At 41.1% G+C, this 129486-nt stretch overlaps 1 protein-coding gene across 6 annotated transcripts; it reads right to left on the bottom strand.

Annotated features, from left to right (window-relative positions):
* Positions 1–19044: 19044 nt before the first annotated feature.
* ATG7 (autophagy related 7) lies at positions 19045–118657 on the bottom strand. Of its 6 annotated transcripts, none has more exons than XR_010606820.1 (20): positions 118512–118657; positions 116635–116845; positions 116351–116405; positions 114486–114603; positions 113089–113166; positions 112411–112527; positions 111257–111406; positions 108979–109067; positions 107779–107900; positions 106626–106716; positions 105024–105168; positions 104238–104396; positions 97322–97516; positions 92338–92541; positions 91971–92086; positions 91163–91238; positions 89151–89231; positions 75104–75226; positions 73771–73886; positions 19045–19369 (listed from the first exon to the last, which is right to left on the bottom strand). XR_010606820.1 is itself a non-coding variant. In XM_065642724.1 (19 exons), exons 2-19 carry the CDS (start codon positions 116810–116812, stop codon positions 19337–19339), a joined length of 2130 nt encoding a protein of 709 aa, XP_065498796.1. In that variant the 5' UTR covers positions 116813–116845; positions 118512–118657; the 3' UTR covers positions 19045–19336. The 6 variants fall into 6 exon arrangements, 4 of the variants coding, with proteins under 4 accessions (XP_065498796.1, XP_065498797.1, XP_065498800.1 ...); XR_010606821.1 differs by lacking the exon at positions 19045–19369 and adding an exon at positions 71748–71829; XM_065642724.1 differs by lacking the exon at positions 73771–73886.
* Positions 118658–129486: the final 10829 nt, after the last annotated feature.

Raw genomic sequence — 129486 nt, 5'->3', positions numbered from 1 at the left:
AACCCCGCCAGCCCCACCGGCCCCAACAGCCCCACCAGCCCCACCAACCCCACCAGCCCCACCAGCCACACCAACCCCACCAGCTCCACCAGCCCCGCCAGCCCCACCAACCCCGCCAGCCCCGCCAGCCCCACCAACCCTACCAACCCCACCAACCCCGCCAGCCCCGCCAGCCCCGCCAGCCCCACCAACCCCATCAGCCCCGCCAGCCCCACCAACCCCGCCAGCCCCGCCAGCCCCACCAACCCCGCCAGCCCCACCAACCCCGCCAGCCCCGCCAGCCCCACCAACCCCGCCAGCCCCGCCAGCCCTGCCAGCCCCACCAACCCCAACAACCCCGACGGCCCCGCCAGCCCCGCCAGCCCCACCAGCCCAGCCAACTCCGCCAGCCCCGCCAACCCCACCAGCCCCGCCAACCCCACCAGCCCCACCAGTCCCACCAACCCCGCCAGACCCACCAGCCCCACCAACCCCACCAGCCCCGTCAGCCTCAACAACCCCACCAGCCCCGCCAGCCCCACCAACCCCATCAACCCCACCAATCCCACCAACCCCAACAGCCCCGCCAGCCCCACCAGCCCCACCAACCCCACCAGCCCCACCAACGCCATCAGCCCCACCAACCCCACCAACCCAGCCAGCCCCGCCAGCCCCACCAGCCCCACCAACCCCACCAGCCCCACCAGCCCCACAAACCCCACCAACCCCACCAGCCCCACCAACCCCACCAACCCCACCAGCCCCACCAACCCCACCAGCCCCACCAGCCCCACCAGCCCCACCAACCCCACCAGCCCCGCCAGCCCCACCAACCCTGCCAGCCCCGCCAGCCCCACCAAACCCGCCAGCCCCGCCAGCCCCGCCGGCCCCGCCAACCCCACCAGCCCCGCCAACCCCACCAGCTCCACCAGCCCCGCCAGCCCCACCAACCCCACCAACCCCGCCAGCCCCGCCAGCCCCGCCAGCCCAGCCAACTCCGCCAGCCCCGCCAACCCCACCAACCCCGCCAGCCCCACCAACCCCACCAGCCACACCAACGCCATCAGCCCCACCAGCCCCACCAACCCCACCAGCCCCACCAACCCCACCAGCCCCACCAGCCCCACCAGCCACACCAACGCCATCAGCCCCACCAGCCCCACCAACCCTGCCAGCCCCGCCAGCCCCACCAACCCCACCAGCCCCGCCAGCCCCACCAGCCCCACCAACCCCGCCAGCCCCACCGGCCCCAACAGCCCCACCAGCCCCACCAACCCCACCAGCCCCACCAGCCACACCAACCCCACCAGCTCCACCAGCCCCGCCAGCCCCACCAACCCCGCCAGCCCCGCCAGCCCCACCAACCCCACCAACCCCGCCAGCCCCGCCAGCCCCACCAACCCCGCCAGCCCCACCAACCCCGCCAGCCCCGCCAGCCCCACCAACCCCGCCAGCCCCGCCAGCCCTGCCAGCCCCACCAACCCCAACAACCCCGACGGCCCCGCCAGCCCCGCCAGCCCCACCAGCCCAGCCAACTCCGCCAGCCCCGCCAACCCCACCAGCCCCACCAGCCCCGCCAACCCCACCAGCCCCACCAGTCCCACCAACCCCGCCAGCCCCACCAACCCCGCCAGCCCCACCAGCCCCGCCAACCCCACCAGCCCCGCCAGCCCCACCAACCCCATCAACCCCACCAATCCCACCAACCCCACCAGCCCCACCAGCCCCACCAGCCCCACCAACCCCACCAGCCCCGCCAGCCCCACCAACCCTGCCAGCCCCGCCAGCCCCACCAAACCCGCCAGCCCCGCCAGCCCCGCCGGCCCCGCCAACCCCACCAGCCCCGCCAACCCCACCAGCTCCACCAGCCCCGCCAGCCCCACCAACCCCACCAACCCCGCCAGCCCCGCCAGCCCCGCCAGCCCAGCCAACTCCGCCAGCCCCGCCAACCCCACCAACCCCGCCAGCCCCACCAACCCCACCAGCCACACCAACGCCATCAGCCCCACCAGCCCCACCAACCCCACCAGCCCCACCAACCCCACCAGCCCCACCAGCCCCACCAGCCACACCAACGCCATCAGCCCCACCAGCCCCACCAACCCTGCCAGCCCCGCCAGCCCCACCAACCCCACCAGCCCCGCCAGCCCCACCAGCCCCACCAACCCCGCCAGCCCCACCGGCCCCAACAGCCCCACCAGCCCCACCAACCCCACCAGCCCCACCAGCCACACCAACCCCACCAGCTCCACCAGCCCCGCCAGCCCCACCAACCCCGCCAGCCCCGCCAGCCCCACCAACCCCACCAACCCCACCAACCCCGCCAGCCCCGCCAGCCCCACCAACCCCGCCAGCCCCACCAACCCCGCCAGCCCCGCCAGCCCCACCAACCCCGCCAGCCCCGCCAGCCCTGCCAGCCGCACCAACCCCAACAACCCCGCCGGCCCCGCCAGCCCCGCCAGCCCCACCAGCCCAGCCAACTCCGCCAGCCCCGCCAACCCCACCAGCCCCACCAGCCCCGCCAACCCCACCAGCCCCACCAGTCCCACCAACCCCGCCAGCCCCACCAACCCCGCCAGCCCCACCAGCCCCGCCAACCCCACCAGCCCCGCCAGCCCCACCAACCCCATCAACCCCACCAATCCCACCAACCCCACCAGCCCCGCCAGCCCCACCAGCCCCACCAACCCCACCAGCCCCACCAACGCCATCAGCCCCACCAACCCCACCAACCCAGCCAGCCCCGCCAGCCCCACCAGCCCCACCAACCCCACCAGCCCCACCAGCCCCACAAACCCCACCAACCCCACCAGCCCCACCAACCCCACCAGCCCCACCAACCCCACCAGCCCCACCAGCCCCACCAGCCCCACCAACCCCACCAGCCCCGCCAGCCCCACCAACCGCACCAACCCCGCCAGCCCCGCCAGCCCCGCCAGCCCCACCAGCCCCACCAACCCCATCAGCCCCGCCAGCCCAACCAACCCCGCCAGCCCCGCCAGCCCCACCAACCCCACCAGCCCCACCAGCCCCGCCAACCCCACCAGCCCCGCCAACCCCACCATCCCCACCAACCCCGCCAGCCCCGCCAGCCCCACCAACCCCACCAACCCCACCAGCCCCACCAGCCCCACCAGCCCCGCCAGCCCCGCCAGCCCCACCAGCCCCACCAACCCCACCAGCCCCACCAACCCCGCCAGCCCCGCAAGCCTCACCAACCCCACCAGCCCCACCAGCCCCACCAACCCCATCAGCCCCGCCAGCCCCACGAACCCCATCAACCCCACCAATCCCACCAGCCCCACCAACCCCACCAGCCCCACCAGCCCCACCAACCCCACCAGCCCCACCAACCCCATCAGCCCCACCAGTCCCACCAGTCCCACCAACCCCGCCAGCCCCGCCAGCCCCACCAACCCCACCAGCCCCACCAGCCGCACTAACCCCACCAACCCCGCCAGCCCCACCAGCCCCGCCAGCCCCCCCAACTCCACCAGCCCTACCAGCCCCACCAACCCCGCCAGCCCCGCCAGCCCCACCAGCCCCACCAGCCCCACCAACCCCACCACCCCCGCCAGCCCCGCCAGCCCCGCCAGCCCCGCCAGCCCCACCAACCCCACCAGCCCCACCAGCCCCGCCAGCCCCACCAGCCCCACCAGCCCCACCAGCCCCACCAACCCCACCAGCCCCACCAGCCCCGCCAGGCCCGCCAGCCCCACCAACCCCACCAACCCCACCAGCCCCACCAGCCCTACCAACCCCACCAACCCCGCCAGTCCCACCAACCCCACCAGCCCCACCAGCCCCACCAGCCCCGCCAGCCCTACCAACCCCACCAACCCTACCAACCCCGCCAGCCCCGCCAGCCCCACCAACCCCACCAAACCAGCCAACCCCGCCAGCCCCACCAACCCCACCAAACCAGCCAACCCCGCCAGCCCCGCCAGCCCCACCAGTCCCACCAGCCCCACCAGCCCCACCAACCCCACCAACCCCGCCAGCCCCGCCAGCCCCACCAACCCCACCAAACCAGCCAACCCCGCCAGCCCCACCAACCCCACCAGTCCCACCAGCCCCACCAGCCCCACCAACCCCACCAACCCCACCAGCCCCGCCAGCCCCACCAACCCCACCAACCCCACCAGCCCCACCAGCCCCGCCAGCCCCACGATCCCTGCCAGCCCCACCAGCCCCACCAACCCCACCATCCCCGCCAGCCCCACCAACCCCACCAGCCCCACCATCCCCACCAGCCCCACCAGCCCCACCAACCCCACCATCCCTGCCAGCCCCACCAGCCCCACCAGCCCCACCATCCCCACCAGCCCCACCAGCCCCACCAACCCCACCAGCCCCACCAGCCCCACCAGCCCCACCAACCCCACCATCCCCGCCAGCCCCACCAACCCCACCAGCCCCACCATCCCCACCAGCCCCACCAGCCCCACCAGCCCCACCAACCCCACCAGCCCCACCATCCCCACCAGCCCCGCCAGCCCCACCAACCCCACCAGCCCCACCAGCCCCGCCAGCCCCGCCAACCCCGCCAGCCCCACCAACCCCACCAGCCCCACCAGCCCCCATCCCGCTCCGACCGCAGCAGCGCAAGAGGAAATTCTTGTATTTTCCTTCGTGACACAATCCGGGGCCCAGTTCAACAGCCAACAATGCGCTAACCTAGGGCTGTTGTAGCTGCTAATTGCTGTATCACTTCGGCATTTATCCTGATCACCATGCCTCCCTCTGAAGAGCGGTTGGCATGGATAGTCACATTGACACGCATTTGTATTCTAACGGAGTTGGAAAAAACATGATTTATTTTTCTATAGGCTGCTTTTAAATAATGACAAAGCAGTTCCTGACTCCCAGTAAGAACACACTTCATTACATTCACAGGAGACTGTTCCAGTCTTTTTCTGCTTGTAGGCTGGCCAGTTACACTGCTCGCTGCTCCACGGTTCATTCTAATTTTACATATTATTTTGCTAAGCAGCAGCTTTCTTAAATGCCAAGGAGAACATCTGTCTTCTCTCCATCACGAAGACAGACACAAAGGCGTCTGTCAACACGAAGCTGTGTCAGCCACATGCCTGCTACGTTTAATAGTCAAAAAGCTGCTTATCTGAAAACTGTTTATTCAGTTTGGGCAAATACTGTGTACACAGAATACTTCTGCTAGCGTCCTGCTATTCATGGCAGAATCGACGTTACTTTTTTAATCCAGGAAAACACAAAGCTCAAATCTCTGGCTTCCTGAAATATTAAAATAATGTGGGTCTAGTTGTATTAATCACACGGGGCTTATGTGTTAAAATATACGTGATATAAGCACCGCAGTGTTCTAGATTAGTTAAAATGAAGTATAAAAAAAAGAGATTTTTTTTTTGCTTTCGGAGGAAAAAAAATGCTTCAAATAGTTTAAAAAGAAAAAAGCAAATGTTCTCACCCTAAAACCAAATCTTTGCTCTTCACTGATCCACCGTACTATTCTTTTTGTTTTGTTTTGTTTTGTTTTGAGAGGGAATCAGGGATGGAAATAATGGAAAAAACTAACAACACTTAGACATTAAAACAAGGGCCTTTCATTTTCCTTCCAAGCGACAAGTTCTCGGGCTCCTGCTGAGGCTACAGAACATCTCAGACTATCCATCTCTTCAGAAGAAAATGGACAAACAGGGGGTTACAGCAGCAGCCAAGTCCCTCTCCCTCGGGTTCACCAACGTACCTTTACTTAACTCGATATTAGTTTTATTGATCGAGCATTTCCCCGCGGCATTAACAGCTCCTGCCATTGCTCTGGCTGCTGGAGCCACCAACCCAACTTCCCCCACCAGTGAAAACGAATTAACTGGAACTGATACCTAAGCGAAGAAGACAACTTCTTCTCATTATTCAGAGTTGCTAAAAATAAAGTCATCCTCTGTTGTGAAAGTCTTTTTTAATCCTACTGGTAACCTTTTGTCACTTGTTTGTACCTCTCTCTTGTCCAGTGGCTCTCATACCTCCCCTTGGAATTTGAAAATCAAGATTAAAATAAGTCATTTCTTAACTTGCAGGGCCAATTTAGAAAAGTAAGAACCGAAACTAGTAAACCTATTTATTCAAAAGTAAGCAGTATTCTCATTTTGTCCCCTGAAATGCAGACCTACGAATGTACATAATTTACCTTTTGCTTTGAGAAAAGCCTTGATGATTTATCAGGAAAGGAGAATTAGCTGGTCCAGGGGAAAATAACACGTAAGAGCAGGCAAGACATCTCGTTGTAATGAAGACGTGGCTGTCTGAATGTAGGACAGGGTTCAGAATGATCAGCCATAGAAATGTAAAATGCACTTCGACTTTTAAACACCACACTGTAGACCTTGTCAAAAATTTACTGTTTCTGAGATCCCCGCTTTGAACCATTCCTCCCTCTGTCACCTTCGGCATCCCCAGCCCATACAACGGGATTTCCTTTGCTCAAACGGTGACTTTTCGGGTGGGAAAATGAGGAAGAACCCAAGGCCAGCAAAGCCACCACCACGCACAACATGGTGTGATTCTAGGGCTCCCGTTTTAAAGGTTTTTCATGGCAAGAACAGATTTCCTCGCCACAAAAAAATAACGCTTTTGCTGTTGCCAGGCTTAGCAGTGCAGTCTGTGAGTCAAGCCTTTCAGGATGATGCGAAACCAGCAGTCACGAACCTAACGGCGACTTTGCTGACACGTCCGTGACTTCAGTGATGAATCCAACAAATAAAGAAATACAGGAAAGAGGAGTGTGGGATTCGCCTCCTGCTCTGCCCTCTTACAGCTGAACTCTGGATGCAGTTTTGATCCTGCCAGTTCTCACGGGAAATGTGAAAAATGCCTGGGCAAAGGCCGAGGATTACGGTCAACAGCAGATCCACCCATAATACATCATTAACGAAAGAGAAGCTAACGAAGGCAAGAATAAATATCCTCCTATTCGTACAATAAGTTTTTCTCCTTTTAACAGTCGCCCCGTGACAGATCCCATCTTCTCTCCGTTCTATCCTTACGTGACATGCTCCCAGAGCAAATTACATGCATTTTCCCCTAAAAGAAGCATTAATTTTACCAGCACAGCTAAATCTAGCTCACCTCAACCTGCTGCCTTCCCCTCCTGGTATCTCCTGCTCCCCCTGCCCTCCAAACTTGCCAGGGAACATGAGAGTCAAGTCTGCCCACAGCTCCGAAATCTGCAACGGTACAGATAATTCTTCGATTTGGCTGTTTCTAAATTATAAAATAAGTTCTTCCCTTGAGCTCTTGAGTATAGGAATCTATACTATAGAATCTATAGAATAGAGAATCTATAGGATATAGAATCTATAGAATATAGAATCTATAGGAATCTATAGAATGCTGATTTCCAGAGCCTGACAAAGGCAAGGGCGAGTGTATCCAATTTGAGAGTAACATCTAGTGCGGGTACAGAGGAAATAAAGCATCAGAGCTGCCAAATATGTCATCTCGCTACTAGAGAATCAATAGGATTCAGACTCCAGGACTTCTTTACACGGCTCCATAGCCATTCAAAAATTGGGTTTCTGCCTATGTAGTACTGAGGAAAGGACACAGACCCTGGCTTTTATATCACTTGCACAAATCTCAGCTGATTTGTCGGCTGTTTGTTCTGCACAGCACCAAGGCACAGCGAACGGAACACCACCAAAGTGTTTCAGTGACAAGAAAGTTTTTCTGCCGTGCAGTTATTTTGGTTATACTTTAAGTGAACGATTGTAAGGTGGTAAGGTAGTAATGCTGATACCTCACCCCAACTACATATTCATAAAATTCACTGCAATCACTGCACGAGAAAATATTTCACTTGAATTTTTCAGAAGCAAAATTAAAATCAGGTTATTATAAATGATTACATTTGGAATTAATTCTGTTCTCGAGCCATTTAGCTTCACATTTTCAAGTCTTTCTACACAGCCGCGAAACAGATGTGTCCATTTTTAAATTAAGAAAAACCAAAACAGAATCTTGGCAGATGAATGAACACAAACCAAAACAACCCAGTGTTGGGAGACGGGCATCAACATTTTGAGTGTTGAGAGAGCTATAATCTACCCAACTAGTCAGACTGATGAAAAGTAAATACCGTCTCCTCAGGAAACCTCCACTGCTTCACTTTGCAGCCCTGATGTGAGAATCAGCTACACTACAACCTCAAACCAAAACACTCGAAGACCTTCCACATAGGACAGTGTTTAGGGAGCACAGGGAATGTTCATTAAGGTACAGGATCACATCATGAAGCTTCCAGATATAATTTTTTTTGTTTTGCTTGTGGGTGAGAAGTCTGCTTAAGCAAATATATTTGCCTAATTGCTCTGTAGGTACAAAAGAAGAATGTTCCTCTCCTCTCTTCATTTCTGCAACAGAGTGAAAGCTGGCTGGCTCACCTGTACTCCAAAACCTCATAGCTGAGCAACCCAAGAGGAAGCCCCCAAATAGACGAAAATTGATGCTAAGCCTCAGGAGAACTTCCCCTAGATAGACCCTAACCAGAAAAAGGGATGTGCTAAGACCTGTAACTAGCCAGGGAAGTGACCTGAAGATCTCAGGAGGAATGGAATGGAATGGAATGGAATGGAATGGAATGGAATGGAATGGCATGGAATAGAATGGCATGGAATGGAATGGAATGGCATGGCATGGCATGGCATGGAATGGCATGGCATGGCATGGAATGGAATGGCATGGCATGGAATGGAATGGCATGGCATGGCATGGCATGGCATGGCATGGCATGGAATGGCATGGAATGGCATGGCATAGAATGGCATGGCATGGCATGGCATGGCATGGAATGGCATGGCATGGAATGGCATGGAATGGCATGGCATGGAATGGCATGGCATGGAATGGCATGGAATGGAATGGCATGTAATGGCATGGCATGGCATGGCATGGCATGGCATGGCATGGCATGGAATGGCATGGCATGGAATGGAATGGCATGGCATGGCATGGAATGGAATGGCAGCTCCTCAAAGCCAACAACAGGACCTCTGATGTCTGATTGGGTACATCCTTGGCCCCGCGCTCCTGAAGCCTCGAGCAGGAGCCGATCTCGTTCCACTGTCTTTCCTGGTGCTCCTCCAGGTTCCTCTGCTTCTGGCACTTCTGCTTTTCTTCTGCTCCTTCATATCCCCCATCTAGAATGGAAACCAAGGACGAAAAGGAAATATTAGCGTGGCAGGAGAAAAGAACGACTGGAGCTTCATTATGCTACAGATCCGGAGCAATGATTTCAAAGGATTTCAGTTTATTTGCTCTTCTCTCTTAACTGGAAGTTTCTTTGCTGTTTTTTAAGGTGATTGTACATATGAGACTAGATTTATTTTGTACTTTATTTGTGAGAAGTTTAACTGGGGAAAACGGCCAATGACTACACCGTGAAAGTTCAGTAAAACACAAAAATGTCACTGACATCACTACATAGTCCAACAAATTACAGGTCACAGCAACTTATTTACATCTTGTACTTGGTTCATGAACAGTTCTCTGTATTTCGCTCAGGAAATGGACAAAAAAAAGTGTTGTTGCTGGTTTTTTTTCTCCTCTGGAGTACATTTATAATATATGGGTCAGAACTAATCGAGAAATGGTTGTTAAGAAAGAAAATGAAAAAAATAAAAACCAAACAAACATGAAAAAGCCCAACAAACGAACAAACACCAAACCCAAACAAGTCCAATTCTTACCCTGGATGTCCCTTTTTAGATCTGTTCTTGCTTCTTAATTCTTCCATTCCATTACCAAAGTCAATGCACACCTTCCTTTCGCAAATGAACCCAAACCTTTAATTCCAGGGGACAGAAACTTTAAATGGCAGTGCAAGCCTCGGAGAACAAAACCGCCGTTGTTTCCAGCCACTCTCAGGCTGGATTGCTAAGCCCGAGCACCCCGATTTCCAGCTGTGCGAACAACCTGAGCTGAACGTGGATGTGAACCCCTGGGGAGCAGCTGCACTCGCTGGGAAACCAACGGTTGAGATTCCAGCACTCGGACGGGTAGCAACAAACACAAGCCTCAAAACCAGAAACTCTGCTTGGAAAAAGTGCACTCAAACTTTTCTGTATTTCTTTTCCACAAGAAAAACAAAGCTCTTTTGTGACTCCTCAATGTTTTAGCTGATCTGTTACACAAAACCTCATGCTAACCCTGGTAAGCATATTTTCCTGTACATACATGCAAGAAAGAGCAAAATTGAAACAGCAAGGGTTTAAAAGTCAACAACGGATGTATTTAATCCTCTGTTACACACATAAAGTTTTTGAAATACATGCTTAATGTAAGATTGTCTTTACATTTGAAATCAGACTCCTTTTAGAATTCTGAAACCCAGTTTAAGACATCACCATGGTCTGGCTTAGAGCATCCAGAGCTGGGCATCCAAAAATTGAGGCAAAGGAATTTCACTATGCACTTCTGAACTCCTTGTCCAAACTGATTAAATTAAAAGGTGTCAACAGACAATGCTAGAGATGAGATGTACCGTACCATCCCTAACGCTCGCGCTTCTCTATTGCCTGACCCAGTTGAGACTGGTCTTGCTGTCCTGGGCGTCCACGCAGCACCGGAGACTCCGCCAAAGCTCAGCCCAGGGCTGGGCAGTGGAGACGATGGGAATTCCTTTGGCTTCACCGCAGGTCCGCGGCACAGCCCACGTGTTCTGCTCAGTTCAGCTTCCCGTGTCTATGACTACTATGGACAGGACGAAGCCGCTTTAAATAAGAAGCATTTTTAAAAGTCACAATAATTAATTACCTTAATCTCCAAGCTATGAAAGCTTGAACATAACATTTTGGCTTAGAAAATTTCTGAAGCCACAATCACCTACCGTTGTAGCAACAAAATGATTTAAAAACAGTAATTTGGTCATACTCTGAAACAATATACCGCTGGCTGAACTTGTGGCATGTCAGCCCCCTCCTGAGACTCAAGTGACATTTAAATTACATTCTCTTCTATTCTTTTCCAGTATCTCAGATCAACAGGTATGTCGTTATTCTCTGTTCCTAGCTGATTTCTAAGCACTGGCTATCTTGGTGTTATCTATCAGAATCTGGTAATGACATTTCCAAACCCTAACAACAGGAAGCTAAATTAAGTAACGGATACTATCATAGTTGGAAATGGGAGCGGATGATCTCCAGCCGCAGGGGAAAGCTGGACACACGCCCGGTGACCTGCTCCCTGTTTGTGCCTTGCAGATCAGAGTGTGGTTGCAAAGAAGCCTGGCTGAAGTTCCTCACGTTGGACCGCTAAATTCCTATTCAATCAAATACAGCGAGCGAGTATTGAAACGTCTTACCCTGGGGTTCCTGTGCGCATCGGGCAGCTGGCGAGAAGGATCCAGCTCGGCCGAGACGCGGGCGGCTGCCCCGAGGGGGAAAATCCCAAACGCCGCCCAACTGCACGCCAGAGACGTACAACAGTAAAGCTCTTAATCGGGGAAAATGGTCTTTGTGTCTGGGTGACATTCCCTACTCAGCGCCAGGAACACCACTACTGCTCTCACAGCCACTGGGGGTACGCAAGGAAGAGGTTTTCATTAAAAGCACGCTTGACTCCTGCACAAGGGTCACTTAGAAAACGAAGGAGGATCCGAAGGAAGTTGAACAGTAAGTTTATGAACGTAGGATGAAATAAAGAAAAAAAGGAAAAAACCTACTAAAAAGAAAACCAAAACAGATACAGAACCTTTTAACCTTTTTTTTTAGGACTTTCTTTTAGTGTGTCATCTGAAAAATAACTTTAGTCACATGATTCTTCACAGTGCCAAGCTTTGACATGGATTGACATCACTGGAAGAAAGACCACTACCTGTAGGAGTCACCGATGCCACCTCCCCGAATACGTGGACTTTGATGCCACCTCCCCGAATACGTGGACTTTGATGCCACCTCCCCGAATACGTGGACTTTCTCGGGGTTTTCTTTGAAGTGCAGCCACGATGGCACAGCGTGCTCAGAGAGAACCCACACGGCCAAAGCACAGCCGAAAGGCACAAACCCCACGTCTCTGCTGCGCTAACCTCTACGGAGTCCCCAGACTGCTGCTATTTAAACCAGAGGACAGGGATCCCTTGCTCATGACAATAATAACTAAATACAGCCTGCCCATGAACAGGCAGACACCCAGCTCGACACATTCCCCTGGTGACAAGAATTCCCAGCGCTCTGACAGCTCCGGCACCGACGTCTCGGGGGTCCTGCCTGTCCCCCCACACCCTGACCCCCGCTGCCACCCCGACGCACGTTTACCCCAGCTCCTCCTCTTTCAACCCTGTACTTATGCACCATTGTCATTGAGAAGTAGTTGAGGAAAAGAAACACTGAATTCTATCAAGAATCTCCTGTGGTGCAAATAGCGAGCACTGGGAGCAGCTGGGGAGAGCCATTCAAACTGCCCGGGAGCAGGAAAACACATTTCTTTTGTTTGCGTTACTTCCAAAACAATAATGGAAAATTATGCTCATGCCTTTTCCTTCCCTGCTTCCCCTCCGCAGAGCAGGAGTGAATTAAGAACGCTTTATAACAACACAACCTCTGCTAAGACCTGATTACAATTATTTCATTCATAAATAGCTTGCGTAGGAATGCGGATCTCCTGTTTTAAGCGGACTTCAATACTGGTGATTTCAACGATTCAAAAGGATAAAACATGTGCCGTGTGGTTACTCATAATGGCGAGGCTGCCTTAGATCGTTAAAACCCCTCATCCCCTCCCCCTCTCAGAAAAAGAACCCAAAACAAAGCTGCAAGTATTAAAAGAAAACCCAGCCGTCCCTGTTTAGGAAACAGGCAATTCAAGCAGGAGCTGCTGGTGATGTAACTTCATTTACGCGCTGCCTGAGTCACAGGTTCCTGAGGAAGTGGTAACACCTACAGACTTACTGTACCCAAGTCAGACTTTGAAGCATGAAATGAAAATAAAGACAATTAAAGACGAAGCAAAACCCCCAAGCAAAAACCATACCTCCATTATAGATTTTTTTCGTCTCTGAATCCAATTCGAAAGTCCATCACTAGAAATTAATTTGCTTGTTCATCCACGTCCCTCCCTCGGCAGCGAGGCACTGAGCACTGGGGGCGAGGACGAGGGAAAAAAGAGACGGTGGGCAGGGGGATGGCCACCAAATTACCGGCTGCCAAAAACCTGAGTTCAAGAGCATTCAGAGCGGGCCAGCCCTGGCAGCCCCACAGCCCTCGCCTTCTTCCAAGCCTGTCGATGCGACGTGGAAACAGTTTCAGCAGCATTTCCTCAGAGCGTTGTCACTCTTGGAAAGTAAACCGATTGCAGAAATGGGATGGCTGCTTGCATTTTGGATGGCCCCGGGTCCCGCGGCGCTGCCTCACAGGGTGCACGTGTTGGACCAGACCTGGAGGAAACCACCACTGGTCTCCGCCAGGAGAACGGAACCTTATGGATGTACTGCCTAACAGTATTTCACTAGCAAATCAAACGAGGAATCATTCTGCCGAGATCTCACAAAAATCAAATGTTCTGGTGCCAAAAAGTAAACCGAAGTTGCACACAAGCCTAAATTTTTGGATGCTCAAAGATGACCGAAGCAGCAATCCATAGTCAAAGATGTAAGAACAGAAAGTAACCGTATGGGAAAGGAGAGAAGCTACAAAGAAGATTTTTTTTTAATTGTGCTTTTGATTTGCAGCAGTGCAGCACTATACGTATGCTTCTGTCTTCTCCTGTTAGCTTACTAAAATCTTTGGTTAAGAAGTAATCTGAAATTTTTAGCATTTAAAATGAAATGCACGTGTGCATGTGACCTTCAGTTCCAGAGGCAAAATCCATTGTACTTTCTATCAATGTCCTATATAAACATCTATTCAAAGAACAAGAGGAAACAGGCATTTAGGCTGCTATAGTGGATGGAAAGTGTGTGCTCTGTGCCAGCCAGGAAACATAACACGTTTGTTTTTAGAACTCCTGACTGCCCCTTTTTATCCCCAAGCCCAAGAAAGCGGCTGTAAGAAGCTCCAATGGCAGGGGAGCACCGGCCCAATTAGGCAGAAGGAAACCATGCCATTTCATCTGCAAATTCAGACAAACGGCTGCGGGTTCTGAAAATCTTTTCAGAGAATGTCCTAAATCATTCCACCGGCTCTGAAAAAATGCCATGGTTCTGTCGCAACAGGCACGTAGTATTGTCAACTATTGAGGGCAGCAACTAGAACTTGAGATTATAGCTGGTCAGAGTGCTCATCTGCATCCTTATCCTAGGGCGAGATCATTTGAACTGGGAAATCAGGTGAAAAAACTGCTGCCCTAAGATACAGAATATCTTAAGGTACTTAACACCATTGCTACTCAAGTTTATTGCTATTAATTCTTTTGGCAGTGGGTTCAGCTCCCCTTCTGCACTGCCAAGGTGCTCCCTGGCCAGGTTAAATAATCCTCAAGTGACTCGCTCCAAAGTCTTCACTAAAGCCTGGACAAAACACCCACCATTGCCCGGTGGAAGAATACGGACCGCTGCATTTCAGCTACTGCTCTTTAGAGAAAAGTGGCTACAAATTAACCCAAGCCACAGCCTATTTTGGTTAACACTACACGACTTCAAACAAAAGTCAACAATACTTCGACAAACAATGGGTCAGAGCAACAGACCAGTTGCTTTGACCTGGGATAACTAGGAAAGAAACACATAGATATTATTTGCCAAGTACATATATCCAATTTCCACACATTTTACAGTTGAGGACTTACATAAAAGCCTAAGGAAAGAAAAAAACCTGGGAGTGTTAACCTCTTTGTGACAACCTCGGAGAAGGGCTCCCACAAAGCAAGGAGTCGGGCGGTCTGTCCTGCCGTCAACCACTGCTCACTACGAAGAGCCACCGCTGTCCGCGGCAGCAAACAAAGGGGACCAACACAAGGAAAATGAGACTGAAAACACTGTCAACGAATCCTTAAGGTTTTTTAGTTCGAAACCTCACCAGTGCTGCACGAATGAGAAACCCAACTTTTAAAAAAACGATTGCACTGGATAGCTGAAATGATGACAGACAGGGGAAATCCGCATGGATGTCACACCTAAAGCATGACCTGTGTGGTGGCCCAGGATGGTCAAACACCGTTGGGGTTCTGGAGAAGGTCCAGGCAGCTGCAAGCGAAAGAGCTGGAGCTGAAACGGGACGGGTAGGTGGGTTTTTCATAGGGTAGGAATTCACGCCCTGCCAGACTGGGACCGTCCAAAGTCCTTCCAGTGCGGTATTTCTGTCTTTTTACTACAGCTAATCCAGGTGCTCTAAAAGAGACAAGGTGCGCAACGCGCTCTTCAAGGAAAGTTTCATTTTGGCAGGATATGCATGAGCACAACAGCTGCACTGAAAATTAAAAAAAAAAAAAAAAGGAAAGCAATTAATGAAGCCATGTCAAAAGATTTAGGGAAAAAAATGCTAACAGGCTCAGGACATCTTCCAGACCGTGTTTCTTAGGAAGTCTGCTGAAGTTTACCATGTTGCCAATATTTCTTTAATGGCTCTCTTTGGGCCATAAATACTTATTTGTTTCTAAGGAAAATATTGAATTATTATTATTTTTAAAAATCTAAAACAAATTAGGTATAAAAATTTTGAAAAGTATTAAGGAAAAATCCCACCATGTTGCTACTCACACTTTCTTTGGCTTTTGTGTACTCTTAATGCCAGAGAGTCAGGACTCTCCTTGAACTCTTAAGACACGGCTATACTCTGAAGAGAAACTATATAAAAATATCCGCGTGGATTCTCTCATGGGTCTTAATGATGTTGTAAGAACCAGGCAGAGCTGCTCCCGATTCACAGCCCAGCAGCTGCTCTCAGCGGCTCAGTGATCTTCTCCCACACCACCCGCATTCACGGGAACCCTGCACACCGTGTCTACTCAGCCACATCTCAGCAATCTCACCGGGTTTACGATTTGACTTAAAAAAAGAGGAAGAAAACTCAAAGGAACACGGGGAGCTGGGTGAACTCTTGGCCTCGGCAGTGCCAGGGCTATGGTTGGACTCAATGACGTTAAGGATCTTTTCTAACCTACATGATTCTATTAGCAGTTCCAGTTAGACCAGTTAACACACGCTTTGAAGGAATTTGCTCACTAAAAAGGGAGAAACAAGTGCTATATGATTCTACTGGGAAAAGTTCAGAAATACACAAAATGCATTTCAGCAATTTTCCATGAAAGCGCAAGTAAGAAATGAAAATAAAATGCTTTTATAAGCAAAAATTACTCATTTTCGCTAATATTTCTGTTGCATATATTTAAGGTGAGTAGCTAAATATAAAAAGAAATAGAATTAGAAGGAACATTATACAGGAGGCAGAATAAGAATACCAAAGATGACAAAAATGAAATTTTAGTTTATGTCACCGGACTTCTCTGAGGACACAAAACCAAACAGAACACAGGGAAGGGAAAAATATTTTTCCAGGCTCACGCTCAATGGTTTTAAGGGGTGGAGCAATCACTATGGTTACCTTTGATGTGCCACAATAACTATTGTGCTGTTGACTTCTACTGAGGCAGAATCTTATTTTAGTTCTTGGGAGTCTGCAGCTTCCTAGGAATTAGAAATCCTACAGTTCCATTCCTTGGTGATTTTCTCTACCAACCTGCCTGGGCCATCACGAATCTTTCTTCATGGATCTAGGTCTCATTTTCAAATTTGTGCCCTTTCTTGCTTATAGAGCCCAATGTTGAAGGCTTAAGACTCAAACTAGCGCCATGCTCCGTGGAATAGATCCTCACGTGGGCTGAAGCACCTACTGGCGGCTCTAACGGTGCTAAGACAATTTAACGTGATACGAAGGGCATGCCCGAAGCAGCAGGACACAGGTGAAGAGGACGTTGAGAGCAGCTTGCGAAGGCTGTTCGTGCCTCTTCCCGACAGATCTGGTCCGTCCCTGAAAACCCAGGGGAGCTGTTGGGTTCTACAACAAATGTACGAGTTTGGGCTCTTCCCTGGCGCCCAGGAGGTCATGGCAGCACAAATAAAATTTAAATCCTACCTCCTTCACGAAGAAAGGCCAAAGTTTAGCTTCTTCCATTAAACAGCAATAACTGGAGCTGAGGACTGTGCCAAAATCCTGCCATTAAGTACACACAAGCCAGTACATAAATGTGCTTATCTGTGAGCAGTATTTGAATGTGCGTTCATTCAGCTGAATGAATTCTCATGATTTCTCACTTAGTGAATGCCTAGAAATTGAGTACAAGTGAAATAAGAACGATTCTCGTCCGCAAGGAGAAAGAAAACATTATAGTTAGACAACGGAAGTTATTCCAAGTCAAAGTGAAGTGTTTCTGAACATCAGAGACATCTGGGAAGCATATGTACAGGAAACAGCTCGGCCTGGGAGAGTTGTACGTTACCGAAATTACAGAGGTAAGGAAACATTATATTAACCCTGAGTTTCGAATCTTTCCCATCTTGTATACTTCTGCAGTTAAAAAGATGCTTTCAGTGTGAAGCTACGATGTAACTTTAACAGGATAAGCAGAGTTCCGGATATTTAAAATAATTGTTAATATTGATCAGATTTCAGAAAGATGCCTAGTTTACAAGTTCTACATAACCAAAAACTGCAAAGATACTTTTACACTCCGTGGTCAGCAACTCCCAAAGACAGAAACGCAGATCCGTCCCTGTAACCTCCCCTGGTACGGCTCCATGGTTCTGGATGGACTACAGCATGGCAGAAAATGGAAGTCATTTGAGCTCGTAACTAATTACGTACATTAACAAACTGCTTTACAATGGACCTGGCATGTTATTAGTCCTATTGTTCACCACCTGACCATCAAAAGATCAGTTCCCTATGATTACCAGTCTACTAAAAGATACATTTGGTTCATATATATTTTATATTACAATGAAGTTAGCTAAGTAAGGCTGCTTAAGAAATCATATAAATATAATGAACATGACAGTTAAAATAAATATAAATAATAGCTATTTTAGATACTTGATGCAAACCTCAGCATGTTCCAATAAATCTTCTTTTATGATCAGAATATGGGAGTTGCAGATATCCTTGTTTTTAGGCAAATTTGACCTGACAGATCATCTTCTTATGTGGCATAAGAGAGAAGCTGCGAAATTATCTATGCCAAATATTCAGAGCTTATGTTAAGGAAGGAACTAAAATAATTGGATTGACCAAATAATTTTCATAATATATTGAGGAAATAAAGACTACTTGTCAGGTAAAGTTATTGGCGTTTTTTCTGAATAAGTTAAGTCCATAATCCCCACAATGTACAGCCATAAGAGATTTCAAATATACTTCTAAAACCTATCCCAAGATAAAAACCAATAGATTCACTCTCAATTTTGTAGCAATGCACTTTGATATTTTACAAACCCTTTTTTCTCAAGTTATCTTTTAAACTCAGCCATAATCTCTGAAGCCATTCCTGAAGCTGCCAAAATTGAAAAACTTAAAATCCAACCAAAATGAACGCCAGAATTGCTCTTTTTTAACACCTGTAAAGTGCTGCATGACAGCATCCAAGAACAGCAAAGCCAGAGAACCAATTTCTTATTTCAGTCCAGTGTTTCTCTACAAGTTTTGACTGAATCAATGATCTGCCCCCACCCTCCCTGAAATTTTTACTATAGAACAGAGACCTCTCTAAACTTCAGAGGAGCCCAGCCATGGTACCAATGCATTTTGGTCTTTCCTGTGTAAAAATAAGTCAAACCACATTTTTTCCATGGCATGAAATGATGAAATCTTTACAGGGAATAACATCTCCATTGACACAGGCAAGAATTATAAATTGTACTACAAATCCGTACTTTGACAGAGCAAGCAATGTGGTATCGGCAGTAGGTGTAGGTTCTCACCTACTCCTGCTCCCCTTTAATAGTGCAGTTTAACTTCTAATAGCAGAATATTCTTAATCTTACCAATAAATTGCAAATAAAGGGGCATAAATCTGAGAGAGATGAAAAAAAAGACAATTACACATGCTGCTTGGACATGTCCATTGACAACTAAAATAACAACTGGGACAAATAAACCACCAGAGTTTACTTAAGCAGCACATTTTATATGCAAGCCGTATTTAGAAGCAAAGAAAAGGAAGATGAGGTTTAAACGTAACCACATTGCTTTAGTTATTTACATAACAAAAATGAAAACGTGGAGAGTTATATCCATAACAGACTGCTTTTAAGGTGACGTTATTAATGTCAAAACGAGGACTATATTTGTTTGTATCTGTAGCAGAGTGAGTAAGCAATCGTTAACTTGTCACAGAAGAGATGAAAGGCAGCGCCGCAGTCCGAAGCAGGTCATCTTCCACCTTCTCCAGCTCATTTTCAGATTGTTTCGTCATCGCTCATGTCCCAGATCTGCAGCAAAAAAGGAAGTATAATTTCAGTTTATGCAGTTCAAATAAGCCTTTATTATACCTTTACTGTTCAAAAGCAAGAATAAATAACATTTATGGACTCTTGACTAGCACCAATGGAACGTTACATAGAATTCAGTATTTTTCTCTTCTGTTAAGAACCGACACACCACTCATTATTTGTAATTTTGGGGGTATTGTCAGCATTTCTTCCTTTGGTTGTTTGCTATTTATTATCATTTACAGTAAGCCATTGACCAAAACCCAGACGTTTTGTTTTGGTCTGCTGACTCATTGGCACATACTTAACGCGGACAACAATTTGTAATAAATAGCACTTTACTAAACACTGCAGATAATTTTCAAGACATTCATAAAGAACTAATTGTTCTCCAAGACTTCAATTCATGCTCGAATATTAGTTCTCATAAAGAACAGCATAAAGCTGGAAAGTTATATGAAAACATGTACTTTCCTATTGTTTAAAGACATTTTAAAACTACACAGATTTGTTCTGCAGTCGGCATAAAGCGCCCCACTAAGTTATTCTCTCATTTTACATCCTGACCACTAAAATATATCTATGCAAGGAAATACAGAGCGCGAACAGTTATTTAGACTGTAAGTTCTTCAGGGCACAATTTGCCGTGGACACGGTGTCTGTCACATCCACGCCTTAGCATTAGACAAATAAAAAATACAAACCACCCCATTTCTGGACAGGCAACAACGAATATTGACCTATAGCTTTAATAATCCCCTTCAAGACAAAACGAAGTATTTCTGGAATTTGAAAATATGCCGAAAAAAGCTCTTCAGAGCCAACCTCAGAAAACATATAAAACCAAACATTTCTACGCAGTGCTACAAGCTGTGCGAAACGAAAAGCTCTGAATAGCAAGACTTTCTCAATTCCTAGAACCGTTGCAAAATGGTGGTGTAAATCCTTATGGAAAATACTGGAGGAACAGTTTGTTTACAGAAGGAAAAAAGAGTTTTCATCCTGCCCTAGATGAGCAGCGTGGAGCTTGCCAAGGCAAACACAAATGTCCAGCTCACCAGTCAGGGTCAAGGATGTGGAAAATAAATACAAAAAACAAAATCTTTAAATAGAGTTTATGGTATGATTCGAGCTGGCAAAAAGCAAGAAATCCAAAGTTCAGACGGATAGTCCATCTTCGTCTGGCCGACTCTCATTTTTGCAAACGAAGCCCATAGGCTGTAACCCTCACAAACGCACCTCTCCGCCAAAGCAGCACAAGAAATACTTTTAAAAACACACCACGAGGTGATTCACAGTCAAAAGTGAACGAAGCCAACCGACGGCCCTAGAAAAGCCGCGTTATCTCCCGGCCAGCCCCGCGGGCGCGCAGTTGGCTGCTCGGCTCTCGGCGTCCCCAGCAGCGCCCGGAGCCCAGCGCCGGGGGCCGGGGGCCGAGGACGCGGGTTTGGGGGTTTGTACAGCGCACCGGCCACACCAGTGATGTTGTGAGACGAGAATCCTGCTGTCCAGGAACCAGCTGGGCCACGATTCCTGCAAAGCTCAGAGCTCTGTGCTCTCCGCGTCCCACGTGCGAGGCTTGCGCTGGGGCTCGGAGGTATTTAACCACCGTGCAAACATCCTGGATTGAGGAGAATTATTTTTAAATATTTGCAAGGTACTCTGTGATTTTACTTCCAGCAGAACAGACAGTTTTATACGACAGTTTACACTTCACCTAACTATCAGGGCAGTCACAACCTTAGTATTGTGTGTGGACTCTTACTAAGGTTTACAAAGAACAAAGTAGTAGTACCTTAATAAATGACATGCAGAGGGGAGAGGAAAACACGAAACAAAGGGGAAAATTCAATACGAAAGTTAACAATTGCATATTAACCTAAGGAAAACAAGCTACGCAATACCGTGGAAAAGAAGTTGTGTTAAATGTCGATATTGATACCTAAATTACAATACATCATAGGCTCTTATTAAAAAGCAATACACCTTTCCAAAAAAAGACATTCAAACTACATAGACTATGACTATGCAACTATGGAAACTCTGGTTATTACTTCAAAAGAGTGAAACTTTTAAGAATAGAAATAATGAAATACAGAAAGCCATGGAAGAAAAAGTCTAAAGCAACTGTCACACCACGAATCTGATAGCCAGACGAAGCTGTGAGTTTGGAATTTGTTTTCACTCCTCACCTGGCTGAGTCAAACCCCAGTGCAGCCACAGGCAACGCAGGAGAGCTCACAACACACGGACAGACCCCGGCCGTCAAAACCAACCCAGGACAGACAGGTCCGGACGGATTATCTGAATGCACCCGTTTCTTCAGACACATGCCTTTATATATTCAAACTTCTTTGTAGAGGTTCTTAAATTTCAGATGCAAAGTATGTCTGTTCAGGATAAGAGAAGAATTCCTGCACTTGTTCTCTTGAAATGACAAGTATTATTTTCTTGCATAAAAGGAAGAACGGGAAAAAGGAGTTAATTCACCCTGTGAATTAACTGAACTGTTCACGAGTTCCCAGTGACTGATTTTACACCGTTCCAGATTGCATGTTCAAGAACTCCTGCTGAATAGAGAGTTTTGCGTTTCCTTCATACTGTGCAATAACACCTGGTACCTGGAATTTAACTTCCATGATAACGGTTCCAAAACTGGTGTTCACTTACTGAAGCAGGTTGGGGCTCTGCATCTCAGAGTTAACGCATGTAATTCAAACAGATAACTACCATTTACGTTATAAATAACTTGCAAGAATATAAATGTACCCTTAGGGGATCCTGAAGTTTCTTGCCAGCATGGATCTAGCAGGATTTGCCACAAAAACGGCCGCGTCATCACGAGAGACAAACCAACCAAACAACCCCTGTAAATACTATTTTCCACACACAACTGAGATAAATTTACATACACATGCACCAAACCCCTCTGCTTAGAAAAACCTGGAATAGTTATACTATGCAAGCCACATTATTTACTGTGTTATAAATGCTCTAAATACAGTGAAAAGAGTAAAATTCTACAGGCAGAGGCGAGGGCTGAAAACGAGAGGTTGCAAACATCAACCAGCACAGCTGAGCATCACCTGGGAACGTACAGCTTCCCACATCAGTGAAGGTTCATCATATCTTTGTCTTTGATTTAGAAACGTACACTTACTCAGGAAATATAACCAAATGAAAAAAAAAAATATTGACGCGTATGTTTAACTTTAAAGCAACTCAATTATTTTACAGCTATAAAACGTGAGCTTCTTGCTAGATATTAGGTTCAACGTGTTTTTGTTCTATGCTTTACCAGAAAGACAATATGTCAGAATGTTTGGCAGCCTAAATTACTTTACAAAATATGTCTGTATGTGGCTGAACATACTGGTCCTAGGAATGAACTAACATAGCGGCTGCATTAACCCACTGGTGTGACTGGGTCAGTATTCTTGGCCCACTGGCTGTATCATTCAGGAACGGCAACAGAAATGAAACTGCAACTTGAAATTCATTCAATGCCCGCAAGTTCTAACACGCAACATTTTCAGGCTTCACAGTGTAGACTGAGGGATAATGATAAAGCTCAGCACCCTCCTTTCATCTCGGACACCTGATGCACGGTGAGCACTGCCCTTCGTCTTACTGAAACCAGAAACACTTCGAGCATTTTGCATTATCAACAATTTCTTCCCCACCTCCCCTTCCCACCTGAAAAAGAGCCGTAAATGAACAACCAACATGAGCAGCACTGTGTACCGACAGGAGCATTTAGCTTTGTGCAGAATTTCTATGGAGGCGCATGTCCGAGCCTGCCCGGGGTGAGAGGATTCAATTCCTCCACTGCTCCTTCACCGCTCGGCGGGGACGTATTTTCTTTGCTGTCTCAGAAACACTCACTTCCATGCACTTAAACAAGGAGCCGCTCCCCCTGCTCGGATACACCAGGTTCTAGTTCTGCAGCAGCCTTGCCTGTCTGAGTGGTTTACTATCTTGCAATAAAATTAAAGTCCATCAACTTCGTACTTTTTTTTCAGTGACGGTGTCCCTGGCTGACGCTATTTTCCCTTTATAGCCTCTCCAAAATTCTGTATTTCCAGCCCATAACCACAGCTTCAAAGGTAAAGGTCACGAGACGTTTCCTTTTCGATCTCAACCAACGGCAACCATTATTCTTCATGTTCCTCTTGCACGCAGTTCTCTTGAATACACATATAATACTTCTCACAAAGGGCCTCAATTTTCACACAAAATGCAAACATTGACCCTCTCAAAATCCCCGATTTCTTTCCACCTTGCCAGCTCATATGCTTGAAACCAGAGCATTTTCTAAATAGTCTTGTAGAAGTGGCATCTGAAGACATCGAATAATTTGGAAGATATATTTAAGAACAAAACAGAAAAAGGCAAGTACACGGTACAGAAGTTGTTCATCTACAGCGTAAACTTTTAGCTAGAAAGCCTTTTTAGGATCCTCTAATAATATGTTCCAAACAGACATACGAATAGTAGCACTGGACAGTAATTAGTCCCTTCTGTTTTTATAGCAGTTTTCCTAGGAATTCATCAGATTATTATCAGAAAACATCCATAACGAAGATTTTTGTTGTTTACATGACTAACAATTTATGAAACAATGCAATAAGAGAAACTAAAAAACTGCATACTAGGGTTTTCTTGGTATAAGAACGCCTCGGACACATTTCCTTCCATTGTTTCTGGTTTTACAAGGAGAACAAACAAAGCAGAGAAGCAAGCAAATACAAACCCAGCTTCTCTCCCCCTCCAAAAGCGCCTTGGAGCCGAAAAGGCCGTTTTTTCAGGGCACAACACTTGAGTTGCTGCAATGACATGTAGTCAAGAGCATAGTTTCTACTATTAGGTCTTTTCCTCAGGCTCTTAAAAACTGAGAACAAGTGTGAAAAAAACCAACCAAGCACCCCTTCGCCCAGCAGGTTTGATGATTGCCTCTATCCTATTTTTGTGGGGGATTTTAAACTCCATTTTACTACCACCAAAAGGCAACTCTCCAAACTGAACGTGTGTTTGAATGGAGCCACAATTAGTGTAAATACTGTCATAGTAACGATTAGATCCGACACTAAACCTTTGACTGAAATAAAAACATTATAGCAGATAAAAGTATACATTCAAATTCTCCTATCATCTTCCTCCTTTGATGTGTCTAGATTTTACATTACAAATAAAAATATGTGTAATTCTATACGAATTACATTTCTAAATCCTGCAAAAAATCCACAGTGTAGATGAAACACACATTTACTTTCAAGCGTTTCGCAGCCTTGCACAGGGAATCTTGATCATACACACAAATGGATTTCTCAGAATAATTATCGCCACTTATACATCTATGCCATTCCAACTACACAGACTTCAGTTGTTTTGCTGTATATCAACAGCTTGCCATGTTTTGCTACATCTTATTAATTCGCAGGTGATACATACCTGCTGCCTAAGACCTGTAAATCAGCGGTCAGGTCATACAGAACCGAACGTTCGATAGTTGCTGATTTAAAAAGAGCAGCAGTTCAACTACGCAAGCTGCTCAACTGAATTTCAGAACTAAATTCAAACCAATAAAGAGATGATAACACTGAGGGTACACTCCGAGTCCCAGCCTGAGGAAGCCCTGGAAATGGGCTTGTCCGTTCCTATCAGAGTCCATGAGCTGAGGCTGCCCAGGGTCTTGTCCAGCTGAGTTTTCGATAGTTCTGAGACTTCGCAGCTCCAGTGTTCGACTTGGCCTCCAAACATAAGATTCAATAATGCCTTGAAACGAGGATCATCTTTGTCAGATTAGCCCATACCCATCGCATTTCCATTGATACGCCCTGGAAAAAATATCTCGCTCTTATTCAAAACCAAGCCAACAAACGCGACTTTTACAAGTGAAAAAAGAGGCCCACGGAAATCCTTGAAATTGTATTGACTGATTAAAAGGCACAGACCATTTTCAGATTTGACAAAGAATCCCATCACAATAGAAAGTATTACTGGAAGGTCACCTAACTCAGACACGTCACGTTTCAATCCTATGCCTACAGTATTTTCTTGTTTAATCAACCACATCCCATCTTTACAAAGTGTAGCCGGCAAAGACAAACAAAATATGCATTATTCTAAATAATTCTGAAATCAATAATACGGATCCTTTTCAGCTCCATTCCAATTATCAGAAAATAATATTTGGCAGAAAAAAGTATCACAGATTTCCCACATGCACTTATGTAATCTTAGATGCACATTTTGTACCCATCATTGGTAGGAACATATATCCTTTATTGTACCTGTAAATAACACATAGATAATAGAAAACTTGAAAAGCAATCAAAATATTAACTTGTTAAAATGTCAATTCATCCAGTGGCCTCACTAATCTCATCATTGCTTCCACAGAGATACACGTGGCGTATTCACAACATTTCTGTCTTGCAGAGAAGGCATCAAGAAGTCATATGAAACTTTCTCCTCTTATGCAGAAAGAATGCTCTTCATACAGTAAGAAACTAAAATAATTTCTGAAGACCGCAGCTGAAACTAAATGAATAAAGGAATACAGCTTCCAGTATTAAATGCATAAGTGATATTGCAATAATCAGATTTATTTCACAGTACTTAGTTCGAAAACTTAGAGAAAAAAAATGTATTAAAATCTTACATGCCAGTTTTCCCCATTAATTAAATTAATATTATTTAATTAATAATTAATTAAAATTCTACACATAACTTTTCCCACTATGTTTATCAAGTAGGATAAAAACAGGTATTACCCAGAAAACTGCAAGCATTGGTATAAAAGCACAACCAGCAAAATATTTAGATACGAAAGGTACACATGTTCTAGAAACACAACAGGCAGACCAGGCTGATGGGTTAGTTCTACTAAACCCCTATTGTTTCAAATGGACAGAAAATTAACAAAAGCGAGCGTGAGGTGCTCATGGCATCTGCTGTGCCCGCACGTCGTATCCATTGCAAACTAACAGAGCAGCCTCGAGTCCACTGAAAAACCTCGGTAGTGACTCAGGAAGCAGTTCGGAAACTACACGCCCAGCCCAGGTTCAGCTGAAGACTTACACGAGTGTCAGATTTCTTTTTCTGACACTTCCATGAATACAGAGACAACTGAACAAACAAGAATTTTGACAGAGGTTTTGTGCTAGGAGGGCCTTGCCTGACTCCTAGGATTCTGTAACCCTTTTCAAAATTGGTTTTGATTTTCTGACCGCGTAATCACAGAATCACAGAATGTTAGGGATTGGAAGGGACCTCGAAAGATCATCTAGTCCAATCCCCCCGCTGGAGCAGGAACACCTAGGTGAGGTTACACAGGAAGGCGTCCAGGCGGGTTGGAATGTCTGCAGAGAAGGAGAATCCACAACCTCCCTGGGCAGCCTGTTCCAGTGTTCCGTCACCCTCACCGAGAAGAAGTTTCTTCTCAAATTTAAGTGGAACCTCTTGTGTTCCAGCTTGAACCCATTACCCCTTGTCTTACTGTTGGTTGTCACCGAGAAGAGCCTGGCTCCATCCTCGTGACACCCACCCTTTATAAATTTATAAACATTGATGAGGTCACCCCTCAGTCTCCTCTTCTCCAAGCTAAAGAGCCCCAGCTCCCTCAGCCTTTCCTCACACGGGAGATGCTCCACTCCCTTCAGCATCTTTGTGGCCCTGCGCTGGACTCTCTCCAGCAGTTCCCTGTCCTTCTGGAACTGAGGGGCCCAGAACTGGACACAATATTCCAGATGAGGTCTCACCAGGGCAGAGTAGAGGGGCAGGAGAACCTCTCTGACCTACTGACCACTCTCCTTCTAATCCCCCCCAGGTCCCATTGGCCTTCTTGGCCACAAGGGCCCAGTGCTGGCTCATGGTCACCCTGCTGTCCCCAGGACCCCCAGGTCCCTTTCCCCTACACTGCTCTCCAATAGGTCATTCCCCAACCTATACTGGAACCTGGGGTTGTTCCTGCCCAGATGCAAGACTCTACATTTTCCCTTGTTATATTTCATTAAATTTTTCCCACCCAACTCTCCAGCCTGTCCAGATCTCGCTGGATGGCAGCACAGCCCTCTGGCGTGTCAGCCACTCCTCCCAGCTTGGTGTCATCAGCAAACTTGCTGATAGTACACTCAATGTACACTCAATGTACACACTCAACTAATTTCGACATTTGTTGGACCACCAGATCACTGGTGAATACTTGCGTCCCAGCTACCAAATCTCCTTATTTAACACTGATTTTCCTTTCTTTACCTGTCCTGCCAGAGCTGCTATAACAAAGCAGAAGCCCACTTGCTCCTGGTTGTTTTTCCATTCCCGGGACACAGTCGGAAAGCCACGTTTTCGGCAGCTCCTGCCGGCAGGAGAGCCCCGTTAAGCCCGTTTCAGCCCGAGCGCACAGGGCATGACCACGCCAAGTCATTTGTTTCTTGGAGCACAGCAAATTCTTCACCAATCCAAAATGAAACCTACCCTGTTGCACTTCATTATTGGCAACCCAGCGCTCCGAGCAAGAAGAGAACCAAACGCAGCCTCTCCAATGGACTCCGTCTGCTCAGAAAGCCCTTTTCCCCCCATGTGGGGTCACTTTGATCTTTTTGCCTATTTTATGATTGCAGTTCAACCAGGTTTATGGAATCGACGGGGATCGCAGAAAGAACACGTCAATCCAACTGTGAACGACAGAGTGAGAAGCTACTTTTGAAAGGCTGATTGCAGGGCAGCAGATATAGTCAGCATGTTTTCAAAATGGGAGCATAAACCAAGGCTGTTAAATTAATTTTCCATAAAATTAATCTGAAAAGAAGCAATGGATCTCCTGCACTTTGAAAGCATAGTTTACTTCTTCGTGACACTAAATCTACATAATCTTAAATATCCCTTTTCTTTCACTTCGTCACCTCCTCCCGCCAAAGAAAGATCTGGGATGTATTTATGAGGTTGTTCGCCATAATTTTGAACAATTAAGTGTTAATTCAGTTAATGCAGTTTGATTTAAAGTTGTGTGTGATTCCCAGCAGCGATGTCGGGCCACAACAGCGTTAACAGCGCTGCCAGCCCAGCAGGGGCTGCGCCGGGTCCCTGGTGCCACCAGGAGCCGGTGACAGCAGCACTCCCACAATACCTTTTCAAACAGCGCTAAAAACCAAGGACATACTCATTTATAAATACCTAAGGCCGTATCGCACTTCAAAAAATGTCTGGTTTTCAGTAGTGAGTGATTCATTTTACGCAGTTCATAAAGCTCTTCGCTTCCCTACAGAACTGACGACAAACCGAAATTAAAAGGCGATTATAAATATGGCGCAGGGGAAAACTGACCACTTGGTATAAATCAAAACACAGAAGGTACTCTGTAAATTATTGAAACATTAAGCTACTCTTTGCAATTCCTCTTTTTAAACTGAAAAAAAACCATCTGAGGAGCACTCTCATAATGTTAATTTCAATGTTCAGGTCTGAATTTGAGAAACAGAAGATCATCTTGAATAACTACAAGGTGGGTATTAGGCAGGTAAATAATTGTATCCAAAATAAACACCCTAAAGAACTATTTTGATCACCTCTTTCCTTCGGCAACACGTGACCCCGCTCCCGAAATATGGATCTTGTTCTGTGTAAACTGGGGGACTTTGGCTTCCCGGCGCTCGCTAACAACCTGCGTTCTGGACCGCAGCTCCAGGTATCATCAGCTCATTCTTATCTGTTCTGACTTAACACCGAACTTTCCGTAACACTTTCGGGTCGACGGAATATTCCTACATAATGCCAGTGCTGCATTCACTATTATGTAATGGAAAAGACTTAAAAAACAAAGCCAAAATACCAACAGAGCAAAAACATGAACGCAAATGGTTTTCCGGGGAGTACTATTCTTCCAAATTGTCCTCACTGGGAGCTCAGAAAAGTGATATTATTTTGTATTTTCTATAAAGCTGACCGCATCTCTTCGATTAACCTTTCCAATGCCTGCTACCTTATCACAAAATTTATTTAAAAGCTCTTATGTAATTCCACTCTCTCTCTTCTAGTGTGACAACAAATGAATTACCATTCTGTTGAAACTGTTCTTTCTCCTCATAACAATATTAAAAAAATTCTTTCGTAACCAAGAACTGAGGTTTTGATTTCCTCCACATCAGAGACGGATGTTTTTCCCCCATTTTGTTTTTTATTATGGGTAACAGGAAATATTTTCTAAGGAGCTAAATCAGAATTAGAGCCATATCATACCCAGGTGGTGGTCTATGACACTACAAAAATAACAACATTAGAGAAAAGGAGTTTCAAAAGACGTGAATGAAGTTTAGTTTCTTCATAACTGTCATCAGGGAAGCATTAGCCAAGGACCAGTCATTTCTGCCTTTGAAATCCTCTCCGTTTTTCTCCTCTCAGCAATCCAAACCATCCTAAGATACTAGATTCTGCCTTTCTTTGAGCTACACATCAAGACAATTTTAAACCACGTCAGAACACTTTTAACATTGTCCTACTTGTCCAGCGGTCCCTGCTAAAGCCCACGTCACCTTCTGCCTTTGAGCTTCCTTGGCCACTCATCAGTTACCCATCAGTTACTCCGATAAGTACTAACTACTTACTAACTTATCAGTTACTCTCGGGCTTTCTCCCACACTGACCTATCCACAGGGGATAAATTCTCAGCCAAAATTGTATGGTAACAAGTGAATTAACTCGTTCTTTGACATTCCTCAAAACTAAATCAATCCCATTCAGGAATCAAAGAAACAAGTGATAGGCTACAATAAAATTTTGCTGTTGATGTAGAATTTGTGAGTACAGCTTCAAACTACTAAAGACAGCAACTTCATTAAAAGCAGGAACTATTTTCTTCACTGCCCTTCTGCACAACATTTAATATAATGATCTACCGTCTAGTTTCACTGTAAAGATGAAGTGAAGTTTTCCTTCATCTTCAAAGTCACGAGCTGTTTCTTCCACCGATAAGAACATGTAGCCAACAAAACTTGGCAGAGCCAACCTTTATACATTATTTCAGATATAAGCAAAATAAACTGGTTTAGAATTGTGATTTTGACACATCAGTGCTCTGTCAGTGAACTCTTCAGATAAGACAAGCTTTGAAGAAATAAGAACAATCTTCCTAGTCCATATATTTCACCTAAATGAACAATCGTCTTTAAAAAAGCAATTCCTTCTTTCTGGAAGACAAAACATCAATTCAGTAACTCCCTTCAGTACTCTCTCCAACAGTGAAGTACAGGAAAATACACTCGTGAAAATATAATCTTAAAATTTATTTTGGTCAACTTTGATTTAAACTAGCTCGTAGCATTGAAAATAAAGGATTACCGAGAAATTCAGAGAGTAAATAGCACGTAAAGCTCACCACATTAGATTCTTCTGTAACTTCTTAGTAAAGTGTGTCCCCTCTCTGTCCATGGCATCAGGTAACAGACTCCTCGGAGGAGCACGTGCAGAAAGACGAAAAGGCAACAGGCACAAGATGCAAGAAGAGAAATTCTGTCTGGACGTAAAGAAGATTCGCGAGGTGACAGTGGTGAAGGGACAAGCTGCCCGCAGGTTCAGCCCTGCGCTGAGAAAGATGCTGGACTTGAGAGCTCCAGAGCTCCCTTCCAGCCTCAATTGCCTTGAATTCTGTAAAATATTGAGTAACTGCTACTTAGGTGTTAGAACTCCAGTTGTATCAACATTATTATGTCACCCCGATGACTTAGTTATATTAATCATGAACGATTAAATCCTCTAATGGGGTTAGTATCTGGACTGAGTCTTACTTAAAGGCTCATTTGTTGGCAGGGGAGAGGGGACTGCTAAAGGAAAGCTGGGACAGCATTTCATGTGCTCCCCTGCGTGCACCACCGTGAAGTTCCACCCCCAGCTGAAAAATCTAGGTCGCCGAGTTTTAGCCAAATACGTGCTTTGTAATTATTCTTCCGAAAGTCAGGGAACTGTTTTCTAGTTCAAAATGTTTCTGAAAGACTAAATGATTAGCTCCCAGAGACTGATGGAGTGATTTCCTGCTAATCCGATATCTAAATATTGTTGCTCTGGGTGACTTTGGTGATGTAAGGAAGCAGCTGCTCATGGAAACTTGTGTATTCCTTTGTCTTTGTAGCAATACAGCTCAATTAAAAATTCAACAATGAAAAAAGTTCCATCACGTTAACCAACGATACTGAGGGATTAAAAAAACCCCAACATCAGCAATGATATCTCAGGTTTGGATCCGTACACTTCATTTTCTGTGGCAGTTTCTTTGAAGAGCGTTCACTACTTTAAACCCGTTAGCTTCAGAAAATTTCTCTAATTACCAAATGAACATGTGACAGACACGAGAGCAGCAATCCTAAAGGAAAAGACTGTACCCCACTGGAAGCCAAACCTTCAGAGCCGGCACAGAGTCCAGTCCCACAGCTCTAATAAATTATGACCAACCTGCTCCCACAGTGATCACACTATTCTGCACGATAAACCTCGTCTTATTTCTCTCTTTTATTAGTGATTTCCCTGCTCCTTGTCTTAGAATGCAATTCATAGCAAAAAGGTGCCCCTGACATCAGTTCCCTTTGCACCCTGTGGACATCACTTGAGTGCCTCCAAGTTAAAGCAAAGTCCTGATGGCAGCAAAACTGGTGTGGTCATGAATAAACGTCACTGGGTTTTCTTGCTTTGTTTTCATATAAAGCAAAGCTTGGGGGTTTTTTGGCTATGTAAGTACTGGGAATCAGAAGCACTAGAAAAATCCAATGACTTCAAGAGTTTTTATTTATGCAAAGACTAAAGCGTTCCTTGAAAATTTAAAGTTCTCGAGTAAACTCTAAACTGAAGAGAACGTGAACAGCTAAAATATTTTTGCACAAACTGAAAAACTCCTTTACCAGTTGGGAACAAGCTGGAACTCGCATCGGGCCCTGCAGGCACTGGCAAACGTCTTAATTGTTGGGAGCAGACAAAGTCTGTTTAGTCATGTCTGCTGAAGTGGGAAGGAGATTACAACACATCTGCGCAGGCTGCTTCCACACGGGTCCATCAGTTCTCCAAGCTCGTTTTTAAACCACTTAACCCCCCCCACGGACACCATCCCACAGGCCGCCCGTACACCTGGCAAGTGGACAAGTGATCTTTTAACAGAAGCTCACAACCGAAGGAACAACCTCCGAGTCCCTCTCGACGTGCAGTGCCAACACACACTCATGTCTGGGAGGGGTTTTGTAAGAGTCTAAATATGCCTCAGTGAAATTTCCAAACAAGCACAATCAAAGCCGCAGTGCCCTTTGAGGATAGCAATAACTTCTTAAAAACACACAGGGAACCACAGCACGGCAAAGAGAACGGGCAGCAGCTCAAACCGGTAGATGAATTCAAATTGGTTTCTTCATTTCCAAAGGATGGGGTGGGTAACACCGCATCCTTTCCAAGATATTCTAGCAAGTTTTTTAATCCCTGTTCCAAAATGGCCAAAAGCTATTCACCTACAGAACATGTTGCATGACACAAAAACCTACTTAGAACCAGCATTGAGGTGGATCTCATGTAAATGAACTATACGAGGAGTAAGTGCAGCTTTGTGCTCTACAAACACCCAAACACGGTTTTCCTGCTTTGGCAGTGGTACCTCAATTTTCAACACACCCCCTTCTCTTTTTCCTATACTGCATTACTTGGAAGGAAAAGAGTTTTAAGGTGCATCTATACACTGCTTATGAAGTTATATGTGAAGTGCCCGCTCTGCAGAGAGCAGCTTCATGGTGACCTTTGCAATGTGGGTCAGTCTTGCCCCACGAGATGCTGTTAAGGTTCAGACGACCAGCAAAATCTGATACAAATCCATACACAAATTAGCATACAAATCTTATTGCATTTGGATCTGTCTGTCTCACCCAGGGTGTGGAGTGGCCCACAGAGCCCGAAGGTACATTGGTCCTGTCGTGTACAGGGAAGAGCCAGCGTGGAACCAGGAGGAAATGTTCCATTTGTATGGGAATATATACTCTTCCCTTCAGTTTGATTTTGCATTCTGGAGAATCTTCAGCCTTGCAGGTGAGAAAGATACAATACCAGGTGGCAGCTTAAGTTATTTTAATGTATTTGAACAAATTCTGAATTAATATATACAAATAAACTTAACACACAGTTTAAACTTATTTTAAATTCCAAACCTTCGGAACAGAAAACTATGTCTAGGCTTCATGTCCCATTAAATAACTGAGTAAGATTTGGTTTTCACAAGGAAAAAACCTCAAAAGATCAGGTTCAGTCAAAGGAATGATATCTCTCCCTTGATGTCTCCAAACTGCAGTCAAGTTCTAATCTGGGGCAGTGATAACATCGGTGATATTAGCTTAGAAACAATTGCTGTTTGCTTTATTTAGGGCAGCCAATCAAAAAGGGATTTATCTCTAGACTAGTACTTTTCCCACACCAAGGAAAAATGAAATTCAGCTGGAGACTAAGTACAAAACTGGGCAGTCATATCACATGATTTGATTTACGGGAAATTTTTTAAAATTATGGAATTACTGTTAACAAGAAGAAAAAGAAGTCAAAAAACAACAAATCATTCGAAAGGCAGAACAAGTTCTAAGCTATTCCGATTTCAAAAGTTCATGCACCATAAAAACTTACGGGAAATGATGCAGTGAGTCAAGGTTTATTAAAAGACAATGGGGAACATGATAATTATTGCATTTCTACACACTTGTGAACTGGACTCGAATATTATATGAGCAGGACAATGCAGCAAAGGTGATGTAGTTACGTTCCTTGACTTACACAGTATGGTATGCTTACATTAATAACAGTAATGTTTTGTTACTTTGGGGAAATGGTGGTGTCATCTTGATTTACAATCCACACCAGAAAGGCAAATTAGATGCATCTCAAGAAAGGGCAGCACCTGAACTGATGAAATCTATCCGCAATGAGACAGAAGAACAAAATCATTTCAGTTGTCTGATTATTGCTGATGGCTCTATGAAAAATGAGTTAAAGGGGATTTATTAGAATTGTTTCATAGAAACTGAGATGAAAAAGGTGTTGACTGGGGTTCTAATATCACTACAGACTAGAAGCATTTTGCACTAAAAGAAATGTGTCAGAAAGGTGACAGCGGTGATGAGAGCCCAAAAGAAGTTACATATAAAGTTAAATGATTTTTTAAGACAAGCTGGAAGTTAGCTCACAAGATGTGTGGACAGGTGGACAGCAAAAAGCTTACGGTGACTGCCAACATAAAGGACAAAGAGGTGCTGGAATGAAAAAAGAAATCCTTAAGCCAAAACATAAGTGAGACAGTGGAGAAAGCAGACATGGTCTGTAGGGACAGTGCCACGTGGGACTTAACAAAAGAGAAAACCCCAGAGATGAAAACACATTGAAAAGACACCAGCGGCACGCGAAGATACACCCGAGAGAAAGCAGGATCAGTATTGATGGTACTTTTGCCTGAAGCGTTAGGTTTTTCTTTGGAAGTGCCCAAACGATGATCCAGCCCAACTTTCTTAATACATGTGAAAGAAAAGAGATATTTTTTTTTGAACTTTAAGAACCAGATGAAACAACATAGGTGTCTCCTGACAGCTCTGTTCATAACCATCCTATTTGTTCGGAAGGGTGGCAAGGGTAGCCCAGCCAGCGCGGACTCGGCTGGCGGAGCCGGGACAGGGATGTCACCGTGAGCACTGACTCGCGTTCCCAAGGGCTGCACAAAGGGAATTCCAGCCTCCTCCTGAACCCGGGTCTTCCCAATCGCTTTGGCTGGTTTGGCCCTAGGCTGCATATTAGAAATGAGAAAAGTAGTTCTTTCATACTCAAAGCAAGACAGTTCGATTGCCAGTGTCAACACGAGCAAGCGCTGATGGCGATAGGAGCCGGGGGGCTGGGAGTAGTTAACGCCGGACAAGTCGGAACAGAACTTTTCTCCCCAGTGGAAGCCTGGTCTTATCCTACCATATTTTTTACCCTCCGTTGAGCAGACTCAGAATTGTTGCTCTGGCAGTAAGTACAAATCAAAATCTTTATAATTGTTCTTACGACATGAAGATGAAGAAACATCCCTGGAAACAATTCTATGTGTTAGGCATACATTCGATGCCTATTTAATCAGTGTTTTTAGAAACAGCGAAAAGAAACAACCAACAAAGAAATAAAGTAAAATAATTTCTTGAGAAAAAACCAAAATTTTACGCTTTATGCTGACCTACACCTATAAAGTGGGGAGATTTTTTTCTCCCACAAAGTCAGAGTGAACAAGTGTTCAGTTTCAGCAGCAGAATGCTGGGTTTTGACAGCATATACATTTGAATTAGGGACAGACAGACGTACAACTGCAGGAGACTATAGTGGCTCATCACGTAACTAAGAATATACAAATTACACCCAAATAAGACTTTTCAAATATAATAATTAAAATCATGACCAAGATGCACCAAAGCATTCACCAACAGCCAGAATGGAAAGTCTAAGCAGTAACTTCTTTAATCTTGAAGAAGTATTCCACTAGATAAGAAGAAATATTTATCATTGGTGACATTACAAGGTCTGTAGAGAGTGTGTTTCAGGAATTTGCAAAATTCAAAGGGAGTTCATAAGACTGCAATGTCACTTTGAATTTTTAAACGTTTTGACTTGTGCCGTCATTTTTTTTTTTACGAACAGAAAATGCTCTAAGGAATATTGTCAAAATATCCTCAAGAAAAATCCTGGTAAAGTTCAATTTAAAATTTTATATTGCACTTTTACATGACGTGCATACACTTACTGAATATGGCAGAAATTTTCTGCCATAGTAAAAACCCTGAACCAAGACTGTGAATGCAAAAACAATGAGGTAGCTTGATGATCCCTTTAAGATGCTACATAGCAAGCAGTAACCTTAGATTTTATTTTAGTTTATGTGCAGTAAGCTTTCACGTACTTTATTTATAAACTCTTTTTTGGCAATTTCAATTATTTTATTCCCTAGTGTTTCTCCGTTTTTGGACATCTGTTTCTTCCCACATTTTGCCCCAAGGCGAATCAGCTGTCTTCACAGCTGAATGAAATTCCCTTCTCCGGCTCAAAGGAAAACATTTTTTTGTTTGTTTGTTTAACTAGAAAGAAGCCAGCCATCAAAAAGCAGAAACCCTTACCTATAATCTGGGATGATAAGAACATTCTTCCCACAAAGATCTGTATACTCTGACTTTGAAATACGAGAAAATAAGCTTGTCTACCACAGGTTATTGAGTCCGTCTTAATTATCTCTACTAACATTAGGCCTTCTCCTAAACATTTTGTAACAAAAAGGTAACTACTGAAGTTCTGTCATGCAAATAGTTTTCAACTAACCATATGGAGGTTTCTGAAACAACAGGAACGTCCTTAAATCCCAACTATGACTTCTTACAGTAAGATGGTACCACCCGAGACGCAGTAACCAGCTTTAAGTTCAGCCTTGGTTAGTGCCGCCTAACACTAAGCTGCAGGTCAGGTTCATGTGCCGTGTTAGTGCAAATACTGGACAGTCTTCAAAAGCCACTGTCCTCCTCCCCTCTTCTGCCCCATATGTCAGCAGAAAGGAAAATTGTTAAAATTGGCGTTACGTGTAACTACTTTTGTTCAGTGCTCATTGGTATTAAGTAACTATGCTATAGAAGCACTGCAGGACTCTGGTCATGTTGTCATCATTTGCTAAGACGTGTTCAAGCTGATCAGAGATCTGTTTGTTGAGCCTCTCCCACAGTGCAAGGCCTGGGTCCTGCCCCCGGATGGGACAGAATATTCTGGCCTATTTATCGATACATCTCTTCATACAAAGTATTTTGAGTAGAGTACCAACCAAAGTGTCAACTATCTGTGATTTCAAGCCATGATTCTTAAATGGATATTTTCTTACGAATAGCATATATTAACTGAGTTGCAAACAGCAACATGAAGAAGCAAAAATAATTACATTCTAAATCGGTGCAACCAAAATCCTGGCGCATGGCTTGGAATAGTGCGGGAAAATTATGTTTAAACTAGAAAACGGTAAATGGCTATAGATGCAATTCATTGATTCAGGAGAGGCAGTGGGACCCAGGAAGGGATGGGAGAGGCAGAGAATTTGGAAAGGGAAAGTTAATAAAGAGCTATATTTTTAGGCAGGGTTTTTTCATCTCAAATTTTTCAGCAAATGTATCACAGCCAATAGTTTTAAGACAAATGAAAAGTACCCAAAGCTGTCTGGAATATGATAAGCATCCCGTTATCAACAACAAAATGGTTTTCATGAAATCATCCGTCTCTTTCCATCAAATCAAACCATCTCTGAGCTCCCATTCCTCACTGAGGCCTGACTGCTGAATTTTCTCCAGTCATCTGATGAACTTCAACTCAGGCGGTGCTCGGGTGAGACGTGGGCTGGGCAGAGCTCAGCCTGACGAGCTCTCGCGTGCTCACTGCTGCCGCAGACTCTCCCGCGGCGCGACGGCCGACACAACTGTTCGTGAGCCCGCGCTCTGAAACGACTTAGGAAAGTGACCCACCTTTGAAGAACAAAAACCCAACACAATCTAAACCCAGTTTCTAACGGAAAAATAAAAAAGGGAAATGGAAAGGACTGGATGACAGTGAAGCTATGGAGAAACTCTACTATTCGGTCTCAGAGCAAATGATTTGGCTTCAGCCAGCCTAAATTTTGTGGCTTTTCCTTTGCATGCAAATGTTGTATGTCAAAAAATTCTCTTGCTTTCCCAGCTACATCAGTGCATCTATACACAAGATATTACCTCCTCTGCAAACCTCGCTGTGCTTATTCCTTTGACTGCCACAGCTACATCACCGCTAGTGAACTGGTCCACATCACAAACTCAAGATTGAGAATCACTGCAATGATTTAAAAAGACAGAAACAACTGGCAATTTGGATGACTGGAACGCCAAAAGAGTTTCCTTGCTAAGTGCCAGCTGTTAGAACTTGATGGGTTAACAAGATGTCTCATGAGAAACAACATGTTCAGCATCAGGCTGCCCTCCCCGAGCAAACTAAGACTCGCTGACCCGACTGCCCCGGCCCTTCAGGTACTTGCTTCTGTCTTTCAGACAAACCATCACGCATGACCCTCCTGTTCAGGAGATTAAATCAGAACGTGTCTTCTGGTGACCAGGGACTGAATGCCGCTGTCTTTGAAGTCAATTGGAATTTTGCCATCTATTTAAACGATGAAGGATCAGATCCCACAGTGTTTGTTCAGCAGTTTTGGAAGAATGCCAGTCTTCATAAGAATCAATTAAAACACATTTTAAAGACATGGCCAATCAAAATATTTATTTTCAGGCTCATGGACTCATCTCAGTATTTGGCATAACTTTCCAGCTGAAGTGCACAATGACGCTCCCTGGCAGAGGTAACACAGCTCTGCAACATGTTCTCAGATCTCATTACACCATCTTCTTGCTAATGCAAGCAGTTGAATCAGAAGCTTGTAAAGACTTAGCAGGACTGAAATACTACTCGCGTTCGCTTTCTCATCTTCACTAATGGAATGATGTCTTTGATAAATCTGGCATATCAAGATCTTAATCCTACTCTTGCAAGAAGCTCATGAACTTACCAAGGTTCTCCCCTTGAGACACCAAATATTCTATGCTATCAACAATATAGGTATGTTCAAATTTCTATATAATTTTGGAATGTATTTTTGTGTCTACTTCTAACAACATTATACATATGCATATTTTAATTGGTTTTAAAAGTTGAATAGATATATTATAAAAAAATCATACTACAGTTTTTGTGGGGAGCAAAGGAGCTTCTGGTTTTAATTCCTGTATCACAATTAAATTATCTAATGTACATAAGATCTGCAAAGTCTTGGAAACAATAGTGGGTGGTGTTTCCTGGAATAGGGCGATATGTCTCATGACTGGGAAGGAACACACACCACCTCATTTTAATGTTAAGTCACACAATTCAATCCACACCATCAGGCAAGAATTAAGAACAGGAAACAGAGAGACTTCTTGTCAGGGTAACTATTCAGAGACTGGAAAAGTTAATTTACTCGCCCGAGGCAAACACTTAAAAAGTATAATAGCTGAAGTCAATTATATTTGTTTCTACTTTGTATCTATTGCTAGGTTAAGCAACACCACGGAAAACACACAGAACTGATTTTGACACTGGTTTTAAGATTTAAAGTTTTCAAGAGTACACAACACAATGCTGAAAATTAGTTTAGAAAATAAAGAGCTTTCACCATTTTTCTTGTATATAACGTTTACAGTACCTACATTAATGTGTGCGTACGTACTGCATTTAGGTACACAAATTGAGTATCAAATGCAAATCTTCCAAGTAAACTGAAAGTCATTTCATACTGAGACACAAAACCTCTACTGTACTAGGACACAATATCCATGCTTTTCTTACTGTCTTGTGTATGATTTTAAATACTACAGCTTAAACAAGTCTTTCATAGTCCACACCCAGTTGTATTTTTTAAAGCTTCATTCTCAGTTAATCTAGAAAAAGCAATCTAATCCATATTCTATTTCCAGCAGGTGTAGCTAGAACCAATTTTCAATTATTCATATTGTAAGACTCCGAAAGGGAAACTCAGAAATGCCCTCAAAGCATTCATGAATTAAATCGATTGTTTAGCGCTGCCTAGCACCACACTAAACTTTAAAACAATGTCATACATCAACAGCTTCAGAGGGTAAATCTAAATGGTCACATCTGCAATCACTGCACCAATTAGCACCATTAATTCAGAGTGCACAGCTCATCCAGCGCATTAGGACCGTCCCCTTTCACAACACTCAGAAGGGCATATGATAAACTGCTGCAGTTTTTACGGCAGCTGTAGACATTAAATTACGAATTTTATCAGTTTCTCGACACAGCTTAATATTTCTTTGGTTTGAAGCATATGACTTCTCTTGCACATGATTTGTATGAAAAACAGGTTATGTGGATCACAATGGAGCTTGTGAAATGATGCGACTACTGAGTTCACCCAAATTGTTACCTTTCAGTCAAGATACTCCTCTTAGTTTATCTTAAAAATCACAAAAGGTGAGTCAGTTTCCAAACTGATCAAGGAAGGCCTGAACCTCATTACTTTACATGCAAGTCAACAGCAAAACTTCCTTTGGCTTCATTGTAAGATTTTCAACGGGTGAAAAACTGGTTTTGCATATTTATTATTAAACGTGGTTTCAACAGAGTTTACACTTGTTCAACAGTTAAAACTGCATTCTTTCTAAGGACAGAGCAGCGACATGTGAACAAGCTGCCTAAATCCAGCAATGTTGTCTAGCACAATTATTTTTAAAGCAAATTTTTGCAAACCCTAGGTTTATGGTAGATAGTTACCAACTTATGTAAGAATTGATGACAAGTGTGAACAGAAGGGTCACGGTCAGCTCTGCTTCCAGAGATTGAGGTGCTGGGCAGACCTACCATGTCCAACAGAAGCCTCAGTTCGACACATCATATATTCTATATTAATGAGTAAATGCAGGAATTATAAAAATTCGCGGTCTTCTCATAGCAGTAGAAACCACTAGAATTGTGAGCATAAATTACCTCTTCAAAAAAGAAGACAGAGATGGGAATAACATTGCCCAGTAGGACATTTTGTTAAAAAAACCCAATTGTAAGAGCGATTAGTTTGCAAAATTAGTTGTCCTGACAAAACGGAAAGAGCAGCTTTGCTACAGGGTAAACCAGTAGGTCTGTCAGAGCAGAGAGAGCTCTAAAATTCATCAAGCTGAATTTCAGCAAAAAGTAGCTTTTTTTTTTTTAAATTTTATTTTGCATGTGGCAACACAGTTCCAAATTTCAGAAGCAGCATCCATTAGTAACTGATGTGGATGATAATACTTCTCTCCTAATATCATGTCCAATATTTAAAAAAACAACCAAGTCAGAACGTTCCTGAATGTTCAGCCTTCGGCAAAAATAGCTTGTTTCTACTGTAGCAAACCATTTACCCTTCCATGCCATCAACTCCATTCGAATCCATGAACTGAAAAGTTTTCAAGTAATTTTTATGAAAATGATACTAACAAATTTAATCACGCTACGCAATCGACGGCAACTCTTATTAGCCATGCTAACTAGGAATCATGGGTGAACACTTAAGCTCAGTAAGAAATTTCAGTGTAGTTCAAATGTGACGACAACTTTCAGAAGTGCAGGCTTAGCAAGATACGAGAGCACAACGACAGATTTATGCATGACAGACAATGCCTTTGTGTTCTTCTCCAAGGATTATTATACTTTTGTTTAGGATTAGAGAAAAACACTGAGTTGGGGACACCTGGAGGTCATTTGCTGTGAAGCCGCTAGCGAGCAGGGCCAACGAAACCTCCTGGGTCTCATTTTCTCTTGAGGTCTCATTTACTCAAATGTCACAAAAATAGTTTGCAAGAACCGTCAAGGCAACTCCTCCCATTTTAAACCTTCAGCAATGCCACTGGCCTCACTCTCTGAAGAATTACTCCAGCTTCTAAGGAACCGGTCGCAAGCTCTGTAACTTCTTTTGACACATCAAGAAACAAATCAAGGCTGAAGGAACATTTACCTCTTGCATACGAGTATCCAGTAGCTCCTCGATGTCAGCTGTAAAATCACAGACACTTAGTAGGTTCATCAGATTGAGTACTTTACTACTGTGCAACTAAATAATGTATGTGTAAACTAGCAGTAAGAAACTACCGACTTCGTGTCCCACTGTTTAAATTCACCCTTTTGCTTTCCCACATTTGACAGCATCGCACACTTAGAAAGACAGAAATTTTGTGTTCCAAGGGCAGCGCCCTTATTAGGTTTGGGGGATTATTTTTTAAAAACTTTTACATTAGATACAGGTGTGAAAGTGTGGAACACAAGAACTTTTAAACCCAAACCTACTCCCCATGATTCTATGAGAAGTTCTCTTAGATTGAAGATGAAGACCTCTCTGTTTCCGCCATTAATTTAAAATAAAAATCTTGACACTTCACCACATTCTTGTTGAACAGACACCAGTCACGACTACTGCTTTGTAAAATTACAAATGGTTATGGCTCCAAGTTTTTTCTTCATACCAACAGAATAGTTTTTGTTCAGCTTCGTACAAATGAAGCCTGTATCGCTTAGAATCAGAGCTGGTTTGCAACGTGCCCCTTTTCTTTAAATTAGAAACCAGATTTCAATGCCTATTCAAAGATGTGACTTCCCTATAAACAATAGCAAAGCAAACACTATAGTAAATCAAACAATGGACAGGTATAACCTACAATGAAAAATTCAGTCAAAACAAACAGTTAAGAGGTTGTTTTATTCAGTTAAGACCAAGTCCAAACAAGTATAGACACTCTCCAAGCAGGAAAAAGAATATTTGTAAAGCCGAAAGACATGTGATTTTTCCTCCAAATATTAAAATAACCAATACGTTTCATTAGGAACATCCCCCAAAAGACACCTTGCACACAGTAAACGACTATCTTCTGGTGGATAAATATTTTTCTATTTAAGACAATTAAAACAAAGACAGCATGAAACCATGAATACTTTCAAAATTCAACACCTAAGGAGCCTTTTCAAAGAAGGCTTTACCTCTTAATTTTCTAAACACCACATGCAATAGAGGCTTGAGTTTCCATGTGCAAATATGTTCTAATACACTAGATTTTGCTCAGCATCTCCTGTACTCAGAGGCTTGCATTAGCAAACAGCCAGAGAAATCTGGATGCAAAAAAACCCAACCCGTCCAACAAAGAATTCCAATTTCGTACGGTGTTCGCCAGGGTCACAGCCACCGTTCTGATCCACAGGCCATCAGCCAATTAACTAACGAGCCACCACAAAGCAGAACAAGCCCCGATCGTGGCCTGACGGTCCAGAGCGGCACCCGGAGGGACCCGCTGCAGAGGAGGAACCGTCGGCATCACCTTTGCTCGGCCGCCGGGTGGACACGGCGGCTTCCCTGGAACACTGGCCACACACAGCTAGCAACAGCTTCTGTGACTTAATTGCAAGTAAGTTTGCCGTCCAGTTGTATGTCCTTACTCGGTTGATATTCTTCAGTTGCTTTCTTGTGGCTCTCACGCACCCACGGAAACAAAGACGAGCAAGGGCTACTGTTTTGTTAAAGAGCTGGAAGACATCTGTGAAGGCAGAAACTCCTGAAATTCAAGCCAAATCCCTCCTCTCTTTTTGTCTTATTCAAATATTTGATGAATAATAACACCAGAACTCAGAAAATGCTAAGTCCCTTGTATCAACTAACTACTCAGAGGGCAAGATAACCTGCTTCTTCCAGGCTTAGTTTATTTGCCTAACATTTCCAAAGACTCACAATACATTGTTTAAATCATGATAGAACACTGTATAAACATGAAACGTATCAGTTTGGCTGACGTATTAACAACAAAACCTCCCTTCAAGTAATAGCAGCAAAAGCTGTCATGCGCATGGGGAGGCTCCATGCAGACAAAAGCCACCGTCCAAATTTGCACTTAGCGTTATTTTTATCCCACAGTTCAAATATCTGAAGATGAGTATTTTAATACGATGGCATGAAATTTGACCGTTACACAGAGGAAAAAAATAAATTTAAGCCACTTCCAATGCAACTTTTGTATTTTCGTCTTCCTTCCTTAGCAACGAAACATAACAAAGTATAAATACAAAGTTAATTTATTACCTACATCTTCCTTGCTTAAGTTTCTTCTTTTCTCTCCTAGCTAGCTAGATGTGACAGAGCCGCACAAGAAACAGCGTCAGTGGCCTAAAGCAGAAGCGGCAACGTGGGGCTCCTGTTTGCTGAAGGCACCATTTTTCTTATTTATTTCTTCCTCTGAGGAGAATGGGAGAACCCGATTACACTTGAGACGCGATAACTGATGAAGTGCTAAGTGTAAGACGACGGAATTAGGAATCAAATTTTGTAATACCTGCACACTTGTTTATTAAGCTTGAATTTCTTTTCTTTTCCCAAGAGAAGTTACTGAAGAGAACTGGGGAAAGTCTGCTACATAAGCAAGAGCTTTCGAGAAGCGAATATGTGAATTTCCGTCGAAATACAATTATGTTAATTACGAACTAATTTATAACCCGAAGATGCTGATTGGTATTGAGTAACTTCAAGGAGTTTAAGATCTCGGTTAAGATCACTGCATGTCAAAATCCTGATAGATATTGAGAAACACCCCAGAGGCTTTACCTCTTGAATTAATCTTTCATCTCCCAAGATACACAATAGTACTATAAGCATCATATAAATACTTCAGATGTAATCTACTCCAATTCCCTTCTCATTTCAACAGAGCAAATCACATGGAGCTGTATTTCGTGAGGATATCTGAAAAAAAAAAAGAGTATATTTTCTAGAATTATTAGAAACACAGCTCTTAAAATGGGACAATGACTGCAGAGTAAAGACACTAACTGTAACCTATGACATAAAGCAGGAACACCACTAAATAATGTTAAATTCTAATCTAAGCGTTTGGATGTTAATACAAATATCCATATTAAAGACAAATAACATGAACAAGGAAACCCTGTCTGCACTGTGGAAAGAACTGCAGGAATAAATTACCATCACGGTCATGGAAAGACCACGACTTTATTATCAATGCATCACAACAGTAAAACTTGAACGAACGTTCTTTAGATAGTCACGGTCCCTCAGGAATTCCTTGTAAGAGAAAAGGTCCTGTGGTAGAAGTCTTTGTGCAAAAGACCCTCCAAAACCACGTCATATTTGCACAGGATTGAACTTAACATAACAACCCCTGCTGTTTCCTAAAATTATACATTGACAAACACATTTGCGAATGAAAATGAACCAAAATATCATTTAATTCACCATGAGTTTTTTCTTATGTTATTGTCAGAACGTAACTGCCCGTGTCAAATCAAGTACATATGCATTTATAATCAGACACAGAAAACACAGAAATACTGAAATAGAGGGTAAATAAGCTCATGGGAAAAACACATCTCTTTTTGCTAGACCGCAGAAATAAATGTTAAAAGAATGCATTCCTAGCTAAGAATATGCAGTGTTAATGTCAGCAGCTTTGTTTTTTAAATAGAACCGTCATAGAGGAAATAAAAATCAGCATTCAGTTTTTAGTAGATTTTGCTTTCTTTCTAGCCTCCCCCTCCCTTCTCCCCATTAGTACATTATCTAATAACACTAGAAATCTAAACCAACGTGAGTGTCTCAGTTATTCTGTGAAGGCGGTCAGGCAAATACCTGATTAAAATATCTTCAACTGTATCCTGTAGTTATAATAATTGGGGGGAAAATAAAAAATAAAAAGGAACAGTTGATTTGAGCTTTGCAGCAGTGCCATGGTATCCCAGGAAACCAAAGTACAGGATCAAAGAACACTGCGCGACAGCAAAAAAATCAGATAAAGGACACAGAAACAGGCTGAAAAGGTACAAACTGTTGCTTACTTTTCCACTTCAAATTGCCCTTCAATTGTGCCATAACACATCTATTAATTAGTACGAAGTTTTGGTACATGCTATATTAAAATTACTTGTAATGCAAAAATCCACCTCCAGACATGGCACAGAGAATATTGACGGGCACAGAAGAGCAGTGAAGTCCCACTGAAACCAGTGGCCAGGATCATGTTGTTGCTCGTCAACAGGACATCACACCCACACCGGCTATAACAGGCACCACCTGAGAATGTGTGTGTGTGTGGCAGATAAATACTCTGGGGACACTTTTGGATTCAGTTTGTATTCAATATAATAGGAAAAATAAAATCAGGTGTGGGGTCCAATTTTTAAAGAGTTCAAAAAGATAAAAACTCAGCAAGTTTACTTATATGTTCATCAATCGCACCAGTTAACTAGCCGAGACAAGGAAAACATTTTATTTTTCAAATCCTAATCTACTAAAGAAAAGGTGAGAAGTATAAAAAGACAGAAAACAAGAGTTTGAATAATATCCAGTGAAAACTGAAGAACAACCAGAACCCATGCATGTCAAAGACTCGAATCCAAATACACTAAGAGCACAACATTCCACCAGCAAGGTGAATGGCAATGACAAAATAAATCACCTTGTAGAAAATAAGTCTTCAAGGAAAGCAAAGGCACTGATTTAAACCATTTCTTTTATGCTTACTTCATTGCCTATAAGTAGTTCCGATGTAATAAACTGTACACACGGAAAACAGGAAAGAAATGAAAAGAACGTGAACTTAATTTAATTTTTGTATATAATTCACAAAAATTATATAAAGTATATAAAATGAGTGCTGAAATTATTAAGTATTATAACTGGTTAAACAAGTACACATTAACATGCAATAGTTGAGTCCCAGTGCCTTCACATTTATGGATAACATTCACTTGCATCTCGTGAGCTATAAATAAAGGTCAGTAATTGATACAGCACTTAATAACAACAGATATTTGGAGATAAACCAGAGTCAATTAAAGTAACACTTGTTCAGTTGGGTGCAAGAACTTGCATTAACAAAGCACTTTGGCAGACTAAAGATTTTGGTTCCAACTCTACTGCTTTTGCGCGGCCTTGTCAATCGGGCAGGAGCGGTTCCCCTGCCCCAGCCTGTGCTGTTGGGCCCAGGTGCTAAACCTGGTTTTTTGGGAGCCCCAGCCTGTGCTGTTGGGCCCAGGTGCTAAACCTGGTTTTTTGGGAGCCCCAGCCGTGCTGCGTCCCGCCAGCAGCGGGGACCACGTGCGGCCACGATAGCTGGAAAACTCCAGCACGGCCCTGTAGGGTGGCTCACCTGCTTCTCGTGTCTTCTTCATCTTACCTTGGAATTGCTGTTTTCCATTTTATTCCCAATTGTGTATTAGTTCAAATCTAAGAACCGTGGAAGCGTTATGAAATGAATTTTCACTGCCTGTGCTGAGTTACTCTGGCACTCCAATTTAATCAAGACCTACCCGTTTTGAATAGTGTGTGCTTGAAACAAAGCCCTCCCACCGAAGGCACTGCCATGATGTGGACTCCGAGCAATCCACATTCACACCAAGGTGTTTTCAGAGCTGTGCTACCTGGGGGTCCCATCAGAACCTGGTTTCTCCCCTTAAAAACTGCCCTTTTCACATATGTCTACCAAGAGACTTGTCATTCTCCGAGAAACTTCTCTCCTTAGAAGGTTTAACTCTAGGGAATATGTATTAAGAAGAGGTTGGTTTGGGGTTTTTTGGTTGGGTGTGGTTTTTTGGTTGGGTGTGGTTTTTTGGTTGGTTGGTTGTTTTAACCGGTCTGGCTTCATCCTAAGTCTTCTTTCAGAAAGACTGGAATTCCATTCCCAGAACAACAACGAACTGGAACAGAACCTGGTCTGGCGGACGGGCCCTGCCCACGGCAGGGGTTGGAACGAGATGATCGCTAAAGGCCCTTCCGACCCAAACCATCCTGTGATTCTCTGATCTGCTCCAAAGAACTTAGCTAAGAAACATACGGACAAAAATTAGGAAGACACAAGAAACAGAGGTAATTTGCCCAGTGTCATAGCACAGACTTAACCAGCGGGCCCTCTGCCCGCGCTCTTTTCTTCTTGGGAAAATTTAATTCACGTGCCTTTGCTGTATATTTTAACTACGGCCTTAGAGAAAAGGAATCCCCCTCTGGCCTCTGCCTCTAATATCTCTTACAAATCGTCCCAAGTGAAGAGCGTTAGGACAGAGAGGGGCAGCCTCGTCACCGCCGCTCTAGATACCAAAGGTGCACTAGTGCTCCATTCGCAGGAGTTACGAAGCCTCGCGTGGGCCACAGCGAACCAAAGCCGTGCCAAATACTGAAGCAGAAATACTTCTGGCTGGTTTTTCTCACAGTTACAATAGGTAATGCTCTCGTTATTGACCGTATAATCGTATAAGCAGTTTTATTTCGTCAAAAGTAACTCTTTGATGGGTCATCCAGGGTGCTCAGTCACTCTGTGTGAAAACCTCCTGTGAGGTTACACTGGGGTTCCAGTCAACAAACGTTCAATAGGAACCTTTCTGCTCTTCCACAAGAGGGAACTGATAAACATCTGGTTTTGGAAATGACTTTGTGATGTTTGGATTTTGTACCAGCAAACTACTCTCACACGCTGTGGTATATCATCACAAGGTACTGTACTTTTCCAAGAAAAACCCAGTAAAATGAAAATACTTCATTACCATGAACGCTTGTTTCTTAAAAGTTACATAATTACTCTGCAATCTCTTATAAGATCTTATTTATTTTAGCTTTAATTATCCACTTCAATGAAAGGATTCTTTCATAAAATAAATCTTTTTATTTTAAAAACTACAGGTCTTTTTTCTTCACTGTATATATTTTGTTTACCGCTTGCCAATCTGTTATTTCACAGATGTGCAAAGAAAACTGGACTGAATACATGTGAAATAAACTATTGGCAATGGAAGTGCAGAGGCTTGCCATTGAGAAGATTAGAGTCACAAGAAACACCTTTTCCATTTTCCAAAATCAACAAACTTATTAAAAAAAAAAGTAATAAAAAGGAATATTAAAGGAGAAGAGATTTTTCAGGTAACTCTGAATTTCGGAGTTATTTAAATTATCCTCAAAAGACTTACACGTTTCAATTGTATGTTCACTAGAACACTGCGGTTCACTACTGAAAATTATTAATTACTGTTTTTATTCAAGTCTGTATTCCTCAGTTGTTTGGCAGGATTAAAACCTCCTGATTACACCATCAACAATTCCAACTAGGTTTTGAGGAAAGAGCACTTAAATTCTGCAGCTTTCATTAACTTGTATTCCATCTTGCTTAGTCCATACCTACATATAATCTATTCCAGTCAATAAGGAACACCGTATTTCCTTAATTCGAGAGATCAAGAGAAGGAATACATTAAAAAGCAAAGTTATGACATCCTGCACGGATGATTCACTGCAGACTAATAGTTAATTTCAAGACAGGAACTGGTGGCACATAGAGTATTTGTATCCCAAACTATTCTATGATCTCTTTAGTTTTCAGCTGCGGTAGAAAATTGTTGTCAGCCAAATACATGCTTGTAAAATTTTAAATGAAATTATTTCATTACGCAGTTTCATCTCACAAAGTTCCCACAGATTCAGTTCCCAGAAAAGTTTGGTAGATGTGGGTTTTCCAAAAGGAATCTCCAAGGTGGAGCATGAGCAGATCTGGCAGACACAAGTTGGGGAAAAGTATTGGAAAGCTGCTACATCGCTGTTCCAAAGAAATATTTTCTAAAGTTTGTTATGATGTAACTACTTTAGATTACCAGTAACATACTATTAAGAATCATATTAAGCTATACCATCAGCTTTTTCATGCTATTCCTCGTCCATAGCAAATACGCAGCTAAGACAAGTTCACATCTTGCAACTCCGCAACAGCCAAAATACAAAAGTAAATGACGCACACACCTATGAAATACTCATTTAAAAAATCATTTTAAAGCTAGCAATTTTCTCACAATTTTACAAAACTTTACAAGTGGAAAAAAAATGAAATTAAATTGAATTCCCCGAGAAAACAATACAGGAGCAGAAACAAAACTTGGACTGGATTCCAGGATCCCCGATTGTTCCTTTTCTGGTAGAAATGCACGTTCCTTTCTAAATCCAAAACAAAAATAAAAGATGCGAGAAGTTTTATGACAAATTAAACTGTCCTTTTATCACTGTCACCACCACAAATTTTGGTTCAAACTTAGTTTTATGCAGAAGGTCCCGCTTCCACAGCACACAATACTGTCCGATTAGAATGCTTGAATGTCTCATTAGCCGAAATTGCTGCCTTTCAACTCTGGTTTTTCCTCACCCTTAGTAGCTCTGGGAAGATCCTGGAGCAGGTACCAACCTGCTCTCTTGTAATTACAGAACTGCATTACTGTTGTAACTGATTCCCAGTCCAGGCAAATTATAATCACGTACCTATTGTGCATAACAATCCCCTAATGGCCGAAAAACCATAATAAAGAAAACTTTAATGAAGAAAGTTGGAAACTAGCCAGAATTTTATGGCAGTGCACTCAAAAAGAAAGAGTTACAATCTGTATTTAAGATGAAGAGAACCTTTTAATCCAGATGGCCAAAATTAAACAAAGCAGTGCAGGGAAATTTTGATCAAAAGCGAGTACAACATGAAAGAACCAAAATTCCCCCAGTAAACCACGGCTAATTATTTCAAATGGAGGTTGCACGTTCATTTTGTACTTTGAAGAACTTTGGGGAAAACACAATATGAACGTGTTGCTTTCTCTGTGATAACTCACTTAGCCACTAACTTTTTTGACAAAAGTGCAGACAGTTTAGCAGCAAGAAATCTGCTTGATGGCATTTATTTGGGGAAATGCTCGGATAGTCACATAACAAAATTTTAAAGGAATTTGCAAAATTAATCATAAAATGTTTCAGACCTTCCCCTGATCCAGCCGCGGGCAGCACAGAGGACGGGAATTTCCCATTGTGCAGAATCTGTTCGTCACGACGGTCTCGTCGCGGGACGTGTGTGAACAGGCAGCACAACGCTCCAGGAGTCGGAACAGCATCACCTCATGTCAAGGGCCTTTATAGCCAGTACATTGTTGAGTGGTTCTAAATCCCTAAAACTAAAATTCTTATTTGGCAACTAAAAAGTAAAAATATCAATTTTTAATTGAGCAAGATAGCAGTAACAGATTTGGGGGTTTAATGGGCCTTTTTCTGCTTTTGTGAGTTTTAGACAAACATCAGAGCGGAGAAGTACACATAAGCTGATTTCTCAGCTCCCCTATAATAAAAATTCTTATATTTTGCAAAGGTTTTTTATGTTAACGAAATAAAACCTAAACAAGAACCCAGTTTGTACACCTATTTATTCTTATTCTGACACTTACATCCATGTCTCTGATCTTTTTTGCTGAGGCCAAACCATGATATTAATCACTCTTTCACAGTTAGGAGTTAGGAATACAGAGTCAGACAAACAAACAAAGGAATGACTGTGATGATCTCTGTACCAGAGGCGGCGGGCAGAGCCCCGTGTCCCGCACGCAGCGGCGCTGCCGCCCGGTCCCTGCTCAGCCCCAGCTCCGGAGAACCAAGAACTGACCTGGCTTTTGACTGAGTGACTTTTTGCTCTTGCTGAAGACCGTTTTTAGCTGGAAGGAGGTCACTGTATCTTTGATTTACATCTCTGTGCTTCTCGGTTCCACCTCACAGATCAAAGGGGCTGAGAAAAACTTGCTGAGAACTCAAGTGATCTACAGGGGTTTGACAGAAGAGGGGAAACTGAGGCTGAAATGTCTGAAACCCCAGGCAACAGGTTCATACTGGCTACAGAACATTTTTTCCATCTCTAAATGTTATAATATTCCCCGTGAGCTCACGCAGGGTTAACAAAATATTATTGACATGAATGAAAATCAGACAAAATATTGCAGCAACTGAACATGATCTGAGTTAAAAGTCGTACCTGTGGTGATAACAGAATCTCCTGGATTATTTGCAGATTGAGCAGTAGAAAGTAAATCCTGTCCAAAAGTAACCACAAGAGCTTTCCACGGGCACGCAAGTGCCGTCCCTGTGTGGCAATGAGCAATCCAGTGATCTTAATTCCCCTTTCCCCTCAATTTTCCAAACAAAACTCTGCTGCAATATGAACAACGTGGGGGTTTGTGCTGTACCAAGAGCTGCTGCCATCGCGTTACCGGTGCAGCGGCTTCTCGTGCCACTAAAATCGGAACCGTCGTGCAATAATTTACACACAAGGCAGGAAAAGGTGACACCAATGTAACTATTATTATGGCCGGCTGTTCATCAAAACCAGCCTTGAAAGAAGCAAGAAGAACAAAACAAAGCAAAATCACTACCAAATTTATTAATGAAAAATACGGAAGGAAAAACTAGCTGAGGAAAAAAGATCAAAAGTGCCAAAATAATCGCAAAATGCAAAAGTAAGTAGAAGGAGAGCAGCTGGCCTGTGTAACTGAACTATCTGGCCCTGCTTCCAGAACCCACGGAAATCAATGAAATTACATCAAACTTGTCCCTGTATCTGCACTTGCTAATTGGAATTGCCTTGACTCATGCTGCAAAGCTCGACTCTCTCTGCTGTTACAAAAGAATTCTTAGCATAATTAAGTTAAAAATTACAAAATACCATGCTGAAATAAACACTGGAGAATAAATTATTATAAAATGCTCATAAAAATGTCCCCTCAAATCGATGTATTGTTTATTTGTGGAATGCTTGCAATTGTTTTTTAAGGGAGTCATAAAAATTCCTCACTCACCAGGAGCCCATTCATGAGGGCAACGAATTTCCAGAGGACCTGATTTTTTATAAGAGAAATTTGGATAAAAATTTTTTAAAAAGTTTTTAAACTAATAGCTTTAATCCTTAAAATGAGCAAAGGCTTGCCTACAATGTAAACAATGAAAATTTAAAAAAAATAAAGAACACAAGGCTTGTAACCTAAATACAATACCCATTGTCTGGACTTCCCTATTTCCATGAAAAACATCTGATTTTCATTTTGGATTAGAACATTCTGCTGAAGTTACTAATATACTGGGGTTTAATTTAATTGCAAAATTTCAAGATGAACAACTTCAGCTCTGATCTGATCCGTGTTCCATAGCTGAGAATTCACATTCTAAGTCTGGAGACAACCAATGAAATCGAATGTTGAATCCTAGTTGGAATAGGTTTTTATGACCTCAGTGCAAACAGTAGTTCTCCTCAGAAAAAACACCACAGAAAACTCAGATCAACTGGCAGCTTTTGTCACTGCTCAGCCAGGGAAAATTTGGCGAGCGACTTGATATGTTTGCAATTCCAAGAACTTCCAGTATTTTTCTGTGAAGAGATACACAATTGCCAGAGATTAAAAAATAGACTTAAAATATGCTTAAGTCAACGATGAGAACAATAACGACAAACTTCTCTCTGGTATTCCACTTACTTGGCTATTCTGCCCCGTGTCTAAAGTCATAGAGAGATGGGAGTTGGACATGCAAACAGCCAGGAACTGTGTCGGGGGGGGTGAAAATGTATATGGGAATTGTTAGTAATGTCAACATGCTCTGGCTTGTAACAAAAGAAGGCCAAGAAGTTTTAATACAGAAGACTCCGTAACTGCAATACAACAGATTTAGTCCAGCTTTTTCATGTCCTCCACTCTTTTCATGGAATTCTGGTGAAATAATAGCATTATTTAGGAGACATACACAAAATAAAGTCTAAAATATAAACCCAAAAACCAACCAAACAAAAAGAACAAAACCAAAAAACTCCAAACCAACGAACCACCAACAAAAACATACACGCACCATCCCCCCGCAACCAACCAACCAACCCACCCAACCCAACAGACAAAGTCCTAATACAAAAGCTTGACAGAAAATGTCTGGGCCAGAAACAGCCAGACTGACTCAGGTCTGAACTCACCACTAGAGAGGGCAGACAGTTATTTCTGACAATACCTAACATGAAAAAAAAAGATGAAGTTTGCTCTGCATCTAAACCAGTGAGTATCCTCACGTATACAGCCTTAATTTTCCTTAGGAACCCATGAAATTACATTCGATTAAATACTAGTCCTGGGCAGGAAGAAGCAAGATAAGGAGGAAAAAAAAAAAAAAAAAAGAAGAAAGCTTTGTCTACGTAAATGTTAGTGTTTAAAATGTAACTTTTGATGTTTAATTGTCAAATCTAGGAAGCAACAGGCCTTGGCAACAGATGTGTTTTAGAATAATACTCTGCTGTGTATTAGAATAACGCGCTGGGCACAAACTGTCCCGGGGGAGGACGGTGCTGACACGGGCAATGCACTCACCGAATATTTCCCCAGCATGACTCTTCAATTACACCTGATACTGAACAGTCAAGAAAAACAGGTACTGACAATCTGTTCTTGCTCCAGGGGAATACAGCCATTGGAAGATGCATGTTGGTGCAGGAAGAATGGAAAATCAACCAGGCTACTAAATTGACTTGACAGGTAAAGAAGGATAAACACAGAGGCAATTGTGCTGTGGACGCAGAGCCCGGCAGACGCGCCATCCCGGAACGCACACCCCGCTGCACCACTTCGGCCCTAGCTTGAGTTCCTGTCTTTGTAAAGAACAAATTTAAATATTGAAATACAACCCCCAAATCAATTTCAATACAAACCAGCTAACAGCTTCGTGGTAACTGCTGATGTAATTCATTTACGTAGTCAAGTAGTTGTTATTCAAATTATTGTGAAACAAAGAAAGATGGAAAAAAAAATTCTGATTTTTTTTTAACACGACGATCTGCTCGGGAAAAGTGCAACAAAGAACCACTTATGAACATCATTTTTGTACTTTATGCTGACAGAAAAATAAGTCTATTATTGAAAAGTAAATTGTTTAGAAACATTCCTGTGTCAACTTACTACTACTATTACAATCAAAGAACACAAATACAACAGGAATCTAGAACTGTTTATTCAGAGAGTTTACCATTAAATAACACAAAGTAAGTTTGATAATCTGGAAGATGAAAAGATTAACATTTTTACTTCAAATCATGCAGACGCACACTTAAAATAAAACACACAGATGATACAAACATTCAAAGCTGATGTAAATAGGTGTGAATCAAACTGAGAAATTATGGATAACAGAGGACACAAGAGAAAAAGTGTTAAGGTGTAGTTAAACAGAAGGTAAACTCCAGAGTGGATTGAAGTACGTGAATGAGACAGCAGAGTTTCATTGCTGAAATGACAGTGATGATACATCTTGGAAAACTAAAGCAATACTGAGAAGATTAAAAAAAAAATAGGAACAGAAGGTTTAAATAAAACTATATTGGACTGGGGCACTTCACAGTAAACTGGAAAAATGCAATAGAAGGACAAGACCTTTTGAATACTTATAAAAGAAAAACATTTGTGGCTTATGAACGTAATAGTTCCATGTCCTAACGACAGCAAAGAAATTGTCACAGCAAAAAGGAAACCAGGAAAATGTTTAAGAAGAAAAATAATAATAGCGGTTCGCATAGTAATGACATCTGTGACTATGTCAATACAAGCACAAGGGAGATAATAAGAGCTGTCTTTGTCCAAAGCGTTTTAAAAATACCTTTGAGAGGGATACAGTGAGAAAAATTAGCTGAAAGCTCGCAAGACAAGATCAATTCCAAGTGTTATTTTTTGTGGACTACAGATTTTTCCTAATTGCCACTAAGAGACAATATTGGTAGGAGATCGTCTCCATTCTTGCCTTCTGTCCTCCATCTCTGCAGACACACAGACAGAATGGACTGGTGGCATTTGAAGATTTTGATTCTGTGATGCCCGCTATAGCATGCGACAAGAAATTCAAAGTGAATACATTGCAATGCAATCTGGAACGCGCCGGTCAGCACGCAGCACTTGGAGCAGAACACGCTTCCCGCGGCGGGCCCTGCACGCGCTTCTGGACCCTCCACACAATCAGACACAGGAATTTCCAACACCAAGCGCTCAGGCCAGGCAGGCGGGTTGGGCTGGTTTCTAAGCAGGGCCCGTGCAGCTCTGAATGATCCTCCTCTGTGCTTCCCTACATACTTACATTTATGGCGAGCATAAATACTCAATGTATCGCACCACGTAGCGTATTCGACTTCTGAAAAAAACAGTCACTTGGGCAGGTTATGACAGAAACCACACTTGACTTTTCATTGCATAAAAAATAACCCAAACAGCATACTGTGAAAAGGAGCTAATATATCATTTTCAAATATTCTGGCATATGTTAAGCATGTCACCCTAAGAAACTCTACACCTGGATTCTTTTTCACTCTCCGCTGTGTCTACCCAGAGATTCACTCCGCAGCCCGAAGAGCTGCACTTCAAAAGGTACAAAAGACAACATACATGAAAAATTACAGGCTTTATTCTGCAGAAGAATGATTTATTAATGCTGAGAGCTTAATTTAGTAATCACATACTATTTGAAGAGGGGAAAAAAAAAAGAAAAAGAAAACCTGATCATGGAACAGTGAGATGAGGAACCTATTCCAGCTTTTGATGTAGTTTTGACCCAAATTCAAAGTTAAAGACTGGGAAAGAACTTTTCCAATTTACTGAAACCCAATCTCATACTGGATTTCGTCCAGGTCTATACCTCAAAGGCAAAAGAGGCTAAGTCATATTTTTACATAACTAAATTCCTGAGTCACATTACAGAGGGAGAGAGTCAAATGAAACTCACTAACAATTTCTGCCATTAACTATTTTCTTTTTATACTATTGCTTTTAAGAAACAAATATTGTAAGACTATTTCAAAACTTAAAAGTCTTTCATCATCAGTTATTGCTCACTTCTCATTCGGATTTACCAACACATTAATACACATAACGCTAATTCTGCATCATGGTAACGAGAGCAAATGATGACTGCTCAGCTAACTGTAACGACTCAATAAATAATCCGTAATTAACTAGCTGTTAAAATAGTAATTGTTTTGAAACATCTTTGTAGTACTACGCACTTCATACTATGGAATGGAATGCAGCTCTCTAGAAAAAGTTACTGGATGTCACACAAGTCTCTGAGCCCGGTTCATAAAGCAATGTTAAAATGCAGCCAATTTTATACAGCTGAGATCAACGGAATGATCAAATTGACGTGATACGCATTCACTGAGCTCTTAAATCACATGAAAAAGAGACCGTGCAGCAGCCCAGCACACTGCAGTGCTGTTATGAATTTATATTTCATCATCCCTTCTAATTACACTAACCGTGACTAAATTTTGGAGACGGTGCAGAAGAAAGCCAAATTTAAGCCCTGTGTTCCCACAGCCACATTTCCCCGCTTCCTCTTTGCCTGAGGCTGCAATCTCTGCTCTTCTCAACCCCTCCACGCCCCTCTGAAACTCAGAACATTTAAAACTAACCCCCTCCGCCTACCCAGCATTTCAGTCCCCCCAGTCCTCGTCTCCCCATCCACACCACAGACACCTCCACAGCCCACCTCCCCTCTCACATGCACACAAACGACAAGTCATTTAAGAAATAGGCTTAATTTGTCTTGATCATGTTCTGATGCACGTCACTCCAGTTATAGAGAATATTAGTTTCATTTCTCAGTGCAAATGCTCCATTTATTACTTTCTGTAAATTATCTAGCAATTTTGAGACGATAAAATTCATCATTCGCTCAGCGTCTGCTAAAAGCTGTCAAAGCTGCTGATTCATCTCATCAGCATTCATTGTACTTCATTAATTCTAGATCGAAACGTTTTCAACAAAATAATGAAGTTACATATAACTCAAAGTGGCAGCACCTATAAATCCTTCAAGCCTTTGGCAACTTCTTTAATCCAAAGCAATCGCGTTTCCATGTAGAACAAGTCTTGTGATGTCCATAATAGCATCTTGCTAGAGTAACAACAGCCTTCATGTTATAGCTCTCTCGCATGCCTGAAGTGTTAATCAGATCCCATATTTAAATAGGAAATTAGAGTACTCTTGATACTCCTCCTGAAACAGAAATGTTCATCAGAGCCCCTCAGAAAAATTTTAAGAAGTACAATAAGGATCAGGACTGTGTAGTTGTTTTGGATACCGGAGTCAAACATTGCAGCTTTCTGGTTATGGCTTTACTCTATGACCTCAGCCCTTCACCTTAAAGCAACGTTTCTGAACAGGCGGTCTGTTCTGTAAGCAATTTGCTTTGCCACAAGTTCTTCCCTTTTGCTTTTAAGCAGAAGAGAGTAAGGACAAATCCCCCTTTACAATAAGAATGAAGGACAGCAGATTTTATGCTAGATATGGGAACGGCATTCTCCTTCAAAAGCAAAAGGCTCCATGATCACAATCCTAATTCAACTTAGAAATTTCTTCATGAAAACAAAATTTCTCTCTTTCATAATTGAGCTTAAATCCTAGCACTTTCCCAAATACACTAATATTTTTCAGTATTGTCCTGAAAACTCATGTACTGTCCTCCACCAGTTATTATTTATGAGATAAGGCTGTTACTATGCTACATTATAAAAAATGTTATTTTTTTTTATGACCTTGCTTGAGTTTAACCTCACTTAGTGGAAAAATCATGTTTGTGACCTTTACACCTCAATTTAACTAAAAATATATTTAACAGCAAGTATTACCTCCTTCTCCCAAATCTCCCGTAACTATCTCCAATTTCTTCTGTCTAAAAGGAAAATTCACAGTCAGCTCCATGAACTTCACCAACAGGTTTCAGCTATGACCAACATTTTACTTTGTTGAGTAACCCAAATGTAATCTGCAAGCATAAATCTACATATTAACCACACATTAATCAATATTAAATACACTAAAAAATGTTATCTACATTCTAAACTCTAGATTAAATCCAGATAGGAGAAATATCAAAAAAGCAGCCCCCGTCAACACAAAGCCTGCAATTCCAAGAAAGGCAGGGTTTAAAGTATTTTGCTACCCATTGAGCAGCGTGAGTTGCGTTTTCCAGTTTGGACGCAAGCCACAGGCTGTCCCAGCCAATCCCCCCTCCGGGGAGCCAGGGGCAGCTGAGGGGACGGTGCCCGTACCGATACCCACACGTGCTGCTGGATGAGCGTGAGCTGGCCAAGCGGAACAAACCCACAGAGGACATGGAGTTCAGTACAGAATTCCCTCACAGGAGCTCGCCTGTTCCATTGTGGCACGAGAGAAGAACTAAGTGTTGTGAAAGCAGCGAGGAAACCTACAGCCGTGGCTATTCTGCAGTATATGGCCGTAACTGTCTACAACGATAAAATTACAATGGAGCGCCCAGCAGTCATCCACATACGAAAGCTACAACAGACGCTCTTTAATTCTTTATCTGAATGAACCTCCATCAATTAGCTTCCACAATTCTTTTTAGTGTTGCTTATAGTGAGCCAAACTCCTGCAAAGAGGCTTCTTTTGGAGGCCAGAAATAACATCTTATTTTGCACTTGCCCCTTCGTTGTCCATTACCTTTTAAAATTCCACTAAGAATTAAAACCAAACCACAATTTCATAACTGTCTGTCCCTGCAAACACGTACAAGACTGTCTTGATTTTGTTAAAAACAAGTTTCTCTTTTAGAGAATTTCCCTGTCAGCTAAAGTCTTCTTACCAACCGCAGTTTTCCTGAAAGTTAGGTACATGTTTTGGAAGACATAGCAATGGAATGCGAGGTCATTGATAATGATGCATCCCGCGAGATGTGCAGGCAGGAGGTGAACTGAAAATTGACCAACGAAGTATTCCATCCCATTCATGTGATACTTCATATAAAAGCGGGGGATCGCAAGGATCTCGTCCCTTTTCCTTATGGCCGACATTGGGAGAGGACCTTGCGAGTTGTCCCTGCGAACTGAGGCCAAGTGACAGACTGAATCCAGCTCCGGTTGGCTGCAGAGTCCAGTCCAGGACTTCGGGTGCCGGCCCCACATCTGCCGGAGCAGTTGCTGGGACTTTCAAGATTGGTTTTCTATATTTGGAATTATTTTCTCTATTTTTATTGGTAGCATTAGTAAAACATTTTTATTTTTTCCGACTCTCTTCTCTCTGTCCTTCTTTCCCACCCAATCGCCTGTCCTTAGTGGGAAGCGGGGAGAGGGAGGGGCTGAAGGGGGGAAGCGGGGAGAGGGGGTTAACAATACATCTGCCACGGTTTTATTGTCACCCCGGAATCAAACCACGACAAGGACATCAGAATTTCTTAGACGCAAGACTGTTGCCTGTGGAGGAGACTAAACTCGTTCCAGCGATGGATATACTGAACCAGCCCGCTCGGCGAGCAGAGGCCCAGCAGCATCACCCTGGGCTGGGACGCACCGTGTGTGGCGGAGGCAGATCCAGAGATGAGAACACATGAATCGCTCACCCATGAAGATAAGGAGTCTACACAATTGCCAACTAAGACAACTAATACGAAATGCATGTTTTCACAAGGGCTATTCAAAGAAATCGTATTTGTGGGAAGAATGAGTCATAGGAGAGCAAACCTCATATACTACAGTTACTCCAAGTGAGAAGACAAAGGGAATTAGAACTTAGATGATGGTGTTTTTTTTAAATAACCGAGCAACATTAGCTGTTGCACTGTAATAATTTTAAATACCTTTGTTATGCTTTCATATTCTTTTCTAGTAGTTGTTTTTCCTTTTAACTTGCATTTTGGGTTTGCTATTGTTGGCACATTGTCTCAGTAGACACTAGATAAACAAATGTTCCAACAACATAAACCTGTATCTCTTAACCCCTATTTCCTTTGAGAGGTTGGAAAGTAATTACTTAATTGCTTACAGGTTTACTTGCGCATCCCTTCTCTATTTCTGTGACTTTTCTTTCTACTTTAGTTATAACAAAATAAGCATCTTAGTAATTACCCCTACCTAAATCACAGTTTATTTTTTCCTTAACCATGCATTTTTTGTATTTATTGATGAACTTACATAATTTCACACAACTTGCAAGGCATCGAATTCATTGCCAGGTAGGCCTGAGTCAGTACTTTAAAGTTATAGAAATTCACTTCATGTATAGTAACTACTTAACCTGTATTTTAAGATGACAAAGTACTAATGTGCTGGCACATACAGAATATTTCTCCAAAATTATTTCTATAATCTCACTACTTTAAGGCGATTCCAAATGGACTAGTTTTATTATGTTTACTTTTGTGTTTTAACTGGAATAGAGTCAATTCACTTGTCTTAATTTGCTATGAAAGAGTCCCGTGCCATTAAATAAGCATTTTGCCACATTTCGCGCTTCAATAACAAGACAACACCTGCACGTCCACCTTCACCCAGAGAGATTTGCGCACAAGTCCGAGCGCCCCTGAAACACCCGCCAGTACACGGCGCTTCAACTGAGGCCAATGCTGGTGTGTGTACCTGAGATCAGTTTGAAAAGGACTTTCATAGATAAGGACTATTTTTAATAAATTTATTTTATGAAAATTATCTGAGTCTGATTTTGTTTGCTTTCCATACATTTCCTTTGCCTCACAAGAATCTCTCAGATGTTGTTCTCAGGGTTTCTCTTCCTCGGCACATCCGCGCGAGCTGTTGGCACAGACCTGTGTGCTCCTCTTCCCCCTGGGGGCTGAGGAGCGATTTCTCCAGTCCCATTGTTTAGATTTAATAATAATTGTTCCTTCCAAATCTCCGGAAACTGGTATAGCTGCTTGTTTTGATCACTGTATCGACGGGCACCTCGCAGCGTCCCAGAAGGACTGAGGTGTAACAGCTTCTCCCGTGGCTTGGCTCAGGTCACCAGCGCTCTGCAGAGTTCACAGCCCCCCGGGCAATCTCAGAATTAACCTCAAGTCTCACACAGGTTACTGTTTTCTATCGCAAACCAATGACTACATGCGAAATCTGATTTTCATTTTTCACATTCTCCAAGAGTATTAAGACTACCAACAAGGTCTAAGGACTTGCATTTGGCCTTCCTGCCTGCAGTGACAAAGTGCTAATGAGCTGAGCAAATTAAAGACAAAACTCGTAATATTGCTTCATATATATTCTTACATTTTAGCCATGATTTTTACTTGATACTAAGGCTTGCAGCACAAGCTATCCTTTCGAAGAGTGTGTTGCTAGAGTTCAAAGTGTAGCACTTTTCCACTTATCAAAGCCATTCATATTTATCCAGTAAAACTACATTATTTTACAGTTGCTGCATAACGATTAAATGACTTCAAAAATCATCATCATACCTGTAGAATGACAAAAGATTTCCTGTATATGAAAATAACATAAACCGAGTAACTCACGAGCTGCTCTTGCTTCATGAAATATGACACATCAAGTATAGTTTCAGTGTTCCAGACCCGATACCTAGAGAACGCAACAACGCGTCGCTAATTTGAAGCACGTTATCTAGAGTAGGGTTTGTAAAACATCAAGAAAACAGAAACTCATCCTAAAACTTTTTAAAACGTTATTTTCTCCAAACATAAAAATGAAACCTTTTTTTCTCTGGGCACAATTTTTACGGTGTACATAACACCACCAACTTTTTTAATATCTCCTCATGAGGTCAGACACAACCTTCATTTACAAGATGTTTTTCTATCACTTTGCACTTAAATCAACTATGAAGTCACTGCTAAGGAAAACTTATCACTGAAGACAATCCTTATCTTCTCAGGCACAGACGGACTTATCTTGGAATCAAATCTGGATTTTAACCATGGAATTGGTCATTAATTTTTATCGCTCCTAAGCTGTCAGGTGGGCTCTCCGGGCCTCCAGCCAACTCCATAAAAACAAGTATGTTGCATAGCAGATTTCAGCCAGAAGCCAAATTATAATGTGTTCAAGAAAAAGATGTTGCAAAAAGGAAACTTCAGGAAAATCTGAACTAGAATAAGGCTAAGAAAATATCGGCACTTTGTAGACATGTTTACTTTAAGTGTAAATACCAGGAAAATATTCAGAATCAAACAGAAAGAAATTCAAGCCAGTAGGAGCTAGGTTAGTAATAATTTTAAAGGCTATTCAAATTTGCCTATTTTTGGGTCAACTTTAGCCAACGACATTTGCGTTAGAGTAGCAATAGGGATGTAAATCTTTAAACAAGCATGCTGCTAAAATTATTCCATACTTCGTGAAGAAACAAACCCTAAGACATTGTGAAAATTTAAATTGAGAAGTAGTTTACAAAGGGTTTTCCATATGAGATTTCTACGTAGGAGTAGCTCTTGATGTTTTGTTATTAACATTAGTGATGCTTAATTTCCTCTGATTGGTATGTGAATGTGAATAAGCAATCACTGGCATTAAAGAGAAGTAGTGGTAAATATGTATTATTTTTCAACAACTCTTTGCATTGTAATGAACTTCACTTATTACCACTTACTAGTTCCACCTATATTTACAGGAAAATTAGTAGTTTACAAAGTTGGGGGAAAAAAACTACTACTGTTTGCACAGAAAGGTCTTGTAGGCAAAATTACATGTTGACAATAATAAAATGCCAATGCACCTGGTATATGTGACACCTGACAGCACAGGTTCTCTTGCACAACTCCAACATGCCGTAAGAGAAGTCTGAGAGGCATTTCCAGAGAAAACATAGATTGGCAGAAGAATGCAGACATGGTTAACAATTAAATACTCTTGCGGACAACATTTAAGGGTCTACAAGACGAACAGAGTACATTAAAACAGGGGACAGGGTGTAGTCATGCATAACACAGTAACTCCATTACCATTCGAACCCTGAGCAGTTCAGTGCGTGCAGCGGCCAACTCGCCTCAAGAAATTCACTGCACCTTTGGGTAAGGCTACAACAGGACGTGTTTATTGAAATCTGCGGCTGGGAGTGATTTGTCCAGCAGCAAACTTTTTTTCTTTTTTACTCAAATGATCTACAGGGGCCCATATACCCTGCAACTGCTCACTTGCACTACGATGCACATTGTATAATTTATGTTCTTAATTATAAAACGAAGTTTATCAGCATGTTTGTCTGTGTTGTGTAATTTATTATTCTTCACATGAGAATAACAGAATGCATCTTGGACAGGCTATTCATTCTTCATTGTAACAAAATATATTGGAATGGAAGAGATTTAATCCCTAAATTATTTCACTTCTCCCTTCTTTACCGGATATTTTTCCTCTAAGAAAAAGGAGTCAGAGTTTGAAAATCTTTCTAGAAGACAATTACTCCCACTCCCTCCAAAAAAGAGGATCCTTGTCTTGTCTGCAGATCCGCACTTGCTCCCTCTCAGTATTTTGAGCTTTAATTCACAAACTTTGGTTTCTTGCTTACTGACATTCCTGTCTTTGCTAGAATTCCAGTGGAGGGACTGTGCTCTTAAGATCAATGCAGTTTTCTGAGGAATACAGTTTTCTGAGGTTACTTCAGGAATTATTGAGGTTTTTTTCCCTGTTATTACTCAAACCGATACAGTTCTGGGCTTCCACCAGGAGTTAGGTTAGCAGAAGAGTTCAAATATACTGCAATTTTAAGAGCACTTAGTCCTTATAAGGTGTGACGCATCTAGATGTACCATCTGGCGGGCTCTCAGATGTAAAGGAGACCTGGGAAGTTTTGCACCCTGTGCCAAAAGGGACAGCCGACAATTTCATCACCTCTGTTCCCACAAAGGGGAAGTGCAAAAGGATTCGGAAGAAATGAATTTTTGGGGCAGAGAGGTTCACCATTAATCTGCCTTAACTTTTCCCCTGCCCTCCCCTCTATACAACTTGTATTTTAAGAAGCTTATGTCTCATTACTTTTTTAATTTGTGGCATAACAAAAGCCCTGTTTCAGTAACACTGGCATTTAGAGCATCAGACAAAGCAGCTGAGAGCAGAGGGACACATTAAGACATTCTTTCTACAGGAACATGATCATAATCACTTGATAATTCTCCTCTTGTTTATCACATACCAAGTTAGTGCTGCAGCTATAAAGAAAATCAGATCCAAACCACAGTTAAACAATTACTGTGACGGAACCAGAAAATGAACCCTAATCAGTGCAGACTTCCCAAACGTTAGAAAGTTATTCCCCAAAAGTTTACTCCAGGGATTTTTGAACCCAATTACCGTGAGACACACAGTACTCTGATAAGATCTTTATCTATATGTTATTATTACTGCCTCCACTGAACAATGTGATGTCAGTGGCATTTAATTTCATTCAGTCTTACCAGGATTACAGTCAGGTCTTGCTCATTCACCCTGCAGAGCGGGCGCTGGCAGGAACCAGGGACCACCTCAATCTCTGCAAACGGAACACGCCAGGCCCAGGCACAGCACGTCCCGTCCATCAGCTTGCTGTCGCCTCAGTCCTGGGAGCCACAGAAATCCCAAATCCATCGAAAACACCAAGTACTATCGCAGTATTCCAAAGAAAAATATATGGTATCTTGATTTAAAATAAGAGGGATGTGAGGATTTGACAGCAGCACTATTCAAAGGCCATATGAACCAGCTAAAATATTCTCTTTCAGACAGATGCAGAGGGATAACAAAGGCAGGCGACGGGAAGATAGGTTTGAGTGAGCAATTAACTAGAACAAACCCAAAAGCCAGAAAGCATTTTCTATATCAAGGCAGCTAGATATCTCAATATTAGGATAATATGATTAAATACATATACTGTAGAATAACATCGACAAATCACACTATATATTATGACCTCTTTTTCTTCATCTACATGAGGGTACTCTCTTCTGCATACACACAGTAATGCAGGAGTGAAAGGTAGACTTGCACACTATTATTCTTACTGTTACTATCTGTTACTGTATTTTTGATACTTTTTTCCCCCTATTATAAACTTCGATCCTGTTTTAAATACAAAGCTCATGGGCAGCGCTCATTTTAACTTAGTGAGACACTGCTGAAGTGCAGAGCTGAGAACATGGAGAAGTGATTTTCCCAGTTTAAGCAAGACAAGAAGATGGAGCATTACCTGTTACAGGTTTAGAGTTCTCAGTGCCTCTCACTAGCCAGGTAACAAATCTCTCTCTGAAACACGTGGTTAGTGTTGTAAAGTACTAGTCCTCTTCTGGGCAGAGCAACGTGCAAACAGAGCACAAGGAGAGAAAATTGGGCAAGAATTTATAGAAATGTCACGTCCATAACCCCACCGATTCCAAGTGACACAGCACTCTGGTGATTCCATATCAGTTTTTAGGTATGGCTGTACAGCATCGCTTTACCTTAAAACTCTGGATCAGCATTAGGGAGATGTAGGAAAAGCACTTCGTAAAATTACCTCCATGGGCAACCTGTTTGATTATTTAACTCTTTTGATCACCTTTCTTTACCGCTAGATTATAAAGGATTACATTTTGTGCCTGGATTAATAGATTTTGTGTCTATCCTGCTAATGGAACAGTCAAAACACTCAAGATAGTATTTCCTTACCAATATCAAGGGCAGGTGAAATGAACACATAGAAAGTTACACAGTAATCTATTATACTGTTAATAAATAATGTAATAAAAATTACATTCTTCAATAGAGATGTGCAGCACTTCTGTCTCAGTCAAGTATCAGAAGAGTGGGAATGTTCCCAGAGAAAAAGTTTTACCTTGTTACATAGGGGAAAATGCACTTACTGTCCAAAGCAGAAAAAAAAAGAGGGATAGGGAATATGTAACATGATGATCGTGTTTTGTTCTGTATTTGCACACGATTCATGCCCTATCTCAAGTTAACTCCAAGAAACCATTCCTTTCCACCCGCCCCCTACCGAATCTGATAGTTGAGTCCTCAATGCTTTCTCATTAACTGCTTATTAAATGCGATTCATCATTTTATGAATCCTTCCCAGCCCTCACATGGCCGAGGTCCCCGGTGCCGTGGGCGGGTGTCCCTGGGCTGTGCGGACGCCTCACAAGGACCGAGTCCCTGTCACGGGATTCGCCATCGCAGCTGCAGAGAAGCCCTTTGGAACTTCTGCACCGTGTGATGTCACACACTGCAAGGAAATCACACCAGAATATCGAACCTGCTCAGTCATATTAATGCTAACTCACTGTGATGGATCACTACATGCGAAAATTGGGGGTATGTCGTCTTCTGCCTTACGGAAGACAACAGTAAAAACATGTCATTAAGTGTACTAAGATCTTTAGAGGTATGATTAGTTTCTAAAGACACCAACAAATCCATTTTCAGATTTTACAGCTTCAGTATGGCAGTTCACTTCGAAATTCTGGGTACTATGTTCATCATTAACTAAAAGTAGTCTAAAACCTCAAATAAAGAACGATTTAGTATCATTTACTATCATGGCACAAACTGAAGTGTTACTTCATCAGTCCAGATACTCCTTGTTTAGATACCGATCTAATGAGAGCAATTTAAATAATTCATAAAGAAGAAAACTCTGGCACCTTTGCGGCCGTAGGTGGGGTGCTATTGCTGTTAACACAGGGAACACTCGAAAGCACAGACACTGTGAGCCCTGTTCGTAGCGAGTGTCTGATACTGAACAGCACTAACCTGATCAATATTGTTTACCAAGAGGATAAACAACCCTGAATTGTATGGACATAAGCCAGTACTCAAAAGCTGCACAGGTATTATGAAGAACGTAGACTACATATTAGTGCTACAGCAGTTTCATAGCACCTGGAAAGGTGCTATATTACCAAGGTTGATTTTTTTAATAGCTCATATAAAATGGGGCACTGACTGCTATTTGTTGCATAGCTTTTACCCTCACATAAAAACTGATGAGATTATAAGTTTCTTCATAGCATTACTTTCCATTTTATAGCTATACAAGGTTTACTGTGAAATTTTATATAGGGACAGATTTAAACTCTATAAATGTTTTGTCACTATGACAGCCATTCAGTCTAATACATAAAAAAAAAAATTACCATCTGTTGCTAACCCAAGTGTCATTATTACATTTCTTTCAGTGGTTTAAGCCTAAGATTTTTCCATATATTTGAAATTTCAAATGAAAGACAGCTTGATATCAACAGCAGCCTAAATTCTTAAAAAATTATCTACACCAAAGTCATAATTTCCTCTATCTCTGGCCCCAAATATTAATTCTTACATTTGAATTTGCAGAGCTTCATTTAATTTGACTAATAACAGTACAAGTCTAATAAGTCTATCAATCTCTGCAGCTAATCACTAGCGCCTTTAATTGGAGGATGCCAGCACTTACAAGTCATGTTTTTGAGACAAGATCACACAGGATGTTACGACAATGTGTATCTGTTCATTCAGAGGGACACGGGCAGCATTGCTATGCCTGTCCTCACTTGGGAATTTAAGCCTTAGCGAGGGTTGACTGATGAAAACGTCTGTAAGGCTCCCACTCCAAGCTCTGGCCTCACAGGACTTGGCTCCCGAGACCCTCCCGGAGCATTCCTGGGGCACCGTGCGCCCAAAGAAACCTTTTGTCCTGTGTCCAACCCTGCAATCAACGGTCCTTCCTCCTTTGTTCCATTGACTTCAACTCAAACGACTGCACGTGGCCCTCCCTGACCCCAAGGGACAAACACATATTTATTCAAATATATCATGAAACGTGTATTTGTGCAGATCAGTTGCTGACATAAGTCCTAGGAAGAGCATTTGAGTATTATTAGTAACAATAACTGAAGTGATCAGTAAGGTATCAGGGGAAGGACAAAGACATTATGTTTTAGTGTGAAATAGAGGAAACGCTTCAGAGATATTTTAAATTCTTCAAAGAGTAGCATAAGGTATCAGCATCAAGCCCATTCTTGGGCTTGTTCGAAGGCAGTGGAACTCAGTTTGAACTGGTTTGTGTTGATGTAACCATCACCTCTCCTCGGCAAAATTTCAACAGCAGAAATACCACAGAATCAGCAGAACATCGTGGCGAGGAACAGACATACTACATCTATTTTATGCACGTAATAGCAAAGCACAACAACCAGAATATATTGGAAATTTACATACATTTTAAAATCTACCATCACCACGAATCATTTCTCATTTGGACTGTGTTCAACAGGAATTTTCTTGCAGAAAAAATTTATTATTATTTGAAGATCTGGGAATTACTGCTTGATGAAGAAAAATGATGACAGTAATTGACACCATGAGAAAACTCAAAAAGAAAAAAGAACAACCCAGCTCCCTGAAAGAAAACAGATTAATCTCTTAATCTCTTAAGAAGGAGATTGCAGGGTAGGCCTGAATCTGTCAAAGCAAATTTCTCCTGAAACACACCAGATTAAAAAAATGGAGCAAAACGAAAAAGATCACAGACACAGAAAAGTATTAATTTTTGTCTACCCATCAGTGGTGGTTTTTTTGGAAATGTTCACAACATCAAATAAAATTCAATTCTGAATGCTGCTTGGTTAACAGAAAGTTACAGAACTTATTATTACATTGTTGAACTTGGGTTTTTCTGTTTTGTTTGGCTTCATTTGGCTATTCATATGTTATTGTTTCAGCATCAAATACATTGCACAACATAATGCAGAATCAGAAACAAGCAGGATCTTTTTAATAGCAAAGCACATTGGAAATTCTGATTTCTTTTTTTTCCCAAATTTGGATAAGCACAAAGTTCAATTTTAATGCCAGCTGCCTATTATTAGAGCTAAACCCTGTTCCGCAAGTAATGGCAAAAATTGGTCAGGCACAAACTTCAAAAAAATACAGAATCAGAATAAAAAAGGCTTTTCTATATTTCCTCCTATCCGAACAGCTCGAAGTATTTTACTGGCATGATTTTTTTTAATTAATCCTACCCTTCTGTAGAATCAGTGTTCTAATCTCCATTGTTTGGGATACAGTGAACCAGCACAGCAAGGGGATTTTGCAAATACCAAATAGGGTTTATTCACTGACCACAAGAACTTGTCATAGAAACGATAGATCCTATGGATCACATTATAAGAGACAAAAAGCCGTAATTACAAAATTACTAAAGTAAAATAACATAAACATCATGATGTGCTGGCACCAGTATCTGACCTTTATAATCACATTCAGCAATATGAAGTCTGGTTTGGATTTAACTTCTTCCAAAATTCTTTATGATCTTCTTAGATTGCAAGAGTTCTACCACTCAGTCATAAACCAAAATCTTTGTTTCTTTTATGTATTTTATGATTCCTCTCATCCTGATGACAGCAGCAAGTTTAGTAAAGCTTCCTAAAGCATTCAAGTAATTTAGGAATTGAAATCCAAAGGAAGAAAGTATATTTATATTTAGGTCTTATTAAGAACAGAGAGAATTTAAGCTTCTGTACTTCTGAAAATAGAGAAATTCAACTGCACATACTACAGTGAATTCATGCAAAAATTTCACTTTACCACTATTACTGCTCCTTCTATCAATACATTTCAACAGGTGGTTCAACAGTGGTTTGAAGAGCACTTACATACATTCAGTTGTTTTAGAAGAAAAAGGGCACCAATAAAATGAGTACCCTTAAAAAAGTAACTTCTTAGAAAATCTTACAAAATGAGAACGGTTCTTCCACAACTATGGAATAATCCTGACTATGGGTTTTATTCATGAGTCGGTTTTTACTTCCAGAAGTGTGCCGCATCAGCAAAAATGAATCTTTAACACAGGGTAACCAAGTGCATATCAGGAAACCTCTAATTTTAGACTAAATACAAAGAGCTCTCCACAGCAGCAAAGCCCAACATACATTGCAGGGTTAAATCTGGCAAGGAAAGCAGCTGCTTTTAGAGCCACACTGTGATACACAACCATTATCTGAACTGGAATTCATTCTGTTCATCGTTGTTCTGTCTCCAAATAAATGCCCTGACTTTCTGATGAATAATTCAAGAGATACACAGGCTCTCTCTATTTTAAGCACAGCTATTAAACTTGACTGCACAGTGAACAAGCGTCAAGCTAAAAAGTTCACAGAATGTTAGGGATTGGAAGGGACCTCAAAAGCTCATCCAGTCCAATCCCCCCACCGGAGCAGGAACACCCAGATGAGGTTACACAGGAAGGTGTCCGGGCGGGTTGGAATGTCTGCAGAGAAGGAGACTCCACAACCCCCCTGGGCAGCCTGGGCCAGGCTCTGGCACCCTCACTGTGAAGAAGTTTCTTCTCAAATTTAAGTGGAACCTCTTGTGTTCCAGCTTGAACCCATTACCCCTTGTCTTACTGTTGGTTGTCACCCAGAAGAGCCTGGCTCCATCCTCCTGACACTCCCCCTTTCCATACTGATCCCCATGAATGAGTCACTCTTCAGTCTCCTCTTCTCCAGCTCCAGAGCCCCAGCTCCTCAGCCTTTCCTCACACGGGAGATGCTCCACTCCCTGCAGCATCTTCGTGGCTGCGCTGGACTCTCTCCAGCAGTTCCCTGACCTTCTGGAACTGAGGGGCCCAGAACTGGACACAATATTCCAGATGAGGTCTCACCAGGGCAGAGCAGAGGGGCAGGAGAACCTCTCTGACCTACTGACCACCCCCTTCTAATCCCCCCCAGGTCCCATTGGCCTTCCTGGCCACATGGGCCCAGTGCTGGCTCATGGTCACCCTGCTGTCCCCAGGACCCCCAGCTCCCTTTCCCCTACACTGCTCTCTAATAGGTCATTCCCCAAACTATACTGGAACCTGGGGTTGTTCCTGCCCAGATGTAGGACTCTAGATTTTCCCTTGTTACATTTCATTAAATTTTTCCCTGCCCAACTCTCCAGCCTGTCCAGGTCTCTGGATGGCAGCACAGCCTTCCAGTGTCAGCCACTCCTCCCAGTTTGGTGTCATCAGCAAACTTGCTGATAGTGCACTCTGTTCCCTCATCCAAGGCATTGATGAATATATTGAATAATACTGGTCCCAGAACTGACCCTTGAGGCACTCCACTAGATACAGGCCTCCAACCAGACTCTGCCCCATTGACCACGAGTCTCTGGCTTCTCTCCTTCAGCCAGTTTGCGGTCCACCTCACTACCCGATCCTCCAGTCCACACTTCCTCAGTTTAGCCGTGAGGATGCTGTGGGAGACGGTGTCAAATGCTTTGCTGAAGTCAAGGTAGACCACATCCACTGCTCTGCGGTTCAGGTTAGGAGTAAGGAGGCAAGGTGACCTGGAAGACAGAAGTGCCGTGTTTCCATGTGCTGGGGCAGGTCCCCAGTGGAGACGGGTCCACAGCTGCCCTGGGCCTCCAAAGGCGGCCGTGGCACCAGAGTCCGTTGGTGAAGCTCTACAGAAACATCTAACTGCTCTGGAAAAAAAAAAAAAAAAAGTACCACAGAGCCTAAATTAGAGCCAGATGTTGGAAAAGCGGATGCCTGAAATTTACTGTCATTTCAAGACAGAATAGAAACACTTGTTAATTTTATTATTTACTGAGTAAATTGTCCTGCTAAGGAAGCCATGTAGAACATTTATAATTTCCTGATGCATCTCCTGTTAAAGAAACAGGTGCTCTATTGACTAAAACCATGCAATTAGTATAAAATCTGAACCACAAACTAAATCTGTGTTATCATTCCTACTCTGGTTACACAATTAAATATTATTATATTCTAATCAGTCATTTTAAAAAGATAAGGTAAGTGTGTGTCAAGATGGTAACAATACTTATGTCGACGGCACAGCACTAGAAAAGGAAATCGAACAATTCAAGTTAAAAAGATTGATAGTAAGTGGACAGTTTTCCATGTCGTACTGCAAATTATATTGCTTTAATCTGGGCAAACATGGTCTGTGCTAAGCATGTAGGGAGGTAACATTTTCATGGAAACTTCTGACAAAACGTTCAATTAAATGCTCTTAACGAATCAAGAGTGATTGTTTTAAAAAGAAAGAACAAGATTGAGAAGTTTCCCTGTCAGATGCAAGTTTGTTAGCCCAATAGCAGTGATTTTATATATGGAATTACAACACAGTTGTGACATCACTGAGATAAATTCAAGATTGGATGACATGCAACTTTACAAGTCTCTTTTCATTACAGCGCAGCAATGGCACTGGTCAAATTTTACCAGATAGGAGGAAAGGAAAATCTTCAGTTACCAGAAGCCATTTTTACGGTGTCCAAACGCAACTATCATCTACAAAATTTCTTTGAAGAGTATGAGTGCAGAAAGGCAAGTAACTTCTCAACAGAACAACCAAATATTCTAATTACCAAAGCAGGCCATACATGTCTTACAAAACTTCTCTCGCTACTTTTGTTGCAGTTTTTAGAATGCCATCTACCAAGAATATCTTAAATTAACCTGAAGAGCACTGATCTTAATGAACTTAATGCCTCCATTTTAGAGAACACGTTCTGCCAGCAGCAGCTCAAAAGTAGCCAGAAACCTGAAAAGCCATTTCGCAGCCTTCAAACACAGTAAGAGAAACTGCACCAACTGCATCGGATTAGAAAAACGAGCTCAAAATACAGAAATGGTTCAACAGAAAATATACTAACAGCACTCTCTTGTGCACCTAAAAATGTTTAAAACTGCCCAAGACTAGGTACTGAAGGAGTAGTGGAAGACAACAAAACCATCTTTATTTTTCAGAGTCAACAGTGGCAAAATGTAACAAAAGAATAAGTCTTTTAATGTAAAGAAAGGAAGCATGATCCAGAATCTGCAAACAATCCGCGTGTTGGACCTTACCGTTCACTAATACAAACTTTATCAATACCATTAAAATAGTTAAGCCTGATAAAATGGAGACGTTTTTACAAAAATACAGCAATGCTACAGGGAAGGAATCAAGAAAAGTTGATGGTTTTATGGCAGTTGGGCTAATTTGAACGCATTAGCTTTGCAGATATTTTGTACGCCAGTTTTTTCACCTATGAGCAATTATTTCACTGCATAAACCTTGCTGTTGAACCCAAAGATTTTCAAAAGCACATTAGTTCAATTTTTTATAAAAAACTTTGAACCTCAGTTAAGTTGCCATAAACTCACAGACTCTCCCTTTTGTAAAGAATATCTAAAACTTTATAAACAAACACCTGTATACATTCTGAAGTTGCAAAAAAAATTATTAATTAATATCTGCAAAATAACAGATTACTAACCAGGGCAACTGTAACTGTTTTTCATGCTGCCGTTAGCAGTCCAGACACTTCTTTGCAGCCTAAAAGTCAGGTATGGCGATCAGACTTCAGTCACTATTACCGCTCATGAGCAGCACCTGTTAAAGAGGATTTGTTTTCCTTTGTTGCATCCCTCTCATATATATATATATATGTTTAAGTATTTTCTAAGTATCACCAGTGCGATTTAAGAATGCATCAGGTATTTCACAGTTTAATATCTCCAGCATCTGCTCCAATTATTTTAAAAGGTTAAAAAACGAAACAGAGAGCTAAGTCATCATTATCCCCACAAACCTTATTAAGCAACCCTGCTGAGCTATTTCCAGCTGAAAAAACAGCTATACCATTTACACAGGCTACAGTAACCGAATAATCGTTTCTCAAAGCCAACTTTCGAAACATCCATGTGATACGACTACACTAAAATTAAATTACAGATGTAGAACGGTATAGACGTTTGCAGACAGAGTAAGGGTTACAAATCATTGTAAAATACATTATTAGACAGATACTTATTTCACTTTTATTGGACAAACTCAGTATCACAACTCATTCAGACGGGGTTATCTCCCACAAGAACAAAACATCCTCCACTTCCATTCCAGATCACAATTTTTTTCACTAGATAAAGAAACAGCATTGTTTCCGCCACATTATAATCCATCAAGCAGTAAAATTATCACATTTTAGATTGACCTAAAATGATAGCTGATTTCTTTATCCCACATAACACAAGTCACCTGTTTTCTTTAAAAGCAATACTTGAAAATGCAGATATAACAAGTGCTAATTGATTTAGGAGCCCCGTGTAAAGACTGTGGCTGTGACCCACGCTGGGCTCGGTGCTGTCAGTCCACCTGTCACCAGGAATTGTCGCGCTTGCGCAAACAGCAGTTTACACACCCCAACGGATCACAGACAGCACCGCGCCTCGTAGAAACTCAGAACTTTCAAGCAACAACTGTCACTTACAATATTTCTGTAATTTTGCAAAATATGACGATAAAATTAATAATAATAATAGTGCCACACATTACTAACTGGCTGTCCATGTGCATCCCATCATCTAGTCTTAAAAAAGAATGATCTCTCACATCCAACAATATTTCTTCTTCTCTAACGTTAAGAAGACACGTCTTACCTCACCGGATGGAATACGCATGTGGCTTGTGTAAATCATCCTGTAAATCAAATACAACTGCCCGATCCTATCAGTGATTCATTTAATCACATGGTTATACAGCTGAACAGAAAACCACGCACCCTTTACTGCCACCTGTTTACTCTTAATATCCAAAGTGTATTTTCTTACCTCAGCAGCCTGTGTTTCCTGGTGTAATAAAGTTAGACCTGTCAAGTCTTCCAAGAAGGAATGTGAAGAATTAAAAACTTTAGCTAGGAAATCAAACCCTTCTCGTTCATACTGGTCAAGGACCTGTCAAATAAACAAACAGAAAAGGATGCTCACCATGTGACTCTTCATCACACTTTGCTCGCAAAATCACAGCACAATCTTTCTGAACGCTCAGAAAATGACTGTATATTGTAAGCATATAGAAAGCATAGAGAGAAAAAATCCAATCATTTCTCCAACTCAATTTATAACGTGGGAAAGGTGGAGGTAAGAAGGAAGAGAAGCGAGGTTTTACGTTTCCTGGTTTCAATGTTTTTTCAAGCTTATAACAAGACAGACATTATGGCAAGAACAAAAAGTTTAGTTTCAAAGTAATGAAAGGAGCGTTTGAGTTACACTAAACACAGTAAAAGCCTGTTCCGATACAGCAGCGAAGGGAAAGAACCACGCTGGGAGAGGCTGAAAAGTTCTCCGAGTCAGTGTCCAAGTCCAACATCCTCCCAATCTCCTGAGATTCATGGTTCTAAGACTATTGTATCTTAAAGCACTCCCCATCTTTCTACTCCTATTTTTCCAGTTTATCTTTTATTTTGAGACAAGAATTGTGAGGATGGTTTTAGCCTATGTTTCTCTCAAACCCCTGACCATGAAGAATTTTATTTCATGCAGCTTTAGCTTAACTAACTATTTGGTAGGCTGATTTCAAGACTGAGGAAATAAATTATAAACACAAAAGACGAACATGACTCTAAAAGTTTTTTGAAAGCAGGTAGCAAGAAAATGGAAGGAACTTATGACAGAGCAATCCCAGCGTCCATTGTTTTCCAGTTTTCCTTCTACCGCTGATCACTGAACAACCTGCTCCGCTGTCACCGGCTCAGCGATGCAGCAGCTGAGCTACAGACCGTAAAGCAACTTCTCCTATAGAAATCCATGTAGCAAGAACAGGGTGCACGCAGGGGATTGGAGGGGCTTCCGAAACACAGCAGATTTTAATACACAGGAGGAGTATACATGGCATCGACAGAGGCAGGGAAAGGATCATCAGTATCACCCCACAGAGAGAGGATGCAAGAGTCCACGCAATGGCCTCATCCATGAAACAGAACGCCAGCCGATACCTTTTACTGTAAAAGGTACTGTCGCCTTTCTCAACGTTTACGCCTTCATCTCAATCACCATCTCCCTCAGATAAATCAACATCAGCTCAAGAGTGAAGGACAGAAAAAGGAGCTATGAGCAGGCAGTTTCACAGATGGCTGTTATTTTTCAGAATGACGACCATTTTCCAAACCTGACATCTGTAAAAGCCAGCACCTTTTCCAGTTGCTGATTCTGATAATCTGCTCCTGCCTCTCACCCTCCCAACTGTTTTTTTCATTTTGTTTTCTTTTGTTTACTTGTTCGTTGTTGGGTTTTTATGTGTGTGTGCACGTTTTGTTTAAGTTGGGCAGAAATGATACACATTAATATAACCAAATCTGCTCTTGTTACGGAAAGATCTAAAAATTTATTTTTTTCCCTGTAGAAACTCCATCATGTCACGCTCCTAGACTTTGCATGGCACTAAAATGGCAAATCTAGGTTAGGGTAACAAATCCGACTGTAGGCACGGTATCTTAAAAACCTAAAGTTCAACAATACGGAACGTTTTTCTTGTATTAGCCCCCACAGAAGCCTGAAGAACTTTATCAAAAAGTGTACTTGCAGGAGCAGCCTGCTGAATAGAAGTATCTGTTAACTAGTTTTGAAATAGAAATTCCAGCCACATTGGCCCAGAGAACAAGGTGTGAGGGACGCGGGGCCGGCAGCACCGCGGGGCTCGCTGCCCGCAGCGGCGCATCCGCTGCAGCGCAACCCGTTTCAGAGAGGCAGCAACTGAAACAACATCTTGTCACTTTGGGAGACTTTATTTCCCATGTCAGACGATTAAAACTTCACTGTAAATATCACAAAAGGGATAAACACCATTAACTTGAGCACAGCTAACATTTATTACACAAATTCAATAAGAGCTGTCCTCTGATAAATGTAACATGGCATATATTTGTCCAAAAAGAAAAAAGAATGAAGCGAAATAAAACTCGTCTCCAATTCCTGTGCCAGGGGACCACACAGGAATACCCTGCAGGTCATCAGGAATAAAGCCAGTCTACTCATCAAATAGGCACAAAATAATTCTAAAAAATGTTTCCAGATTTAATAAGTGCCCAATTTGTTGCTGTGTGGAAAGGAAATTTTCTCCTATTTAATCATGTCCAGCAGAGTCTAAAGGCTCACGGTTGGCATGAGTTTGCTTTTTCAGTTCTTAACAATTCTCACCATGCTTGGTACCAGTGTGAACATTCGGAATAACAGCTTTACAGGAGGAAAATGCTGGAGAGATGTTATAACTTTGTTCTTGTTGATCTCAAATTAGTTACTACCTGGCTGCAGACGTAAAAAAATCCCTCACAAACTTTTTGCGGGAATAAACGTGTCATTCCCCGTTCATTCAGTGACGTGTCACTATGTAGCACTTAATTTTCTCAAGCTGAAAAAGCTGGAAAGCAGCAACCAAAAGCACCAGAAAGATGTAATTCTTCTGCCTAGCAAGGCAAGCTGGAGCAATACAGATTTATTAAGGAACTCTGATCTTTTTCTCACTTGCAGGTCACTTTCCAGATCTTTGGAGGAGAATTAGAAAGCAGAATGCCTTCTGTATCTCACCTCTGTCACAAATTTTTTAAATTTTTAAAACCATGCTCTTTACTGACACATGTAAATCTCCTCTCAGGCTGAGGCTCTAACTTCGGTTCCAGCCTCCATTTTACAGAGCCAGAGCTACAACTGATTTTTCACACGATGGCATTTTAATAGAACAAATGAATCTGTGGATGCACATTATCACAACAGGGAGAAATTAATGTATTGCTTAAGTCTTTTGTGTAAATGATACACAGTAACCCATTTTATTAGCAATCTTCTTATTCTTGTCTGTTTACTGAAAGAAATTAATCTCATGGTAGGAGGAAAAAAAATAGAGGCTTAGAGTAGAAGAACTTGTTTTGAAATGAGAAACAGATGTGCAGCCTTGGTCTTATATTCTTAATAGCACTGTTCACAAAGAAGTCTCATTTGCTGGGTAGAAAGACATACAAAAAGAGAATCTGGCTCCAGGATTGTGTTATAGCATAGAATATCTGGTTAAGTAAAAATACAAACAACCCCCCCTCCTAGTCCCAAGAATCTGGCTACTGATGTAAAATTGGCTCACAGCTTATGCTTCATTTCCATTTCATAATTTTAAGAATTTTTACCAGTATCTACATTTGTTTTGGCTATTTTGTTCTCTAAGTGGTTAGCATCTGTAGAGCTTGAAACAGTGTTGTTTACCTTCCAGAAGAACCTTAATAAGACAGTAATGCTACCAGATTTACTGGTTGACCTAAATAAGATCTATGGACAGCCTGCGTCCAAAACAATCAGGGTACTGAGTTTTACACTCTTCCAGGCTTTAAACTCTTCCACTCCAAGACGACAGCTCCCCCACTGCTCCCCCTCCAAGGGCACAGATATTTCACTGAACATTTCAGAGTCAGAAAAATCACAAAATTCAGTGTTCTATTGAGAAATTTTACAGGCCTAGATATATTTTTGCACACTGGTAACTATCCAGTGAACACAGGCAATGCAGAAAGAACAGTAAACTACTGTGAGTGTTACCATGCAGAAAAGAGGCATTTTGGTTTCAATAGCTGCTTGGAAAACAAGGAAGATGTAAAATCTTGTTAGTTAAACTCTTCAAAGCTCAAGGTATCTGCTCTTAAAACAGGGAGTTTAGTGAAAGATGACAATGCTGTGAAGGATCCTCCTAAGCGAGAATGAGGCACATGAGCCATTGGGATCTGGGCCTGGGTAGTTGCACAGGCAGCACCGCACCTTCAACATTTTATCACAAGACCCATCATCCTGGTTTCCTTAAAAAAATCTTCACCTCCCTGGCTCTTGCCTCTTCATGAAGTTTTCCATTTTTATTGCCATTTGGTCCTAAAGAGCCTAATAAAGTGATCCTGTAATACATCTATGAAAAAGAATGCATCGAAACGGAACTTTTTTGCAGATCATGTAAAGATTTTTCAGGGACTCAGTTCGTGATACTGGAACAGAAAAGACCGGCGACTTACATGAGCACAAAGATGACTCTTAATACATTTCACCTTCTGATAACACACCAAGTATTATCTTAATATGTGTATGAATGGTCACACATACTTGTGCATTCACACACAATTAAGTTTTAAGAGCACGATCACAAGGCAAAGTTCGGAAGAAGGCTGTGTTCCAGGTGCACACTGAAGAAGGCTATTCTGAAAATATTTGAAGGTTATAAACCACTAGGCAAGAATGGCATCATTTTTGGCTCATGTCCAAATAATTAAAACACCCTCTGCGTACACAGTTTTCTCTTTACCTTCCCATAATCATAATTAGAAATGAAAGCAAATCAGTATAAAACCTTAACTAATACAATATGCTGAAAATTAATTTAAGAAAGAGATTGCTCTTTTAATTTACAGGAGGAATGTAGTAATACAAATGTGTCTTGTCTGTTGCTATGACCTACAGCGATTTTGAACTGCAATGGACAGAAAAGGGAGTATTGACTTACTGACAAATAGGCCCTGAAAGCTCTCAACAAGATTTTCTTAGCTTAGGACTTCCCAGTTTCTTCTTTTGAATAATGAAAAGGAGGAAAATTAGAGTTCCTAGAAATTTAACAGGTGTCAGTTCAAGCATAGTCTTGTCTACATTAAGTTCTCAGGAGCTGCGTGTATTCCGAGCTTGCCGGAAATAACCTTGATATGTTTTATATGCAAGTGACTGTTTTTCCTGATATGAATTGATAGACTAATAATACAGACAAAACAGTGAGATTTTTATTTTAGCTGCTCCTTCCTAAAATATTTCTCACAAATTATTTGAAACATAATGGCATCTTCAGATTTTCTACTTCACAGCACGCAAGTGAAAGCATTAGTGAATAGAGTGAAAAGAAAGAAAGATAAAGGAGGAGGGAGAGCAGGAGGAAATAAACATCTCCATGGTAGAGACTGAGAACAGAGGAACAAAAGAGTTTTCAGGTAGACAATATCATTAGATCATCTGTCTTGACCTCTTTTAAAACATGGGTAGATCCTTCAGTCCCCTAATAGCCATCTCTTGCTCGCTCCACATTTTATGCTTGACGGATATTTACAACTTTATTTATCCCCGTTCTGCTTCCTGTCCAAAATTTACGCTGATTAGCTCATCAGCAGTTACAGCATTTTTGGCTCCAGTTCACACTGGCATTAGTCACCCTATGGCACAGCAACGGCAGAAAGCCGTTCTTCTTCCCCAGTAAAGATCGGGGGATGGACGACCTGTGCCTAGGTAACCTGTTTGCTACCCGTATACAGGGTAAGGCACCTACAGCACAATTCTCATTTTTGCCTTGAAGATACAGCCCAGAAACAGCCCCCATTTCCCACTAGGCAACCCCCGGTGCTGGGACTGAAGCAAGGTCACTTCCCCAGACATCTAAGCAAATTATTCTTCTCACAGAAAAGCAACGACCTCATACTCAATCCTACTTTGGCTGCTATACAGCTCGATTCTACGAGGATTGGAGCGGTGCCTCTTGGATGGGTTGGCTCAAGCGAGCGAAAAGTCAGCGGTCCTGCCTATGGATGACTGATCGCCCCGGCTCCCACCTGCCACCAATGATCCGTCAGATACTAAGCACCCAGAGTTATCACTGCCTTAAGCACAAATGGTGGGTGCTCAGTAGTTCCTCAATCCAGATCTCTAGCTTCAAAATCCATATTTTATAGCCTATTTCGGAGCAGAAGATTTTCTTATTTGGATTTGCTACAAGACCTATGCAAAACTGCACTTAAGGAGGAAAAACAGCATTTTCATCAAAACCACACATATTTGCTGCATTTCATCAGTTTCGATTACTTTGCCATCTTTTAAAATTCAATTTCCTTCACTTTTTTCCGATTTCAAAGAAAAGAGAAACACTTCTGCAAAGACAAAGACATAGGCAACCCTGTAAAAATGTGGAAAAATTGGATAAAGGTTAAACTTAAACTGTTCAAAAATGCCTATGTGGGCATTTGCAAACAGAACAGTTGCCCAATAAAGTGAGGTTGATGTTTTGTTAAGTTTAACAAAAGAAAATAGGTATAGATGTAGACAGACTCCCGTCAAAGACTGCAATGAGAAGAATGCAGAAAAGCATATAAGAAAAAACGACACCAGTTAAAAATAGGAAGGTACTAAAAATTATCTGGGAAGCGATGTAGTACACATCCCTTTAATCTCCTGAGATAAAAAATATAATTGAAATACAAGCAATAACCCTGCACGCCTGAAAAATGTTCGTTCGTGGGATTTAGACTCAAACCTTTACGTAATCCTGCCAGTTTTTCAAACTAGCTCAGTTTTTCATATATACACTCTAATAATTGACAATTAGCATTCTTTGCACATAACTGATGCAAACAAGTATTTTGTCTCACTTACTGCACTAAATATGTCAACATATTGAATGACTTTTTTAATAGTCACTAATAGGGAAAATCATTATGTTCCAGCCAGGAATATGTAGCTTTTTTTTTTTTTTTTCTTAAAGAGATTCCTCAGCTTACAAATAAAAAATCTAGGCAGACACAAAGCAAACTGTGTCTATATTTTCTTTGATGAATATGCACTGAATCCTTAGAATAACTGAACAAAAAGTAAGGGAACAGAAGGCATTAGGTTGCAAGTATGCAAAAACCTTATGGAAGTAAAAAGAACAACTACAAATTACTCATATCCAGCAAAATAAACAACTGACCTTCTGAGTTCCAGCCAGAAACCTACAGAATTAGATTTGAACTGTTTCTACATTCCGCAACGGTAGGATGAACATCACCGTAACATGCTCCTCGTTTTTATCCAGTTCAGTATTCTCCAACTTCGATTTTGCAATTCTTATGTGAGAATCTGTCAGCAAGTACGTATTTTAAGTCAAACTACTTTAGTTCAGTTTTGTTTTTCCTGCCACAAAAGGAATTCTGGACCAGCTTCACAGAGATGACAAGACAGCATTAAGCTATTAGAATCAATAACTAAAAGCAGTATTCTAGACACAGTTAGATATTGAAAATGTCAATATCAGAAAATTGTGGTGGATCCTATCTCTTTCCTGCTGATTGATAGTCCTCTACTTTGTACTAATTGTAGTTAAAATGTAAATGAATTGGAAGAAGAAAAAATATTGAAAAAACCCAAACAACTCTAGGACCCATGAAATTTAATTTAAATCCAACAGAAATACAACCTGTCAGAAATATGAATTAATTGTTTTTAAAAATGACAGGTTTCTTCTTCCCCTTAAAAACAGTATTTTAAAGCTGGTGAAACTTAAAAATGGGAAATTTAATTTTATTCATGGTGTAGAAACTAGATTGTATGAGTTATGTATTTTCACTTAAAGACTTCAAACAATTCTGGATTTTCTTTCAGTTCAGATAGAGATTTCTATTTAAGGTAGACTTCATAAACCGTTCTCTCTCCCACTTACAACTGTTTAGAATAATATCTTGCACCCATTTAAGATCACTGAACAATTACTGGAACAGAGTTTTTCTTCTTCAATGCTATTTAACTTGGAGACAAGTAAACCTGTCAATACCACGGACCAGTCAGTAACACCAGCTGCTTCTTGGACCAAATTCTGGCATTCTCTGCAACGGAGCTTTGATCCTGCTATCTGACATGGTGCGCTGCCACATCAGCATACTTCAACGTGCTATTGCACTCGAACATCAGGAAACACTTAACAAATTCACCAAATAAAAGAAGTACGAAACAACAAAATCATTTGTTTTCTTCTCTGAAGGGCAAAAGTGTGTTACTTATTACTAGAAACGGATTCTTAATCTAGCAGCTTCACTATTTGAAACCAAAAGTAATAACAACAGAATTGCCGATTTTCTGGAGCAAAGGGAAGAGGGAATAAAGCTTCAGAGAGCTGTATGTTCTCTGTTCTTTTTTTCTCCTTCCTCTTTCTCTCTCCCTGTCAAGAAAACTTCTTGATCATTTAATCAGCAGAGTTCAAAACTTCCATTGCAAAGAACACGATACTCAAGAACGGCTCCTGAAAACACTTTGCTGTCAGCCTTAGTTATCTACTCCCTTGTGCCATGGAGACGAGACCTCAAACCAGAATGATTTGGGGAAGATTATTGTTTTGTTATTCAGACTCAGGTTATACGCCAAGTTGTATTCAAACTCGCTAAGATGGCTAAGGAAGAAGTCATCTTACATGACGAAGACAAATGGATTGGCTAAAATAAAGACAATTATCTTAGCATAGAGGGCTGGGTAATAAAAACTGGTTTTGCTCAGCAAACCATGAAAGATGCAAACCTCCACATTTCAACATTTTGATACACTTGCAAAGACCCACACTGAAAATGAACATTTTGAGGCTGCACATAGAGCTGCCAGCTTCTGGGAGGCGCAGGTTTACTTGTCCTGGAGTCAGAAGTTCTGAAAATGCATCTTCCTCTCAGAGCCCTGAATGCAAAATAAATCCTCACCCATGTGAAAATATTTAGGTGGGTGTTTTAGTCTCACAAGTGATCATTAACTTTTTATAAACTGTGTCAATCCTTAATGTAGATAAATACATCAACAACATAAGCTAAAATGGAATAACGTGTTACTGATTCGTTGTGGAGAAGCACATTAGTTTTTTCTCCTTGAGAAAAACAGTAAGTAATAGCAGCAAGAAATCAGTCCCTGCTGTAACTCCAACTAAATTACAACAGGCAATAAGAGGGAGTAGCCAAAAAGAAAACTAAACACTCCCTCCTGCACTCTGATTTCTAGCACCATGATGCCTGGCAAGGGAGCAGAGGACCAGTGGCCACTGCCCGCACCAGCGTTGCCGCTCCTTTCCAACCATCCTGCTTGTGATCAGACTGAATTTTTAAACAACGTTGCTTCTCTTCAGTAACATAAGATCCAGCATCAAGCTTTGTTTCTTTTTTAAATCCTCCCCTCTGTTGACTTTGGGAAGGTGTTTGGCGTCAAGAACTCATGCTATCTATTAAACATCAATAAACCTTCATCCCACTACTCCGAATAAACGGTGGAAAACATTCCTCATTTCTAACTCTTCCAGTCCGGCCACAGCAGTGCTGACTCATGGGAATGTCGACCTGCTTTCTGAATTTTGGTAATGATTTAAGAACGAACATAAGCATGTTGTGTCCTTCCCCATGCTCCTCGCTGTGGAGCAGTTAGGTACAAGGCAGCTGGTTTGGCACAACCGCCCGCCCACAGGATGCGCTGGGACGCCTGCAGTCGTCACGACGGACTCCGCAAGGAGTAACGAGAACTACACGCATTTCCTTTACATCATGTATTTCATTTCAGATATAGGACACAGATAATGAGCTCTCTCCCACTTTATTAGATTTTAGTGGTGTTGGGTTTTTTATGTTCCATTTTGCAATTATCATCTATCCTGTTCATACAGACACCCCCCGCCTCCCCCAGTGCACAAAACTGAACACACTGCTGATTCCACACTCTTTCCTCTGTTCGCAAAATAGAACAATATTTAATGTTACTTTTAAGATTTCTGGGGTTCTTGATCACATTCACCCTTCTTCTAAGGGAACAAAATTCCATTGTAATGGTCACATCACCATGGTCATCACTTCTTAGTGTGTGATGTGACCCTCTTAGCACACATCAGTTTCCTTCTGATAGTATATTTTTACATGGGATATTTACATTCTATTTTGTTTACTTTATAATAGAAATTCAATATTTTTGAAATAGTAAGACCAGGTATTATTTTCAGGAATGCACGTCTTTCATGCAACCAGCAGTAAAACCACCCTCACTGTGACTAATTTTGAAAATATGTATTATTTCAATCCTCTCACTAAATTTAAAATTGATATCCAGAGAGGTAAAGACTGACTGAGATTTCAAAAGTTACAAGCAAGATAATCCTGCCTCCTGCTCCCTCCAGTTAAAATGACATTTTTTCAGAGGAAAACCAAAAGTGATAAATTCCTCTAAGTCACTTATCATAAAGCAATTTTCTATGCCACTTTAAGAGAAAGGAAAGTATTACATTTAACTCAGTATGCTGAAAATGTGCCTAGCTATATTAACGATGCATTCTTTAATTCTGAATGAAATCTATCCAATATTAATACAGAGGCCGCACTGTATGTAGAAGTTTCAAATGCTAACGTATAAATTCAGGAAATAAGGAAAGTTATAAATGGACTCAGTTACATAGACTTAATGTTACAGCACAGCTACAGAAATAACTCTTTTTAAACATTTTTGCAATGTTCATTCCTGGAGGACAAACATTTCTCACCATTTCCCCCATCATTTCTGCAACTACACAAGAGTGAGCCTTTTTAAGTACAGGAAAAGACCAAGGCTTTTTTACTCCCATGACTTATACATCTCTATTTACCATCAACACGACACTTGAGTTGAGAAATGTATATATAATTTAAAGATTCAGCACAATTTCCCTGACAGATCTTACAACATGCTGTCACCGGGAGAAAGCAAATAGGAAAGTTTTTCAACGCAGGTAGAACAAATATGAAGGGTCTTGCTGGAATCAAAATTAAAACCATCTCAAGTGAAAATGAAAAAGATCAGTAAGTTACTGAATACTGCACATTACTGTCATAACTGATCGGAACCATTTAAAGTAAAAATGCCCGCAGAGCAGTTAGCAGATGAGAACAATAAAAGCATTGTTATGTCTACTTGATGATAGATTTCAAAACTGAAACACTCATAAATAACTTACACAACACAGGCACGTAGTAAATGTCACAGCAAAAGTGTCTAATGTATTCCTGGGATATTATAAAGGGAAAACATCTGCATGGGTAGGGAAACATCTTGACTGAAAACAGAAATTGAAACAGTGCCTAGAATACCATCCCTGATCCTGGTGTCTACCCCTTCATGAAATGCAATGAAACTGAAAAACATTTAAAGGTAAGTCAGTAAAATTACTCAGTGGTAAAAAGCTATGACTTAAGCAGCATGCTGAACAGAAAGTTGAGAAAGAACTTGAAAATTAGTAGAGATAATTATGCTGCCTTATTTTTTTTTTTTTTTTAAATGAAGATTAATTAAACACTAGAACAATTTTAGTAGGGGAAGGAGAGCAGTATCTTTAAGGAAAATAGATGACCACAAATCCAAATTCTGGAGGAAATAAGACATGTAAGCTAGATATAAAAACAGAGGGGACGTGTATATCCAAGTTGGTTAGTAGCAAAAATCTTTTCCGAGATTAAGCTCTGAACCTACGAGGTCTCCTGGTTCATTCCATGATGCACAAGGATGCACAAGAGGGAGGAACAGTGACAGTAAAATTTTCATGACCCTCATTAAAATATAAACACCATCAGTTTTGCATTAAGAATGATAAGCATTTTAACACTCATGTTTCAAGGCTACAGCCAGTTGCTTGCAAGGATCAAGTACAGGATCAGGACCGCTCTACTTTTCCACAGGTTTGTAATGCTTCTCACCATAATGTTATGAGAAAACATCCTCATTTTGCTCCCAACAGAGTAAACAGGCAGCTTAATTAGCACAGTAAGTAATAAGCTTAACTTTCTTGTTCTGTAAGTAAAGCAGTTATTACAAAGAACTATCTATACTAAAGAACTTTGGACTCTCCCTTCTCATAACAGCACAAGTTTGGCCTGGAAGAGGAAGAGCATCACAAGAGCCTTTCCTGCTCCTCAGACCTACGTGGCTGCTCCACAAGAGGATCCTTTCCAGCCCAGCACATGCTTGTCCAGACCCAGAATAAGACAGAGGGGGGAATCATACAAGGAAGATTTGGCCCAGAATAAAAATAGATCGGTTTCCTGCTGTGACCATCCCAAAATTCCAGAACGATTGCCTGCGGGAAGCTTCTCTGGCGCGCGGCCCGTGGAGGACAATTCTGGGTAAGGAATAATTGGCTGCTTGGACGTCTGGGCTCTTCGGCTTCCAAACCAGAGGAATGAAGTCATGACTATGAGTCGAAATGGAATCTAATCTCCAAACATGCAGATCATTAGCAGTTTCTCCTAAGTCATCCAGCTGTACTGGATTTTTTTTAAATTCCTGATCCATTAGTTTTATGTTTTAAGAGTTAGAGAGTGACAAGAGCTCAAAAAAGAGAACGCTGACATAAGAAAGAAGAAAAGGAATAAGGTACCAGCAAATTCAATTACATTAGAAAAGCCATTTCTCTCCTATGTTAAAAGTTTGAATCTACACTAAATCTGACATATCAGGATGAAATTATGCTAAATTGCTGCACTAAAAAAAGACAAATTGAAATTGGATTTGTCATTTCAAAGTATTAGCATCAGATTTCCAGATAATACAGGGTGACATACTCTTATGCTAATAAATACAAAGTTAGCAAAGTAAACAAATGCTGTGTTTCTACTGTAAGGAAATACGTGTGCCGATGAAGCAACCTTTTCAGCAGAGAAGTAATTTAATACCCAAACCACATGAAAAGTGATCTCTCTGGGAATAGCACAGCTGCTAAAATCCAAGTCAGTTTTGATTAAATCATCAAGTCTGTTTATGTAAAACAGGGCTCTCTTAAAATGACTTCCAAGAGGAAATGATTTGCTAACAAAAAATTGATACCTGCATTTAGTTTATCTACAGCAATGTATGTTTTTGTTGTTTTTATATATCAATATGTCCTGGATGGGAGATAAAAAGCAAAAAAAAAAAAAAAAAAAAAAGCTTATTCTAGCAGTTTAACTTCTCAGGCTCCACCATCATAAAGTTTCAGCTACTGCTGAGCTTTCAGCTATTCAAGACGGTAGATATATGTTTCTAAAAATAACAGCAATTTTAAGTTTAGCGTTTCAACTTTTGAGGAGAAAATGGACATTAACAGTCCTTCAAAAACTGTCAAATGTGCCCAGACAGCCTAGAGAAATAAAAGGAATACTGCAGAAAAAGAAATTGTGCAAGCCCTCAAAAAAAAATGACAGTGTCTCAAGAGATTTTGATGGCTGTTTGAAAGAAGGGTAAGTGCAGTGAAAAGAGCAGAGGGAACTTCTTGCAGTAAGTCTCAAGGAACATAAAAGTAAACTAAATTAATGGCACTCTCAAGTAGTCCAAATCAGGACTCAATCTCTGAATCTTCGTATTGAGACATCCCAGTCAAAACTTCTTTAACTTGCGCTACATGGCCATAGAAAACTTGCCAGAGAAAGAACTCCCCAAGGCCATGGCACAGCAAACAACGCGGGACTGAAGTGGAGGCCTCTCACAGACACGAGTGTTCTGGCAAGACTCAGCTCAGCCCCAGCAACAGCTGGAAATCCATGAGGTGACTCAGGACTGTCAACACCAGCACCAAAATGAATCAGCCTCTTCAATGCAGAAATGTTATGGAAGTAATTCTTTTTTTCTTAAGTGTTCCTTGTGTGTTTGTTTTGTATCATAAACCAGAAATTTAGACAACTTCACATATCTGTAGTGACACTAAGTTCAAGAAAGCTAACAAGATATATTTATTCATCAGACATCAGAAACAATTTCTTAAAGAACTAAAGACAATAGCAATTTTATTCCTTCCTACAAAACTAAAAGATATTGACAGTATTTATGTGATAAACTTTTCAGAAATGTGTTGATCCTAATCTCTGCCTGGTTTCTTCAGCTGACTAGAACGTTTATGTGGAGACAGCATGCTAACAGGTGATGCCAAACAAATCCAGAAACCAGATAAAAAAGAAGGGGGTGAGGGCAAAAGAACTTTAGCTGAAGTGAGAACACAGATTCCAAGTCCTAAGAAAGACAAAATGTGAAATACAATGCAGTCCTCAGCACCCCAAGACTGACCTAGAGTGAGACCATTCTGTACATATAAACAAAGTACAGACAAACCCAGACTCACTTTGGTTGAACAGGCCGTGCACTTATCAAATGCCAGGCTGACCGGAAGAACATTATCAAATCTTGATAAAAATCCACGGATCTGGAAGATGAAAAGAATTACAATACTATTTTATAGTTACAAAATACATTTCCAAAATTCCACATGAACTGGACACATACATTCAATAAAACGATAAAGATAAAACAGTGTCTCCCAATAACACCTGTAATAGATCTATACTCAATATATATTACTGGTTTTCTATACACAAAGAGCGGCACAACTGTCTAAATACAACACTATTTAAACACAGAGGCACAGCACCACCTGGAGTTTGACTTTTCTGATTGCAAAGTTTGATCAAAAAACAGCCATGGTATAATCAGTTAAACACCTTTTTTCCCTCATCTCTATAATGTATAATCTGAAAAGTTAACTCTCATACATCCCTAAACTGTGTTGTTAATACGATACTACTGATATGTACTATTAAAATTCCAGATCATTGTTTCTGATAATAGAGGTTGCATTGAAAACCCTTTGGAGCTGGGATTGATCATTTAGACTGTGAACTCTCATAAACCTTGGAAGCCAGCAGCAGTATTAACACTAAGGCATTTTTGCAGAAACACCAAGCCATATGTAATGTTAGAATACAAAAATACAGTCATCTTCAAACAAAACTCACAGCCAGGAAAAGAAAACAAGAAAATCGAGCCTTCCTGATACCACATTGCTTCGTATTTCTGTTATCCTAGGAACACCAAGACACTTCCTGCAAATAAACTAAATATATTTCTGACAGACTAAGACTACGAGTGTGCAACATTTATTATCCACAAAGGAACACCTTCTTATGGCTGGACTCGATGATCTTAGGGGTCTCTTCCAGCCCAAATGATACTATGATTCTAATAAAGAGGACTGCTGCATTAATTAATTACAATTCTTCTTCTTTCACACAAGCGGGCTAATCAAACAAAGAAAGAACACTACCAAAAAAACCCACAAAAACCCCACCAGAAAGTAACAGCTACTTCTAGGCCCTTGGGAAGAATATTGCACTCACTGAGTTGATTAGATGGGTGACTGCTGGGAGAAACCCGCAGTTTGTAAAAGGATTAGATGTCACAACATCTGAAAAAAAATTGTCTCTTTTCATTTTATACCTACTAAAATTATATTTGAGTTAGAATGCCTAAAGAGAAGACACTCATGATGGTCACTAAACGTAAAAGTGAAAACAGATATAGGATTGACAGAAGTGATAATTCAGTGAAAAGTTTTCTGATTGAAATCCATATTTGCTACATATTTTATCTCAAAGCATAGCCCAAAACAGAAAAATAATGCAACTAAAATCATATAGGGGTACAAAACAAGCACCCAAACAGATTCACTCAGATAAGCAACATAGAGAAAGAGGCACAGAATACTTTTAGTCCCCAATGATAATATCGCAGGGGATGTGATTATTGGGTAAGATCAGCTGGCAGTTTTTTGAAGGACGAAAGTCTATCCAGTAGTATGAAAAATGGTATCCTTAACACATTTGTAACTAGAGTCTGGGTTGAGCAGAAGAATAAAGACTGTTGTATTGCACCAGAAATAGATGAACACTTTGGAGAACTATAGTAATTGTGAGTTGGCTGGATTTGAATTTTTTTTTTTTTTTCAAACTCAGAAGGGATTTAAAAAGTGAACAAAAGCAACTTTGCTTATATTGTCAGCTCTGATGGGGAACAGAAATGTCAGATGTTGCCGTATTCACATACTGTCTGCTCCAAAGAAATTCCTGCTAAGTAGGTAGCAGGAATTGTGTGTCCACAGGAGGACAGACAATGCCAGGAACACAACTCCTTTGGCCTGGGTGATGGATTATATTATTTTTAAACAGACATAGAGAGTCAGTCCTTCAGGGAATGGAATCAGCCTAGAGTATGTTTTTGTTAAGGAGGAAAAGTCTGTGATGTTTGCCTTATACCAGTTCCCAGCTTTCAGACAAAAGCATTTACTCACAAATTATTTACCTGATGAGGAACAAGTCCAAGAGAAGTAGGTGGCTCATTCATTCTGTCATCACTACTGCTGGCCACAGCATAACCACTGCCAAAAGCCAAGAAGGAAAATTAGAACAAGACAACATACTGAACAGTTAAAATCTCCAGCAAGCTTCAAGACATTTTGTTACAGCTTCATGTTTAGAATCTGGAAATGAACCTATCTGGAAAATCTGTTTGATAGTAATTAAGGTTCAGCATGGGAATACAAAACCCCTTTTTCAGAATCAGTCTCAGAGACCTGTAACATACTCATGTCCAATTCCTAATTCACATCCTCTTTCACAGATTTTAAAGACAGGAAACAAGCCTAAATTTCAGATTACAGAATTTCAGAATAATTTCTGTATCAATCCCACTTAATTTTAATCAAGATTTTGCAGGCTTATCTTGAAGCCCTTCACGTGACAAAAGCAGTTATGATAGCTTCTCATTACACTCAAACGCTCTCCTGAGCAAAGGAATGCCAAGATCCACTAACCGGAATACTTTCTTCTTCTGAAATATTCTCAGTATTTTTTTACTTTTTTATTCTCAGAAAGAGAGAAAACTCCCAATTCCCAAGATATAAACTTGAAATCTGATTAATCAGTTCTTTCTTCAAGTCTGTTAAATTACAGTAATATAGCAGATACGATCTATATTTTACATTAATTTACAGGCAACATTACACCTCACAAAATTGTCCTAGTTGATGGGTACTTCATCCTCCTTCTCCTGGAAGATTATATTAAATAAATCTTCTTTCTCAGAGAGCGGCAATCCAGAAATGACTCACCCTTCTGGATGCTGTAAAACAGACACCATTAATTCCACTGCAAGCGCTCCAGCTATCATGGCCAATCCAGGTCGACTGACTGTGCACTGCTGATCCAGTGTCCGATCCCTGGTGGACTACAAAGACAGACAATTCTAAAGGAAAGAAAAAAGCAACTCAAAAGTAAGTAGCTGCCCTAGTATACAAAACATCTTTAGCTCTGCGCAATTCATTTCTTGGATCTTCTGAATAAAAGATGAGCTATTTCTTAATCCCAAGTGCATCAACGAAATACAAATCCCTTTACAAAACACCATTTAAAGGAAATAAAAATTCAAGTCACAAGAAAAGAGATATATAATTACCCTTTGCATAAAGTTCTACTCACATCCCCTGGTGCCACAACATCATTGCAGAAGTAGCAACCCAGTTTATAGCCAGGGATATTTGAAAAGAGTGACGATCCCAAAAGATCGGAAGAACCAGAGGCATTGTTGAAACTTGAATCAATGGATTCTTGCTGTTTTGGTTTCTTTAGTCCGTGTCTCATAACAACAAATGTGTCAAATCCCAATGCAGCATTGATGACCAACTGTGAACAATAAACAGAGAACAACAGATTTTAAGTGAGCCAAAGGGGAGGGGAAAAAAAGGCCTCAAGGTTTTATTTACTGTAGATATCAAAAAAACCCCAGATGCTGTAGATGGATGATCAACCTATTAACTGCATATCTATTACCCTAGCCATAAACAACAGATTTTCTGATAGGTACAGAATTCCAGTTCTAAAGCATTTAGAAAAAAACAAACCAAAAAGTCTGTTTCAGAAATCCACAAGCCATTATCTTTTTCTGTGTCTTTCAAGGAAACATGATACAAATTATCAACTCCCTCTACTTGTTACACAAACCAATGCACACTTGCTGGCCAGTTTAACATCTGTTGCATCTCAAGCGAGGTTCACACCAACTAACAATCAATGTCTAAAGTTACTGAAGGTGCTATGCACTGATATGAATTAACATTCATATATCCAAATTTGGCCCAATATTCATACAATTATTAGTCTAATTTTGGCCAAATATTCATACAACTATTAGTATCATTATTGGAAAAAATTATTTTGGTTCCAGCTCAGAACTGATTTTCAAGTTTGCTGCATGTTCTGTATATTCATATTCTCTAAGGGCTAAAATATTCCAAGTGCCATTTAAGTACAACTGTGGCTATCAATAACAAGTATTAATGTCATTTGAAATTCTACGTACAGCCTTTTCAGTTTACCGTGATTTGAAATATAACTCACTAAATACTCCCATGTGACACAGCAATGAAATGCAAGTCTGTTATCCAAAACAAATTCTGCTCAGTGAGGAAAGCAATTAAGGATTACTTATGGTCTTCATATGCATCTGTTTAGTCACATGGGGAGCAAAAGCAGCTGTGGCCACAGTGACACTGTCAGCATTTTCCCTCTTCGGTTTGTGACAAGTGCTTAGAGGAAGCCGAAACTATATATATTAAAATCAAAATATCATAAACCCAATACTTAAACTAGCAGATTTTACTAAACGTACAGGCAATGATTTAGATATAGCAAAAGGCAAAACCCGTTATACAATAATGTCTATAGCCAGTAAAATATAAAGGAAGATATTATACTGCTTCATATGAAGCTATTTTAGATAGAAATTCTAGTACAGCAGTTTGTCATTTTTCATTCTTATAGCCAGGAACTATTTAAAAGAGGGACTTTGAGGGAAGCTGTCAAGAATTAGCCATCTTAACTAGTAAGCCACTGAATTTCATCATCATTCTTGGTATTTCAAATAATTTCTGGATATTCACTTCCAACCTTGTTGTAGTTTATTCTTTTCTCAGTCCTAAAGTAGAACAATGCTGTTGAAACTGTGGCAGAACAGCCAAGTCTACGGCAAACAATTAAAAGGCAGCATCTTCTCACTACATCTCCCTGTAACACCTGAAGACATTATTCCGTTTTCAAAATCTGAATAACATGGCACAGCTGGTATTATCAGAAATTAATAACATTGCTCAACACTTCCCACCGCAATAAACTGTTTCTCTCTTCAGTTTACTGCTCACCAACAGTTTGAATCTAACTGATTGACACTTTAAAAAAAAAAATCATGTTTTTGATAAAGAGACTATGGAAAAGTATATCTTTTGGCACATGTTTAAAAAAAAAGCAAAATCGTAAAAGTTCTAGTGCTCAGCAGGAACAGGGATTTAACATCTGACACAGAGATTTAACCCTGGAGTTCTGCATTTGTCTAAGATACTTGATTTGGGAGGAAGGACGGCAGAAGATTGACGATCATCAGGGTCACTGAACAATTACGTGGGGAAACCAACTCTTATTTCTACCCATGTACCCCTTACAGAGAACTGCACACAGGTTATCACCCACTGCGTTCTTCATTTTCTGAGTCCCTGTTTTGAGACCGTGGGGCCCAAACTGCAGCAGTACTTCAGATTTGCAGCTGTCATACAAATTCACATTTGAAGTAGAGCTCTCATTAAATGTTTATCAACATGAAATACACTGAAAAGCAGATACTGAGCATTTCAGTTTGGATGCCTTGAGATTTCAGTGCTGTGCCTATTCAAGTGACAGAGGATTCCATCTCCTCACATCAAAATGATCTTATGACAATCAAATAACTGTGATGCAGTCAGACACACTAGGCCACTGAATATCAGAGAACCGTCGCAAAGCAACTACAAAATTTGTCCTCAAAGTATGATTTGAATACTGTAAGGCGAATAAAGTGGGGGACTGGTAGCGAAGCAAATGTTGGGGGAAAGCTTTGGAGATCATTAAAACAATCCTGTCCTGACTGAACCAGACAGGAGCAGCTGCAAATAAAACTGCACATATTGCTTACAACTGCCAACCATCATACACACAAAATAACGGGCTGGACCTTTCTAGTTTCAACAGCCAGCTTTGCAAACTTACTCTTTTAATGTAATTTCTGTGCTGTTTTTAAACAGAGAAAAGATCACTAAGAGACCACAGGTGCAAACTGCAGAAAAGACAGTGGCATTAAGTAGGAACTGGTTAAGTTATCAAGCAACATACACTCAGTGACACCTGAAGTTGTACTTCAGTGAACCTGGCACTAAAGGGACATGCTGATCTGTCACTGACACTGTGGTTCTTTGGCACAGGGAAATCCATGTGAACTACAAAGACACAGAAGCCTATTGCTCAGGATGAGAAATCTACTTAAAATAAGGAAAGAATGAAAGAAAAGAAAAAAATTTAAGACCTTGGCTTAAAAAAAAATGAGAGAACCATTTGATCTGGAAAAAAACTGCTTGCAAAGCAGGTGCAGAGGAAATTTAGTTAAGTTCAGACTAACATGAACTTGAGAAGAAGGGGAAATATACTTACAATTTATAACATAAAACTAGGTTGCAAATAGCACAAATCTGCATTCTCTCTCCTTTCTAATGTACAGGTTTTTTCGTAATTAATGCGAACACAAAAAACCACAAACAACTAGCAGCTATTAGGAAACTAGAGTTGCCATAGCTGAAAAATGACAGGAATCAGGAAATACAAATATAAAAGATTGATTAACAACATTGACTCGGCTGTGCCACATGCATGTTTTCCTTTACTCTCTTGTATGAAGTTCATAACTTAATGAATTGCTACAGACATTAAATTTATGCCAGAAAAAACCACCAAATGTGCACTGTGGTTAAGGTGACATGTTAAAAGTTTAATACTTGCATTTTCCGATTTTGTGCTATTTTAGCTGAGCAAACATGAAACTGTGAATTAAGAAATATCAAGATTACATGAGACTGTTTTACTGATGTCTACATCATACATAAATATGAAAAGGGTGAGTGTCAGGAGGATGGAGCCAGGCTCTTCTCGGTGACAACCAATGACAGGACAAGGGGTAATGGGTGCAAACTGGAACACAGGGGGTTCCACTTGAATATGAGAAGAAACTTCTTCCCAGTGAGGGTGCCAGAGCCTGGCCCAGGCTGCCCAGGGAGGTTGTGGAGTCTCGTTCTCTGCAGACATTCCAACCCGCCTGGACACCTTCTGTGTAACCTCATCTGGGTGTTCCTGCTCCGATGGGGGGATTGGGCTGGATGAGCTTTCGAGGTCCCTTCCGATCCCTGACATTCTGGGATTCTGTGACAGCAAGGGAAGTGTTCAGGATAATTTAGCTGGATTCTTCATAAAAGCATATTTTCAACACTGCAATAATTTGGAGAAAGAAGCTGCTTCCAGAATCCTGTGTGATCGAGAATATTCTTTCACAGGAAAAGCCTGGGTGCCACACTGTCTTCAAGAACACCATACACACAAAAAGGCTCTATCATCCATATCCAATCCTCACTAAGATTCCTAGAACAGGAAAAAATGGCTCAAAATCTTCTGCCTATATGCTTCTGTAACTCTCCTGGAAAAACTTTGTTAAGCTTATGTTTTATTGCTCAGTCTGGTTCATATGACCAGGCCGGCATACTGACCATAAAAGATGTTTTAACATTCTGACTACATAGGCATTTTTGCACAGTCTCACAGATCTCATATACAGAGTATGATTTATAAAGCCTCAGGTATTATTTTGTTTCAATGTAAGTATTCACAATCTTAATTTCATGTACTGCAGGCAAATATCTTCATTTTTCTTTGCCTGTAACCTGGGGATATTACTTTTAAGCTACAGAAACGGCTGAAGCATTCAACACTGTCCGAGTAAGGGTAGAGTTAGGATGCATTGGTTCAGCACAACAGTATATTTTCCAATAAGGCAATGATGAAAAGCACAAAATTAATGTTTAACTAAAAGAGTGCTGGCATATTTTTAAAGTTCAGAATCCACTTTCTAATTTTTCACTTTTGAGACATATTTTGAAAATGTGGTTTCAGACAAGTTTCTACAATTCACATCTCCTATCAGTCAATCATTACAATAACGTCTTTAGTCCTCCTTACTATAGTTCTCTTACTACGAAATGATATCTCTTAGTATTACTATGAAATATGTACCCTTGGAAATGCTCAAAAGATAACTCACTAGACAAGACCCTGAGCAACATGCTCTAAGTTGGTCCTATTTTGAAAAGGGAGTTGGACCGGATCCCCTCCAGAGGTTTCTTTCAACCTCTATCATTCTGTGATACAAGTTTCTATTTTCTCTTTTCAACATTGTCTTTTTGTCTTATACAGAACCTTCGATGCTACAGAAAACAAGAAAAAAAACTCTGCACAATCATGAAAGATCAGTCAAATATTTCTATTTCCCATAAAGTTCTTTCAGGTATACATATCTGGTTGATAGTGACAAGGATATTAGCAAGGTGTGGTACAATACCTTCCTCTTGCTGGCTGCAATGACAGCAGGAAGCCATCGACTCTCTCTAGTGTCCATGAGCAGGAAAACAACATCATGAGCATCAATAAGCTCTTCAAGTTTAGCCACGTCCTTCTGAGCCTGTGCCATTGTTACTTCAGAAAAATTCACCGGGTGCCCTGGCATTGGGATGCTCATGTTGTAGCCTTCTGAACTCTAGATGGAGACAGACAGAAAATAACGTATTAAAAAGATAACCTTGTGATTGAACTGGATTATTATAAAGTTCAATACAAAATTGTGGAGTACAAATTCAATCACTGTTTGGCAGAACAGCAACTTCATTCTTTTCGTCTCTCTGTATATCAGTGCCATGCACTAAAGCACAGTGCTAAAGTGTCTGAGGGAACGGCAGTCTCAGCTGCGATACTTATGCAGAACAGAGCACCTCAACGCACGTGTTCGAGTTTGGGTGATGAGAGCAGACCAGTCAGGTACAGGTGGCTCAGGGCCTGAACTAATAGGCCCAGTCTCTCAGAATATCTCATTAGGCCTGGCAAAAAACTGCAGGAAAATAGCTGAACTGCTCCTAATCCCGCAGACAGCAAACATCACTACAAAAGCAAGCAGACAGATCTTACATATGATTACGATCATGCTGTTAAACTTAGATAAAATACTTGTCCTGGATTATCTTTGCAGCTACAATGTCACCAGGATGTAGGTTACATTTCTGATATTGAATATTGACTCATTTACAGTAAGAGAGATGCGGAGTATCACACATTCTCCTGTTTTAAATTCTTTATGAGAACAACAGTCTCGAATTATTTTCATGTAATTTGACCAACCATAATGTGAACTTGATATAGAAGGAAATAACTTCTCAGACTTGTTACTCCTGTGCTTGGATGTCTGGCGGTTTGCACTATGAAGATGCTTGACAGAGCTCGCTTTTATTGCAGAAACATTTGCCTCTTCCAATTCCGTGTTTGGGCAAGGCATATTGAGCAGAAAACAGCTAAAGAGCCAAATAAGCATATACAATGCACATACAATGCAAGAAATTAACTTGCTCAAGAGTTTAACTCACAATCTGCCCGCCATCTGCTATAAGAGAATAATGGACCCTTCATCTATGTTACAGAAACACAGGCTTTGCCAAGGCTTCCTTGCTTGTCACTGTGCTGTAACCAACTAACTATTTAAATGCCAAAATTTAAAAGCTAGATGAACAAAGCATAAAATTACATGGGAAGAGATGAGAGAAACGTTGGTGGAATGTGCTTTTGTATAAACCAATTACATGCACAACTCATAAATCCAGGTGAGTCAAATAACTAAAAGGGTGAAGTATACACCATAAATAGCCCTGAAGATAAAAAGAAATAGATGACACATATAGCAGCTTGGGGAAATGAGCTTGGGTAGTATCTGAACTAACGGTTCTGCACTAAGGATGCACCTTGTTTTTTTTTTTTACCAGAATTCAGAAGAAAACCTCTATCCAGTGACTGTAGCTGTAGGAATACATAAAAGTCTAGCAGCTTCAATAGCTTCAATTTTATTTGAGTAATTGTCCCCTGAAGAAAAGACACCAGTCACTAGCAAAAGTGGCTGAGGTCCACTTTTGCAGCCAAATGCTGGCAAAAAGAGCTACAAGGGTACCTTGCAATGGCACATATGTATTGTTTTAAGAAGTAAATGTGCATATATCCCCAAAGACAGATCTCGTTCATTCCACGGAATTCCAAAAGCTCAGGGAGTCTCTACATGACAAAAAGAATTTTGCTTGACTGTACACAAAAAGGCTGAGGTTTTAAGACCAGAACCTTCATACTGACTAAAGATCTTAAAAGCCTCCAAACCATCCAAACCAAAAAAGTATTTAGTTACCATCTCATAAAGTATTAGAATCACTTACTTATTAAAAAAAGGACTGCATGTTGACACGTGCAAAATCATAAAAGGTTATGCACTTCTCAACACTTGCACTGACAGCTGACCAAAGCTGTGCTTGAGGCTCCACTGCCTTTTTTTTTTTTAAAACAAAGAGACACCAAAATACTGCAATTTTTGGTGCTACCATAACCTTCTCTCTTATTTTTATTCACATTTCTATTAACTTTGTGCATTTTTTGTTAAACCATGTCTCAGACCACTTAAAAGATACCTGTGCTCAATATAAAAAACCTGAACTGTGCCAGAGAAAATTAAGAAATGTGATGCTGCCATAATTAAATTGCTCTGTTAGAAATGCCTAAATGAAGTGGCCCCTCATGCAGTATAGGACAAAGGATGATAAAATACTGAATACACTGGAGTTCCATGCCTGAATACTTCAGGAAATGATTGTATAAAAGGGTAAATAAAGTTAAATTCCACAGCAGCTACATGAATGACTCTGTGCATTACCTACTTGTAATGAAAGGCTGTGAATCCATAGATTCTGCTATTTCCGAGTCCTCCCTTCTTTTTTATTATAAAACTCTAAGCTACAGTTAATGATAATCTTAGAAGTTGAATGAAACAAAGCTCCTTGCCAAAGCATTCCTTCTTGTTTCATTTGCAATGATGAGGTGGTTACTCTTCCAACTAGAAAGGACGTAAAATTAAAAAAAAAAAAAAGAATTCACATAGAGCAGTCAAGCATTTCAAAGTCAATCAGGAGAAATTGCATTTTGTGTGCAAAATAGTACTCACATTGAAAGCAAAGAAAGTAAATTAGACTGCAAGTGAATTGCACAGAAATGTAAAAGAGAAATGCCTCCAGAACCAGCATCACTGCTTGGATTCCCATGGGCTTCAAAGGACTGTGTGGGTTTGCAAGCAGCAAGAGACAGTTCTGGTTACTCCTTCAGTGTGAGAGAAATGAGCAGGCTCAAAATCCAGGACAATTCATCTTTTTATTCAAAGACATTTATACTGATAAATATGGGTTTTGGTGACAAGCAACAGTGCAGTCTGCAGTAAAAGCTGAAGCTCTATTCTGAGAAGTCCAGCAAAATCAACTGGGTTGTAAAAATCTCCAGCTACAGTAACTTCACTGCCCCAACCATCCCAAAGCACCAAGACTTTACCCAGGCTAACTAAAGACTTGTTGTTAGTCCATGTGCTTGGCCTGCTAGTTAAACCTCACCACTCTCACATGCTGTCAGCATGATATTCACTGTTTCAACCAGAGTTTTTACTGTTAAGCCCTGTCAAAACTTGCCAATGCTCGCATGTTGTTTCTCTGTATATTTACTGATGGTTAAACATGATACCTCTTCTCCAAAAATTCTACTGCAGAAATGAGTTTAACTACAAAATGTATTAGGAACATCCTATCAAAAGGGTACATGGGATCGGCACAACTGCTTTCTCCTCATTTGTGCCACAAAGCTACGAAACCAGGTCTGAGTGTCACTGAAGGCTGATCAGACCCATGCATAGCATGAGGAAACGACAGAGAACATATAACACCGACAGGCATAATGTGCTAAGAAAACTGTGGTAGATCACAGAATCCCAGAATGTCAGGGATTGGAAGGGACCTCGAAAGCTCATCCAGTGCAATCCCCCCGCCAGAGCAGGAACACCCAGATGAGGTTACACAGGAAGGTGTCCAGGCGGGTTGGAATGTCTGCAGAGAACGAGACTCCACAACCTCCCTGGGCAGCCTGGGCCATGGTCTGCACCCTCACCGGGAACAAGTTTCTTCTCATATTCAAGTGGAACCTCCTGTGTTCCAGTTTGTACCCATTACCCCTTGTCCTGTCATTGGTTGTCACCGAGAAGAGCCTGGCTCCATCCTCCTGACACTCCCCCTTTCCATATTGATCCCCACGAATGAGGTCAGCCCTCAGTCTCCTCTTCTCCAGCTCCAGAGCCCCAGCTCCTCAGCCTTTCCTCACACGGGAGATGCTCCACTCCCTTCAGCATCTTCGTGATTGCGCTGGACTCTCTCCAGCAGTTCCCTGACCTTCTGGAACTGAGAGGCCCAGCACTGGACACAATATTCCAGATGAGGTCTCACCAGGGCAGAGTAGAGGGGCAGGAGAACCTCTCTGGACCTACTGACCACTCTCCTTCTAATCCCCCCCAGGTCCCATTGGCCTTCCTGGCCACAAGGGCCCAGTGCTGGCTCATAGTCACCCTGCTGTCCCCCAGGACCTCCAGGTCCCTTTCCCCTACACTACTCCAACAGGTCATTCCCCAACTTATACTGGAACCTGGGGTTCAGAACATTTGAGGCGTATGGTAGAGGAAAAATTCCTTACATACAGTATGAGTTGCACATTGTATATGCTATTACCAAAAAGGAAAAATGTCTTTTTCCTATGTATAGTGCATGTCCGAACACTTCTTGATACAGGCTGACAAGATTCCATAGCACAGCTTGGTCTTTGTTCTAACAAGAAAACTCATAACACTGACTTTTGGTCTTTACAGGCAGAATGTTACATGCAGAACTGTAACATTCAGGATTCGACAAACAGCTTTTATTTCTTCCAATTAAACTACTCATTCTTTCTTAATATTCCTATTTTCATTTTATCAAATTTAGAAAGTGTCCTGGGTCATTGTGGGGAGCAACGAGAGGAAGTGGTCTGAGTCAGGTGACCACAGATTGACCAATTGGAGTATTCCATCCCATTCATGACATCCTGGATATAAAAGGTGGAGACCAGAAGGACTCTCTCTCTCTTCTGCTGCTTCGCTTCGCTTCTTCTTCGTCTCTGCTTCTTTTCGGCCGTCCCTGCAAGCTGAGGCCTTGTGACAGACTGAATCTAGTTCCAGTTGGCTGCAGGGTCCTGCTGGAGCAGCTGCTGGGAATTGCAAGACTGGTTCTATAATATTTGTTCTGCGTTATTTTTCTCTATGTTTATTTAGTAGCATTAGTAAAATGTTGTCAAATTTTCCAACTCTCTTCTCCCTGTCCTTCTTTTCCTTTCCTCTCAAAATGGCCCATCCTTAGCGAAAAGGGGGAGGAGGCAGGCGGGAAAGGTGGAAGGGGGAGAGGGTTAAGAAAAATACATCTGCCATGGTTTTTGATTGTCTCCCCGTGATCAAACCACGACAGAAAGCAAAACATCACACAACAAATCCTAGTTAGCATCATGTTTGTGTTCTATGTGACAATGCACAGATGCTTTCTTTTCTGTTCTTGTTCTACTATTTAATAGTTCGATAACTACATTAATATCACCAAGTAACAACAACACTATAGTACAGCAAGGTTAAATGAAATTCTAGGAACTTTCAGACAATCTCTTCTGATTTACTTACCAGAAGTTCTGAAAGTGAAATGTTTAGCATTTTTTCATACTGGGAATCATTGTTTGATATTCAAATACTCATTGAACACTAATACTGATTTCATAAATAATGGCAATAATAGGATCAACAGAGATAAATGCAGAACAAAAACCCAGAGGAATCCTTGGGTCAAACTAAATGAACCTAAAACATTTGGAAATGATCTTCTGTAAAGCTTGTTCACAACACTGATCCTCAACAATGTAACAGATCTATATTCCACTGTTCAGAACTCTCAATAATGACCAGAAACATAACCAGTGGCATTTTAAATACGTAATTGCATAGTAAGTATACGTAACTCATTTGTATTACTCTAAGCGGTTAAGACGCTGTTTGTCAGTTGAGCTCTGGTAACTACAGCTACCAATTCTAAGAGTCTCAACTCCAAAGCAAAAACTCTAAACAGCTGAGTGACTTCTGTCACATGCCAAATTATTATAAAAACACCTTTGTTCGTGACAAAGCAAACTGAGAGCATGCCTATTCTGAAATCATAGGCCATATCAATTCTCCTCCCAAATGAAGGATGAAACTAAGACATCTGCAAATATTTGTAAGTTTGTTTGTTTAATCTACTTTTTTCCAGCATTGAAAATGAGGTTTGGACATGTGCACTGCATAATGTTCATATAATGGACATCTCAGGAGTCAAAGAGGAAAAAGGCTGCCATTGGTGGGCCTTTCGTCCTAAAGCCTCTAAAACAACATAAAAATTCATTCCTGCCTTTTGCTCCCTTTCAACTACTTCATTGTGATACTAAGTTGTTACACTGGCCTCCCCAGAAGAGGAGAACTTTGGTCAAACACTGACATCTTCTCCAGGCTGCTACAAACTACTCCCCCTTTCTGGATCCCTTTCCGTTTGCTTGGTTCTTAAAAAAACCAAAAACAGACAAGAAAGTTCTCTTACATCATCTAAATACTTCCTATTACACTCCTATGCAAAGCAAGCTTCAATACTGGCTGCTATTAAGTTATTCTGGGCAAAACCGACAGAAAAAGGAACTTTCAGTTTTACAAGTAAAACTTTTTATTTTACTTGTATTACACTACTGATCACTCATAGAGCAAAATGTCCATCTACAGCAATCTGGAAAATATGAGGTCATTTCTTTCCAACAGGAGCATAACCTGTTAAAGATTAAATATTTGCCTCTTATGTAGAAAATCAACTTAAATAAGGTTGCAAATTTGGGTGTAAAACATAATAGGAAATCTCAACAATACATTTATTAGTGTCTTCAAGACCTCCTGCTCCCATAGTAGACAACTAACGTGTCTAATCTCACGTTTAAGAGCAGAGTGGGAAAACAGTGTTAAAAGCAGCCATCACTGAAAGTTCCTTAGGACATACTAGACAGTAAAAAAAATTACTCACCATCAATGAGCTACAAGATTACTCAGATGATCCTTAATTATATTTCATCGTTACAAATATTTATTGTCTCCAAGTTTAACAGGTATGGAGTACTTAAAGTAAAACGCTTATAGATTTGTCAGTAACCAATGCAACACCTGTGTAATACTTTACCCGCTCATAATAAAGCTTAATTACTAGAACTTGGAATAGTTATTTGAAGTCACTGGTGCTTTTCCAAGGAACACATTAACACATTTTAAATACTGATCTTACCACTCCTGGGAAGATTTTCTGCAGTCTGTCTGCTGCTGCAAGTGCTTTGGGCTTCCCACCGCTCAGACAGTCTTCGAACTCATACAGTGGCTGTCGTACTGGGTTGGAGTACGAGATCTTTGCATTGTCCACAAATGTAATCTTCCTGACTCCCCAAGCCTAAACACGAAAGTAATTTAAATAATGAGATTTACAATAGGCTTAGCCATAAACTTTTGAGTAATGCCAGAAAGTCAAGAGAAGTTTTGTCCAATTTTTCTAGAAAGATCAAGTCACAAAAGCTTTTGAAGCTATTCACAGCAAAAAAACTTGTGGTTGCACTGAATAAGGAGAACAGAAAATGTGGTCTGTCCAAATGTATCATTCAGCAGTAATCCCTCAAAACCCTACTGAATTCAGTGGGATGTGGTAAACATCCCTGGAAGTAAATATCAGCACAGTTACTTCAAGTGCTTCACTATGAATTTGATCATATAATTTGTTCCAGAATTTATTGTTCAATCTTTTTTTATGTAAATTCAAAACAAATTACTATTCTGCTAAGGTTCCATTACTACTTGCTATGCTACTATTAGTAAAACTTCGAATTATTTCCATTGGTTACAAATCTCGCCTCTTCCCTGGAATTTATAAAATCAACTAATACATATTATGTGTACATTAATACAGATATACGTATACATATATACATTAATACAAGTTTTCTCTTACATGCCATGGCAGCTGCTCAAAAAAAAAAAATTATGAGGAATAGCGGATGATTTTCAAGACTAACTCAGGACTTACCATCAAGGTCCTTGCAACACTACAACCCAGCGTACCAGCTCCAAGCAGCAGACACTTGGCAGACACAATTTTTTCCAAATCAAGAGTAGGCACCAATCGCCAGCACATCAATTTCAAATTAAGATCCACTGACGATTCTGCTAACCTATATCATGAAACAAATAGCAACACACTTCTGAATGTTCTTGTGTTTCTCCAAAGCAGCAATTACTTTTATTTAAACTGAAGAAGTTCCATACTTTTTTTTTAAGGAAAGAATTCTACTTAAAGGTAATATGAAGAACAAAGTCCCCCTAGCAATACTTCTACCTAATAATAAGGTGCATGGTAAGCAGACTGGAAAAAAACGGTTTCTTGCATCCATCTGTACTCAAAATAAAATGTTACACTTACCTGTCTAAGGAATGGAGTCAGCTCTTTGTGGAAGTTTTAGAAGGAAAACTAGGTAGGAAATCCATGCTCAACCTAATGTCAGATTTTTGTATTCATCAGAACAAAGGGTGTTAAAACCCTCATCAAGTCAGGTAATCATAAATAATTCATAGAGTAATAACTAGCAGAGGAAAATGTCAGAATAAAAAAAAATAATAATCCATCCAGAGCAGGACTATCTCATTCACTCTACTCCATCCTCTTTCCCAAGGAAGCATATTGCTTCACACAGAATGGTAATGCTTATCCCTCTATTTCTTCCCAAACAACTCCCTAAAATTCTTTTGCCTTTCTCGTCTTCAAATCAGGTATGTATATAAGTTGTCAGATACCTCACAGTTTCATTCCCTTATACATCATAAATGTAACTTCTGCATTATCCAGTAAATTATTTGTTCAACGAGGATTTAAGATCATAACTGCCAAGGCTGGCATACTACTAACAGTTTCTATGGGAACTAACAGGAGTTAGCATGCATACAAGTAAAGAAGGACAAGTCAGATTTACTTAGAGAACTGCGAGCCCTCAGCTGAACTTGCTCTAATGTCTATGAAGATACACCGAACTGCCACAACTGTAAGATAAAAATGGCTTAGCTAGATAGGTAAAATATATGAACCTAAACAATTAGATCAACACACTCCCTACAGCATTGCAAAGTCAAGAACACACACGTAGTCAGTGAAAGCAGATGAGCCAAAGGGCTGTGTAACTAGACGGTTTTCAATCCATTGCCCACATATTATGCGCAGAACGATAAAAATTACTAAGGTCATGTTTCCTGAGCTTTTTTCTGTCACACTCTAACAATTCCAAAAGGCTGAACTTCTCTCCATGCTTATTTTCATTATATTTAACAACGTGCAGGTTACAGAATTCAATGAAAACCACAGGCCTGTAACACTCTGATCTACATTCCACTGAGTATAAATTCAATACATTTGAAATTTTAAGAGTCAAAAACTGCAAACACTTCTGCTGCATGCAGTGCACTCTGCTCTATTGAGGTCTTAATTCCAATAGGACTGTCCAAAGAATACACAGTATATGTGGTACTGTAAATTCTTACCTAAAAGAGACAAGATAGTCCTTGCATTTCACATTTCAACTTGTTAGGGCTTCAGCCCAAGTAAAGAAAACTATGCAAATTTAAAAAACAAGAAACAAACCTTTTTGGATCCATGCATTCACTGAGATTCACCATCCTTGGACCCATACCTCCCTTCTGGTTTTTCTCCCACCCAACAGCTTTTGGACAATCTGTTTGACATATTAAAAAACAGAAGGAAGAAAGGAGGAAAGACAGAATTAAAGTCTTAATATCCCAGGATAGAGAAAAGACATTTTGTTGGATTTAACCTTGTTAAAAAAAAAAAATCTAAATCTGTAAGTAAATAATCTGTATCTTTACAACCCAGTATTTATCGCTATACAAATGTTGCTGTTTTCCATCAACTGAAATCACTGCCTCTTGGAGTGAGAGAGCTTTACTCTCAGGTGTCCAATGTGCTGCTGTTGCCTGTTCAGCCTCCTTCACACCCAGGACAGAGATGGCATCATTCCTCATCATCTGGATCCTTAATGTGAAACAGACTCCTATGTTCACAACTCACAACTCAGTGACTTTTGCCAAGTTCAATCGTCTGTTCATGCTCCCTAGACCCAATCTGTAAATTCAGTAGATAATCATATATCCTAATTATATCATAATTAAACAATTCACAATGATAATATGTAAAGCATTCAGAACTTTTGGGATGAAGTAGAGAAATTCTCTGATACTGTCCTGTACACAGAAATTAAGTCTGAGTTTATGATCTAATGTTACGAGTTTATTGCTTTAAATTCTACCTGCCTACCTCGCCATGGGCCTGAAGAAACAATTCCACTCTGTAGCAGGCTTCTACCATTCCAGAAATACACAGAAAGTTTACATCACATCAATTCGCTACTATATGCATTCTTCCTAGCTGAGGGATGGCATACCAATTTAACGAAAGAAAAAGAGACTATTTGCTAATTGCCTGGTTTTTGTATTTTATGACACCAGGAGGATTTTCTCCTTTTTTTTTTTTAAAAAAAAAAATTAGAAACATGATTTAAGGAGGAAAACATTTAAAAGGAAGATGCTCTCTTCTTCCTTTTTTGAAGAACTGTTTCCTTTACAGATGTTTAACATAAATTCAAACAATATAAAATCCATTAGAAATAACTTAGCATAACAATGATTGAGTAGTATTAATATATTTTTTCCATCTTCACAGTGATTGAGGAAGGAGGAAAAAAATTGGAAATTTTGTTTGTTTGTTTTTAATGGATTACCTGGGCCAAGGACTCTCTCTGGAAGTTTTATTTCAAAGATAATGCTGTGTGTTATGTCTCTCACTCCTTGCATGGTCCTATCTCTGAAGCAGAGCACTTCAATGGACTGGAGAATGCTGCCCCTGCCATTTGAAACAAAACAAAACAAAACAGAGACATGAAATTTCTTAATAGTAAAAGTTCACACAAGTTTAGTCTCTTGCAGATTCTGAATAATGCTTTTTCTGTTAATACTGGAACACTGTTGTTTTGATCAGGTATAAATAAAAACAATTGTCTAGTATGAGAAAACTGCTTGTTGTGAAACAGCTCTAAAGAAATGACACTGTCAGCCTGTCCTCTGTCATTGACACTGCTGCTGGACAAATGGTATATTTAGAGGAATAAAAGCAGAGAAGCAACAGAGCACATGTGAGGTGATACAACATACTTTGCCACTGCACAAGCAATATCCTCTTAGTTCTTGATACAGTATCATTTTTCCTCCTTGTGACTCAAATCCCCAAATCAAACAGTTAGAACTTTAGTGCCTGAACACCTCTTCCTCTCAGAACGTGTAAAGCTGTCTGGGCACTTACCCATCACTCCACGCTACAGTTCCACTAGCAGCCCAGAAAACACCATACCTCACTGAGCATTTCTTCTCCCTACTGTGTGCTTTGTCATCAAATGTAAAAGGCAAAACTAGGAAAATGCAACTCAGCTACATTTTTTTTTACAGCAACTCAATATTATATGATACTTTAAATGATGTTTTTTTCCAATACTGGTATGTAAAACTATGTCCTGTCTTCCCAACTTCTGCCCAACAAAAAAATTCAGCAAGGTACATTACAGAAAACTGAAGGGTATCTGATTTTTAAAATTTAGGTCCTAGTATTATTTGGCACTAATTAATTATATGAAAATCACAGAACACTTTAAACAAGACTCAAAACAGCTAGAGGGTATTGGCAGAGTCTGAAGCATGTATTTCCAGGTATGTGCGTGCATGTGAGGATTAGGAATGATATGAACTTGTGACTGACAGAAACAAAAAACCAGAATAATATGCAAAATCAGAATCATTGAAAGTGAGTCATGTCAAGGTTAAGAGTTAAATCTCAGGTGGGTGATACGAGTAAAGTGTCATGGGGGAAAGAATGCCTAATTTTATATCAACCAATAAATAATCTTTGTGGGAAATAATAAAATAGATACCATTTGTGTGCTGCCAGGATCAGGAAATTTCTCAGTGGCCATCCTGGATAGTGGGATAAATTACATGGATCATAAACTCCAACTGTTACCTGCAAATAAAATTGCTCTAAATGAGAAGTCATCTATCCATTCTGATATTCAGTTCACAGTAAAAGTTATCTGGCATTCTTAATGTACAACTTCTGGACAGAGAAGGCCTACACACATTTTACTTATTTACAAATGTCCAATACATGGTCACACAGATTTCAGTCAAGCATTTGCCACAGCTTTGAGATTTGTTCAGTTGAGTTCCTTTATGGACATTCACTTTTCACTACAGCATGCGCACCTTCCTTAAATACGCCATGATGGGAGAAGCCCAACATCTGAAGCCTTGCTCTCAAAACAAAATTCTGTATTGATTTTGAGATGATCCAAAAGTGAAAGGGGACTGGCCAGTAAGATGTCAAGTCAAAGGAAAACCAGCATCAATTCACTTGTAAAGCCAACCTTCAAGATGGGATCTAACTGAAGGAACTAGACATTCCGTCTCATCTTCAATCAATGTAATACCATGTTCACAATCGAGGTATCTAACCTAGGAGCTTACTTCACAGTCAATGCAGAACCAAAACACATCCAGAGACTAGAAAGATGCCACTGCCTACCTTTAGATATGCCGAAAATCCGAACTTGGCCATCACTAATGGTACCTGTGCCTCACACCTACAGAGCTCTTCCCTCCTGCTTCTTCCCCTGTGAATGGGCTTAGAGAGACTGGTCTCAACTCCACCACACCAGTGAGGTGTCCCTAGAACGGCCTGAAACGCAGATGAGCTGATCTCATGGATGCTGATGGGAGGAACAGGGACCCCCGCCCAGCCACACGCTGCTGTTGCTTTGCAACTGCTACCTCCAGCAGGCAGAACACCCCTGAGCTGATTCCATTTCATACACCAGCAGAAAAATGACTGAGCAACAGCAAAAACATATTCCAGGGGAACAAGTTCAGTTGGCTCACTGAAATAAAAATTCTACAGGCAGTACTGATGTAATAAATCTTATCCAACAGGTCTAAAATTTTAGCACTTCCCTCCAAAGTGAATGTTAATGAAGAAATATATTCCAGATGATTACAGATTTCTTCCACACTGAGAATGTCTCTATCTAATAAAGTATACTCTTATCTGTGACCCATTATTGTAGTTATAGTACCATGTAAAATCTCAACCCTCACATTCTTATTTTACAAAGAAGAACTGCTGACTAGGTCTTAATTTCAGAAAAACAAATGTGCAAATGCAAAAAAATAATTTAAGTACTATAAAAGAGAACTAAATTACTTTTGTATGGTGTGACAAGACCTCCTTAAAAGAAAAATGTCTTTTTTGCACTTACTAGCTCTTCACCATAACTCAAAGTTCTGTTTCCTAGGACTTCAATAACGTGCATGATAAAAAGAAGTTTGAAGTTCACCAAACATAAAGACAGTAAAGCATTTAGAAAGACCTAGCAAAGTCCAGCAGCTGAGCAACGTGATCCAGAACAGAATTTAATGTACATAAACGCAAGCCAACCAAGCCAGTCAACTCCTGCTCTGATGACATCTGCTTCATGTATCATCATAATTCCTCCCTAACTGAAAGCAATAGACATTATGCACTTCATGCTCAAAGGACACGCATGACCTCTGTATTTAACAGAAGAAATATCCCAGCCTCTTCTGGTGCACAACCCATCTATCTTCCAAAATTACAAGGCATTTACCTTGAGCATTCTTCATATACAGATTCCCAGGAATTTTTATCCAAAGCTCTCATAACAAGCACATGTGGCAAAACACACTTTGAAACTTGAAAACTTTCATTTAGTATTCCCTGATTACTGCCACCAGAGTCAATAAATACATAAAATAGTTGAGTACCAATTTTTAGCACACGAACCATAAAATAAGTGTTTTGCATTTCACAGCTTGTAGGTAAAGTGGTTGGAATACTTCAATTATTATGCTAACTCTTTCATAAACTTATGTTGTTTCTATTGTGATAATGAGGGAAACGGAGCATGAAGAACTTCGTTTTCAAGCCGACCATTAATCTGGTGTAACCGGGCTCTTGCATAAGAACTAGAGACACTGAACTCGACACGAAAATCAATCCAAGTTGCTCGTCTTCAGCTATTTACCCAGCCTATTCATTGGCCAGCCATTGTACCCAGCTCAGCATTACAGACACTTCTCATACCATTTGAAAATTAAACATTTCTAGGTTATAAAAAGACATGAATTTCTCATTACCTTTCCCCCTTGGTCTTGGAAGAAACCATCCCACTTTTTCAGTGGAGATATCACAACAGAATTGTCATGATACTTGATTAAAAAATAAGGCAAAGCTGTAACACCCTCTTTCTGGCAAAGCTCATCATATGCTTTCTGAAGTGCTTGAATCTAAAAGCAAAAAGACAACCGTAATCAACAGTTTTAACAATCTTACACAGAACCACAGAAAATGCTTTAGCATCTGGGAAAACCAGCTCACCCAAATAATCTTAGAATATTCTGAAGTTTTAAAGCCCAGTATAACCACAAAAACTGAGATTAAAAATTCAATTGCGAAAGCAGTACTTGTCAATGCAAATTTTAAACAAGGGCGTTACTATTGATGCCACAAACTGATCTACCAGTACAAGATAACAAGACAAAAATCTCATTTTGATTGTCACAGTAGCTTTATATGAAAGTAAATCTGCTCCTCTATTATTAGGAAAAGAACAGTCCCATTCATTTTATTTTGTTATATCTATTTTCAGTATTTACTTGAAACTGCCTTTGGATCGTGGCATATATTTTAACACTATTTATTACTACAGAACCAATGAAGGTCTCCTGCGAAGAAGGAAACTAAGCATTTTTCACGGAAAAAACCCAAACTTTCTCTCATTGATTATAATGCCATTAAAAAGCTATTCAATGTTTTGTGTTAACTTCTGCCAAATAATACAACAAAAAATTGTTAACTTTTCTCTAAAAAAAAAAAACCAACAAACTTCCCTATCCGGTTCTTTTTCTTGTACAATCATGCATTTTATTAACACAATCATGCACTTTTATTAACAATTTTGTAATTACTAATGACTTTGCTCTCCCAGTGGATGCCTCTTTAAAAGAGTTCCTTAAAAATATAATGAGTTTCAAAAACATAGCTATATTTTCAATAAGCTGTATATAACAATTCAAAGGAACATAACTACCCCTTCAAGAACTGTTTGCCACATCAAGCTGAAGCGGCTTTTACACAAGGAGAAAAGACGTAAACAAAAACCTCACAAATCCCACCTGGAAATAAGACAAGTGAAGATTTTAAAAGAAATTAGATTCTCAAATTATTCAGTTTTACAGCCCATAAAACTGCTTAGTGCTACAGTCTCCATAACACTTTGTATTTTGAATACCTGATTCAATGGGAATCTGTCACCAAGACACACTGGTTTCTGAATTACGTGTATTCCATCCGGGAAACAGAGAGCCGGGTAGCAAAACCAGTAATAGAAATGATACTTTTTTAAATCCTAGGGAAAAAAATTGTAAAATTATATAATAAACACATAAAATAAATTACAGTTTAGAATACTAATCATAATCGATGGCTGATAGTAACCATGCTAACCATTGTTCTCTTTACTTCACAAGGCACTGTGTTGTGGTTTTAGAAAATAATTTAAAAAATACTAGAAGACTTCCCTTCTGTGTATATATTTTTAAGATTTAAACAGACAATATACGGACACTACTTCACTTTTTGTTAGCTGGAGCATTTTCTATTTGTTAAACATGAAACAGTTGCTCTACTTTTACTGATATCTATAAGGCTGTCAGACAACCTTATACATTTGTAGAAAAGAATATGAGATGGTACCAGCATTTTTTAAAGAATACATCATAAAATATTGTATATCTGTATATGAGAACAGCTTGTTAGTTTTATTAAAAAAATGTTTTCAGACATTTTAAGATGTCTGAGAATGATCCTGATAACATTAATATGCTAATACTAATACAGTATTTCTCCTAAAAAGAAACTACTACTTTATTCCCACTACAATGCTCTGAGACATATTATCTTTACTTACTGCGAATGTCAGCAGCAGGAATCTGTTCAAGAGCATAGGGTTTTCCAGAGCAGCTCCAGATTTTATTGATTCCCATATCTGTCATTGTGAGGACAAGAACGAAAACGCAGAGAAACAAAATACCAAGGTAGCACGAGAACAGCTGCAGAAACCTTTAATTCTTCCAGCTACCTTTAAAACACTGAAATTAACATTGCTAGTAATCCACTGTGATATTTTCCTAACTGATCCCACTCACCCCCATTACCTATGCTAAAAGGATTCTAAAGATAAGACAGAGACACACACTCTCTAACACAAAAAAATCATGGAAGCTGGGGAACAAGACGAGCATTTGTTCATGGATCAAGTATGGAGCATCAAATGAAACAAAATAAACCTCATCAGGAACAGTTCCTCATGTATATGAACTACTAACGCTAGCACAATCTAGAACATACTGTGGTATTAATACAGCCTTCTATTGTACCCCCATCCTTTTCATTCATGGGATCCATAGATATACGTCAATAAGCTACTAGGAAATTTGACCAAGAAAATGGAGACTCGCAAGAAGGCAGCGCACTGCAGGTTGGTAAGACAAGCAGCTATAATACTGGTATGAGGCAGAGCTGCTCGATCTTTGTCTTAAAAAAATAAACAAACAAACAAAAATACAAAAATGAATCAAGCATTCTGACCTTCCCAGTTTCCCTAAAGACAGATACTGCATCATACCTACCACTGCCAGGGAAGTACTAGGCCACGGGAACACAAAAATTTCATAGCCCTGAACGAAGATATGCATGAAAACTTCACTACTCAAGGCCAGCAGGCAAAAAATCAATCTAATTAAAGGAATCAAGCACTAGTCAAAGCTAAGTACCTCAAAAAGAAAAAGGTTGCCTTAGTTTGATTTTCACTTCTCCCCAAGCCATGACACTTAAATTTGTTACTTACAGTGCAAGCAGACTAGCCCCTTCCCTTGACAGCCACCTTTTCCCTTGCTTTATCTCAGTCTTCTGGCTGTTTTGGAGCTTCCCCGTCACTTTGACACACAAATGAATTGCAGTAATCTAAAGTTTAAACCAGGCATTTGCTGGCTTCTGAATGTCAAGACAAATTTTTAAAATGTGCTCTGTAGAATTTAAGTCACTGTCAGCTCCACAGCACTGTTCAGCTTAAAATTTGGCCTAGTAGCACACTAAAGGAAGCCCTCCAAGCATAATTAGCTACTTTCTACTCTCTTGTCACGAACGGTAAAAAGCAAACATCAAACTATTCCTTTTAGAATAAGTCAAATCCTGAGGCTACTATACGAGTAAGTATGGACAGTATCTCCAACATCTGGGGCAGAGATATAAAGTATTTTACTGCCTACTTCCAAGTCCTTTCTACCAGTTGATTTTTAATCTTACCTCATTGGCTTCTTTTTCCAGAAGTGATTTCTTATCACAGGATTTGAAAGTCTCTAAAGTGTTGGTATTATACAACGTTCCAAAAGCAGGACAGCAACGTGCTGGTATCGAGGCATTCCTGAATAAAAGAAAGAAACCTCTGGGAACTGGATACTAATGCCTTTAATGTGATCAGCAGTAGTAGCAGCAGCTACCCGATGGTGTAAGGCTGTCCTGAAATTGTCATATGATGAGGCACAGTAACAAAAGTCAAAGACAGCTCTAACAAAAATATTCTACCATCATAATGCTTTATTGAACATGGCTTGGTGTAAGAACCTGTGCAAATACACATCTGCATTATGACTTTGAAAATATATTGGGCATCTGTATTATCTCTAAGCAACATGGCACTAAATCACAGACCAAAGGTTTTAAAAATCTGTTCCAATATAGACTATCCATGACAAATGTGATTTTTACTAAAAAAATTATTAAGACTGAACTTTAGATGTCAGTATTTCATTCACACAAAGAGGTATTTGGTTAAAATTTTATGTTTAAGAAACAAGCCAAAGGAAGCCTAAACCAAACAAAAGACTGAATAGCTTTTATAGTTTGTAACATCATCGGCTGGAGAAGCTGCTGTTTGCAAACACAGTATATATTTCTTCTCCCATTTTGAATGTAAATTAGGTAAAAACACTACAATATTCCCTTAATTTACAGATCTGATGGATTTCATTGACTGCTTAAACATCATTCTCCAAAACTGATATGTTTCCGAGCACTGCTAAAACTCAAATACAGCAAATATTTAAGTTACATAATAAATACACATGATGTAGTTTCCAAAAATTTTTTAATCTAAAAGAGAACTCCTCATGATCATCTAAACTGACTACCTAAGGTATAGAAACAGATATACAGAAAATTACTAGAGTAGAATAAGTAAACACTATATAAATGGACCTTTCATAGGTTTTTTTTTTTTGTCGTAACATTTGAGAGCTCAAATACCATGGTACCATCTCTTTTTTCCTAATCTGAAACTCCTGTTCCAAATATCACAGCTTTCTTCCAATTGTACTTTGCTGCATATGCTTTCACTATCATCCGTAAAAGTTCTTACCTAAGAATTAACGGAATAATATCTCCTAAGAAATGATCTCAAAATGCACAAAGTCTCACTAGGCTCCTAACATCCTGACCAAACAAGGCAGAGAAAGTAACCTGCGCGATGTACAACTTTATAATCCACCAATATAAAACAAACAAGACATCTGTTCCTATGTTAGTTATATTATCTTAGGCATTTGCTGGAAATGAAAACCACACGGAAAAAATCTTTCCCTCCTCATCTCATTTTTGCTGTGCACACTGAGCAGCTTTGGTTTACCTTTCACTTTGGGGGTAAAGGCAAAAGTACAAAATTCAAGTTAAAAAGGTTAAATATTTTGGAAGATATTACAATGTAACAGCTAGGGATTGCAAAAACTATTTTGAGATCCTAATTGTAATGATGAATCCTCAGTAAAAACAGACCTAAGGAAAAATTTGCCCAGAGGTCAGATGACTGAAATATCCTTTTTTATGCCACAACGTTGAAGAAACGGAAAAAAATGGTATTTTATATAAACATATATACAAACAGTAAGTGAATCTGAGATTTACCAGCATATTTTAAACTTGGCCCTTCGGATGAATATATTACTTCAGACACATGGAGTTAATGTTTGCAATTCAAAGCAGTTTCTCCACTGTTATGAAGTTCATGAAAATATGCATTTATTTTCATGTAGAATTTGTCCAAATAACATTATATATCAAAGTGTTACTGTTATGCAACGGAAGTGTCTCTACATACAAATTAAGTAGGTACTTACATATCAAAGGCACTAAACTCCAACGTCAAGCGAGCTGGCAAACCCAAGGGATCACCTGGACAAAAAGCAGCAACATGCTTCTTTTAAACTGCAATACATAGATTAATTTCCCTCTTTTTGTTAATGTAAGTGATAAATTACCCACAGACACACCAGAATTCACAGCTCATCCAGCTGTGTTTTTTAATGTTTCAGCAAAATACCTAAAGCACGTTACATGAATACTTAGAAGAATGACACGAGAAACTCAAAATACTAAAGCCAGATGTTGAGTTTCTACCTACCATTGTAGTAGTAACCTTTGATAACTTTTGGGGTCTCATCCAACCGGTACTCATTGAGTTTCTTCTGTGTTAGTTCGTGCCAAAATCCTGCATCCAAGGCACTACTGAAGGGAGCAAACTGCAGCTTTGAGATTCCAGGATCTACAGGATGGTGCACCTCACTACCGGCAGTTGCCATGATTTTAGTTAATGATCGCTGTTAAACAGAATCCTGTAAAAGCAGATATGCCTGATAAGTATATATGCAACCGTATTACGACTACTCAAAGCTTCTTTTTAACATATTTTCTTGGGTTCAAGTACAGAAAGCTTTGCTCCTCTGAACATTTAAGTAACTCCAATTTTAAAAATCATTGATCAGAGGTCCTTTCAGTCCAAGCAAAGTCCTTCCAGATTCTTGTATGTAAAATTATGGAAGGCAAGTATATGTTCTGTTTGGCCAAGCTGCCTAGAAGGAACGGATTTCCTGACAGACATTCCACAATTTCTCCTATTACTTAGGATACTACATCTGAATTCTGTACTTCTGAGTTGTATCTTGTATTGTGCTACCACAGGTAAAAATAACAAAATGCTAAACACTGGATCAGCATTCCTTCTGTTATCTAGATATGTGTCTAAAAGCCTATTAGTACTATGTAAGTTCTGATGGCATTTAAAATCCAAACTAGCATTCATTTAGCTAGGTTTTCACTTCCATAAATTAGCAAACATTTAACTTTTACTACTACATAGGTCTTAAGCCTTACAAATCTTTTGTTTTGCAACTAAGTGTCACAGAATGCTCATCATGAAACAGGCAAATAATTGTTTGTCATACAGATGTCAGGAATAACAGAGTCAGGTTACATGGTACTTGATGCCAAGGCTTCCATAATAAAACTTTTATTCAAAGGTTCAATAGCTGCCTAGTCAATATTAATCCATTAAATCCCTCATCCCCTTTTCCCCATAAGCTGGGGAAAGTATTATTTAACATTTAAAAAAAAAATAGTTGTTACTTTCCTTGCCAGACAAGCTCTACTATAACTAAAGGTTTACTCATTTTGAATTTTCTTGAAGTCTTTTTTCAGCTTTTCAAAACAGTAAAGTTTTCATTTTGCTTCTAAGTACAATACCATACCCAAAAGTCATGTGTATTGTCAAACATTTTACACGACCAAGAAGCCAGCTGACAGTACCCAAGAGTAAATACTGAAAACACCAGCCTAAAAGCATCCACCAGGAATGAATTTTAACATCCTGCTTTTGTTATTACTGCACCTAAGGAGTTACTACTATACTAGAGGAACATTTGAAGTGAAAAACACACTGTAACTTTTAATATTTGTCGTCCCCTTGACAGACATAATCTGTTGTAAAAGTATGATTAGCAGTTTAATAGCATTTAAAACTATCGCGAAGTTACAGGTTTTAAGCCAAATTCACACAATCCCCTAAAACCTACAGCTTTTTTATAAAACTTCATCCTGTGGTCCAGAGTTGAGTGTTTTGAAGACCTCCTCTACATCTCGCTGCCAAGAGATTATTATTTCCTACCGCTACCTTTTCAGAAAAGCCGCTTCTCGGCGAAACGTCCCTCACCAAGTCTATTTCGCGGGCAAGGAAAGTCTGCCCTATTTCTAACCCCCCCTGACTCGGAAAGGCCGCTCCGGCACCCGGGGCCAAGCTGCTCCCGCCGCGGAGCCCGCCCGGCCGCGCCACACGGGGCGGCCCCCGCCCGCCTTTCGGGACTGGCGGCCCCGCTGCCCTCCCACGGCTTTCCCACCCGGGGAGCCGGGCACAGCGACCCGGGGAGGGGGGCGGCGGGAAGCGACCCGGGGCGGGGGGCGGCAGCCTGAGGGCGACCTGAGGGAGCACGCGCCCGCCCCGCTCACCAGCTGCCCCGCTCGGCACTTCCTGCACCGCCCGCTGCCCGGCCGAGTGACGTCATCCCGCCTCTGCCGCGAAGCGGGCGGGGAGGCGTGCGGCGCGGGGCGGCCGTCGTGACGCAGGCGGCGCGGGCCGGTCGGCTCTGCCTCAGGCGGGCGGTCCTGTCAGCCGCGGCCGCCCCTCAGCGGCCGGGAGTTCGAATCCCGCGGCGGAACGGGCTCGGCTCAGCGTCCCGCCGCGCTCCCCGCCGGCGGCACTCGCTCCCGGGTCTCCCTCTCGCAGGCCGGTCCCCGTGTCGCAGGCCGGTCTCCCTCTCACAGGCCGGTCCCCGTCTCGCAGGCCGGTCCCCGTCTCACAGGCCGGTCCCCGTCTCGCAGGCCGGTCCCCGTCTCGCAGGCCGGTCCCCGTCTCGCAGGCCGGTCCCCCTCTCACAGGCCGGTCCCCGTCTCACAGGCCGGTCCCCGTCTCACAGGCCGGTCCCCGTCTCACAGGCCGGTCTCCCTCTCGCAGGCCGGTCTCCCTCTCGCAGGCCGGTCCCCGTCTCGCAGGCCGGTCCCCGTCTCGCAGGCCGATCACCGTCTCACAGGCCGGTCTCCCTCTCGCAGGCCGGTCTCCCTCTCGCAGGCCGGTCCCCGTCTCGCAGGCCGGTCCCCGTCTCACAGGCCGGTCCCCGTCTCACAGGCCGGTCTCCCTCTCGCAGGCCGGTCTCCCTCTCGCAGGCCGGTCCCCGTCTCGCAGGCCGGTCCCCGTCTCGCAGGCCGATCACCGTCTCACAGGCCGGTCTCCCTCTCGCAGGCCGGTCTCCCTCTCGCAGGCCGGTCCCCGTCTCGCAGGCCGGTCTCCCTCTCGCAGGCCGGTCTCCCTCTCGCAGGCCGGTCCCCGTCTCGCAGGCCGGTCCCCGTCTCGCAGGCCGGTCCCCCTCTCGCAGGCCGGTCCCCGTCTCGCAGGCCGGTCCCCGTCTCGCAGGCCGGTCCCCGTCTCGCAGGTGTCGCTGTGCGCAGTGAGTGCGCGGGCAGCGTGAGGTACGGTTGCTTCACCACTCGCAGCCTCGGTGAAAAACGAAGCGGTACAGACTAAAAACCGCACCGTGGTGGTGACCGCTGCGTGAATGTGCACGGGGGTGCGCTGGCTGGAATGTGGTCCTGATGTTCTGGTAGAAAAAAAAAAAAAAAGTATTCAGGTGTAGTAAATGTCAAAATGACCTAGTGGTTCCTGTTGCTGGCTAAACAGCTCATGTTACTGATAAGAATGTCCTGAGTCTCATTGAAGAAACATAGACTTACTGATAAACGGGACCAGGAACAGATAAATCATGGACTGAAGGACAAGAGGATGATAGAGTGATGGAGGCAAAGAGAAACATCAGCAAAAACCAGAAGACCAGCGATTTTTTTTCTAGAAAGACCCCAGAGTTCAGATAAAGGACACACTGAGGAAGAGGAGAGCCTTCATCCTTGAGACCACCAGATGGGGAAAGAAGACCCTAACACCAAGACAGAGCATGCGTATCTATTAGTGTGAATATGTATTAGTAGGTGGGATAGTTCCCAAAAATAGAGAATTGTAATCACAAAGCGGGGGGTATATAATTACCACTGAAAACTTCGTTAGGTGTACATGTTGGTGGAACGGTGATTCCCCACGCACCCAGCACTGCTTTGCTTCACTCTACTACAATAAACCTCTCTTGAACATAGACTCTGTCTGTGTTGAGTGAGTTTATCTATCACACAGGGATTTAAGGTGAGTGAGTGATGAGTCCCTGCAGGTGTGGGACTGAGTTACTGGTGCACGGCCAGTGGGGCAGGTGTGACTGGCTCCCTCTGACCAGCAGGCCTGTGATGCACCTGCAACGAGGCCACTGGTTTTGTGTTCCCTCCAGCGCCCCAGGGCACGGACGCAGGCTGGCAGGGGGTCACTCACGGGCTGGAGCATAGGGCATGAGAGAGCTGGGTTTGCTTAGTGTGGAGAAAACAAGGCTGAAGGGGATTTAATGGATGTCTTATGTGACCTAAAGTGGAGAAGATGGAGGCAAATTATTCTCAGGTGCACAGCAAAAAGCAGGAAGGAAAAGGGCACATGTCAAAACAAGGAAAATTCCAAATGAATATATATAGAAAAAAATGCCTAATGTGGCTGCTTAAGCCCTGTAATAGGTTCCCAGAGAGACATTGTGTAAGGAATGTTTAACGAAGAACTGTTGTTTTTACATAACTGAGGACCTGGCACCTGACCCCAGCAGGGGAGAAGGACCGAGAGACATCGGACTATGAATTCTTAATGTAAAACACAGTCTCTTCCTGGAATATATACTGATACCTGTATTTACAAGTTAATTTAGGGGGAAGTGTAGCCAAAGTGCCAGGAGTCCATATTGATAAGGGGAAGGGTATTGTATGCGTTGGCGTAGTCTGTAAATCCTGAAGTACCCAACCAATGGGGAACAGGGGAGGGAAATTGCAGCTGGGATTTTGGGGAGAGGGGAGATATAAGCGGAGGCTTTTTGCCCTGTTAGGTGTGCCTACCTTTAGGTAGAACACCCGGTCTTGCAAAATTGTTATTAAAATATGCTTTGCTGAGAGGTCCTGCCTGGGCCTATTATATTTGCAAAATAATTGTTTCCTACAATTTTAATCTCCATCCCTGGGGACTTGACTGAGGAGCATGATCTAAATCTTATGTTAGCTCTGCTTTGAGCTGGAGGTTGGACTAGACCCTTCCAACCATTTTTTAATGAGTCTGTATAGATTTTTGTAGATCTACAATGCAAAGCAAGGTGTGTTTTCTACAAAACAGGCATTACTGCTTTAAGTACTTTATGTCATGTTACTATCAGGGAAAACAAATTTCCCAGAGCTGCCTTCTGTTTTGGAGCACACAATACTGCAGTAACACCCATTTTGCAGAAACTGCTGGCAAAATTGGGAGTAAGCCTGAGAGGAAAAGCTGCCAGTCAGATAAGCATGGGTAAGGCCATATAAAGACAATTGTTCAGGCAGTGTTAGGGGAAAATTTTCAGTGCTGCTAATTACATAAATTTAGACCTGATGTTTGGGTAGTGGACCTTGCTGTGGAGCATGGGCCAAATAGACCTTCCAGGAATTTCACAAATAAAACAAATTGGAATAAGCTTGGGAAGTTTGATATAGATGTTATGCCTTGAATCTAACTGCATTACATCAGTAAAACTCTACAATTTCTCATTCTGCATGCCACTCACTTTATTAGTATTGGTAATATTTCTAGTCTGTTGGTCACATCATAACCCAGTGCTGCAGTTTATTTCCCAAAGGCTGGAAAAGTTTTTAGCACGTTTTTATTTTTGTAGTCTCTTTTTACATGAAATATAAAGGGAACATTGGTGATGTCCCATCAATATAGCTGGAATGTTGTTACCCAATCTCCCCAGAACTGTAACCTGGCTTAGATTTGTAGTCTTTGAACAGTTCCAGTTTCATAACATGGTTTATGAAACAGCTGTTAGCACACGTAGGTCATGAGCAATAATAGCAATACAGGGCAGAGGGACACTCTCCTATGAGCCCACATCCCCATATTATCTCAACAAGACATGTCATGCCTGAAATAAATCAGGCTCTAAGAATTAGATTTCTGCACAATGGTTGTACCTGTGGGGGAGTGGGAGATGCATCTGGTAGGCTTGCAGTCTGGCTCTGTCATTTTTTATACAGACAACTGGCTTGGGAAATAAACTCGAGATTTACGCATGAAACTGCTGATGTTTACATATGAGCACACTGCAGTGAAGTCTTACAATGTAAGAGGAAGAGGCAGCTTCAGTCAGAGACCTGTCTGTGCCTGGGATCTTCAGGAAAGTGGCTGCAACAAAGTTAATCGGAGATTTACACTGGAGTTGATTGCTTGTTGCAGGTATAGTTTACCTTGTGAGATCTTCCTATGAGCAAATAAAAGTGTCTGTAATAAGCACGAGAATAGTAGTCAACTAGAAACAGTCTCCTTATAGACATGGAACAAATCTGTTGGGTGTTTTTGGCATGTATTTCTGTAGGCAGGACTTTCAATTTCTCCAAGCAAAATCCTGCAGCAAGGGAAAATCATCCTGGTTTTGAAGATGAGAATAAAATAGAAACCGATTCAAACTCATCCATTCTTGGGGAATATTCACTCAACATGTTTTGGAGAAGGTAACTTCTCATAACTATTTAGTTCAGATTAGATTCTGTTATACGTTTTAATAAAAATAATATTTATTTAGGTTTATATAGTGCTTTCCATTTAAGTATTTAAATGAATTTTATTCAACATTCTCAGTGAACAAGACCATAAAATACAGGCAGAACCTGGCAGAACTACTAAAAACTATACCTGCCAGCACTATTCTATAAAATTATTTACAAAAAATAGTGTCAAAGGTAATTTAGTCCTATGTAAGCCTGTTACTGCTGCAAGAGCGGGACACTGCAAAATTAAAAGTCGGTTGTAGCAGTGAGTACTAGAATCAGGTGTGGAATAAAGTGAGAGTGTGCTGGGGAAGGGTTGTCTTGCAGTTGCCACGTTAGTGGGCATCTGTGAGCGTGGTCACTGATTCCTCCGGCACAGGTGAGTGCTGCTGCTGTGAGCCCTTGGATGAGGTGCAGAGGAATGGTTGTTACCCCTCCAAGAACTGCGTTGAGGGATTATTCGCTCCTAGTGAGGAGGAAATGACATGGCCAGGTAGGAGACCTGAGCTCAGCTCCCAGGTCCGACTGTGTTGGTTTTGAAGACAAAGTTGTGCCTGATCAAAACAAAGGCATTTGATTTTCTTCAAGGCATGCAATTTGATTACACAGTAGGCATTCATTTTAATTACACCGTGCCAATGTATAGCAACGGGTGCTGTGTATTTCTTTTAAGGCGCATTTCCATTGAAACATACCAGAGTTTAAACAAAGGATATCTTTCAGATAAAACAAAATGTTAAAAGATACAGATATTGTTAAAAATTGAAACATTGTTAGACCTACCAGATGTCAATATGGTTTTTAACTGTTACCATACACAAATGCACATCTCTTTCAGGGGAACTCTTACACTTTCTAACTGGTGGAGATCTCAGATGGCAGTTTTGTAGTAGCCTGTTATGTGTGCTCGTGTGACTGTGCATGTATGGAACGTACATCTCACATTTGATTTTTTTATATTTCTGTTTTAGACTGTAAGATGACCATGTAGGAATTATTTATTCCAGTGTCAGGTATGTATCATTTTTAAAGATAATTTGGAATTCAGTGTCAAGAGTGTAAACTATTTTCATGAGCTATTTCTCACACAGTGTTAATATTAATTGTTCTTTTTACCATCTAGTTCTTCAGTAGACAAATAATTTTATGAAAATTAATACTTTTGTCATTGTACTTAATGAATTAAAAAAAAAAAAAGTAGTTATGTATGCATAGTATTTAAATTTAACTTGGCATTTCCAAATTAACTAGTTCTCATTCTGGTGGCAGGAATGCATGCACTGAAACTTTCTAGTATATTCTTCCTCCTTGTCTTTAGGAATTTAAGGCATCCCAGGCAAGTTTGGAGGATAGTCCTCTAGCATCCTTGATAGCAATGGAAAGATACAGCAATCTGCAGAATTAGGGACCTGCTCTAGAACTATTCAGAGGTGCCTGTGGTCCTTCTATATTAATATCTTAGGATTAGAAATACATTTTAGAAATGAATCTTTCAGTCATTTTCATTTATTGTGCTATCACGAAGTGCCTCACAAAGTACTCTCACAGAAACCTAGTGAAGTCCTTTTAGATGATGGAATGAAGCCAAAATGTGCACCTACACTAATGTTTCCTTTATTGAGTGCCACATTTCCTGACAATAATATGGGAAAACAAATGTACTAGATGGCAGGATCCTCTTACTAATTGCACCCCTCCGTTGATAAACTTCTGTGACATGCAGTATTTAATACAGAAGCCCAGAATTCTCATTACCCACTAGATGTCACCATTGACACAGAAAAAATAGTGAGAATTTATTTTCCCGCCTCTTAAAAACGAGGTTGATTATTCTCACCACACCTTAAACAAAGTAAAACTCCAATCCAAGAAATTTGTTATGTCCTCTTAAAGCTATGCATCCTCTGACCTTGTTCGTTAACTGGAAAATACTAAAAATATTTTAGGAGAAACCACCCCTGGAATACTCTCTTGAGGGCTGGCCCCACGTAGTAGTAGGCTTCTCCGTTCCTTACCCTAATTTGCTTTCCTCTGTTTCTCTTAAATTCTGAGCCATTTCAATTGCCTGTTCAGTGGAATAAACTGATAAATCCTGTTCAGTACCTTGATAATTGGAAGTTTAAAATAGGCAATATCCTGTTTTCATTTTTTATGATCTATTATAACTATCACATCAGAGAAGCCCACTATGATGGCTTCCTCTGTCTTTATAAACACAGATTATGGATAAAAATAAAGGGAGATAAAAAATATTCAGGCAGCTTTATTTGCCTCGGTTTGGCTGTTCTGTGTTTGAATGTTCTGTAATTGTACCAGAGGTATTCTTTAATTGTCATAATTTTTAGCCTCCTTTCCAGTGATTTTGTTTAAGTTGCTGTTTCATGTATTAATACATTTTAAAGTCAGAAGAGGCAATTGTCACGATCAAGAGGGGAGACCTCTTGATAACTCAAAGTAGCCCTTGAGTGAGCATGTTTCAGCAGTGCACATGTGAGCGAAGTTTCTTTTCCTTAGGTTTCCTGCAGCAGAGACTCAGGCATGGATTCCAGAAATTCTTCTAAAAGAAATAATTTATTTGCAGGGTACAGCACAGAGCAGCTCACGCTGGGTGTCTTCAGTAGAGAGACCCTCAGCAGAGAAAACTTCGAGCAATTACACCCTTAGAATCTAAGCTTCCCACCCCTCATGCTTCAGTCTGGGCCGATTGTAAAATGAAAGTCTGGGATTTCCACATTCTTCATTGGATCTCTTCATTTTCATCAGGTGGGCTGTTTCTTATCTCTGTGGATAGTTGTTTTTCTTTTTACTGACCAGACTACAAGTCAATTCAAGTCCTGACTTTCAGTTGTTATTTTGCAGCTGCAGTTGGGGAGAAAAATAAGTCCTTGGCAATAACCAAAACATTATTTTGTTTCTCATCTTCTTTGAGACTCTCTAATCCTTTCCTTTATTTATCTCCAGGGATGCAGTTCCTGTTGAGGATCGAAACTCCCCATATTTTCCAGCTTGAACAGTCACTGGGGCCTTTTTTGCTTAACAAGGCAGAAAGTTCAAATGCTCACAGCTTGCAGCCTAAGCAAACTTAGTCACTTGTGCTAAGGAGTTATGCTAAGCAGGTTCTATATAAGCAGTTTCTAAACAAGTTCTGTAAGAAGCAGTATACCAATAATTCAATAAGCTAAGGCAGTCTGTTCCCTAACAGTACCCTAGTAACTGTAGCTGCTCTTTTATTTCGTCAAGGATCACCTAAATTACCATCCTTTTTTACTAGAATCACAATAGAAAAAAAGATCATAATGGCTGTGAATCTGAGCAATTGTTTGTGAAAGGCCATTGGATTACAGCATGTTTCAAAAGGTGCTGCTTTGTAGTCCAAAATAAGGTGTATCATACTACTTGTGCAGATACCGCTCCTGCCATGAAAAAGTTGTCTAAATTCTGGAATGAATTTTGCTGTATTCTGTCTCTGTATTTTGCCTTTTTTTCCCCTCCTAGATTTGAGTTCCCTACTGCAATTTTTCCTGTATGCTACTTGAGACCAAAGTCAACTAATCCCTGAACCAGGGGAAATTGACTGAATTTAAGTTTATTCCTTTAACACATTTTTCCAATTTATTAAAATGCAGAAATATTAGGGCTTCATCTAATATTGAATAGTTTAAATACAATTCAAGTATTTCTACATTCTACATACTACATTCAAGTGTTTCATTCAGAGAAAAGAAACTGACAGAGGTTAATAATACTTTGCATTTACTTAGTGTATTATACCCCCAAATTATGAGCATCATGCAAACATCCTACGTGTTGCATTGTTACTGCAAGTCTTGTCATATTCACTTTATGAAATAGGCGCATGTGGCATAGAGGGGCTCTAAGGTGCTCACGATAATTAATTACGGACATAGAATTCAGAATTTCTTCTCCAACCATTAAACTACCATTTTTCGCTTCTAATATAATAAAGATACTACACAGAACATCCCTTCAACTCATCCCACCAAATTTGAGACAGTACTCAGTTAAAGGAGTTCCAGTTCCATCAGAGCTTTGTTGTTAGGCCAACTAAGCAATTTCAAAGGCAAGAAAACATTCAGGAAATGGTAAGTCATCAGCACAACAAAATGAATGGGAGGACATTCTTTTTACATTGAACCTTCAGGATGCCTGTCTAATCATCTTTCCCAAAATGTACGGAAAAGATTTACATAAACTCACCATTACATGCAAATGTGACTTTAGCTGTTGAAGTTATCTGATTCTGGGATTTCTTCTTAAAACTAACATAATCCACAGAGTTTGCTCAGAATGTTTCTCTCAGTACCATAGCAGAAGAATAGGAACAAATGCTTTACTGGTGTGCCACAAACAAGGCGGTCTTGAGAGATTTGGCTAACACAGGGCCTGAGGTCTCGTTTGCCTCAAATCTCCTCCCTGCACCCCAATCTATATACTCATTTTTTTGTCGTCGTTGTAATTGTTCTGTGAAGTTGTAAGTTTCCTGGTAAGTTAGTTCATGCGACATACACCACAATGTATTTTTTAGCTGAGGAACTGTGTTTTCTTCCTTTGGGCACAAACCTATACTTGGCTGCACTTGGAAGAGGGGATTGATTCCTGTTGTATGAGAGGGCATGTCTGGTTTTGAGAATTATCACCTAGTTAAATCAAAACCAGTTAAATCAAGAACTGAGCAAGTGAATGCTTGAAGTTGGTAGGGTGAATTTAGCTGCAAGCTTCTCTCAAGGCTGCCTCCCAGCTTCTGCAGATGAAGGTGCCTTTTGCAGATGCTTGTCAGTCAAGTTGTGGATGAGGCCCTGAGCAACACGATGCCAAGGCCAGCCCAGCTTTGACTTGTAGGTTGTACTTAGATATGTTCCTGAGATCCTTTCCAACCTAAAGTATTCTACTGTTGTGTTTGTCCTGAAATATTTTACAGCATTTACAGCATGATTTATAAAATGGAAATACATATAAAGGTTAGAAAAGGTAAACATACTTCTTGTGTTTTATTTTCCATTTTGCAAGCTTGAGTTGTTGCTCGTGAGTTTGCCTTGATATAGTAGGAAGAGTTTGCCTGCTACATAATAAGCATATGTGGATTAGTATTGCTGCTGCATGCTTAGGTTATTTGCCAAATTGTAGGAAGAAGAAAATATGTGTAGTCTATAATCAACTGCATTTTGTACGTCTTGAAACAACGGCATACCCTTTTGAACAGGCAGAGATAGCATGTTGAGTATGGGAAGTCTTAGCAAAATTTCTAGGACATAAAAATGCTTTTTTATTTTCAGTAAAGTTAACATGTACAGGTATAAATGAAGTAAGCATGGTATCAAAGAGATACAGTAGGTTACAATACGACTTGACATTTTAAAAAAGTTTATGATTTAGGTGGAGCTATAAATAAATAGATTTTTTTAAACAGCTAAAGCTTCTTTCTTTTGCTATGCAAAGTACCTCCTCTTGCAGATCGCCCTTCACAAGCAATGTGTTCCTGTGTTTAATGGAGTAAATTGAAAGAGAAAAAATATTTTTGGCCAGTCACAGAAACATGATTCCATTAAAAAGGTGTACCAAGGGACTGAGTTGGCCAGAACATGCTTAGAATAGAGCAGAAATGCAATGTTGCCTTTGTATGATCTAGTCCTTGCAACTATCTCTTTGCCTTCCCTAGCATGCAACACCATGTGCTGCTGCTGTTTCTGCTTGAGATCTTTCAGATCTTGCAGAATTCTCCTTAACAACAAGTTATGATAGGTACTTAGCAGCATATCAGACATACTGCAATCCCAGACTCATGTGTACAGGAAAGAGGATTTGATGGCTTTCCTGAGTCTGCTAAGGGCCTGAAGAAGGGTTCTAACACGGGAGTGTCTGCGCATCTTGCACCCATCAGCGTCCATGCTCTTTTGATAAGGAGTAACTTGCAGAGGTCCTGTGTCTCCTTCTCCTACCCAGGCCAACCAAACAGTACAACAGAAAACAGTCAAACAGTACAAGAGAAAACAATGAGCTCCTCCCGAGAAGCAGAGGTGGCTGCATGCAGAGAAGTTGTATTTAGTTGCAGAAATGTTATTTGTTAGTGGCCTCTAATTCTGCTCTGTATTTGGAGCCATTATATCACAGCGTTGCCCACTAAGCTTACATTGAACAGCTACACAATTGCCAGTCTTTGCTAGAATTAGCACATTTTGCCACACAACTTTGTCCACTGGAAGATAACTAGACAATAATAAGCCTTGCTCCATGTTATTAAATTCACTGATCACCTCTTCTGTGCTCTAAGGAAGATTGTAATCTACAGTTTATTTCCTTAAGTTTCCTGCCATCATCATTAGTAGTGATGGTACCAAATATCACCAGCAGTTAGTGGCCATGAGAGCACTGTGATTTGCAATAGCAGCTTCTTGCTCTTCACTGAGGCACACACCATTTTGTAGTGGCTGTAGACTGACCGTGGTATATGTACTCCTGTTCAGGAGCTACTAATTTAATTCCTTATCTGTGACTCAGTTCCCAATAATGCTTACTAAATGCGTTCTAATATTTGGATGGTTTAACTCCTTACACTGAGCCAAAGCTCACTAATACAGAACAGATTTTAAAGAAAACAATCAGTCTAAGATCTTGGAGAGATCTTGGGAATTTCTAAACCCTGACCTCACCATGAAATGTCTTCTTTATTTTTTAGTGTCTGTAAAGAGCTTTTTCTACAAAGAAAATCAGCAATTGTGATTTGTTATTTTATCACAGTGATGATCCTTCCCAGGAACAA

Source organism: Caloenas nicobarica, chromosome 11 (assembly GCF_036013445.1).
Source record: "Caloenas nicobarica isolate bCalNic1 chromosome 11, bCalNic1.hap1, whole genome shotgun sequence".
NCBI classification, from domain to species: Eukaryota; Metazoa; Chordata; class Aves; order Columbiformes; family Columbidae; genus Caloenas; species Caloenas nicobarica.
Note: the sequence above shows the minus strand (reverse complement) of the source record. Positions and strands in the feature narration are given on the sequence as shown.

Coding starts and splice junctions, on each gene's coding strand:
- ATG7 (XM_065642724.1), bottom strand. CDS start 116,812: ATGGCAACTGCCGGTAGTGAGGTGCACCATCCTGTAGATCCTGGAATC. Junction 116,406..116,634: donor CAAAGGTTACTACTACAATG/GTAGGTAGAAAC, acceptor CTTTTTGTCCAG/GTGATCCCTTGGGTTTGCCA. Junction 104,397..105,023: donor GTGTTGCAAGGACCTTGATG/GTAAGTCCTGAG, acceptor TTTCGTGTTTAG/GCTTGGGGAGTCAGGAAGAT.